Source organism: Nannobrachium achirus, assembly GCF_963921795.1.
Source record: "Nannobrachium achirus genome assembly, chromosome: 15".
NCBI classification, from domain to species: domain Eukaryota; kingdom Metazoa; phylum Chordata; class Actinopteri; order Myctophiformes; family Myctophidae; genus Nannobrachium; species Nannobrachium achirus.
In genome coordinates this window covers 23,782,935-23,927,113 of record NC_137822.1, presented here as the reverse complement: position 1 = coordinate 23,927,113, position 144,179 = coordinate 23,782,935, and the positions used below count along the sequence as shown (strand labels likewise).

Sequence of the window (144,179 nt, the reverse complement as noted above, 5' to 3'; positions counted from 1 at the left end):
TAATCGTGACATAAATTCTTCATATCGTCCCATCCCTTAGGGCCCACTCATCAGGAGAAAACTGTCACTAAAAGCCTGGTTTATGCTCTGGTATCAAAATGTCATGTGACATATTATTGTCGTTGAGCGAAACGTCACTTTCTCGCCAAAGCATGAACCAGGTTTAAAGCTAGGTAAAGCACCGCTGTAACAAATCAACACAGTGTTCTCAACTGCTCCAAAACATTAAATGATTGAAACATCATTTATAGATCCAAAACCTAGGCCCTGAACTTTCTCCTCCAAATCGGAATTATTTCAAGCCGCATGTGGGTCTTTTATCGAGGTCTGTCAGTAATCAATAGCCTCCCATTTCTCACACAACTTTCTGACCAATGGAGCAAAGTGAAAGAGATGTCTCAACATACTTGCACTGGTTAAATGGAACGCTTTAGGTACCCAGGCAAAGTCCACCGTACATGTTGCCTCATGCCACACTACAGTTCGTGTTTTGGGGTAAATTGCCCCAAAAGCTTCAAGTTGTATTTAAGCCAAACCTATAACATGGGTATTCAACTTGCCCTCCTTGAAAGAAAAAGCTAATCACCTCTTATATTCCAGTGATTTCATATACAAAAGATTAGTAATATAATGCTTTTAGGGCAGTGGTTCTCAAAGTGGGCTCCAGGCAACCCAAAGTGGTCCTTGAGAGGGGTTACAGGTCTGTAACTCTGAGTGTACAAATGGAACCAAATGGACCCGTTGCATCTGTACACCCTCAGAGTTATGGGGGTCTTTGAATATTATTAATATTATTATTATTATTTTAGTTCGTTTTTGAGAACCACTGTTTTGAGGGATTGGGTTGCATTGTAGATCCTCTCTGAAACAGACCTTCATGCATCCTGTGTCAGGACTATACTGTATGTTCAGCTGCGGCTTCAGGGTTCTTGTGGGCCCCCAAAAAGATGACATGAACAAGTGTTTCCACGAGTCAGGGGTGGACTCCAGGGTGAGATCCTGCACTGTCCTGGTCAAACGCACAGAGGACGTTAATTAGAGTGGTCCATTCAGACGCCGTGGATAACGACGTGTGGCGCCGCAACCCGACTGCAAGCGGAGGAATACAAAATACAAAATTTGAAGAGGAAAACAAAAATCTGTACATAGTACGTCTTCTCCTACTTTTAATTGACTCCCTCCGTCTTCTTCTCTTCTTTTCATCCTTCTCGCCGTAGCCATGGCAACTTGCAAGTGCATCGCAGTTGACCGCTACATGGGCGGTTAGGAGGGCTCACAGAGATGGACAACCCCCTCTGTCCAATCACCTTGCTGGAGAGGCGGCGCCAAAGTCCAGCACTTTCATTTGCTGCCCTTATCGGCCCCTTTTTTCCTTGGCTTGCTCCCTTGAGCTGAGTGAAGGTGTGTGTGTGCGTGTGTGTGTTTGTAAGAGACAGGGGCAGCAAATGAGGAGAAATTAGTTTCAGTTTGTGTCATTTGTTTTGTCCTTGGTCTGCTTCTCTTGAAGCATACTGATGAGCGACTCCCATGATGTCTGACACTGAGAGAGAGACAGAGAGAGGGAGAGGGAGAGAGAGTGAGACACACACACAAAAAAATAAATATGTCTTGCTGGGTTAAGTAGACAGGAAAACAAATACTGTGACTAAAAATAAGATTATGCACTTTTGGGTCAAGGTCAAGAAGATGGTACAGACAGTACCCTTTCATAGTAGTTGACGTTCTTGTCAGCCATGTCAGTGAGGAGCTGTTTGAAGTCTTGTCTCTTGTTACTCTGCCAGCGCTCCCAGTCTGCCTTCAAGTCAGCATTGAAACACTCCACTCGGTCCTGGCATTTCTCCACCTCCACTGGCACCTGGAGGGACAGGAAAAACTACAACTACAGGGGACTATAGGGGGCATAATACAGAACTACAAATAAAAACCCAGATAGACCCCTGTAGTGTTGATGTCAATCCAGGGTGTTCTGATTAAATCTAGAGTAGAGCTTGAGTGGTTAATCAGACTCATTGATTTAGTTGATTTATCTAAAATGTATTTATTTTCTTGTTGATTCAGATATATGTTATAAATAAAAGAAGAAAACTGCTTTTAATATTAATCAAATACATTTTCAGGAAAAGAACCAGTGTTCCAATGGATCCAATGTGGTTTAATTATTTAGTCCCCAAGCTCATTACTTTTCAATTGTTAAATATGTATAAAACCCACAGACTTAACCACTGTCTTTCAGTTTCACTAGAAATTATATATATATATATATATATATATATATATATATATCTAACATATAATTTTCGGAATGTCTGTCTGTCTGAGTGTCTGTCTGAAACCGCGTTTCTCATCAGTGGCTGGAGCAATTGATCTGAAATCGCATCACCATAAGCATATGAACACACCTGACATAACTGTGAAGCCCGTTTGTCACTTTCGCAAATCGTATGCTGTATATTTGCATTTTTATGGTGTATCTATATCTATTTAGCCTACAGTACCTTTTGTGACCACACATGTTAAGGGAGGGGCGCTGTTGTTCAGGCCATGCACAATCACACACAAACCCCCACACACACACACACACACACACACACACACACGGGGGGAGTGTGTGTGTGTGTGTGTGCAGGCAGGCGGGCGGGTGTGTGTGCAGGCGGGTGGGCGGGCGGGCTGGGGGGGGGGGGGGGGGGGACAGTATCTCTGTAGCCATTAAAGGAAACGGGTTTCTTACATTGATGCTCCTACATCATGCAAGCACCAGTTAAAGTTACTTTCCATCCCTCATATACTGTGTGCACAGTGCACATCCCATAACCCACACACTGCACATCATTTTGGAGCTCATATCTTTGAACGGGTAAGGGCTAGTATATATAAAAAAGATAAATCAGATCTACAAGCTTGTGTGCGATACTCTTGTATGAAGTAGTAGGGCATTAACTTGACTGACAGCAGTGATGTTTTTGAAGTGGGAACAAAGCAGATACATTGACACAGTGATATGAGATGCTTGAATAAGTCTTACGGGCGTATTGTCCTCCTGCTTGCGGAGCACAGCCGTCTCCAGGCGCCCCTCGTATTCCGCCTGACTTTGGTCTCGTTTCCTCAAAACGTTCTGCAGCCAAAATAAAAGCTACAATTCAATGTCACGTCAATTTAGACAAGATGTTTGTTTCGTCAGAGAAATGTTCTTTTTAAACATGTAGCGAGAGGAGAGAGAGAGACAGAGAAAGAAAAAGAGAGAGAATCAAGCTGAAGTTGTGAAACCTTAGTTTGAGGTTTGGCACTATTGTAATTGAATGCGTAAAGAATAAGGCAGACTAATATTTCATGCCCCGTACGAGTTTCTGTGTACCTAACAAACTAATTTGGGTAGCAATAACAATGATGAATCGGACTATGTTCGTGGAGACACTCGTATAAGCCAATTAGTATAAAATATGCGTCTGCGAATGCTTGTCTAATGAGGCCCATTGACTATACAGACTAGAGGACATTGATTCACCTTCATTGACTCTATGTAGAGGACATATTCTCTGAGGACAGGAATCAAGTCCTGACTCATGTTCTCGCTCAGGTCCTCCAGCCCTCCACAGCACGTGGTCACACATCCGGCCACACCCTCCAGGGGGCGCTGGAGCTCGTCCTCTGACCCGGCCCAGCTGGAGTACACCGAGCCGTACTCACGGAGTTCTGCTAGGTACTCTGAAGGCGTGAGGGCAAGGGGGGTGAGAGGGAAGAGAGACAGGGCTTATTATGACATTTTACAGTAAATGTCGGTTAATTGTCACTCAAATAATTGCAATTAACGATTTAATTGTGCTTTTGTCGTTAACAATTACATTTCTGTTTGGCTTGTATGCTTTGAAGTTGCACATGGCAGATTATGACGCATAACCTAAATATACAAATAAATTACTGACATATTTGACAACTTAACACTTGAAAAGAACATTGATAGTGGAAATAGCCGATCTACAAGCTTACAACGCCTCGCGACATGTTTAGATCTACTATTTCCACAATTTTTGAAAATGTTGAAAATATATGAAAAATTTTCAACATGGAAACGATTATGACAAAATAATTGTGATTATGTCAAATAATTGCAATTAGACGATTATGTAACAGCCTAGAGACAGATATGAAGGGACAAAGTTGAGAATACAGTTTTCAAAACAGTCAAATCCTTGACAGTCAAGTCCTTGACATGAAAAAACCCATTTAGAACGGGTACACATTATTGTGTATCATTATTTTATGCTTTAACTATTGAAAAATAGCAGATCTACAAGCTCACAGCGCGGCACCGAGTGCCGCGCTGCGAGCTTGTAGGTCTGCTATTTTTGAAATATTGTGAAAATTCGAATTTTGACCCGATTCTATAAGTGTCTTTTGAATCCTTCTAAGGTTTTTTGAAAAACCTATGTTTCTGTGTCAGCAATCTGGCTAGCGATCGTCAAAGAAAAGGTCCTTTTCACTTAACTGGAGCTCAGTTAGTCTGTTCTTGAGAGACTACTATGTCAGTGGTTCTCAAACCTTTTCATGTGAAGGACCCCCAAACTGATATTTATTTGGCCACGGACACGGACCCCCCAGAAGCAAAATTTGAGTTACAAACGTTCGCTTTAAAAATACACATATTCAAAGCTTTGCACACATTTTCACAACTTTTTCAAAAATAGCAGATCTACAAGGTCGCAGTGCGGCACTCGGTGCCGCGCTGTGAGCTTGTATATCTGCTATTTTTCAATAGTTAAAGCATTAAATAATTCTAGGCCTAAATGGGTGAACCACTGTGTCAGGTACCCGTCTGCTCTTTGACGATCCTCTGAGCGATGCGGTCGATGGTTCCCAGCTTCTGGCTGAAGGTGTCCAGGTAGTCTCCCATGGCACAGAACTCTGCCGGCCGCGCCCGCAGCTTGTACCCGCCTGCCACCTGCTTCACCGACTCGCCCACCTTGGTCAGCAGGGCCAGGCCCTGCCTCTTGTTTAGGTCCTACACACACACACACACACACACACAAACACGCAGAGTGATATTATGTTAATATATACGGCAGGGGTCTTCGACAGGGGGTCCAACACACAACACCTCACAGCTATTTTTGGCAAGAGGGAAAAAATAAGTATTTGACGGTTCGAGTGGTTAAATCAAATGTCTGAAAATGCACGTTACTCCAACATGATGACAGTGTTGTCAAACAAGTCTAAGCTGTCTAAGAAATGTATAATCTACAACACAATTTCATACAATATGTAGTGGGGGGGTCCCTGCTTCATCTCTCTCTCAGCTAAGGGGTCCTTTTGCCTGAAAACGTTGAAGATCCCTGATATACGGTATGCCATGTGATGCGAGAGTGCGGTCCAGCAAACACCAACGCGGGACTCTTGAATCGCTGCCCTCCACACAGCTAAGCTGTCATGCCACAGTGCATCTACGTAGGTGGTGTGCTTCTTGCCTTCTCTAGTCCCCCCATACAGCAGTACTGAATACACAGTAACTACAAATAACTATACGGTTATAGGGGCATACATATAAACATAATATAAGTAATTAAGTATGTACAGTATGTGTACTGTATTCTCACTAAGACTAACACACTAGCCTAGTATGACATAATGCTATTATAAATGAGTACCCAGGCATTATCAGTATGTATAGAGTGGTGCTTCATGATGTTTTGCTAGATTTAGCTGTTAAATACTGTGTGTGAGAGAAAGAGAGTGTGAGTGTGTGTGTGTGTGTGTGTGTGTGTGTGTGTGGCGTGCGCATGTGCGTGTGCCGTGTACCATGTGTAACAGAAGTGCACACAGCTTTATCTACATTATTATATAACACGGCTGGCAGGCAGAAAGACAGGTGTGAACAACACAATGGGCTGTATCTTACACCCGACGCTAGACACCAGGCACAGTTATCATTCCTCATTTACAACTGCCACCGTTGTTATTTTCACACCCAGCATCCCACGTTGTATAATAATTATCAAATGTCCTCGAGTTCATCTTGGGCCTACAGCGCAAGGTGGAATTGGCCGTGGTCTGGTGCATTGCTGTCTAACATAGGATGAGAAAAGCCAAAAAGCAACTGTGCACAATAGTGTTAACTGAATAATGAAATAACTCTAAGAGAAGTTTCAAGACTCTTCGAGTTGATTTGCGCACCACACTGAAATTGATGAAGGCTTCTTTGGAAGATAAAGAAAATCAGTAATGTACAGTAATGTATACAGCACATGCATTCTAGACAGTGAGATAAACATGCAAAGACCTTTCCCTAAACATCGGCTTGCGCATGCTGAGGCGATGGATTGAATGTTTCTTGTTGTACATGTAGCAGAATGCTAATTTAGTCAGGAACACTCACGTCAAAGTAGATGTAACCAATTATTTGCAATAAATAGTTTAACTTGGTGTTAAAGGGCTCCGTATTCGCTGAATTGTGTCCAAGCGGCTTGCTTGGACAAAATTCAATATAAGCAAAACATATAGCAGTACAATAGCAATATATTGACATATTAGCTTGAATCAGCAGACATATATCACAAGTATTTGAGCCTATGCCAGACTCTGATAAAAAAGGTGGAGGCTGGGGTGGATGAGACAGCTAAGCAGCAGCGGATCCGAGCTTTTGGATCCAAGACAAGCAGAGCTATTCATGGGTTGCATTTGTAGTCCTAAACCGGCCATATTGAGGACCAACACAGGTGTTCGATTTGTCTGATTGGCATAGAACCAATGTTCTACATCAATCAAAACACCTGTGTTGGTCCTCAAAATGGCTGGTGTAGGACTACAAATGCAACCCATGAATTGTGAATGCAAGCCGTATTTAAGTCCTGAAAAATACCTAAAAGCAAAGAAATGTACTAATCCTATGGTTTTCTGGAAAACGTATGTTTCTTTATCTGTGGTGCTCAACTTTTTTAATGTCAAGGACCCATAGCATTATATGTAGTTGACCTCGGACCCCCAATTCCCCTGGTCCGCACCAGTTCCAAGTCAGCTGCCCCGGCTGCCCCCCGAGGGAGAGTACCGTAGCTGAGGAGATCCACGAGTAGGGCCCGGCACGTAGCAGATCTATAAACTCATAGCGTGGCACTCGGTACCAAGCTATGAGCTTGCCACGCTATGAGCTTGTATATCTGCAAAACTATTGCTAAAGCTTCATTTCAAGCGAATGAGGAGCTGAAGTTTTTGAGTGGAGGTTGTACTGGACCCGCGCTGTTGTCTGCCGACCCTGGTGTAGGTGAACGCAGTGCTTTTTTAAGTGGCCAGTTACCTTGGTGTAGGTGAACGCAGTGCTCTTTTAAGTGGCCAGTTACCTTGGTGTAGGTGAACGCAGTGCTCTTTTAAGTGGCCAGTTACCTTGGTGTAGGTGAATGCAGTGCTTTCTTATGTGGCCAGTTACCTTGGTGTAGGTGAACGCAGTGCTCTTTTAAGTGGCCAGTTACCTTGGTGTAGGTGAACGCAGTGCTTTTTCATTTGGCCAGTTACCTTGGCGGAGAGGAAGGCATTGAGATGAGGGTTGAAGGACAGGACAGGGTGGTCTGCTACTCGCTTCAGGAACTTGTCCAAAGCCTTCTTCCTCGTCTCCACAAACTCCTCTGAAAAACGATCTACCACGCCCTTCATCACAAACTTCTCTGGCAGTGGCTGCGGAGATAAGGTCAGGGAGAGGAGAGGGTAAAAGAATAAAGATGGAAACAGAAAGAAATTAAAAGCAGAACAAAGCAGATGAATAGTTGCTTTTCTCCATCATTAGAAAGCATGGTTCATGGTCATGTGACCTACTGGGATGAGATGGGTTGGTTGGCTGTCCTCCAGTTTCATCCTCAGCCAATCAAAATCCTGGTATCGCCGCCTGACGCAGTATTCTGGCAGGTCAAACTCTATCCGCGTTGTCTGAAAGTCCACACACAGACACACAGACACACAGACACACACACACACACACACACACACACACACACACACACACACCCCCACACACACACACACACACACACACACACACACACACACACACACACACACACACACACACACACACACACTATATATTTACATCACTTGTGGGGACATTACATAGACTTCCATTCATTTTTATGCAAGTCCTGTGGCCTTACCCTAACCTCTATCCCTATCCCTAAACCTAACCCTAAACCTAACCCTAACTGTTGTGGGGACCTACTATTTTGTCCCCACACTGTCAGAGGTCCCCTGCAGGTGACTGTGTGAACATGCGTTTAGTCCCCATAAGTATAGCTAGACAAACTCACTATTATTTCAGCTCTGAAGCGAAAGCTATTGTGGAGGTTGTCTGTCTGTCTGTCTATCTGTGTGCATCAAGTTGCGCAAGGTAACAGTTGAAAAAGACACTTTATAAGTATTACATTTCTCATTTCATTTCCTCAATTTCTTAAAAAAAGGAAGATTGCAACAAAAAAGGAAGATATTATTAAGCAAAAAGAATTACCCAGAAATATTGACTCATCTTACAATACATAAGATAGGCACGCACACACGCACACACACGGTCATATTACTATATGTGTAATAAACATTTTAGAATGGCGATTTTATGACTGAAAATTGGCCATTTTTAACCCTAACCCAAAAGCATAAATAGCCAATCTACAAGCTCAAAACGCATCACGCTGAGCCTGCGACACAATGTTATGATCTTGTAGTCTATTTTCTGTGTGCAAGAGCGCGACATGTTGTGAGCTTGAAGATTCTTTTTATGTAGAACAGTGGTTCTCAACCTGTGGGTCAGGACCCCCAGGGGGGTCCCCAAATTATTTTGGGGGGTCCCCAGATGATTAACTCAACGTGCAACATTGTTTTCTCACTCACCAGTAAACAAACCAACATAAAGTTTAAGTGTATAGAGGGTATCTGCACATTTATAAAGTGACAATTTAAGGACTTTTTAATACCTCTATTATGACAAGTTAAACATTGGCCATTTTGTCAAATATTAGAGCTAGAAATTGTGAAAATAGCCGATCTACATGCTCACAACGACTCGCGTTGCGAGACGTTGTGAGCATGTAGATCGGCTATTTTCACAATAGAACCGTGTTATACAAAATGAAATGCCTCAACTCTTAGTGCTCGTCAGGGTAGGGGGGTCAGCAGTTAAAACATGATCATTTCGGGGGTTGCGGCCTGAAAAGGTTGAGAACCGCTGATGTAGAACACAGGCACGCAATGTCTAATCCTAAACTGAATCTTTTTCTAATTGTAAGCCTACAGTAAGTAAGCTATATATTTTTCTTCTACCATAAACCACCATTTCTCTTGTGACTGTGAGCATCAGTAAAATGGTCCATTACACTTTACTTGTGGGGACATCTGGCTCTTGCAAGTATATCAGTAAGTACACAAACACCAATCTGGCTAGCCATCGTCAAAGAAAAGGTCGGTCCTTTGCACTTCTGCAGAGCATAGAAGTCTGTCCTCGAGCACACGCACGCACGCACGCACGCACGCACGCACGCACGCACGCGCACACACACACACACACACACACCTCGATGCTAAAGACTCATTGTAATTATCACTCAGTGTTTATCAGGCCCTGTGATATTTACTTAAGCCCCTGAGCAGAGCCGCAGCATTGTGCCCCTAGCAACAGTTACCATGACACCGGCAGCTAATAGCACCTGCCTCTCTCTTTTTTTTTGCCATTCTCGCCGCAAAGGAGAGAACTCAGAATCAGCATTTAAACTATCCTACTAAACCCCTTTGCTGAAATCAATACTAATTAGTTTTTCTTTTGTGGCAGCCACAAAGTTTATCTATAGCAAGGGATCCTCAATTTCTCCTCAGAGATAAATACAGTTTTATTTAGCAGCTTTTTTATACATGGTGGATAATTTGTGGGGCCATTAAAGGGGATAGACCTTGTACAGTAGTTTTGTTGTAGGAGTTAAACAAAAACAAATGACTACACCAGGCTGAGTACCTGGTTCTAAACATTTTTGATAACTTTCAAAAATGTTCAATAGCAGATGTAGCTTGTCCTGACCTAGAGTGTCCTTATGTTACCCGTGGCGTGAAAGATTGTTGTGTTGTGACGATTTCGTTTATTTCCAATGCCTCTGCGCCTCTTTGGTAAAGTGCTCTAGAATGGATTTTTTTTCTTCTCCGCGTGCTAGAAAAGACCTTCTGCGATCATGGACAGGAACACCCATGAACACAGAAAATCACATTGTAAAGGAAAAAGCCTTGACAGTTAATCTACAATAGTTATGGCAAAACTATGGCAGCATAAGTGTTAACTAAGACCTGGAACACATCTGTGTCGCGTTAGTAAAAAAAAAAAAACTTCAATTTCTTAATAGCTAAAGCATAAAATAATGCTTAAAGTGGTTCAAGTCTAACGCGACACGGATGCGTTCCAGGTCTGACAGGATGACGCTGGCCAGTGGTAGCAGACCTTGGTGGAGACCCTGTAGGTGATGTAGGTCTCCATGGTGGACACGTGTTTCTTGGGATCGTCGACGGTGACGAAGAGGTCGCGCGTCTCCGTGGAGGCGTAGGGGTCACACGGCGCTTCCGCTTCCGGGTCGCCGTCGTCGTCCAGCTGCAGCCGGTTGAACAGCGAGGAGGCCGAGGAGGGTCTGGACGTCTCCGCTGGCGTGCCGTTGGTCAGGCCCACTTCCTGTGAGGGAGGACGCAACCAGACAACAGGGATGTCACATTTGCGTGTTTCCTAAACCTACCAGGCTTGAGTTAAGACCCGCCTCGCGGAAACGCGAGAACTTCTAGGAGTGGCAGAAATCCTTGCCGGACACATGGAGGGTGGATAAAGTCAGTAAAGGCATGAAGACAATCTTAAAACTTGTACTGAGAAAAGCCTGCATTTGCACAATGCACAGCTATTAATTTGTCACTACAGTGCTCAAAATAAACTGTACAAAAAACCTGAAACTTACTTTGTACTGTGCTTAAAAAAGGGAAACTTTGTAACTTTGCAAAAGAGAAAAACGTACTGAGAAAGCTATTAATTTGTCACTACTGTGCTCAAAATAAAATCTCTTACTGATTATGAGTTACATTGATTGTTATAGTTTGGATATGGCTTTGGGCATATTATGCTGCGTGTATTATTGTAATGGATCGGTAGGTAGTAGGTACAGTATTGCTTTGCACTAAGAGCACTAACGTTCATTTATGCACTTTCATACTTTTTTATTTATTATTATTGAGAGGGGCGTTTCCGCGAGGCAGGTCTTAACTCAAGCCTGGTGGGTTTAGGAAACACGCGTCGCATTCAGAGGTTTGTCGTGGGAATGATGGGAACAAAGGGGCAATAGAATTGTTGCTGATGATGACTGTAGTTTGTCCCTTTGTCAATTGGAGCCTTGTTGTTTTGTTTCAGCATGGCATATAAACATGCACGCACGTACACACTGGCGCATATACATGTGCACACGTGCGTGCACGCGCACACGCGCACACACACACACACACACACACACACACACACACACACACACACACACACACACACACACACACACACACACACACACACACACACACACACACACACACACACACACACACACACACACACACACACACACACACACACACACACACACACACACAGGATCATCTGACACACCTAACAAAGGGGCATCACACTGCTTCAAATCATACTTTTGTAGGGCAGAGGAGCAATTACAGATGTATTATTATGACTTCAGTCAGGATATTTGCAAGACAAGCATGCTGGCTGAAAATGTTCAAGACTATTCATCACAATTAATGTGTTCACAATATCTATAAAACAATAACGAGGCCTTTGTTGTAGCTTGACAAATTTTAAACAGAAACATTGAGGAGATTTTCAATCTCATGGCCATATAATCAATCACTAATGAGAAAATGCTTCTTCCGCCCTAAACAGTCTGTGCAACGGAAGCACTGCAAATGAGAAGGAAGTAAAGCGGAAAGCCCACCCACTTCCGTTTCATCTTTGCAGTCACTCAAATGTGTCCTGTCCTCCTAATGTAAATCATATTAGTCAATATAGTTAGTTAACTATATTGAGTTAATATAGTTTTTAACTTTAAAATTGATGATTACAGTATACAAGCGATTAGAAGTATATGATGGTTTTCAAGATATTCTAAAAAAAAATTACATGATCCCGCATATTTTCGGAAATGCCAAACATTTCACAGCGTCCGTTGGCAGCATTCAGGAGGTGTGGTTACAGATTCTATCTAGCATTCAGAGATTGTGGAATAGTTGTCTGGCGGCTGGAGAGACTAGTGTCCACATAATAACCCGGTCTAATGCTGGGTACGCACTACGCACACTGATCAATTTGCAATCTCAGAGTTACAGAACCATTAAAGGGTCCATTTGGACCCCTGGACTCAACATTGAGAAAAGGCATTTTAATTGGCTTTAACTATTAGCCCTTTACTTAGTTGACCATTATTCCCATGGACTCTATACTAGCCCCAAATGTATTTGAAAAATAGACACTTCACCCAGGAAGAAAGGGGAACTGTCACAGGCACAGCATACAACTGTGCTATTATTTTACAAACGTTTTGTTGAGCACAAAATGTTCTAGGAGGTGAATTAAACATTTGTAAATGAATCTCTGTGGTGTGGGAGATCCCCTTCTCCTGGATACTTGAATGCAATGACAGAAATAAACAGCACGAGGCAGTTTAAAACAACAATAGCACCCTGGCTGTAATGCTAGTGGATAGAATCGATGTCGCTGTTGAAGCTGTTTTGAAAAGACTAACAGGAATAATGAAGTGAAACAAATGGAAATTCAGGCTGAGTGTCCGGCTATATGAAAAACACCATCTACTGAAATACTGTAGGACATGTTATGTCAGAGTTCAGTTTTACAGCAAATTGGGTGAACTGTTGAATTCTGTGACCAGCTTGAGATTGGTTAGCGGATGAACTAGCTGTAATAGGAGCCCTTTCAAAACTGAATAATGAAGAGAAATGAAAAGGAAATTCAGGCTGAATGTCAGACTAGCCATGCACCTGGTTTAATGAACACAACTTGTAAATCAGTTGAAGCTCGACCATTTAGTGTGCTGATTTTATAACATTATAACTCAAGGCCGATGCTGCATGTCATCAATAAACCTTTGCCTTAGTTTCATCACAATGCAACAACCTGAATGTAAAAAACAACAACAATAGAGCTGCCCTAAACCCTATTTTATACATCGTTGTACAACGATGTCGTGGAGAAGAGGTGAATAGTGAAAGGATTGACTATTTCAGCTATTTTGAATCATTTCGCCTACATGCCCAAAATAGTAGGTGGAAAACTGTTGCAGCCCTATTGAATTTCACTATTTATTATTATTTAATTAATTATTCTTTGATTAAATAATTTAATTTGATTAACTGTCACACCTCAACAAAACAATATTGTCAGAATGACATCCCACAGTTGGCATTTGCATTCTCCATACCCACATCCTAGAATGGTTACAGTACATCAACTCCAAACTTACTCTCTATCTAGGGCTCCAAATAATTGCGATTAAGATTATTTTGATAAAATATGCTTAAAACTCTCAAAATGACACCTTTGTTAACAACTTGCACCCCCAGTATATGTTCTGAGGGAACATTAGCCCAAACTAGCAGATCTACAAGCTAGAAAAACAAGTTGTAGATAGGCTATTTTTGACCAAGAGACTAGCTGTTGACGAAAACAGCAGTCCAACTACAGATCCAACTTGGGTCCAATGAATGACAGACAATTTCACAATACATGACAATCTCCACAATATGATTATTGTGAGCAGTTTTTAATCATGATAAATGATAATAACGATTATTGTCTCATCCTACAGACAACTATTTCAGAATGCTACATATGGGGGGAAGCGTAAACAGCGTGAGCCAACTTTTGTCTCGAGAGACTACAGCTTCAAGTCAATCAGTGTCCAAAAGAGAAGTGCCACCTTTCTCTCTTGCACTTGGTCACTCATTCACACACACACACACACACACACACACACACACACACACACACACACACACACACACACACACACACACACACACAGCTGTGCTGACTGTGTTATCTTGACACTGTGGTGATAACCCGCAGTGCTGTGTGAATGTGATGGTCAACATTCTCAACAGACTGCATTGCATCTTTACTTCTTTAGCCTCTCTTTCACCATGAATTATGGCAGATAAATTGCCAAGATAGTTACCAAAAGGAGGGGAGGGAGAGAGTGTGTGAGAGAGAGAGAGAGAGAGAGAGAGAGAGAGAGAGAGAGAGAGAGAGAGAGAAAATGAATGGTACCCATGCAGTTTGGCTAAATAAAACCATATAATCAATGTCTGGATATTAAACAGGGAGAAGGGCAATACTCAACAAAATGACATATGCCTCCAAAATGTAGTGGAGTAGAATCATAGATTTCAAAATGGTAAGTGGTTCTTGTACAGTAGTTGAAATGTAGTTTAATCAAGCAAGCAGTACTTTATTTACCCATACAAGTCTGTAACTCTGACAGTGTACAAATGGAACTAAATGGACCCGTCAGGGTCCATTAGACTACGCCGTCAGAGTTAAGGGGAGACCTTGAGAAACACAGTGTACCTGGTCCTGGTCCTCCGCGGGGCTCCCAGTGGGGGTGATGTGGCGGCTGGCGGTGGCATCTGGCCCCGGGGAGAGGGTCTGCTCGGCGGACAGCGGGTGGACGATTTCCGTGATGGGTTTCTGCCCGGAGCTCTTCGTCTGCCCTCTCGGAGGAGCACCGACGCTCATCGTGGAAACCGTCGGAAAGGTTTGGGATGTTTGGAGAATAACAATAACTATGAATAATAATATGAATAATAATAATAATGAATGTATGTATGTGTGTGTGTGTGTGTCTCTTCTCGGCTGTTGGTTGTAACGCTGTTTAGTTTCGATGGGGTGTGATTTTAACGCTCCGCGGTACGACGGTGTCGCGAGCCACCAAGAGAACAGATGTACAAGCAATAGGAGGCACTGACGCGTCGCTATCGCGGGTCGCGGTGCGGGGCGTCGTTAGATTACAGATCTGTTGTTTTGGGGGGCGAGCGTGACTCTCGCGAGAAGGCGCTCCGCGGCCGCTGATTGGTTCTCGCCAGCTGTCAGCTGACTGAAGTGTGCGATATTTGCGCAACTCCGGAAGTGGAACAAAAACAACTGTTAAAAGTGTCACGTGACACTCCATTATTTACATTTTTTTTACAGTATATGACATTTATATATTTGCAAATACATTTCTATACAGATTATGGAAAATATTATTAGATGTATTGCTGGTGGAAGCAACATTGCAACAACAAGAACAAGAACAACAACAACAACAGCCTTATCCTCCCCTGACCCTTCTTTGTTTTTTACCTACCTTTTTTTTTGCACTGTTTTTTTTTTCTTATTTTTTTTTTTTTTCTGACTATACTGCATAGTACTGTGTTCTAACCGTCTGTCATTCAATGTTAAATATGAGATACTTCAATGGTTTCCTGTGTAAATAAGCCAAGTGCTTTTCTAGGATCTCATTTTAGTTGACCTTGTACCAGCTACCGTCATGAAACTGTACCTTTTCCTATGCAAACTTCTAATAAAGTCTTCAATCAATCAAAAACAAAATGTATTTGTTAAAGCCACACTGTAGTGTTTTACTTTGAAGTCCACAACCGGATGTTGTGATTCTGCCGGGCATGCACCACTTTACACTCGGAAGCTGGAAGAAAAAGAAAACAATGTGCTGGATATAGTTTTTTAACGAGAACAGATATGTGTGTTTGTGTTTGTTGGTTGTAAAGTTAACGTTATGGTTTTATGAATTAACAAGAGCACCCTAACGTAGTCGGGTATCTGTCTCGTCATCTGGGAAACGTCGTTTATCTAGATTCAAGAGAGAGAAACCGTATGGATAGAATCTGATTGGTTCATCATGGCTGCTAATCCTCCAGGTCAGTGTTAATAATGTGTTGGTGTAAAGCAAGGGTCTTCAACAGGGGGTCCGGGATCCCTAGGAGGCCCTCAAGCCAGGTTACTACAGGGGGTCCTCCTAATCTTTGTGTGATTGAAAGAAAAAAAGACAATCTTCTTTTTAGCCAGATTCTTAACTAGATTCTGAGAACAAAAATACTGTCAAACAATGAAACCATATGGCTATGACAAGGTTGTGGAGGTCCCTCCTTCATCTCTCTCTCAACTAAGGGGTCCTTGTCATAGGTCCTTGTCCTGAAAACGATGAAGACCCCTGGTGTAAAGTAAAGCATGTTGAATTTCCTTGTTGTCACAAAATGTACTATACAAAACAAACGTGTGACAAAAGGACAAGCACATCCAAACCAACAAGTAAACTGGCCTTGCCTTTACACTTTTTAAATTATTTTTGCAATTCTCCAGGCCAGGATGAGAATGTTCAGTCAGTCATTTGATTATCAGACCCCAAAATGCTTTTTTTATGTATTTATTTCCATTATTGTTTTCTGTCTGTCAAAATTGAATATAATAACTGTAGCTTACTGTAGCTTAATGTTGTTTGAGAGTGACAGAATGTCATCTTAGTAGTCAAACCATGATCTAATGACAGGTTAAAGTATTATTCTTAAACATGGTCCAGAGACCATAGGCCTACTACATCTTTCGGTACAAGAGATTCATGTCAGATAGTTTTTCTTGACTGCTGTTCTTTTACACAATTATTTTTTTATTTTTTACATGACATACAGGGCACAGTCTTAAAACACAAAGGATTACATTCAGCCAAGTCATATATGATCACATACTCATGGACTGTAATTACATGTTTATGTAGTGATTCCCATTGGTCACCCTATTTTCAATGTCTCCTCCTTCATTGATTTTGATTGATTGATTGAAGAATTTATTAGAAGTTTGCAATAGGAAAAGGTACAGTTTCCTGACACATTTCCTCCACAAATCACTGGTCCATTTTAAGGTCAACTAAAAGGAGATCCTAGTGAGCTTTACGGCTTATTTACACAGGAACCACACATTTCTTTCCTCACTGTAGCTTTTCAGAACAAGACCCGCGTGGCCATCCTGGCTGAACTGGACAAAGAGAAGAGACGACTGCTGCAGTCCAGTCAGTCTCTGAACAACCCTGGAGCCAGGTGGGGCTATAGGGCTGTCACCATTATCACATTTTACATGAGGATTAATTGTCACTCAAATAATTGCGATTAACGATTTAATTGTGCTTTTGTCGTTGACAATTACATTTCTGTTTGGCTTGTGGGCTTTGAAGTTGCACATGGCAGATATGGCACATAACCTAAATATACAAAGAAATGATGACTGACATAATTATTTGACAACTTTATACTTTAAAAAAAAAAGAACATTGATAGTGGAAATAGCCAATCTACAAGCTCACAATGCGTTGCATCGCGATGCGTTGTGAGCTTATAGATCTGCTATTTCCGCTATTTTTTAAAATATATGAAGATTTTTCAACATGTAAACGATTATGACAAAATAATTGCGATTATGTCAAATAATTGCGATTATGTCAAATAATTGCGATTAGACGATAATGTAATAATTGTGACAGGCCTAGGTGTAGACGGATAAAGGTGCTCCAAGTACAGGCCTGACTCAGGTCCAATGTATAGTTTGTTTAAGTGTTTGATGTGTAGAACTGCCCAGTCAGTATATTTCATATATTGACAACCTTACAGAGTAGGGTGGTTCAGTTAATAGTTCAACATGACAACATTACTGTATAGGATGGCCCAGTAATTAAAGACTGAATGCATATCAGGTTAAAAGAAATCCATAAATGCTTTGTTTGTTCTGTGATTTGATCCTTTGGTTAGAATTGTAAGAGTGCCTAAAGGCCAAACACACAGTGTTTGTTTCCTATCATATTTCAGATCAATATTTTCAACAAATGGTGATCAATCAGAATAATGTACTACTATATTATGTTTATATTGTTTATATATATATATATGTCACTGACATTATGAGAAATATGAATTAATTATTGTCCTCTTCCTGCTCGTTCTCTCTTAGTATCTCTCTCTCCAGACCTAATCTGAAAGAGTTCAGGGATAATGCAGAACAGCAGCACATTGCTGCTCAACAGAAGACTGCCTTACAGGTGAGACACACACACACACACACACACACACACACACACACACACACACACACACACACACACACTCACACTCACACTCACACTCACACACCTACAGTATATGTACAGTACATTGATATCAAAGTGGAAACATCCTTTGGGCTGTGGTTACACAGAAAGCATTTTATGAGGCGCTTTGGATATCATCCATATCGCTTGCACACATCTGCTATGCTCAAATAGCTTAGCTGAAAGAATGGTAAACATGGCCTTCTCATTGTTATGATAACGACTCAAATTGGGTCTTTAGTTACCGGGTTGTCTGACACAGCCGGGGGGATCAAAAGAGCAGCGTTCCTCCTCTATAAAAGTTATTGGAGAGCTTGAAGTGCCTAGCCCACCTTAAAGCGCTGCACCAAACGACGGTAGACGCAGAGAGTGCTGAAGCTGTGGGAAGAGGATTGGGCCTTTAGACAGGCGCTGGCAGCTAGAAAAAAAAAGAAAAAAAACTCTTACGAGGATACGGCCAAAGCTGAGAATTGATGCCTATACTCACATATTTAAGACGCACATACTGAACGTGTACATTTGTATCTGTAACTTATGATTGTGTGTTTGTGTGGTGGGGTTTTCTTGCAGCATGCACACGCTCACTCGTCAGGATTCTTCATCACACAAGACTCTTCATTCGGAAACCTCATCCTGCCTGTTCTTCCACGCCTGGAGCCTGACCCTGTGACCACCTGACACACAAACACACACAATTCTTTCCTCTTTCATAAATTAGTGTTAGTTGTGAGATGGCTGGGAGTAACATTTTATTTAATTATTTCTGTTAGTTTAAATCTGGGAAATCTTAGACGCACACCCGCACAGAAATCTACAGTCGGTAGAGTCTTGAGGGTGCGTTCAGAATATGCTCCAAGAGCGCTGGACTGCTCTCTGATATTCTGAGATCCCCCTTTCAAAGATTAAAACAGTATTCAACATGTATCTTCTACGTGTAACGAAAACCGGTAATAATTATGTTTACACATGGGATGAACTGAATACATAAAATAAGAAAAATGTCAGTTAGTTATTAAGTATCTCTGACGGTGGGTCAGAGTGTGTTTCCGAATGCACCCTCTTCTAATTGTTTGTTTAAAGAACCTTTGACAACAAACTTTTTGTTTGACAAAATCTAAGAGGAGAGATCTGCTCTTGTACAAGTCCAAGTTTTATATACATGTTTATGTTTTGGTGATTTATTTTTTCTTTCTGTATCAGCCTAGATCAAAATGATAATAAATTGATTTGTGCTGAGTTACTGTGTTTTATTTCAGTATCACTCACGGGGTGAGTTAAAAATAAACCCCATAGGACATTAGTTGGCCACGGCAACAATAAGAAATCATAACTAAACACCATAACGGCCTTAAAACAGGTTTCTGGGAGCCTCTGATCTACCCTACTACTACTGTAGTCTGATTCTACTGCCTTGTAAAATTAAGAGATGAGATCCATCCAGTCACAACTTAACAGCTTCCATCCTGTGCTACAGATGAAGGCCAGGAATGCTGAAGGGGAGGTGAGTGTTCAACATCAAACCAGTTTCATAGGGCCCCATAGGAGAGTCAAATTGTATGCCTACATTGTATGCTCTCTATTTCATCTGTACTTACTTGTTATGCTCTTAAGCTTTCATCCACTCTTTGAACTTGGTCGTGTTGGCTGTCGGTGTTTGTAAAGCAAAGCATTCATTTTACACAGACAAGGACTCAAAACATGAAGTTAATGGGGACCAAATGATGTAAGGTGTGGTATAAACAAGATCAACAATTTATTGGTTCTGCCAGACCACATGTGGAGCTGGTCTGATACGCACAGAAATCAGATTGCCACTCTGGGTTACATTTTAGGTCTAGAGTCCATGGAGAAGCGCCATCACTTCAGGTAGAAATGCAATCACCATGGGGAGAACGGAGAAGTTATGTGGTAGAGACATAATCACAGGTAGTGCCACCTCGGGTACAAACGTAATCACAGTGACCAACAATGGCTCAAAGATGGCCAACATAATATTTCTAACATTTACATTAAGGTACATTACAGTATGAGTGTATGTGATGGACCCATCACCCATGACAACACGTTGCCTCCTAATAGAGGAGATAATCTCTCATTCCACGGCAAAGGAAGTACGAGTAACAATGATAGACACAACTATTTGCATAGTGTGCACAGAAAATGTGATTCACAATTTAGACCAAATGAAGCTACAGTAAATAAGAATGCACATAAATACTGTGTTCATGGAAAGGCATAACTGAATCGCTTATTAATCTGCAAATACATCAGATTCTGATGTATTTGCATGTTAATGACCACAATATCCATCTGTTCTGTTCTCTCGAGTCAGGTTACAGAGGGTACAGAAGTACAGTTGTGTGTCTGTAAGCAAGCATGCATGACCTTTATTTGTCAAATACATGTACGGTAAATATGTTATATGTAAACAGAGTTATTGTCTCCACCAGCCGAAGGCTGAGGGAGAGTATGTTTTCCCCTCCGTCCGTGTGTCCGTCCGTGCGTCCGTCCGTGCGTCCTCGCAGTTTGTGAGCGCCAAATCTCAGTCGCCGTTGGCCCGGTCGCTGCCAAAGTGAGCACACACATTCCCTGGATGCCAATCTAGAACCTCTGCCCTAAAGTTTTCAAATGGGCCTTTTCTAGCACCAACTAGTGGCCGATGTTTGCTAAACACATTTCTGTGCACTACTCTTACAGATTTTGTCCAAAAATCCTACAAATCGGTAGGCAATATCTCGACAGTCATGTGATCGACACGGATCTGTCCGATTTTGCATATTCCATCCTGATTGGCTAAGATTGGCTTCCAAAGTTTGTGGGATTGAGCCGTTTTGAAAAAAATGCCTCAAATCACAAACGCAAAGTGCAATTATCATGAAATCGCGCACACACGTTCCCACTAGGCCGAGGAAGAAATGCCACTTAATTTTTTTTTAATCAGCCTCATGGTGGCGCTATAACAGCCCGATTTGTGGTTTTACCTATAACTCCACCGATCAGTTTCAAACTTTGTAAGCGCACTCCCTAGAGGCTAAGGATAAACCTTTGCCCTGCATTTTTCACATCAGCCTTTTATAGCGCCACCTTTGGGCCGACTTATGTAAAACACATTTTTGGATATTACTCCTTGAGATTTTATCCAAAAATCATGCAAATCGGTACACAGTATCTCTATAGTCATGTGATCAAGTCCGATCCGTCTGATATTTCACATTCCATCCTGATTGGCTAATATTAGCTTCCAAAGTTTGCAGGATTGCTCCGTTTTTGAACAAAATGCCTCAAATCATCAACGCAGCTTGCGATTACCGTGACATTTGCCACACATATTCCCACTAGGTCAAGGAACAAATGCTACCTTTTTAACATTGTCCTGTTATAGCGCCACCAGCAGGTAGACTTTAGCAAAACACATTTTTGGAACACAATGCTTGAAATCATGCATGCAGCGTCCGATTGCCATGAAAGATCTAAGGTGAAGAACATATGCCACCCTTTTTACATTGGCCTATTATACAGTAGCACCACCAGGACGCACGGCCTGGTGGAGACCTGTGCTCGGAAGAGCACTGCTTCTAGTTCTATCTATGAATTCCACAACACTGTGTGTCTGCTTGTCTGCAAATTTTGCCCAATTATGGAGCTTGACATCTTAGGCTAACCTCAAGCACTCCGACTACTGACTAGAGACTCTCTCCCTCTCTGTGTGCGTCTCTGCATGCATGAGAGAGAGATTGATGTGACAGGAGATTCCTCTGATTGGTTGTAAAAGATCATGATATATACTCAAAAATAAAGTTCACCGGGAATTCAGTCATATCATTATCATCAGGCCTACTATAGGCCTATTATATTTAGGGTCTTTAGTACTGGTCTATTTAAATCACAGTTTTGTTTTCAGTTCGGTTGTATTTTGTGCAACAGCCTCACTTATTGTATATTATTATTATTAGCCTGCTTATTACTTGTTATTGGACAACACATTTAAAAGTTTGTTTTAAGGTAAAAAATAACATGTTGATGACATAAAGCCAAGCAGTCACTTCAGTGTGAGTATGAACACAATAATCAATGGCTGCAATGTATGGGGCACCATCTAAAACCTTGCCTCCTGACATTGCACTAAGTACTCTGATAACACTAGTATAGTAGTACCCTTTATTATACACTAGTATAATAAAGGGTAGTGTATGTTATTCAATGATATACCCGAGATGTGGGGCTCGAACCCAAGTGCTATTCACACACTTACACTGACTTCACACGTCCCAATGAAGTCACATGTAACATTCTAACAATTACCTCACATGTAACGTTACAATGATGTCACATGTACGGTACAGCACACAGGGGCAGCAATGTTGAAGAGGGTTGGTTTGTTTTGTCTGATGGAGCTACCCAACTGTTAGCTCTGGGACTCTATAATACAGACCATAATACAAGATACCCATATACAGTACATGTCACAGGCTGAGATACCCATATATGGAGCAGTCTTAAATACCCATATATGGATTGGGTTGAAGAGGCTTACACTTTCCGAGCTGGCGTCATAGATGGTATACACCATACAGTATATGGACATACTGTATGTACCACATAAACTCCATATATCAAGTAAAGACGTGATGTCATCAGCTGTACCGGTATGACGTGGCATCACTCGAGGATAGGATAAGACGTTACAGGGGCATGATTGGACTCAAGTCTGCGACGGAAGCGGTGACAGCGACAGAACTTCCTCATCATTCTCAGCGATCTTCGGACCGGTTACGCTGATCACTTTGACACGATGGGAAGCAGATCCCCTTTGGCCTTCATGGTTTTGATCTTGGCTTTGATGTTGTCGTCCATCGCCTGTCGGCAGCGGTGGGCGTAGTGTGCCAGTGTCTCCTCCTTCTCGTCCCACGGCGCCAGGGCGTGGAACACTTCGGGGGCCGCCAGGCTGAGTTCGGCGATGGCCGCCGTGCGCGATATGGTGTTCCTGTCCACGCCGACGCGGTCAAAGGCCACCTTCATGGAGACGCTGCGACGAAACTCCTGCAGCGCGGCCATGTAGCGAGCGATCACACCGACCACGTTCTTCACTATGAGAGAGAGAGAGAGACAGAGAGAGAGATTGGGGCATTAAAGCATAGACAATATTATGATAAAATAAATTATAAAAGCACTTCCTACTTGGAGGTCTCAGTCAAGAGAGACGTCACTGTCATAAACATGTCTTGACAGATGTCATATCCTTGACATCACTTGTCCTGTCAGTTTGTGACAAATACAAAGTGTACAGCGGTGTGCAGTCTAGGTTTTAGCTGAGGATACACTGACTGTGATTATTCCCTCACACAATTTTTAATTCAAAGGGGGTTTATTGGCTTGAGAAAACATACGTTTGCATTGCAAAACCAACACATTAACATAAATCATGACTGTTAATCATGACATATGTACAAAAATAATTTAAATAAAAAATAATTAAGAGAGTGTAAATAGAGCTGTGTCACATACTGTAGCATAGAAAATGTAAATTTGCCTGCAAAAAACAGGATAATTGTGAAGTTATAGATCTAGTTATAGAATAACATAACTTGGTATAAAGCTTTTGAAACAAAGAGGAATATTTCAAGGTTTAGCTGTTATTGGTATAAAACCTGTGAGGCAAATAGCAAACAAGTGAATATTTAAGAATACAGAGGTAGTTTTTTTAATGTATTCAAAATGCTTTGTGCACATTTGATTAATAGACCTTAGGGGTGGTTATGTTTCAGAGGACATCCTTCTTCGGTCACAAAAGTTCACAAATCTGTCTGCTGTGTTTGCACACTGCTGTACTTCACCCAGCAGACGTGAGTTTTTTTGTCATTGGAACGCGCACGGCATGCACACATGTGCACGGTTAGCGATTGAAATAACCTCTTAAATAGGCCTATGTAGGCATATTCATTATTAACTCATAATATATGTACAATTGTATTCAGTTTACTTGCTGCAAAATGGAGATACAATACATAATAATGATCAATTTACCTCTGTGTGTGTGTGCGTGCGTGCGTGCGTGCGTGCGTGTGTGTGTCCAGGCGTATATGTGTATGCAATGAGTTCTTACTCCTGACACGTGTGTTTTCTCCCTCCCGACTCCTCTTGGTCTTCAGCGTCCTGTGGCGCTCCAGAGGGTGAAGCTCCACCTCCTCAAACGAGTCAAACAACACCGGCGAATCAAACGCTGCCGTCTCATCGGGAAACGACATGTGGGAACTTCCTGGTTCCATCTGATTGGAGGACTGAGGCCGCCTCTTTTCTGGAACGGAGTGAAGATGGATCGGAGATATTTCTTCTATACTCATAAGACAAGTGTCTGTAGTTGTCCTTAAAACTGTATTTGTGACATGGCATTGTGAGCTTAGATTTATCAGCTATTTTCAATTATACAACAGGTAGTTCCGACGAAGCAATCTGATTGGTTGAAATAGCTATCTACCCGTGGTGATATTGAGCATTATGGAACAGGTCTCATCAAACAAAGAAATCAGCTGCGCTGGTCATGAAAAAGCTGCCGACTTGCTATCAGTTTTCGTAGGCTAGCAGTTTCATGTGAAGTTCAGGGACATAGTAGCTAAATGTGGCATTAAAAATCTGAAATGTTCTATTGAATATCTTAATTACAATGAAATGAAGTTCATATTACTTAAATAGCGTGATGGTTAAACCAATTTTGATGCTATATTAACTAATGTTGCTGGTGCACCCCCTGGAACCAGCAAAGTTACCCAACTTTGAGAACCACTGCTCCACTGTGAACTACTGTACATGACAGTGAAGTGTGAGTTCTACCTGGCCGTAGTTGATCCTGTAGGAAGTCACAGATCAGCTCTGCTTTCTTGGTGAGTTCGTTCTGCAGTAACTCCTTGTCCTGTTTCAGACTGGAGATGGTTTCTATCATCTGCACATTGCGGCTTCGCTCAGTGCGCAGCAGCAGCCTCAGACGCTCCACCTCACACTGTTCTCCAGTACCTGTTTATATGAGCAAATACACAGAGCAGTGCTTTTCAACCTTTTCTTGCACAACGCACACCGATGGGCAGGTCACAATCACAAGAGAGATGGGCTATATCTAGTAGTGTGGGATTTTACAAGACGTCCATCTAAACTTGAGCTCAACATCAACAAGATGGTGTGGATGCTGTTCTCAACTTCTGCCACCTTCCCCATCTTGGAAATGGCCATGATGGAGTCATTCCCCCCAACACCAACACCTTGAAGTGGGACAAGAACATCACCTCCATCATCAGGAAAGCACAGCACTGCTCCTCCCATGAACATCTTGCAGTCCATCCTGGTGAACTTCTACCCACCACCACCTCCTCCGTCACTCACCTGCTCACTCTACAAGTCCAGGCTGAAATGTCTAGTCCGTTCAGAGAGGATCATTGGTGGTCAGGTACCAACGATAAGCGACCTGCACACCGCCTGGGCAAAGAAGAGAGCTGGAAGGATTGCAACCAACCCTACCCACCCACCCAACAACCTCTTCACTTGCCATCTCGGAGGTGGTACAGGTGCATTGCAACACATCTAGCCCCCACCCACCACACCTAGTTCTGGTCCATAGTGTTAGTGGAGTTCTCCTTAACGCTATGTTCGTCTACCTTCGCACCTTCTTGTCAAAACCGGAAAACCTGCTCGTCTGGTCCGAAAATACCAAAAACTGTTTCGCCCCTCACCAAACCAAAGGTATCAGTGGACAGTTGAAAGCTTACTCTAGTTAGTGGACGCAGTCTGGCCCCCCCACCACACGCTTAAAATACATTTATAGGGCGAAATGAAAAATATTCCACCAGATGGAGACTCCATTTCTTCTAGTTTTGTACTATTTGTCGTCGCCATCACGGCGCCAACTCACTACTGCCGAGCAGGTCAGAGGACCACATTAACAGAGCATTAGTCACATTGGGTGTTATTCATCTCTGCGACGTGGAAGCGCTGTTTCGTAAAAACAGTCTTCAACCAGAGTGTCTCCGTCAGGTATGATTGTGTTGCCAGGTGTGGCAATAATTCTATTCTCAAATTTGCAGATGACACCACGGTTATAGGACTAATATCCAACGATGATGAGAGGGCCTATAGGAGGGAAATTGAAGAGCTAACCCTATGGTGCCAGAATAACAATCTCTCTCTAAATGTTAGTAAAACAAAAGAGATCATCGTTGACTTTAGGAAGTCTAAAGTCAATCACAGTCCCTTAACCATAAATGGTTCACCTGTAGACATAGTGGACAGTTTCAAATTCCTGGGTGTTCACATAACAAACTCACTCACATTGTCTCAAAACAGCGAAGGCATCCTTAAGAAAGCGCAGCAGCGATTGTACTTTCTGAGGCGCCTCAGGAGATTTGGCCTGAGCACCAAGGCTCTTGTTAATTTCTATCGCTGTACCATAGAAAGTGTTTTGACAGGATGCATCACAGTGTGGTTTGGTAACGTGACTGTTCAAGACAGTACACAGTTACAGAGAATTGTGAAGAGAGCTGCCAAAATCATTGGCACAGAATTACCACAGCTACACACAATCTATAACACACGCTGTAAGAAAAAGACAGAGAACATCTTAAAGGACAGCTGTCATCCCGCCCATTCCCTGTTCTATCTCCTCCCATCCAAAAAACGTTACCAGAGCATCAAATCTCACACCACCCGTTTCAGTAATAGTTTTTATGCTCAAGCAATCAGGATGCTTAACGAAGAGATGGAAGCGAGACGTAGGTAGTCATGTGCAATATACACAGTTTTTAAACTGTACACTGTTACACTGTATGGTTGTTTTGTTGTTTTTGGGCTGTCCTGGGTGACCTGTTGCTGTCTTGTTTTTTGTGTGTAATAAGGCTGAGAGTGCTCCTGGCACAAGCATTTCATTGTATGTCTATACCTGTATGGATATGCATTTGACTAATAAACCTGAACCTGAACCTGAACCTGAGGTAGGCGAAACATAGCGTTTGGGAGAACTCCACTAACGCTATGGACCAGAGCTAGGCAACACCTACATTAGCATCCACCCATCACCCTGGCCCACAGGGGTGATGGGTGGAAGCCAGCAGTCCCAAACCATGTGGGCTTGATGAACTTGTATAAACGTACTGTAACTACTTACAGTATATCCCAATACAGGTACCAAGCCATACCTGCCATCTGGTCTGTGATCTCTGTGGCAGAGCTCTGCCCTGGGGCCTGCTCAGTGGGCCCTGTGCCGCAGCTGCTTCCACCCTGCAGCTCCATCTCTGGGTCCATTAATCCCTCACACCCAAGACCCTCTACCTTCTCCACGGGGCGGTCAAGTGTTTGGGTTTCGGTCTGCTGGTAGTGCATCAGGGGCTTGTGGGGCGACGGGGTGTGTGTGTGTGAGGACAGAGAGTTAGTCTGTGCACTGTGCGCAGGGATGGCAGGGTCTGGATCCGAGAGTCCACTGGTGCCCATGTTAGCGGCGGGGTAATAATCCTCCGCCGACACCATTTCCTGTTTGATCTTCTTCCCCGTTCCTCCTCCTGAGCCTGCGGGTCCCGCCACCACCCCACCTCGCTTCCTGGAAGAAGGGCGGGGCTCGTAGTCGACGTCCTCGTCCGTGGCAGACGAATCGCAGCCGCCGATGTCAAACAGTCGGTTGTTGAACTCCTCTCCTTCTGATGCTGGTTCGCTGCAGGACAGGTCACATGACCCTCTGGCTGTAGCCTGGAGAGGAGAGGAGGGGAGGGGACAAGAGAGGTTTGAACATTATTATTATTATTATTATTATTATTATTTTCTTTTTTCTGAGAGCTCCAACATCTCCCTTTGTCCAAAGTTTGTTGTACGCCCAGGTTCACAAGCTTCAGGGGGGAAGCAAAGATGGCCTACATCTGGCCTAGATCTTTGACATTAAAGAGGTGGTGCCATAGTTTTGTACTTCTTCTGTTTTGTATGTGTCTATGGAGTTGACATAACTCTAATAGACCCCCAGGTGTGGTTATAATGTGCAGATTTGTCTTCCCTGTGTATTTTTGGTTACTTCCTGAAAGCTGAAAAGGCCCAAAACACAGATTAAATGACATCATATAATCATATAATCATCCCCTCCCCTTTTACCATTCATCCAACACTGCCACCAGACAACCAGGCATACTTAATGAACTGGTGGGTGTGGCCACATAAAAACCCAATTTTAACACTTTCTGTACACTTTTTTTTTTTAGAAACTCTTCCTCCTAGTATAATCATAATACCTGATCATCATGTTTTAGGGGGTAAAGAATCATGGCACTGCATCTTTAAACACTGGTGGTGTCCCCCAGAGGTCTACTGACTCTATACTAGGTCCCTTCATTTTATCCCTCTACACACCAAACACCAAATCCCAAGAATAGCCGATCAAGAGCTCTACGCGACACGTTGAGAGTTTGTATATCTGCTAAATATAATCATAATTTTACCTTAGAGGACGAACGACCTCCCGCGAACCTCTCTTGACCTTGCCTGTTGCCGGCCGACCCTCCGGGGCCGTTGTCGTGGTAACCCAGGGGCCAGTGGTAGGCGTGGCCCGCGCCGCACGCCCACACGGCCACGGCGCCTCTGCTGCCATGGAGAGCGGACTCTGGCGTCAGGGCGTTGCCATGGTGATGCTGCTGCAGCCCAGGGATCAGGTTGCAGATGGTTCCGTGACTGTGAGCCCATCGGACCAACTTACACAGACTGTCTGAGGTCGTCTGCACCAGGTCAGACATTATCAGTTACATCAGTTCCACCTGGAGAGAGAGAGAGACACACACACACACACACACACACACACACACACACACACACACACACACACACACACACACACACACACACACACACACACACACACACACACACACACAGAATAGACCAGTGTTTCTGAAACTTTCAAATTCCATGGTCTCCCCTTAACTCTGACAAATGAACTCGATCATTTGGTTCCCTTTGTACACTGTACTGGAATGAACTCACATATGCCATTCAAGTAATATAGCATTCATAAACACCTCATAGAAAAATATGTTCATTCAGCATAATAGGACCAAATTTCATATCTCGATATTTATGCCAATTATTTCCATATGGACACAATATAATGATATATTACCGTACACATTTCATATTCAATATTTGAAGTGTTGCAACAGTGAATAAAGTGCTAATGGGTTCCTTGTTATTTGTGTAGCAAAAAGCAACGATATGGGCAACTTATTGCCGATATATCGCCCATTGTTGTCTTTTGCGATGCATATAGCCTATTGTGCAGTGCACTGGGACTGTCTGGCACAATGAACCAAACAACACCACCAGCATACAAGGCTGACAATAATATAAGCATGTCATTAATAATTTATATAGGCCCATCTCTACTATTTGCAATATAATTCATAGTTTACCTATGCGAAACCTGCTGTGTGTATTTGAGCAAATCAATTGTATTTACTGCTGCACAATAACAATAACACTCCAACCCATTCAACAACAGTAGAACTTTATTTTCCTGAATGACAAAAGGCTACACACAAACAAGGACGCACGCACGCAAGCACGCACGCAACACACGCACATGCACACACACACGCGCCACTTGACTTTCTGCACTTCATTTTTCACATGTTTTGCAACAGAAATCTGTTTGCAAAACAACACATATGTCACACGAACAGACACGCTGAGATGAATTCTACTTTCTCCGGACAGATGTCATCATCATTCTAAACAATAAGCACGCGAGGAGGGACCCCCACAACAAAGCGTTACAACAACGTTACTGTACGTTGCTGTGTATCACAGACAGTAATGTTTACCGTTGACGTTACCGGAGGGACTCCCGTGCAGTCATGGGCGGTCATGTCGCTCGCACCGATCGGTGTTTTTTAAAGTGATGATCCTATGTTTGTATTTGATTCATGGTTTTGACCCAAACATACAGATCAAGGAAGCAGTTTTATGATTATTCTTTATAGCGTGTGTTTATTGTCGTTGGGCGCACGGCGTCAGTGTTTTATTACTGCCGCCAGTTGGTCTGGAGGAGTAGGAAAAACGCTGCGGTGCGCTTGTTAATAGTGACATCTAGCGGTGCAACCGCGCTAGTACCTCCCAGAGAGCTCCTATAATAAACTTAGAATAAACTAGTTATAACTGTCTGTGACGAAAGAAAGGAGGGGGAAAGGCACGATTTAATGTTATATACTACCAAATATAAGATGTCTGGAAGTAATATTATTTGGATAAATAATCATGACACAAACAAAAAAAACGTTCCCATCATCTACTATCATGTTATGTCTATTTTATGGCCATCATTTTGTGATACGGTATTACATCACCGATAACATTATTACACAGTAAAATCCCCAGTGTTCATTTATCCACTTGTAACTCTTGATAGTGTTCCATTTCGAGTTAAATAACACTCAGGACTTTTGCCGTGTAGCCCCACCCTCCATTACTCAGTGTATTCGTGCTCCAACAAGCCCAAGCATCTGGAAAAAAAGGACTTTCTTCTCCTCCGATCAGACATTCATTCTTCTTCATTAACCAGGAGGACAAGTCAAACTGCACAGAAGAACGGCGGATGGTTGTTTTGGAGAGAAGCTCTGGAGCCCTTTGTCTTCATATAAATACGTTTTTAATGGAGTTTTTTCACCCCAACTCGGCTTAAGTTCTGCATGCAATTATAAACGTTATTTGACCCACACACAGAGAGAGGGAGGGAGGGGGAGAGAGAGCCTCACACAGAGAACGAGGTTTGGTGTCGCTTGCATAGAAAGTTACCCGATGGCTGAATAGCAGCCTGCATTTATTGTTCTTTTTACTTTAAACTTGATGCAACTCAGCAACAAAAAGTATAGCAACTTATAGCGGCTGGTTCTTTGTTTGTCGGGGTTTGTTTGTTTGTTTGGGAATTCGTGGGGAGGAGGGGGGAGAGAGATATAGGTCTACCGCAGCATGGCGTTGACGGCGAGAGTTCTGTACGACTTCAGCTCTGAGAACCCGGGAGAGATCTCCATCCAGGAGAATGAACTCGTTACTCTGTTCAGCGAGGAAGAGCTGGAGGGCTGGCTGGAGGGGGAGAACACCAGAGGGGAGACCGGCCTGTTTCCTGCCTCGTATGTGGAGATCATCAGGAACGACGTCTCCTCCAGCTCCAACAACAATAACGGATACGATCAGTCCCAAGTTCCGAGCTCCCATCACCAGGCGTACGACCCTCCTCCTCCCTCCTCCTTCAGTAATAACCCCCAGAGGACCACCGCTGTGAACATCACCAAAGTCCACCAGCAGCCGCAGACCGCCTCCTCCCCGGCGCTGCAGCAGCCCCCACAGAGGAGCAGCTACCAGACCAGCCAAGGTAGTAGACTACATGTTGCTGGACAGCAATATAGATTATCAGTGTTTCTGATTGATTGATTGATTGATTGATTGATTTATTGATTGATGGATGGATTGGTGGATTGATTGAAGACATTATTAGAAGTTTGCATAGGAAAAGGTACAGTTTCATAACAGTAGCCTACAGCAGTGGTTCTCAAACTTTTATTTTTCAAAGTCTCCCCTTAACTCTGACAGTGTACAAATGGAACCAAATGGACCTGACAGTGTACAAATGGAACCCACAGGTCCATTTGGTTCCATTTGTACACTGTCAGTATTATATGGGTCAATTTAGACCCCCCAAAAGGAACCCACAAAGTCCCTGGAATCCACATTGAGAACAACTGGCCGACAGTTCACCGGTACTGGTACAAGGTCAACTAAAACGATAAACACCTCAAAAAAGCTTTGTTTTGGGCTTGTTTCAATTGGGGTCCTTTTTAACTCGTATAACACTGAATGGCACTGCAGACAACTAACTTTTACATTTCAAGGTCTCTCCTTAACTCCATTTGTATACTGTTTGTTACAGACATCTATATGGGTCAATTTGGAGCCCTCTAAAAGGAACCCACAGAGTCCCTGGAATCCACTTTGAGAAACACTGATACCGTATATCATTATAGATTGTGATAGGACGAGACTTAGATTAGTTAGATATTGTGATATTGTGGCATAAGATGTTGTGTTGTCCTGGTTTTAGTCACTTAAAGACTCATCAGTTTAACTGAGCTATTGGGAAATAGGCCTATTGTGATTGATTGTGTTGTGTCCATATCTCCCTGGCCTACAAGGTAGTGATGAGGACTGGGATGATGACTGGGACGACAGCTGCTCCACGGTCAGCGGAGAGCCCTCTTCTGGCGTCGGAGGCGCGCTCTCCACCTACCAGGTGCTGGCCCATCACAGTTATTACAGAATGTTCATACATTTTCAAAACCTTTCATGAATGACTGTCAACCTATATGAAGATAGGTCATGCTCTCATGCTCACTAATGCTCATGATAATATCTGGTACCCAGGCAGTGGTGACATCATCAATGGGGAATACAAGCTAACAGAAACTTTCTACAGTATTCCTGGAAAGTTAGCATGCTATAATGGAAACCATTGATCTCGCGTTAATAAAAATACAATAAAATCTTTTAGAAATTGTTAAAAAAAAGGCAGGTTTATGAAGTGTGCACGGTCCTCCTATGAGACATAGACCGAGAAGAAAATGAATTTTTTTACCATTTTGTCATGAGCATTAGTGATGAAGGTTGAAAATCATATCAATAATGCATTATGGCCTAGCTGTTTCAGCCATAGTACATTGTTTATTTTGATTATTGGTACCAGTCATTGTCAGTCTATTTGTTTTTATATTCAGTTATTATCTTCCCTGTGCAATCTTAAAAAGAACAAAAATAAATCCAAAAGGCAAACCAAAAAACAACAAGCGCAACCTCAAATATGGGGTCACACTTGTCGTCACATGCCCACATACTCAGCCACATCCCAACAGACAGCTATCGTCACCCTACTTGTGCGCTCTGCTGGCGCAAGTATCATAATTAATCGCAATTATTGTCCCGACAACCCCCCGACCAGGTGACGACCTCTCTGCCCGGCCGCCGCAGCAGCAGCAGCAGCGCGCAGCAACAGCAGGCCAAGGGCTCCTCGGCCACGGTGGGCCGGAATCTCAACAGGTTCTCCACCTTCGTCAAGTCGGGCGGAGAGGCCTTCCTGCTGGGGGAGGCGTCCGCCTTCGTGAAGGACGGAGACAGGATCTGCGTGGTGATGGGGCCGCACGGACCCGAGTGGCAGGAGGACCCCTACCCCTTCACGTGCACCATCGACGACCCCACCAAGCAGACCAAGTTCAAAGGCATGAAGAGTTACATGTCCTACGGGCTGACTCCCAGTCACACCAGCACGCAAGTTAACCGCAGGTACACGCACGCGCACGCACACACATGCAAATGTGTACACACACACACACACACACACACACACACACACACACACACACACACACACACACACACACACACACACACACACACACACACACACACACACACACACACACACACTTCCCTTTGTCCACTACACAGGACCACATAAACAGTGGTTGTGTGCTAAATGTAGTTCAACAACAATCAGTTATCATCAATCTTAGCAGACATTGTCAATGTGCGGGTCCTTGACATGAACATGTTAGACTGAGAACTACTGGCCTAACCTTGTTCTCCGGAAAGGACAGGAGGAGGATACCGTTTGAATAATAGCTTCATGTCCCCTTATATGCCTATAGGATATTTCACTCTTTCCTGTTGAGTCTTTGATAATGTTGACTTGTTGCTTTGTTTATCCGGGTGGCATTTCCTCGAGTGCATCTCTCCACTCCGACATGTCTCCTTTCCGACATGTCTCCATTCCGACACTAACCCTATCTCTAACCCTAACCCTAAACCGAACCCCCATGGGAGTGTCGCCACTCCGACAATAAGAAGTCAATTTCGGAGTGGCGACATGTCGGAATGGAGAGAGCCTCCCCATTTCCTCATGATCCCACTTGACCCTGCTGTGGTAAACTGCTGACATTAATAGTGTTGAATGTTTGGCATAGTTTCAGTACACACTCTTACAGTATCAGTGATGGTGAAAGAGACACTGGGCAGATTTTTAGGATACTGTACATATTGGGGGACCATTTCCTAATCATCTCAGACAACTTTGTCTACAAACCTGTAAAAATGATCCCTAATTTTATCACTTTTTCCTCTTTGTGTTGTTGTTTGTCTCTATTACATCCACTGCCATCGCCCTCATTATCTAATTCTACTCACTTTGCTCCCCCTCACTCCCATATCTATTTCTACCCTCTGCACCTCTATCCCTCCACCCTCACCCTCTGGTTACCTCTGAATGATCTCTATCTCAACATTTCCACACCTAATCCTTCTTATTTCACTCCTCTTCCCTCCCTCCCTTTATCAGCTCTACCTCTGTGTAACCCTGCCATACCCGCATCTCCCTTGCTCCGCTCATCCAGCTATCAAACCTAACTCTCTTTCCAAATCCTGGTTATTTACCACATCCATCTACTGTATCTTCTGTCCACTATCCATTCTTCATCTTTCTGTTTCCTGTCCTCTGTCTTGCCCCCCCAACCCCTACAGATGTAAACATTTTGACTAGCTGTATTCCCCCCACCCCTACAGGTATAAACATTTTGACTGGTTGTACGCACGGCTCGTCGAGCGTTTCCCCGTCATCTCCGTGCCTCATCTCCCGGAGAAACAGGCCACGGGACGCTTCGAGGAGGACTTCATCTCCAAGCGGAGGAAAGGCCTGATCTGGTGGATGAACCACATGACCACCCATCCTGTGTTGGCCCGCTGCGATGTCTTCCAGCATTTCCTAACGTGCGGGGCGGACGAGAAGGCCTGGAAGCAAGGCAAGAGGAAGGCCGAGAGAGACGATCTGGTCGGGGCCAATTTCTTCCTCACCATCAGGTGGGTGTCTTGATTCAACCACATGAAACCACTATTCATGTGGTTGTTACTATTCTAGGGCGCGGCCATTTGGTGAAAATATATGATATAATGCAATGTGTTGTGAACTTGTAGTTGTCGTAAAAAAGGAGTGGACCTAGTATGGAGCCCTGGTGGACCCCGGTCAACTATGTACTGTATAATAGTGGGTTTTTAACTGGGAAGTTGCTGGTTGGAATCAAGTATTGAGGTGCATTATTGTGTTGACAGGTCAAGTCAAGCTTCATTCTTAATGTATTTTCTACTAGAGGGAAACCATTTTTTAAACCTAATGACAATAACAGAAATCGGTTGGGGGCCAATGAAGGGCTTTGGGTGACTAGCAATGTTCCCTTGAGGTGGTTGAGTTATTTGGGAAGTTGCTGGTTATAATCCCAAACTGGGATATGTTACTGTTGGCTGTGGTGCTAGAGAATGACGCTTGTTGGTGACTGGTGGTAATTTGCACTATTCATGTTCCAAATCAGTAGCGTGTGTTCCATAGCGTAGCTGAACCCTTGCCCTTGTTATTGGAAGTGTCTGAAGGTGTGAGACAAGGAGAGCTGCAGTAATCTGCTCTCACACGTATGCCCCGCAATAAACATGATGTAATCAGTTAATCAAATAAGACCGACTCCTGTACAGTATTTGTTAAACAAGGCCACACACAGTGTGAGGTACAGTAAGCGTTGGCGCTACATAAACGACCTGACTTCAAGTCACAGAACAACAACGCTTATTAATTAACCTTATCAAATTACCTTGTTAATGGAGGATAACACAAAAAGTCTGGTTTCCATTGTGGTCCTCTGTATTCATGACACTGACTGGAGGAAGACATACTGACTTCTTTTACTCAAGTAAAAGTTGCAATTATACCACCATATGCTGTTACAGGCAACAGGCCTGCATTTTACTTAAGTAAAATAACAAAAGTACTAAAATCTGTACAAATCTGTCAGACTAGCAGAGATATATTTGACTGATTGGCTAAAGACTTTTAGTCAATCAATCTATTGATTGAAAGGATGCAGTGATTAAAAAGTCACAAAAAAGACAGGCTTGTTGCCATAATTGCCATTGTGGTTCAGAAAGGGAAAAGAGGAGCACTCGTCAAGAGTAGTCCAATAATATACTCGTAATATACGATGAACTTAGAACAAGGACACCAGCACTTGTTGCCATCGTGGTCCATGTGGTGAGCTCATAGATCAGCTATTTTGTAATAGCCACAGTATAAAATAGGGCTTAAGTGGTTAATGTATGTATTGCAATAATAATCAAAATCTGCAAAATAGCTAGTAACTAAAGCTGTGAAATAATTGCAGCGGAGTAAAAAAAAAAGTACACATTTGAAATACTTAAGTGCAGTACTTGAGCAACCTTGCCTTTTACTTCAACCAGCCCACCTGCGGTTCCACTCGACCTCCAAGAGGTGGAGAGCAAGATCGAAGGCTTCAAGACTTTCACCAAGAGGATGGACGAGAACATTGTGGTGGTGAACACCACCATCAATGAGTTTGCTCGCAAGCAGATCACAGGCAAGTCCAAGTTCAACTGTACACTCTGCTTTGTTGGGGGCCCGTGGGAAAGGGGCGGGGGGGAGGATTTGTATTATTTGATATAATCCTACGGCCCAAGGCGTCACCTGTCAGCTGGGAGTGTTGGGCGGGAGGAGAATGACGGAGGCTCTACGCCTCATTCTCCTCCCTGACAATTATTTGTCATATCTGTTCTGCACACTTATTTTGTTTAAAAGCCTGAAAGCCAAACAGAAATGCAAATTTGTATTTATACCGGTATATCCCAATGTTCAATGCCAGAAACAAACAAACAAAAACTTTCAAATACTAAATCGCAAGGCAGTGGTGGAAGAAGTACTCAAATGTTTTACTTAAAGGGGGCGTGACACGGCCAAAACAGCTAATTATGGCTATCAAATTAGCCAATTTTTTTAATGATGTCATGTACCCCCATGTTAAATTACCCAATCAAATTAATTTATTGTAGTTACTGTACTGAAAGTAGTACTTTCTGTACAGTAACGGCAATACATTAATTTGATTGGGCTAATATGGGGGGAGGGGCAGGGACTCGCGGAGTCGAGTATCCATATCATTATCTTTTGAAACTGCCCCAAAAAAAGCTGACCGAGGTGTGTTTCCGACTTTCTAAACCAACTTTAAAACTATCAGTTCTAGGGGTAAAAATTATATAGCATTCGCTATAAAATCAATGGTTAGACCGATAAAAAAGTACATGTCTTCTTCAAAAAAGGTGTCAAAAAAGGTGTACGAGGGTCAACACGCTTCTCCCCGTCTATGAGACGGTTTTGTCGACCATACCCTGCTGTCTCTTTCCCTAACCTGACTGGAGCACCAGAGTAGACCGACCGGAGCAAGCCATGTCCTGCTGTCTCACCGGCCGGACTGAGGTCCGTGCTCCGTGGCTCATGCACTCTGTGTGTGTGTGTGTGTGTAGCCTGTGTGTGTGTGCTTTAGCGCGTGTGTGTGTGTGTGTGTGCACACAATAGCTCTCGCAAACATCTATGCTCGCAAATAGCCGTGCGGTGCAGCGTTAGCCGGCTACACGCTAACAACAAAGCCATCACGTTGTGCGCGGCACCGCACGACGGACGAAGTATACATTGCGCGGCACCGCACGACGGACGAAGTATACATTCACTACTAACTGATACGGCCCCGCCTCCTTTTCAGACTGTTTGAAGAAACACCACGTGACCTACTGTATCATAATGTTAATTTTCGGCCGGTGTCGCCACTCCTTTAAGTAAAAGTATCAATACTGCAATGTAGAATACATTACAAGTAAAAGTCCGGAATCAAGATTTACTTGAGTGAAAGTAGTATTGACGTCAAAATGTACTTAAAGTACCAAAAATAAAAGTACTCATTAGGCAAAGTGTCCTATTTCAAATTTTCAAATGTATAAAAATAATTTGAAAATAGCAGATCTATAAGCTCACAATCCATCGCATTGTGAGCTTGTAGAATGATCGACTATTTTAAAATGGCTGAAATGTATATAGGGTTTAATGTTTTCTAATAATAATCAATCTAAGTAACTAGTAACTAAAGTTTTAAAATAAATGTAATGGGGTAAAATTAAAACATTTGGATCTGAGATGTAATGGTAAATGGTAAATGGTGCATTTATATAGCGCCTTTACCCAAGGCGCTTTACATAGATTGTGCATTACGTACATTCAACCATTCACACACATTCATACATAGATGGCGGAGGAAACCATGCAAGACACCAACCTGCTCATCAGGAGCAACTAGGGGTTCAGAGTCTTGCTCAAGGACTCTTCGACACTAACTCTGGGGGAGCCCGGTATCGAACTCGGGAACCCTCTGTGTTCTAATGACGGTTTCTCTACCCCTGAGGAGTAAAAGTAAAAGTATTGGAAATTGGAAATACTCAAGCAAAGTACAAATACCTCAAAATTGTACTTGAGCGCAGTACCCTTGAGTAAATGCACTTAGTCACTTTACACCAGGGGTTTTCAAAGTGGGTGACGGGGCACCCTGGGGTGCCGTGACAGCAGTCCAGAGGTGCCGCGAGATCATTTGATGATATTTGGAATTCATTTGGACACTTGAAAAAATATTTAGTATCATTTTAAACTTGAAGTACAAAGTTATTTTCAGTCAGTTCTAACCAAAATGGCTATTATCTTAACATTTTCCTCACAACATAATCGCTAAAATATTGTCACTGTCGGGCAGAAACCTCGTATCTCCAAGTTTCAAATGTGTACGTCTTTTGGTAAAGCAAAGCCCTGCTTCATCATACAAGACTGTCGCACAAAACTACTGAAAACAGCCGATCTACAAGCACACAACGCCTCGCGATGCGAGGCGTTGTGTGCTTGTAGATCGGCTGTTTTCACTAGTTTATTACATTTTATAGATGATAAATACAGAACGAACGGTTTTGGACATACAAGGTTTCCACCCGACAACGACAATATGCTATAAATATAAGGTGCTGGGAGTGAAAATTATAATGTAGGGGTGCCTCGGATTAAAAAAAATATTTATGGGGTGCCCTGAGACTAAAAAGTTTGGGAACCCCTGCTTTACACCATAGATAGATAGATACCTTTATTGCCCTTGGGATAATAAAGGTATCTATCTATCTATCTATCTATCTACACCACTGATCACATGCAGGTTTCAAGAAGGAGTACCAGAAGGTGGGCCAGTCGTTCAGGCTGCTGGGGCAGGCCTTCGAGCTGGACCAGCAGGCCTACTCGACGGGCCTCAACCGGGCCATCGCCGGCACCGGAGAGGCCTACGAGGCCATCGGGGATTACTTTGCTGAGCAGCCCTGCCAGGACCTGGCTCCAATATCAGACCTGCTCGACATCTACCGGGGACACCTGGCCAACTATCCCGACATCATACACGTACAGAAAGGTGAGAGGAGTCATTCTCTATGCCGGCGCTTTCAAAACACATTATACAACAGGTAGTCGGGCTCTCAATGGAAAACAGGCTCTCCAACCGTGCATATAACGAGCACAGATGCACTGTCTCTAATCAAGTAAAGAAATCTGCTGCGTTGGTCACGAAAGACAGCAAACGCTCCTCTCTCCCCACACTATGCTAGGCGGTTAGGCTAGCGGTTTTCATGTGACGTTCAGGGACATAGTAGCTAAATGTGGCATTAAAAAATTACACATTCCTATCGAATATCTTAATTACAATGAAATGAAGTTGATGTGTTTTTTTTTAAGGGCAACAGTTGTATAATCGCAATATTACACTCGAGGGTCTGCATATAACACGGTTATCCTGCACGACAGCCTTGCCGCAGGAACGAGCCGACAGGCGAGTTCCGTAGGTAGGGCTGGAGTGTAATATTCGTGTAATATAGCTTAAGTGTCACAGACCCTTTTTTATGAAATTAGGGATGGGACGATAATCACTATTGTCGTTTATCTTTTTTTTTTCTTTTTTTCCCCGTCACAATAATCGTGACATGACATTTTCATATCGTCCCATCCATATATAGGATGAGTAGATTTATTTTCTTCTCCCCCCCCCCCCCCCCCCCCCCTTTTGTTGCTTTCCTTTAAAAAAATATTTTCAAAAGTGTTTTGTGAGAAAAAGAAAAAGGTTCACATTTTCAAAAACTTTAAAAAAAGGTGTCTTACAAGCACATCTACAAGCTCACACCGTGTTGCATTGTAACGCATTGTGAGCTTACATATACCTGTATGTCCGATATTCAGGAGACACCAAATTGCTCTTTTGGGCTCCCGAGCTGAAAATGTTTGGGATACCCGGCCTGCTCTTAGAGCTTTATGTTTGTAACCTCCTTTACTTTCTCATGTGAAACAATGGCAACACGTGTTTTTGATTGTCATTAATGAAATTCCCCAGAAAACTGACTACATGAATCATTCAATACAAAGGCAGTCAATAGACAGTCAGTGATGTGGATCTGCAGCGAGAAAGAAAGTACGACATCTGTTTTCATTTATTAAATCGCAACGTCAGTCTGGGGCCTAGAACTGAAACCAGGCCTGATCCATGCAAACTCTGTGCTTTGTGGAGAGAGCCTGTATCCCATTGTCCACATACATGCACGCGCACATGCACACGCGCGCGCACACACACACACACACACACACACACACACACACACACACACACACACACACACACACACACACACACACACACACACACACACACACACACACACATACGCACGCACGCACGCACACGCACACACACACACACACACTCACACTCGTACTGTTTCTATAGTCACACACAGGGGCGTCACAAGGGGTAGGAAAGTGGGACTGAGTTACTAGGGCCCAAGGTGTTGGAGGGGCCTTAATTATTTTATACTTTAGCTATTGAAAAATAGCAGATATACAAGCTCACGGCGCGGCACTGAGTGCCGCGCTGCAAGCTTGTAGATCTGCTATTTTTGAAAAGTCGTGAAAATGTGTGCAAATCTTTGAATATATGTATTTTTTAAGCGAACATTTGTAAATCAAATTTTGCTTCTGGGGGGTCCCTGGAACTAAATATTTTTAGATGGGGGTCCGTGGCCAAATACATACCATTTTGGGGGTCCTGCACATGAAAAGGTTTGAGCTCCACTGACATCGAAACATAGGTTTTTTTTTAAAAAACCTTAGAAGGATTTGAAATATTCAAAGATTGTCCTGATTTTTCAAAAATAGCAGATCTACAAGCTCGCAGCGCTGTGAGCTTGTATATCTGCTATTTTTCAATAGTTAAAGCACAGGGGCCCCACAGTGAATCCTTGTACCCACGGCCCAGAATTTGGTGCGAAACCCCTGGTCACACACACGCACAGGAGAGTGCTCCAGGCTGAACTCCCTGCAGAGTGGGAGTGGGGAGGTGCTGCCTGCTGGCAGATAAATCCCTTACGTCTGCCAAACATAGAGGCACTGTTTCACAGCCCCATCGAGCCCTGTTCTATAGCCTGCAAACACAGGCAGGAAACACAGCCTGAATCCTAATACCCTGCGACTGACAACGCTGCATTTCGTCACCGTCGGGGCGGAAAACCTTGTATCTCCAAGTTGCAAGATAAACGTCATCATACAAGAGTGTTGCACAAGAGTAGTGAAAATAGCCGATCTACAAGCACACAACTGCTTGTAGAACGGCTGTTTTCACTACTTTGACTCGTTTTCAAAATGATAATATAAAAGGGAACGGTTTTGGACATACAAGGTTTCCACCCGACAACGACGATTTACTTTGCTTTAATTCAGTGGTTATCAACCCTTTTCTGGATCAGGGCCCACTTGAAAATCTCCAAAGCGATCGTGGCCCACCCAAGGATGGGCCGTGTGCATTTTCAGAGTATGTTGTGATCATTCAACCCGTTGTGTTCCGGCTTGGATCAATGGAACTAACTTTAGAGTAACTGAAGTTCCTATTTAGCAGTACTATCACAATGACATTTCTTTTTCAAGGTTTTAAAGTAAAAATCACACCCGTGTGAAGTGGAGCTGTGTGTGTGTATGTGTGTGTGTGTGTGTGTGTGTGTGTGTGTGTGTGTGTGTGGATCATGTGTACCGATTTTTGTGACATTTGAAGAAAATATGTAGGAAAAGGAGCAAAAAGTGTGTTTTGGAGAAAATTCAAGATGGCGGAAAATCTATCATGGCGCAAATGGGCGTGGCCTATATGGGGAGATGCGTCATGACCCAAGGAATCCAGGGAAAACATATTTTTAATTTTCCGACCTACGGTTCAAGAGTTACAGGCCAAAACGTAAAGTGGGGTGTTATGGCGCCACCATGCGGCCAAATGACACAATTATTTTTTATTTAATCCTTGAAATCATTATGAACCTCCTCTCCAAGTCTTGAAACTCTAGCCCCTATGGTTTGCGAGAGACAAATAATTGAATGTGAGTTTTTGCGATTCCCATTATAAGTCAATGGGGAAAATTAATTCACTAATAAATTAATATCAATTAAACTATTGAACCTTTCTCTTAGCAAGTTACTAGCCCACGATTCCCGAGTAAGCCGGTCGATTTGACATATGGCGCGAGTGTGTGGTGGCAAAACTGTGGGACTAGTAGCGTGCCGAAGTTTAGGAAGTTCAGGCTACATACAGACACACACACAGACCCACACGGCCACGTATAGGGAGCCTGTGCTTCACACAGCTCCAAAAATCACACCCGTGTGAAGTGGAGCTGTGTGTGTGTGTGTGTGTGTGTGTGTGTGTGTGTGTGTGTGTGTGTGTGTGTGTGTGTGTGTGTGTGTGTGTGGATCATGTGTACCGATTTTTGTGACATTTGAAGAAAATATGTAGGAAAAGGAGCAAAAAGTGTGTTTTGGAGAAAATTCAAGATGGCGGAAAATCTATCATGGCGCAAATGGGCGTGGCCTATATGGGGAGATGCGTCATGACCCAAGGAATCCAGGGAAAAAATATTTTTAATTTTCCGACCTACGGTTCAAGGGTTACAGGCCAAAACGTAAAGTGGGGTGTTATGGCGCCACCATGCGGCCAAATGACACAATTATTTTTGGAGCTGTGTGAAGCACAGGCTCCCTATACGTGGCCGTGTGGGTCTGTCTGTCTGTCTGTGTGTCTGTCTGTGTGTCTGTATGTAGCCTGAACTTCGGCACGCTACTAGTCCCACAGTTTTGCCACCACACACTCGCGCCATATGTCAAATCGACCGGCTTACTCGGGAATCGTGGGCTAGTAACTTGCTAAGAGAAAGGTTCAATAGTTTAATTGATATTAATTTATTAGTGAATTAATTTTCCCCATTGACTTATAATGGGAATCGCAAAAACTCACATTCAATTATTTGTCTCTCGCAAACCATAGGGGCTAGAGTTTCAAGACTTGGAGAGGAGGTTCATAATGATTTCAAGGATTAAATAAAAAATAATTGTGTCATTTGGCCGCATGGTGGCGCCATAACACCCCACTTTACGTTTTGGCCTGTAACTCTTGAACCGTAGGTCGGAAAATTAAAAATATTTTTTCCCTGGATTCCTTGGGTCATGACGCATCTCCCCATATAGGCCACGCCCATTTGCGCCATGATAGATTTTCCGCCATCTTGAATTTTCTCCAAAACACACTTTTTGCTCCTTTTCCTACATATTTTCTTCAAATGTCACAAAAATCGGTACACATGATCCACACACACACACACACACACACACACACACACACACACACACACACACACACACACACACACACACACACACACACAGCTCCACTTCACACGGGTGTGATTTTTTTTATTTAATCCTTGAAATCATTATGAACCTCCTCTCCAAGTCTTGAAACTCTAGCCCCTATGGTTTGCGAGAGACAAATAATTGAATGTGAGTTTTTGCGATTCCCATTATAAGTCAATGGGGAAAATTAATTCACTAATAAATTAATATCAATTAAACTATTGAACCTTTCTCTTAGCAAGTTACTAGCCCACGATTCCCGAGTAAGCCGGTCGATTTGACATATGGCGCGAGTGTGTGGTGGCAAAACTGTGGGACTAGTAGCGTGCCGAAGTTTAGGAAGTTCAGGCTACATACAGACACACAGACAGACCCACAAAGCCACGTATAGGGAGCCTGTGTTTCACACAGCTCCAAAAAACAAGCCCCAAAGTCGCTTATGATAAGCAGACATGGTAACACTGCTGTGAGTTCCAGGCAGGGCTACATCCAGTGGTGGAAAAAGTACTCATATATTTTACTTAAAGGGGAACTCCACCACTTTTCAACCTATGTTCATATAATTGATCCTCACTCAAAAATAGCTTTTCTTTTTTTTTTCTTTCTTTTTTTTCAGAGGAGGGCTGTGGGCAGGTCAGAAACCCATAGTCTTGTGACATCATCGATTGCCAATCCAGCTTATAGAAACTGCAGGCTTTCTATTCCTGAAAAGTTGCAATTTTAAAGTGGAAGCCATTGTTCTCGCGATAATAAAAATCTATTTTTTTTTCTCAAAAATATTGATAAAATCTTTTTTTTGGAAAATGATGATGTCACAAGACTATGGATTCTGAACTTCCCACAGCTCTCCTAGGAGACTTGGACTAAGTAGAAAAAAATTGTGATATTTTATCATGACCATTAGTGAGGACCTATTATATGAAGACAGGTTGAAAATTGGTGAACTACTCCTTTAAGTAAAAGTATCAATACTGTATTATAGAAATACTCTGTTACAAGTAAAAGTCCAGAATTCAAAATGTACTAAAGTACGAAAAATAAAAGTACAAAATGTTTGAAAATAGCCGATCTACATGCTCACAACAACACATCGCGATGCGACACGTTGTGAGCTTGTAGATCGTCTATTTTCAAATAGCCTAAGTATAGAATAGGGCTAAAGTGGTTCATGTATGTTTTATAATATAATTATTTATGGGGACATGTCGCCACTCCGACATTGACTTCTTATTGTCGGAGTGGCAACACTTCCATAGAGGTTAGGTTTAGGGTAAGGGTTAGAGATAGGGTTAGTGTCGGAAAGGAGTCATGTCGGAAAGGAGACACGTCGGAAAGGAGACACAACGTAATAAGCAACAACATTAAAAGTACAATATTTGGATCTGAGAAGTAGTGGAGTATCTGTAAAAGTATTGGAAATTGGAAATACTCAAGTAAAGTACAAATACCTCAAAATTGTACTTAAGTACAGTACTCTGCAGTAAATGTACTTAAACGTTACTTTACTCCACTGGGGCTACATCTGATTTGAATGAGAGCTGAGATTCCGGGCGCTCTGGTCCTGTGTTGCCCTGGGACTGTTGGAATGCAAGGATTATGTTCCCCCCCTTCCTCCTCTTCCTCCTTTTCTCTCTCTCTCTCTCTTCTTCCCCCTCCCTCCCTCCCCTGCCTTCCCTTCTTCTCTCCTTAGTGATAGCAGAAGAGGGGGTGGGGTGTTGTTGGCGGAGCTTACATCTCTGTAATCTCACTGGCCTGAAGGGGCGGAAAGTCCAAGTTGAATTCAGTTCACTGTTATGGGGGTTGGACAGTGGTGTAAAGCAACTAAGTACATTTACTTAAGTACATTTGCTTAAGTACTGTAGTTAAGTACAGTTTTGAGGTATTTGTACTTTACTTGATTAGTTCCAGTTTTCAGTACTTTTACTTCTACTCCACTACACCTCGGATCCAAATACTGTACTTTTACTCCACTACAATTATTCGAAAATGTTAGTTGCTAGTTACTTTGCAGATATAAATTATAATATTATAAAACATACATAAACCACTTTAGCCCTATTTTATACCTTGGCTATTTGAAAATAGCCGATCTACAAGCTCACAACACGTCGCATCGCGACACGTTGTGAGCTTGTAGATCTGCTATTTTCAAACATTTTATACTTTTACTTTTGGTACTTTAAGAATATTTTGATCCCAATATTTTCTTACTTTTACTCAAGTACATTTTGAATTACAGACTTTTACTTGTAAGGGTGCCCACACACCAAAATACCTAGAGTGGAATCCGCCAATGCATTTCAATGAGAATGGAGCGTTTTTTTTTCAGAAATCCTCTACTGGCAAAAACGCTCCATTCTCATTGAAATGCATTGGCGGATTCCACTCTAGGTATTTTGGTGTGAGGGCACTCTAAGGGTACCCTCACACCAAAGTACCTATGAGAGTGGAATCTGCGTTCCGCCAATTCATTTCAATGAGAGTGAAGCGTTTTCATGCCAGCAGAGGATTTCTGCAAAAAACGCACTCTTCTCATTGAAATGCATTGGCGGAACGCGGATTCCACTCTCATGGGTATTTTGGTCTGAGGGCACCCTAACGGAGTAATTCTACATTGCAGTATTGATACTTTTACTTAAGTAAAACATCTGAGTACTTTTTCCACCACTGGAGTTAAAATGCCCACAGTAACATCAAATGTAAAATCAAATGGAGCGCGAACATTGACCTTCATTTTACAGAGTTACATTAAGGATTTCATTGTGCATTTATGAGTGTGTTCGGTGTGGGACCCGTGCGAGCGTGCGAGCGTGCGTGCTTGTGTCCGAGAGAGAGAGAGAGAGAGAGAGAGAGAGAGAGAGAGAGAGAGAGAGAGAGACTGCACTTCCTTTCTCTTTAAAGAGTGTGTTGGTGAGGTAAGAGACTGAGTCATTTCTTCCACTCAGCTTTGCTCAAGTTTGAACAGAAGTTGCTCCTATAGACTCACACATGAATCATTTTGCTTATGAAGCAATTGCTGTTCTTTGCACACTTGGCCCATTGATCTAGTCCAAGGGTCTTCAACATGGGGTCCGGGACCCCTAGGGGGTCCTCATAGTCACTACAGGAGGTCCTCTAAATCTTTGTGTGATATAAACTTTTTTTCTCCTTTTTCATATTAACCACTTGAACCCTAGCATGCATATTCTAAGAACCTTAGCCAAAAATAGCAGATGTACAAGCTCACAACGAGGCAAGCTTGTAGATCGTCTATTTTCGGCAAGAGGTTTGGTGTAGAGGGGAAAAAGAGCAGACCAAGTACAGAGTGAAAGGTCAACTTTATTAAGTATTGACGGCTCAAGTGGTTAAATATCTGAAAACACAAATTGACATGAATCCAAAATACACTGATGATTGTGTTGTCAAACAATGAAACTATATGGAATCTATGAAATGGTTGTGGGGGTCCCACTCCCTGCTTCATCTCTCTCAACTAAGGGGTCCTTGGCCTGAAAACGTTGAAGACCCCTGATCTAGTCTCTAACATCAGAGGAATAAAAAAGTGTCTTTAGTTATGAAATATGATGCCTGCCAGGAGAAAAAGGTTCATTTTGATGTGTGAGAAAATGATCATTACATTTCTGACCATGTTTTTATGCGTTATGCTTTATGCTTTGTAGCCGGGTAGAGAAGCTGTCTGCCAGGTAATCAGAAGGTCACCGGTTTTGGGGCAATCTCTGCTTCCTTCCCAGATGCTTTTGTTTCCTTGACCCATTTAGACCTAGGATTATTGAACGCTTTAACTATTGAAAAATAGCAGATATACAAGCGAGCTTGTAGATCTGCTATTTTTGAAAAAGTCGTGAAAATGTGTGCAAATCTTTGAATATATGTATTTTCAAAGCGAACGTTTGTAACTCAAAGTTTGCTTCTGGGTGGTCCCTGGAACTAGATATTTTGAGATGGGGGTCCGTGGCCAAATAAATATCATTTTGGGGGTCCTTCACATGAAAATGTTTGAGAACCACTGACATAATAGTCTCTCAAGAACAGACTAACTGAGCTCCAGTTAAGTGAAAAGGACCTTTTTTTGATGATGGCGAGCCAGATTGCTGACATATAGAAACAGGTTTTTCAAAAAATCTTAGAAGGATTCAAAAGACACTTATAGAATCGGGTCAAAAGTCTAATTTTCACGATTACAAGCTCGCAGCGCGGCACTCGGTGCCGCGCTGTGAGCTTGTATATCTGCTATTTTTCAATAGTTAAATCATAAAATAATGCTACACAAAATGTGTACCCGTTCTAAATGGGTTAAGTTCTGCCTGACAGAGATTCTCTAGGAGAGCGCTCTGGACCAGAGCTAGGTGTTCCTGGCTTTCTTTTTTACGGATTAAAGGTGGTTGCAATGCACACTGCTGCATTTTTTTGGAGAGAGCAAGGGACCCAGTGGTGACAGTTGCGAAAATCTGAAAAAATCTACCCTGTTCCGAAAATAAATAAATATGAAACGGGCGGCAGTGTGCAAAGTAAAAATACACTTTTTCCATCTACAAGCTCCCAACACAGCACGAAGCGACGCTTTTGAGCTTGTAGATTGGCTATTTTCACTAGTTTTGGTCTTGGGCAAACATCTAATTTGTCTTTTGGCTCATGAGCTGAACAGTTTGGGAACCACTGGAATAATAGATCAAGGACTCTGACCTCTGATGACGCTTCCTAGGGTATGGTTATTGTACTGAATGTACTACTTTTCTTTCGTATTGCACTGATTGAAATGGACACTTAATTTGTTCTTACATAACTGCAATAATGATAAACAGTATTCAGGGGTTTTATAATGTCTAATAGTTCTCCAATTCATTAATATGTCCATTATCATGGATGAGCAGGTATTCTGGAGCATCATGGGAGCAGAGATGTTTGTCGAGAATGTCCTGAGTAGGGCTGTCACGATTATGAAATTTTACATGACGATACATTTTCTCTCAAACAATTGCGATTAACGATTTAATTGTGTTTTTGTCGTTGACAATTACGTTTCTGTTTGGCTTTTAGACTTTGAAGTTACACATGGTAGATATGACACATAAGCTAAATATACAAAGAAATTACTAACATATTTGACAACTTTATACTTAACTCTTTCAGTGCCTATCCCGAACATGTTCGGGATATTTCAATCCAATATTTGCTATTTTACTTACCCCGAGCTGCTTGGAGCAACGTGGGTGGTCCCGGCTCGCCCAGCGCTCACCAACGAGAGACGCTAGATGCTCCGACGATTTATTCCATTGGAAATGGTTTAAAATAAAGTTTAGAGCCCCCCAAAAAAAACCTCGGTACCGGTACCGGTACCGGGACGTATTCCAGGGTGCCTATCCCGAACATGTCCGGGATATTTAATAAAATGAATTATTTAATCGGAGGCCTCAACGAAGCCCCGGTCTAGACGTCCATCCATGGCCGGGACTTAGACTCGGCCATCCACGGGCCGCATCGCGCCGCCCACTCCAATAATAAATCACATCTTTAGACAGGATTTTCTCCGGATTGTGTTCCCAGACCCAAAGAGAAAGTTTTTTGCGGCTGAAATAGCTTTAGATCGGGCTTCTAAATGGGTTAGCATTTTGGCTACGTGTCAGCTAGCTTCCTCCTCTCGTCACCCATAGCATTGACTGGAGTGAAAACACAAGCCAGTTGGGAGAGGGTCGACGAAAGCTATAAAGAAGGTCTATGGATACATTTCTGGCACTCTAGCGCCCCTTGTGGCCGGTGGCACTGTATGAGTTAAAAAAGAACATTGATTGTAGAAATAGCCGATCTACAAGCTCACAACGATGCGACGCGTTGTGAGCTTGTAGATCTGTTATTTCCACTATTTTTGACATGGAAACGATTATGACGATTATGAAAAATAATCACGATTATGTCAAATAATCACAATTAGACGATTATGTAATAATTGTGACAGCCCTATAGTCCTGAGTCCTGACTGAGTTATGGTTATTGATGCACTCTGATGCATTATAATACATCAATAACACTGATAACTCATAAAGTTCACTGTTAGATAATTTTGGTTGTAGTTAATATCATATTGTTTGAATTTAATAGATATAAGGTATATATTGTGCCATACTAATGCCATGTGCAGATTACAACCTTGGCTCTGTGGAATTCTGTGCAAAGCACCCACAAGGCCAGGTCGCCGTCCGGTGGAAACGAGGACTCTCTGCCTTATCAACTGTGGCCCCAAAACAACAGTCTAACTGCCTTTGTGGAAATATACTAGGACGACCCCCACATGTTTTTGATGCATGTTAGCAGGAACCTATGAACTTGTCCTACGTTTTATACTGTATTATTTTATATACGAATGTCTGACCACCATCTTGTCAGAGAGAGCTCCAAACATGAAACGGATTGGATGTGTTTTCTGTACTGTTTACCTTGTGTCTGTCTCTCTCAGAATATAGTCAATTCCAATATACGGTACACTCTGATTTCTCTCATGTCTCATTTCTTTGAATTAAGGGAATAAGAGTCTTTGAATTTTTCTATTATTCACCTCACTCTCCTCCTTCCATCCCTCTCCTCCCTCTTCTTCTCGTCCAGGCGCTCTGACAAAGGTGAAGGAGTGTCCGAAGCAGGAGGGCGAGCTCCACGACCGCTGCAACATCATCTCCTGTGCCACGCTGGCGGAGATCCAGCACTTCCACCGCACGCGCGTACGGGACTTCCGCTCTCAGATGCAGCATCACCTGCAGCAGCAGATCCTCTTCTTCCAGAAGATCACCGCCAAGCTGCAGGACACCCTGGAGAGATACGATGATGACCAATAGAGGCAGGGGGGAGGGAGGGGGTTGGTAGTCCTGAGGGTTAATTTAAACACTGAAAGGACGACTTTACACACTTTTCAACCTATCTTCATATAATTGGTCCTCACTAATGCTCATGATAAAATAGCACAATGTTTTTTTCTACTCTGTGTCTCATAGGGGGGCTGTGGGCAGTTCAGAAATCCATCTACCAGTGACATCATTGATGGGAATCCAAGCTAATAGGAATTGCAGGCTTTCTATTCCTGAAAAGTTACAATGTTAAAATGGAAGCCTTTGTTCTCGCGATAATAAAAATCGAAATATTTTTTAATGTTTTGGTTTAGAAAAAAGAAGACACAGACTGAGTAGAAAAAAATGGTGAGACCGCTATTTTATCAAGAACATCAGTGAGGACAAATTATATGAAGGTTCAAAAGTTAGGAAGTCGTCCTTTAAGTGATGGGGAAAAACATGTTTTATTAGAAGGTTATAGCTCTACAGGTATATTCCTATATTTGTTCAGTGACAAGGGTCTCTCCAGCTCTTTAACCCATTCAGGCCGGGTACACATTTTAGTGTATGGGAGGGGCTTACAGTACATGTACAGTATGTATCAACATATTTGTTTTTGTAGGCTAATTTCTGATTTGGGCCTAACTATAGGTTAGGCCTAAATTTAAATAGAAAATACAGTGTCAGGTCCAGACACCAATTTTATCCGATCCGGAAAGAGAACAACATAAAGAAAATTTTTGAGCTTCAACTCGATTTTGTTCCGCTAAATGTCTCATCACTTCTCTTTCCTGTTTTAGTAAAGAGCTTGAGAGACAGGGAGAGCCCTGTTACTGAACAAACACTTGATAACAATGATAACTATCATGTAACTAAGTATCACTTACCCCTTGGCTCTATTTTATACTTTGTCGCATTATTGGTGTGTCACGAAAATAGCACATCTACAAGCTCACAACACGGCACACTGTGACACGTGAACTTGTGTATCTGCTATGTACGCAATTTTGCAACAGTCTTTGTAACCATTTGACCATTTTTAAGAAGAATTTGAGGGGCTGTTAAGTATGACATCATTTTGTAGGCAGAGGAGAATTTCTGCCCCCAGTTTCCGTGAATCTTTTTACTATTTTTACTATTTACACATTTTTCTTCTCTTTGTTGTTGAAAGGAAAGTGTTAGAAACATACTTTAGTCGTTATTTTTGTCTCGGATCTGTTGAAAATAGCGAGGGACAGAAAATGCTCTGGGGGCAGATTCTCCTCTGCCTACAAAATTATGTCACAGCTTAAAAGCCCCTATGGGGCATCACACCAAATTCTGGGCCCTGGGTACAAGGATTCACTGCGGGCCCCCCATGAATGTTAACTATTGAAAAATAGCAGATATACAAGCTCGCAGCGTGGCACCGAGTGCCGCGCTGCGAGCTTGTAGATCTGCTATTTTTGAAAAATCGTGAAAATGTGTGCAAGAAACCTATGTCAAGGACCCCCAATATGATATGTATTTGGCCACGGACCCCGATCTCAAAATATTTAGTTCCAGGGACCCCCAGAAGCAAAATTTTAGTTAGAAATGTTCGCTCAAAAAATACATATATTCAAAGATTTTCACACATTTTCACAACTTTTCAAAAATAGCAGATCTACAAGCTCGCAGCGCGGCACTCGGTGCAGCGCTGTGAGCTTGTATATCTGCTATTTTTCAATAGATAAAGTTATTAGGGCCCCTCCACCTTGGGCCCCAGTAACTCAGTCCCACTTTCCTACCCCTTGTGACGCCCCTGATGACATACACCTGGTTGAAAGTGGTCTCAGCTCTCAGAGTTAAATTAACCCTCAGGACTTTACCACTGCTCGTTATGTACAGCACATTGTTTAGGACTGAATTCTTTTCCATGTTATCCTCCTCTGTGATTTGCTGATTCAAATTGGACCCAGAAATAGGGGGGGGGGATTTTTTAAAAGATACCATCTGATACCATCTGCCCTGTTCAGCTGGAGAGAGTTCCAGGGACCTACTGAGGGGAGGACAGAATGAACTTCGTTTGAACCATGGACACGCGCACCAGTAACATGACGTGTTTTAGACTGACAAAAGGTGCCTTTCACATCCTGGTTTGGGATCCTGTGATCTATCAGCCCCACTATGCAAAGAAGATGGATACATTGATAGTTCCCAACAGTGATCAGGACTTAATTTAAAGACTGGTTTAAATATATCGTATATATATATACACAATTATACATGTATTATTTGAACTTGAATGTTTCACCTGTTCAGTATTGTTTTCAGAGGACATTGTAGTGGTAAAACAAGATGTTTATTGCACCACTGGACGGAACGTGGACAGTGTTTCCGCCTCTGGAGCTCGATTTTCAACATACAAAAGACTGTGGTACTTCTAATAGGAAATGTTTCTTATATTATAGACTATGTGTTCTGTTGACAGAAATCAGTTTACATCATCAATACATTTCCTGTTTTATCACTGGCTCTCAGTTCAGGTGCTGTTGTCCAGACTTGTTCTACAAGGTAGTTGACTGCAGTCATTGCCGTGAATAGCAAAACAAAACAAAAAAGGTAAAAAAAAAAAAGAATTAAAAAAAAAACGATCTGCAAGCTTACAATGTGTCACATTATGAGCTTGTTGGTGGGCTATTTCCCCTGTTTCGCAAAGGATTTTGTACATTTGCACAAAATAGTTTTTTTTTATTTTGTATTATCAAACAAACATTTCACTTCAGGCTGTCTGCATTTCCCAAAGGGATTCAGTCAGACCAGCAGAAGGGATAAAACATACCCTAACCGGCCTTAAGAATTAATTACCAGAGGGAGGATATCAAACACAGAGGCATGGTTTCACCCCTCCAATCCCCTCCACAAATTCCCCTGGTAGCATTCATCAGTTACTTCTTGACTGCATTCAACAGGTACTTGACTTCATTCAACAGAGGTCCCAGTAGGAGCAAAGATGGTGCCAGTACCCTTGGCCTCCAGGACCACAGTTGTGTAACCTCTTCAGCCAACTGGCTGCGCTGCGGGACTCATTGAATATGCGAACAGACGATGATAATATGGATTTGGGAGCATAGCCTAATTACAATGCATGTCTCATTAAAAACAACATATATTTTATAGTTGAAGGGTAAATACACAGTATATGTAGGCTGGGAACATGACACATTTTGCTTGAATTCATGCGTTGTCAACGTGTCGTGTAAACACAGAAAAACGAACCAACAACGAGGTGTAAACGCGTCCTGGTATAAAAACCCTCTTAATCCATGAAAAGGGCCATTTGTTGCACAACCCTCTAAGAACTACCAGCAGACCAAAATTATGTATTTTCAACTGTTTCACTCATCAAAAAATATTGCAAGAAAGAGACACTGGTTGAAAGGATTGAGCAAGAGATAATAAATTAGCTTAAGGACTCAGCCAAGGATTCTTTCACACAGTAAAATCTGTAATGTGTTAATTTAACATTTACAGCACATTCTCTGAGTCTGAAAGATGTGTCTCTTTAAGAAAGTCTTTGCACCCAAATGAGTCATGGTCATGAGGTCATGTTATTGTATTTTTGTGGTTGTTAACTCTAGTCCTGGATTTCCAGACTACTATACTGCCCTACAAAGGCAGAGTGCAGTAACTACGTTTTGGGACACACCGACTTATTTGTGTCGCCCAGCGGTCAAATTAGCATTCATGATATTGGGGGATGAACAATTACCTCAAGAACAGATGTACAATCAGTGTAATATCACTTTTATATCTTTATCTCATTTGGCTGATCAGCTGTAACAGTTTTAAACCCATTTTTTGGTGAAATTCGAAAACGTAGTTACTGCACTCTGCCTTTGTAGGGCAGTATAGTTTTCTTAACAGAGACCCAGCCTGTGCCTTTGGTCTCAGTTATCAGTGTACTATTGTACTACTGAGTATATCCTGAAGAATGTAGGTGAGAACCACTGCTGTATAGCAAGCAACGCAACTGTGTCTGTACGTTTTCATCATTTCATAAATATGTAATAGAAGTCCCAAAAGTGGAGTCCAACGGGCTTTGGAATGTTTTGATGCCCAAGCGGACAGGATATAGGCAAGGGTATTCCTCGGAGACTGTTGTCTGATGTCAGTCAACCCCTGCAATAAACATGAGACTTTATGACTGCTCCTCTGTCTATACTACCAGTAGTCCAGGGAGGTAGAAAGCTTTGCATGAGCAATAGGAGATCACATTGTAATCAGATCAGCTAAAAAACACATACTACAAGGCTGGGGTATAAATGCAACATTCAATAAGCCAACATCCAATAATAACCCAACTCTCTTCCGGAGGCCCAGACACATACTGTACCACAATATTGCGTCTTTTCGAACCATGCTGTGCCAACCATGTAAAGCAAGGGTCTTCAACAGCCTCAGAGTTACTTCAGGGGGTCGTCCTCCAAATCTTTGTCTCCTTTTTTATATTAACCACTTGAACCCTAGTGTCCATATTCTGAGAACTTTGGCCAAAAATAGCAGATCTACATCGGCTATTTTCGGCAAAGAGGTTTGGTGTAGATGGGAGAAAGAGCAGACTAAGTACAGAGTAAAAGGTCAAGTTCATTAGGTAATGACGGCTCAAGTGGTTAAATATAATTGCGACCGAAGGTCGCAGTATACCATGAGAAATGTTGTAGCTTGTCCTTCCCTAACGGAAGTGATTTAATCAAACCCTGAATCATACTGTCACTTCCTGAATCACTTCCTGTTCCACTTGGGTATTTCCTAGAATCCCTTTTATGCCCATATATGAGTCACTCTGTGCCACATCACTGTGACTCACCATCACTGTGGAATTGTGCCACATTTTGAACAAAACACTTTGTGAAAATATCATTGTGTATAGGTTAAAATTGCAATCTTAGAATGTACTTCAATCGTATATCTTCACAAGGATGTTTGAGTACGTTGATTTTGCTCAGTTATAACCTTTCATTTCACTATTATGTTGTAATAATGGACTCATGTTCATGTGTTCTGTTCAACACACATGCTAGTCTATATACTGTACATACATTCACAGCGAGCTGCCCTGCATAGCCACAGATTCAACTCCAGCAGTGTGCTCGAGGGCACAATGTAAAAATACAATGAGGGAAAATAAACATTTTCCTCCCCACATTAAAGCTTATCACTCGCCACGCACTCAAACCAAACCAACGCCCACAAGACGCTCCATAATGTTAGGGGTATTTCCAATATCCTGTTCTTTTGGGTCTCTTTAAAATGGACAGAGAGCTTTAATCTTGGGAACATTTAGTAAACTGCCAAAACACAACCCTGAATTTCATTCGTTTGTATCATTTATGAAAGGTTTACCATTATGTTGAAAAACAACCATTTTTGTGGTGAAAAGATCACGTGGAACATTTGTTGAACATCTCACTCTCGTTTAGACCAAAAGGATATCCTAATTCACTTTTAAATTAGGATAGGAGGGCTTTTAAACAGTTAAGATGACGCAACATGTACCTGCTGTCAGTTACAGTATATAATTATGTCATATGATGAGTCATATGACATATCTACTGTAACTGACCTTAACACAATCAAATCCTGCAATGTGTCAATTACTCTTTGAGTGTAAACATACAGTAGCCTACACGTTTACACTCCTAGAGTTAATTAACATGATGGGTAGTTGGGTACATGATGTACCCATTTTCATGCTCTATAGTCTAGTGTTAGATTGCCAGGAATGTGCTGTTGTGCTGTGCAGAAGATGGGCAGCCTAGTGAGAGACAGACATTCCCTGTTATCTGACTCCAGTCTTCAGACGGCAGCTCATATTACTGTGTGTGTGTGTGTGTGTGTGTGTGTGTGTGTGTGTGTGTGTGTGTGTGTGTGTGTGTGTGTGTGTGTGTGTGTGTGTGACATTCATTATTTAAACCTGCCTCTTGTTCCTGTCTTCTCATTTTTCTCAAGTCATTATTTTCTCTTTTTTGTTTTGATAAATCAGTACAACTGGTGATATTTTATACTACAGGCTGATTGCAAGACGTTTGTGAACATTCATGATTGTAGAATACATAGATACAGAGAGGGAGAACCCTCTTTTGATCCTCTTTGGGACATCCAGGTGTTGTATACCACAGGTTCCCAAACACTGAGTCGGGACACATTCGTGGGTCGCAGACACATTTTTATTGGGTCCCTTTACTTTTTGTTTCCTACAATTTGTTTTTAATTATTATTACTAGAAGTTCGGGCGGCCCAGCGTCTAGTCGGCGACCTGGCCAACTCGGAACAATGTAAATAGGGAATGAATGCCCCGCCCTTTAATGCAAACCCCATTATACCTGTTTTCATAGGACCCGTTTTGACCATCTGTCTGCCTGTGTCCATTTATGCCCATATATGGAGATATCTGTATCTGTCTGTCTGTCTGTCGGCGTCCATTTTATGTCCATATATGGAGATCACTGCAGTTATAGTTCTGGGTCCATTTTATGCCCATATATGGAGATATCTGTCTATCTGCGTCCATTTTATGCCCATATATGGAGTATCTGTCTGTGCCTCCAACTGTGTTGCAGACACAGTGCCGGTTCCCCCTTTAATGCAAACCTCATTATACCTGTTGTCATAGGACCCGTTTTGAACATCTGTTTGCTTGTGTCCATTTATGCCCATATATGGAGATATCTGTATCTGTCTGTCTGCGTCCATTTTATGCCCATATATGGAGATCTTTGACCATCTGTTTGCCTCTGTCCATTATATGTCCATATATGGAGATATCTGTATCTGTCTGTCTGCAATCCATTTTATGCCCATATATGGGAGCATTCATTTTATGCCCATATATGGAGAACGCGCGTGCCCGTGGGACGAACGGTTCTCGAGATACGCGGATTACATACATACATACACACTCACAGAGATTTTTTGTTGACTCATGTGGCGTACGTGATGTCAGAGCCTTTTATGAAGTGATGTCACAATGAGTCAGAGCTTTCGCCGATTTCCTCCGGAACAGCCTGATGTCAACAATCAACCCTGCATAAGGAGATTCCGAACGTTTCGCGCCGGTTCGGGAAAACCGCGCGTCGGGTCGGGTCGAGACCCGGCACTGCACTCCGTGCCCGGGCGGCCCAGCGTCTAGTCGGCGACCTGGCCAACTCGGAACAATGTAAATAGGGAATGAATGCCCCGCCCTTTAATGCAAACCCCATTATACCTGTTTTCATAGGACCCGTTTTGACCATCTGTCTGCCTGTGTCCATTTATGCCCATATATGGAGATATCTGTATCTGTCTGTCTGTCTGTCGGCGTCCATTTTATGTCCATATATGGAGATCACTGCAGTTATAGTTCTGGGTCCATTTTATGCCCATATATGGAGATATCTGTCTATCTGCGTCCATTTTATGCCCATATATGGAGTATCTGTCTGTGCCTCCAACTGTGTTGCAGACACAGTGCCGGTTCCCCCTTTAATGCAAACCTCATTATACCTGTTGTCATAGGACCCGTTTTGAACATCTGTTTGCCTGTGTCCATTTATGCCCATATATGGAGATATCTGTATCTGTCTGTCTGCGTCCATTTTATGCCCATATATGGAGATCTTTGACCATCTGTTTGCCTCTGTCCATTTATGTCCATATATGGAGATATCTGTATCTGTCTGTCTGCAATCCATTTTATGCCCATATATGGGGGCATTCATTTTATGCCCATATATGGAGAACGCGCGTGCCCGTGGGACGAACGGTTCTCGAGATACGCGGATTACATACATACATACACACTCACAGAGATTTTTTGTTGACTCATGTGGCGTACGTGATGTCAGAGCCTTTTATGAAGTGATGTCACAATGAGTCAGAGCTTTCGCCGATTTCCTCCGGAACAGCCTGATGTCAACAATCAACCCCGCATAAGGAGATTCCGAACGTTTCGCGCCGGTTCGGGAAAACCGCGCGTCGGGTCGGGTCGAGACCCGGCACTGCACTCCGTGCCGCGGCGGGGAACGCGCGTGCCGAATCTGAAGCCGGTGGGACGAACGGTTCTCGAGATACGCGGATTACAGACACACAGACACACAGACAGACAGACAGACAGACAGACAGACAGAGACTTCTCGCATTTATAGATAGATTAACATTTTTCATTAATTAAAAACAAAATTCTGTGATTTTCTTCCTGTAATTTCATAAAAGATCAAAGAATAATCTAAGAAATGTCATAAATTAGAAAACAAATGTTTAGTGAGCTTGTAGATCTGCTGTTTTCACTAGTTTGGGTCCTAGGCAAACGTCTAATTTCTCTTTTGGGACACACGCTGAAAAGTTTTGGAACCACTGTAGTAGTATACAGCATTAAGCAAAAAAATAATACAAAAAAATAAAACAGGTATACAGGCAGAGTATATCTATATTCTTTAGTCAACTTTTGATAAATCCTAGGCTATATTAAAATTGGCTAATGGAAGGGCGGGCGGACCACAACCACTCTGACTCAGACACAACCATAAACAAACCCAATATGCCCATATATAGACATATATGGAGCTCCGGTTGTCCAGAGCCACAGATCTGACTGATATGCTCATACTAGCCTATAATGGTCTAGCCTCGTAAACCAGGCTCCTCCTGCCTTGTTCGAATTCAAGGAGTCAGAAGATGGGAGGAGTCACTTTACTAGGCTATATATGGTCATGTGCACAGTAGGCTATATTGTGGGACCAACCGACTTCAAACTCGGTGAGTGAATCGGTAAGGACTCTTGAAGAGAGTCCGGTGCAGTGCCCACCGTTGAGTAGAATCGCCAATCCAACAGGTATGCCCATATAGGGCATGCCTATGGGCATATAGTACTACTGATGCCATCAGGGATCTCCATGTATGGGCATTCAAGGGACACATGTAGACAGAGAGATCTATGGGCACTGGGCATAAAAGGATTGGAACACAGATAGATGGTGCGGGTACAACGGTTACTCTGACAAAGCCCCCATCAAAGTAAATTCATGTATATTTGTTTCTGACCAGGAGCAGGGATATAACCACATCCCCATTAAAATTAATGACTATGACTTCATGACAATTTCATGGCCATAATTATTATGGCACCTCTTACTATTCTCCAGCAGGGGGTGTGATTCAACTATATTTGCTTAATTAATAGCCTCTGGCTGTAGTGAAATTGCTTTAAAGAAAAAAAGAAAGTAATAAAGGGTATTGCCCTCATTATTATTAGCCTGCTGTATGGCTCTGAAAGAGGCTAGTCTGTCTAGTCTGTCCTGAGCTAATCTCACAAACTGCCAGACTGATCAGGGACAACTTTCTCTTGACTATCCAGTAGGCTAACTTAGTGCCTCCACTATAAATATAATAATTAATTCATTTCAAATAATTTAAGTCAATGGGGGTCTGATCAGGCTGAAACCATGCCCAGATGTAGATATTATTGTGACGTCATTGATACGATTACCACGTGTACCTCAAGACCCTTTCTCCCCATATCGATGCTTCTATTTAAGCGTGCTTAACTTGTATGAGAAAGGCTGTAGTTAATGTGGTTGCTATAGGCAACACACTATTGTATTTGGTCCGAGAATCTTTTGCCAGCAAAGTGAACCTGTGTTTTGTAAACTTTCTGACGGGTTGTAAGGCTGGATAATATCTGGGACAATATAATATGTCCAATCAGACACGATTGGTCATGCTTCGCTTGACATCACAATATATCATTTGTTCCTTTTTTTTATATGACCTCTGATTGGACGTTATATTATCCAAAAGATACAACCCGGAAAACATCACTCAAAAGGTTTACAGGTTTACAAGTCAGGAGTGACATCATAATACAATCTTCATAATTCAAGAAGGAAACTTTCTATTAAACCCATGGACAGGTTGGGAGCAGGGCCGGTTCCTGGCATAAGCAATATAAGCGGTCGCTTAGGGCCACAACCAGTAAGGGGGCCACATCACAGGAAGAATATTATTTTCTTTAAAACACATTATTACTGTACATTATGTCATGAAACAAAAACTAGCGTTATTGTTTTAATATGCCCTCCCCCGGCCTTCCTCCCCAACTTCACTCTAAGCCTGGCTGCCTGTACTTGATTCATGAGCAAGTCAACATGCCTCCAAAAAGAAAAATTCGATCTGGTGCTGCAGATTATTTTAGTCCTAGAACCGGCACTGGTTGGGACTCACAGCTCCACATACATAGCTCTATATATGATGATAGGCTATACCCATTGTCATTTGCACAATGGCTCGGTGTGTCAAAGTGTCCCTGAGCACTGAGCAGGACACTTCCCCCCCTAACAGATCTAAAAGCTCACAATGCATTGTGAGTTTGTGCAGATCTGTGATTTTTGAATTCTTGGTTCATTTGATAAATGGCACTTCTCCAATTGCTCCTAATGAGATGGGTTGAATGGGCAAATTAATCAAATTGTCAGTCACTTGTGACGGCACGTATCCAGTTTGCGACGCGATGACCGCTGTCCGCCCACCCACAAGGCAATTTCAATGTATTGCACTTGTCTATTCTGCACTCTTAACATAAAACAGTGAACACTTAACATTGCACTTGCTCTTATGTAAATGTATTTCACTTCCCCATCATGATTCACAAGCAAACATTTCTTTGTATTTCCATGGGCTGAATGGCCAAATCAGCTCAACAGGGAATGACAAACTAAAATGTTCAGTTGAAATGTATTCAATATAATACTTGAAATCATGACTGCATTTATTAACTGTACAAACAACTATCAAAGTCTGTTCTAAGTTACTAAAGCGCCAATATGCTATGCCAATAATCCATATAGTCCAATGAATAACTCAGGTTACAGAATAGGGATGGGAAACCATGGAATATAAGAACTAGACTGCACTTTGTCGAGGTGCCAAGTCGGTGCTGTTTCGGCGCTGTCTGTATGTATGTGGGTGCCACTGGGTGGGCAAGTTGGCACTCTGTCGAGGTGAGCTCTGCTGGCGCGAGTAATAAGGAGATCTCATTAACAATATAATGTCAGATATACATATGGTCCATATGATATGGAAGCCATGTCATTATTGGATCCTGTCTTATTATATGTACTCAAAGATGTATGTATATGTATGTGTCCTTGGCTCTTGCCTGAACATGGAGATGACTGATGTCATATTCCAGGTACTACACTAGTTTTAGAAACTAGACCAGGTCAACCTGGTTGTGCCAGACCCCCTGTCTGTCATCATCATTCAGGTGATGATGACATCATCATATATACCCTTTATATAGAAAACCCGGACAGACCGACATTTGCTTATGTAGGCCTACCCATTTCATGGGTCTGGCAATAACTATCTGGAGACGAGACAGTGTCTAATGATGACATGGATCCCGTGTGGATCTCAGACCTCCACTGTATCACTCTATGAAGTGAGTTATTTATAAAGTATTTAGTATTTTTGAGCGGTGGTAAACCGCTCCTATACGTGGCTGTGTGCGTGTCTGTAGCCTTTTTCCTCAGCGTTTTGCCATAGTAAAATGTGTGTACGTAGCATCATGTTTGTCTAGTGATGTCATATGTCGTATGTCTGTAGCCTTTTTCCTCAGCGTTTTGCCATAGCAAAACGTGTGTGTGTAGCATACCCTGTACATCCTAGACTCAAATCCTAATCTGAAGACGTTATGCAAGCACGACCACCGCTCACTTCACATTGGGTGTGATTTTTTAAGTTTGAGAGCCGAGTCATAAGGCAAAGGTCTCGCTATACCAAGCAATCTTCGTGCCTACTCTCACCTATTGGTCATTAATTGTGGGTCATGACCGTAAGTATAAGGTTGCAGATACAAGCGGCTGAAACAAGCTCTCAGACAGGTGGCTGGCATCTCCCTTAGAGATAGGGTGAGACTCGGGATAGAGACTCGGGAGCAAAGCCGTTGCTCCACTTGGAAAGGGGGCAGCTTAGGTGTTTCGGGCATCAAGTACGGATCCCTCCTGAGCGTCTCCCTGGGGAGGTCCCACTGGGAGGAGACCCCATGGCAGACCAAGGGCCAGATCCTGGGAACGCCTTGGGATCCCCCAGGAGGAAATGGGTAGAGTAGAGTTGTTTAGGAAAGTGAAGTCTGGAGCTCTCTGCTGAAACCGCTGACCCCCGGGACGCGACTCCGGATAAGCAGTTGAAGATGGATGGCTGGATGGAAAATCTGATATTTCAAGAAATATAAAACATGGGAAAAAAAGTGTAATGATACTTCCTTGGCCTACTGGCAAGTTTGCACCAGAACTTTGGTGCTAGTCGGTACAGCGGGTTCACAGATTATCCCCAGACAAACAGACAGACTTGTAGAGATCTTTCCTCTTTCAGAGCCACACAAAAAGGACTCGAAAGTCTCAAAGAAATCCTGGCCACACAAGTCTATTTGTATAGTTTTAGTTTGAGTTGTTATCTTTTCAATCTGTTTCTCAACTGTTGGTATGGGGACCACCCGGGGCCCAAATGGATCCTTATCAACGTACACTGTAAGAGAGGTTAATTTCAATGTTAAATAATGTTTTTTAAAGTGTACATTGGGGTCCCAGAGATAAAACGTGGCATCAAATGGGGGTCTTTGGCCTAATGTATATCAAACTGGGGGTCCTTGGAATTAAAAATATTTAGAACCACTGCTCTCTATGTGGTGGAGGGTGTATAATTGGAACTACCATAATCCTGTTGCTGCGGGGTTTTGTCATCACGGCGATCATTCCCACGGTGATGGCTCCTGCGGGGCTGATAGGGATGGTGGTCTCTCCGCAGGTGGTGGTGGTGCTGGGGATCGTAACGCTGGTGATCGTAACGCTGCCGGTGACCGCCGCTGTGTGAAGACCGGTAGGGCTCTTGGTGATAGTTGCTTGGGGGCGGGACATTGCTGTACTGCCCTCCTCCGTGCGGTGCAATGTCATGGCCATGACCAACAGGCCGGACACTGGATTGTTCGAGGGGACTGTGGTGATGATGATGCCTGTCGTCTCTACGCTGTTGGTGGTCGTGGCGATAGTGTTCGTGGTCGTAGCGCTGGTAGTAGTTGCCCGTCCCACCGTGTCCTCCTCGGGACATGTTCTGGTTGTAGTAGACTCCAGTCTGGGACTGCATGGCGCGGGGGTCCCAGGCCCCGTGACCTCCGTACTGCTGCCTTTGGAATGAGGGCTGGCTGTAGAGTGGAGGAGGTGCCAGCAAGCTCTGCTGCCTGCAATGTGGGACAAGTGGGCGGGGATGATGACTGTCACTGTGAGAGGGTCGGTAGCTTCCTTGGTGGTAGTTGCTGTGGCGCGGGGCATTGCCGTACTGCCCTCCTCTGTGTGGCGGTCTGTTATAAGTGTGACCCTGAGGCCTGTAGCCGGATCGGTCGAGGTGGCCATGATGATTTCTGTTGGGATTAAAGCCGAGGTGAGGCCTCCATTGGCTGTGGTTCTCTCTCTCCCAGTCGCCTGGTTTCAACACCTTATCAGGCATTGTGGTTCCAGGGAGAATGACAGCCTTGAACACATAATCGTCTACAAACTGGGGGTTACTGATCTTCACACCAATGGCACTGTTCTGTGTGATGTCACGCAGCGTGGGAATAGGAGACTGTACTGTCGTATCGGGTAGAATGGGGTCTTCATCGCGGCTTAATGTGACTTGGATTCCATGGCACAGCTTAGGCGAAATATCGATTCCCTGGAGAGATTCTGTGCGGTAGAGTTCCTGGATGATGCCACAGAGTGGGTGGGACTTCCCCACAAACAGCACATCACTGCCCAGACTGTTCCTCCTCATCTCCTCAGGGGTCAGATCTGGGTAAACGTCCGCCAAGGCTGCCCTCAGCCTGCCTTCGTCCACAAAGGGCAACAACGCCACGCCCTGCCAAGCATATTTCTTGCCATTCAGATCGATGGCAAAGTCCTCGGGGTAGAAGTCAATGATGGAGGAGTCTGGGCTGGTCATGAGCTTCCTCCACGTTGGAGGCAGAAAGTTACCGCTGTCTGCGGGAAACACTCCCATCAACTGCTCCAGGGGTTTGAATGGCTTAGTTTCTTCCGCAAACTTGGGGAACAATCCTTTAATGTCATTGAAGTCTGAGGCGAATGGAGCATAGTGGAAAGGGAAATACCATGTCCAGGAGGGACACCCCTGGTAGTAGTACTGCAGCACCCAGCAGAGTCCCTCCACGTACGACTGAACCACCTTACGCTTGAAGTCATAGTCAGCCGCGTCCACACCAAACTTGGTCTTATAATACCTCTGCTTCCAGCCTTCCTCCCATAACCTGACGTTGTCTTCGGGTTCAGGATCACTGTCAGCTGTATCCCTGTTGTGCTGCTCGGCTATCTGCATGCTTGTGCCATAGGCCTGATGTCCATCGTTCTGCATGACCTGATGTCTGTCCCTTCCTCCGAGGGTCTCAAGAGCCCCCTGCTGTTCCTGCATTCTCTTCTTCTCTTTCATCCTTCTCTCATCCTGTTTGCGTTTCCTGAAGATGTTGTCTTCAGCTACACCGACTGCCTGCATGATGAGTTCAACTCTCTCCAAGTTGACAAAGCCATTGTGCGTTAGGTAGCCTCCAGTTCTGTGTACGACATCTTTATAAATGTGCACCAGCCTGTCTATTGCACCCTCCCTGATCTCTAAGGATGGTAAATGAGGCAGGAAGTCATTTCCAACGAAGAAGCACAGGAACACCCAGTCATCAACACCTCTCTCAAAGTCAAAGATGAATGGCAAACTGTCCATGGTCAGTTCCTTCTCCAGATACTCACGCAAAACACTGAGCTTGATGAAGATAAACTCCTGTTCAGATGCTCCCATGGTGTCTGGAAACATGTCATGCAATCCCTGGTTCTCCATGGCCATACCCTGGCAGTCTTTGATCTCATGTCCCGTCTGAGCGCACAGTGCACAGCGCTGAGGTTTGTTGGGCTTAAACTCCTCTCTGATTATGGTGAAGTTTGGCTCATGAGTAGCCAGGCCCAGCATGATCAAATCAGCATCAGCTCCACACAGGCAGTGATGTGTGTTGGGGTCGTGGTTGGGCTGAGCTCTCTGTCTCCTGATGTAGTCCATAATCTTGTGTTCTCCCTCTCCAGGGACACTGGCATCAGACAAGACCACTGTGATGTTCTGCCACCCTGGGTCATTGCTCAGTCTGTCTGCGATGTAGTAACGAAGACAGCGAGCAAGGTTATCCATAAACTCTGTTCCTGGAGTGATACAATTGCTGTCAAAACTCTCCTTTATCTCCTCTGGTGGGAGGTATCCTCCTCTCTGCATGATCTCCTCTCGCACACGTCGTTTCTCCTCCACTAGCCCTGTCCCTTCTTTAGAAGCACGGAATCTTCTGGAGCGTTGTTGGTTCATCTTGGCACGGGGAGCCACTCCATCAATGGCCATGTAGAGGAGCCTCCTAGGTCGGACAATATTGAACAGGCGATCAATGTGCTCAAAGATGGCAACCATCATCTCGTCTTGATTTTTAGGTGCAGGTTGGTCTTCAGGATGTGTGCATGGGTGGATGATTCCATTCATGTCCAAGTACAAGTTGTCAAACTCCACTTCGTTGGGATTCATCCTGCTAGTGTCAATGGGAATACTCACTCCATTGTACTCCTTGGACCTTTCCTCGACACATTTAACAATGATGGATGCATGTTTTTTACTCAGCCAACGGAAAAATGCTGGAACTCCCATCTTCAACAAATGACCAGCTAAAAACTGTAAGACCCCAAAAATTCGGAATGTTTAAAATGCATACATTGAGTCATCTTCACACCTTATATAGGCTGACCAGAGCTCTGGTCTGACATCACTCACAACACAAACCATTCCTATACGCACATTATCTATCTATCTATCTATCTATCTATCTATCTATAAATTAGCCAAATCTATGTCTGTGTGTCTGTGTTTGTGGTGTCTGTGTTCATGCACATAGCCAATCACGGGCCAATCAGGGAGGAGCAAAGGGTGACGTCATAATATCGAGGCCTATATAAGGGCCACGAGAGGGGGAGTCTATGCCCATAGCCAATCTGATTGGCTACTGATTGGGAATAAACGGGCATACGTCCGATTAAGCTTGAGGATTGGTAAGCTTCACCTGACATTTTGGCCAACCAGACAAGAAGGGTCTCACTCTAAATGCCCCCTCATTGCAGGAATGTCAGTGCCGACCTGTAGGATGTCTCTGCCTCCACTGAGTACAAATTACCCCAAATCTATAATAAACAAGCCATAGAGGTTTTTCTGTTTAATTAGTAGACATTGTATCTGAACTGTACTGTCATGTGCTTTTCCTTTGTGAACTGCTAATAAAGTATTCAATCAATCAATTAAAATCAAACGATTGCAATAAAGGTTTCAATTCAGTAACCACCTAAACCTTAATATACCTCTATACTTCCACACACTTATACATTATTCAATTCACCTTTACATTCCAATTCCATTTTTGGAAGTCCTAACTCCTCAGGTTCTTAGAGGAAGTTTACCATGGCCCTGCATCCATGGTTCTCTGAGAAAGACAAGAGTGTAATGTTGTACTTACTGGTAAATAACATTTTGAGGTACATTCACTTGAGTTTTCAATGTCATTCCAGAGATAAATATTGTAGTTATTACGCAACAATTACTTTAAAAATACTTTAGTTATAAGTCAATTTGTAGATATTCAATTCTTATTAATAACTTTGAGCGCTTTGTTCCAAGATGTAGGCCACACTTCTGAGCCCGGACAACAACCTTTGAGCGTTTTGTGCCAGGAACATCGCTCAAAGATGTCTGCTCTGCATTGTAGCCATATCTTGGTCTATCAGTAGCATCAATCGAAAGAAAAAGGTGTCAAGAGGTACAGCCTACAGGGAGAGTGAAGTGGCTGATTTAAGTTAGCGGGAGGGGTTGTAGGGTTGCATCAGGCATTGAAGCTACTTTGGTTGCCATGTAGGCCAACATCAGTGCTTTGTACTTGTGTGGGCAGCAACCGGGAGCCAAAGAAGGGGGTGGAAAATGTTGTCTGGTTTAAGACCAGGTACTTTACCCATGCACCACCAAGCGCCCTTGAATACTTTCTCCCCCTGAATTCTTCATCACCTGGGAGAGGACAGGATACTGCTTATTGTAGGCATCCAGGAAGCGCTCAATGGTGGGCTTAGCTTCCGGCGACAGTATCTTCTCAAATGCCAATCTCTGAGTGTGTCTCATCCTGCGCAGCAAGGGTGCAGCCTGGTTCAAGAACATGGCCTTCATGATGACTGGACGGTTCTGTTTGTGGTTACAGTCCATCATGTGAGGACAGTTGTCTTTGCCCTGGAGTTTCTTTATACCCTGGAGTTTCTTTAGTACAGCTACCTCTGTCTTTAGGACTTGTTTGGGCTGCTGGACAGACAACTCTGTTTGCATAGACGTTTGGTCAAGCCGGATGCACCACGGTGGAGTCAAACCCCTAGCCTCCGCAGGGTTGGGTGGGTACTTTACCCCTGCGCCTCCCGAGCACTCTTCTTGTGGGACTGGACAGTTCTGTTCGCGGTTGCAGTCCGCCTCCTCCCGTACATTAGCCTCCAGCGTCGTTGGTGTGGAAATCGGTGGACAGTTGTCAGTGTCACTAAGGGGCTCTTCTTGCAGGATGTCCTCTGTGTTCTGCTGTAGCTTGTCTGGCAGTACCAAGGCATTGTCCATGCCTATGTGAGCTGGAGTGACCTGCTCAGAAATGGTCACTGAGGTAGTCAAAGTGAGCAGATCCTCTGTGCCACATTTATCCCAGTCATTTGGGTCATTCTCCAACATGATGGCATCACAGAGCCGCTCTTCTTGCAAGAAGACCTCTACGTTTTCCTGCTGTTGCTCATCTGGCAGCACCAAGGCATTGGCCATGCCTATGTCGGCTGGCATGAGATTCTGAGAAGTGGTTGCTGAAGCAGTCATAGTCAGCAGATCTTCTGTGCCACAATTCTTCCGGTCGCACGGGTCATTCTCCAACACGTTACGGTTGCAGAGGTGGTCTTCCAGCAAATTTACCTCTGTGTTTTCCTTCTGTAGCTCATTCGACAGCACAGAGGCATTGTCGGCTGGCTTGAGCTGTTGCGAAGTGGTCGCCGAAGCAGTCATAGTCAGCAGATCTTCTGTGCCACATTTCTCCCAGTCGTACAGGTCATTCTCCAACACGTTGGCGTTGCAGAGGCGGTCTTCCTGCAAGATGACCTCTGTATTTTCCTGCTTTAGCTCATTTGGCAACGCAGAGGCATTGTCAGCTGGCGTGAGGTGGGTGAGCTGCTGAGTAATGGTCTCTGAAGCAGTCATAGTCATAAGATCTTCTGTGCCACATTTTCCGATGTCGTACAATTGATTCTCCAGCATGTTGGCGTCGCTGAGGTGCTCTCCTTGCAGGAAGACATCTGTGCTTTCCTGCTGTAGCTCATCCGGCAGTGCCGAGGCATCGGCCATGTAGGCTTGCATGGGGTGGGTGAGCTGCTGAGCCGTGGTCACTATGGCAGACATGGTATGCAGATCTCCTATGCTACACATCTGTGACACAGGTGTGGGGATGAGAGGATGATTGTCGGCTCCACCGAGACACTCTTCTTGCAGGACGTCCTCTGTGTTCTCCTGCTGTAGCTTGTATGCTGGGCTTAGGTGGGTTTGCTGCTGAGCAGTGGTCGCCAAGTCAGTCGTAGTCAGAACTTCTGTGCCACATTTCTCCTCCCAGTCATACAGGTCATTCTCCAACACGTTGTGGCTCTTCATAGCGTTCTCAAACACTGCTGTCAGGAGTTGATAGTTAGGTTTAGTGAAGTAGTCCAAAGTTAAGATGTGTTCCAAGAAGATGCTGAACTCGGAAGGAAGGTGTTTAAGCATAAGTTGATTGTTATTTGTCTCTTTGAGGTTTCCTACCTCTTCTTTGTCTTTAACCTGTGTCCAGGGCAGCTTTCCAACCATGAACTCAACCAGCATGTAGAAGAGAGACCAAAGGTCATCATGGCGACCCATTTCTTTATTCTTATGTGCGTTGACAGAAGCATACCTCACGGTGCCACTGAATCCAGGCGCAGTACGTGGTGGGCGGACATCCTGGCAGGAGTTGGTGAACTGACGGGCCAGGCCAAAATCAAGCATATAGCAGCATCTGCATGTGCTGGCTAGTCGCCCCATGGCAAAGTTCGAGGGTTTGATGTCACGATGCAGAAAGCCCACAGAATGGATGATTTCAATGGCCGCTAGAATCTGTCTACCAAGTCTCAGTGTGGTGGAGACGGAAAAGGTGCCATGACTTGTGGTTTTTCGTAAATCTGCTAGATTCCTCCCCTGCAGTTCCATGATAACGTAGTTGAAGCGTTCATTTTGTCCACAGTGCACAAAACTGCACACATGGTCTCTACCCTGGAGTTTCTTTAAAACAGCTACCTCCGTCTTCAGGACCTGTATCTTTTGTTGCTGGGCAGACTCTACCTTTAAGGCTACACGGGCTTGGCTCAGCTGGTCTAAAACCTCGTATATCTCTCCAAACCCACCTCCACCTATCTTCTTCACCACTTCCCATCTCTCCACCACATCTCCCACGGACAGCATGTCGGTCTGCTCTCCAGCTCCACTCATCCTGTGTGCCCTAAGTGCTTACAATGACTAACATTAAGCTAGTTTACTAGAGGCCTCTTTCCCCTTTCCCTCTCTCTCTGTCTCTATGGTTTTTCTTGGACAAAGTCAACACCTTAAGGCATCTTCACCACCTTATATAACATAGAAGATTGCCCTATCGATGCCAAAATGTTGGAGAATGACCCTTACAATTTCACACACAACACCCTTACAACATCACAGACAAAATACACTATTGCTATATATACTAACAATGCCGATTCATTCAGCAATTGGAAGCTCCTGCCACAATTTGTTATTACAGTGCAGTACTAAAGAGGTCAGTCATTTGAACAGTGTTTGTTTGTATTTAAAGACAGACTCCACACATCCAAAGTGTGGTTTAATTCTCAGGAAAACAAATCTCTGATCAATAAAATTACATGCTAACAATTTTCCCCTACCCCAAAATGTTCCTAAATGGGATCTCAAACTTGCCAAATCTCTACCCTCATTTAAGAATGCTAGGATTCTAATATACCACATCCTTGATATCAACATACCGACCCCCCCACCAATAAATAAACCCATTACTATTAAAAATAAAAAATTATAAAAAATATTATTATTATAACCACTCGTCACACATGTATCACTGGCTAAATGCAACATTAGACTACCTGTAATTAGCCTACTTTTTTGTGGGCTATGTTGTCATTAGAATGTCTAAGTAAGTTATGAATGAATTGCAATGTAAATATTGTAACCTAGTTTTGATATCATTTTACGATGTAGGTGTAAGGGGGTGAAAGGAAGCGGTATTCTTATTTTTTAGTTTTTCTTTATTACTAACTATTTCCATGTATTCTTTCTGTCTTTCTACTTTTGAATACATTGTTGGACTGTTGTGATATGTTGTTAATGCTGTTTCCCCCCTGAACCAACTCCTCCTCCTGTGCATGTGTGTCCTGAACTGAGAGCGGATAGGGTAACTAGGCCCAGTAGCTCAGCCAATGTGGGCGGCTGGCAGAGTGAGAGGCGGCCTTTAAAATGAGAGCCAGAGTCATTCTGTCTCTGAACGAGGAAGGAGACGGACGTGTGTGTGAAGGCAGAGGCAGGTGAACGGGAGGAGGAACCGGCGATATGAGAGACTGATGACTGACTGTTACCAGGGAAGCATGAGCAGTAAACCTTAACTAAGAAACCTTGATGACGGCAATGAGTGAGCTCCACAGTGCGACGCAGTGATCCAGCAACACGGTGGCCCAGCAGAACCAGCAGTGTTCCCGCGGACCATCTACCCGGATCCAGACGAGCCGAGACGAGCCGCTCTATCTGAGCTGACGAGAGGGGTCGGAGTGGTGACAGTGGTGTCGTGCGTATTACCCGCACTGGCAGCCACTTGGCTGCCTGGTTGTGAGTATCCCATCTGAGCACCATTGTCTATTCGAGCCACTGACCTGAAGTTGTGCCAATGAATTGAAGTATACGAGGATACTGGCCTATTTTCCTTGTTCGCAGATGCGTGGGCCTATGAAGTAGACGTTACCGAAGAGTTGCTGTGTCCCTCCACACCTTGCACTCACTTTGATTTCTATTATCATTGTTATTACTATTATTATTATACCTGCCTTCACCTATTCCTGTGTATAACGTAGATATCTACCACACGTCCCTACTGAATCGCATTAAGTGCAATATTATTATTATTATATAACCAGCCTTAACTGCTAAACGGCAAATATTGCACCCGCACTTGAATTGTGCGGTGGATCTGATAAGGGGGGAAGTTTACCCGGGTTTGTTTGGTTTTATTGTTGGTAGTGTCTTTTTTTTTAGGTTTTAGTGTAGTGGCGCCGTAGGAGCATAGGGTTCTTTTATTTTATCTTGCATTGTATTTTATGGCGTGATAGAAGCCCCTGTAATTTAGAAATAAAGCTTTGTTATACTTTTCTAAATTGGTGTCCTGGTCACTCTCTCCTGAAATATTATATTGCTCTGGTATCCCGTATGACGAACCTGTGTGTCCTTAAAGGTTACGTATTTAACGAACCTTCTTTCCTCTTTAATAGAGGTGGCGTTGTCGGAAGTCTTATATATTATATGGGTACGCTAATGGTAATACTTAAACAATACACTTCAACCAAGGGGTGTAATCATAATTATTTATTAGCAAATCTCAGTAATAAGGTGTTGACAAAGGTACCAGTTTTAACACTGGCTGTTAATGTGAGTCGGGCCACTATTACATTTGACGTGGGTCGGCAGGGTCGGGTACAGAGCAATATAAAGGAGAGACTGAACAATTGTGTGACCTGAACTTGTGATTTATAATGATGATGATGCCGGTATATCCAGGCGCCCCATGGCTGCCAACGTTTAGAGGTACAGAAGGCGAAACTAAATACAGAGAGTGGAAAGAACAGATTAAGGGGCTATTGAGCACACAAAATGTTAACGAGGCTAAGAAAGTAGCTATTTTGCGACAAACTCTAACGGACGAGGCTAGGCGACAGGTTAATGTGTTGGATGAGGGGGATCGAGACACAGTAGTACAAATCTTTACATATCTAGACGGCGTGTATAAAGAAAAAATTCCTGTCTCAAAGGTACGCTCACAGTTTTATAGTTGTACACAGCGCCCTGGGGAGAGCGTTAATGCATTTATTTTAAGGCTTAGAGAACTGTTTTGTGGGTTACGACGATACGATGCCACTACAGCCCCCACCGAGGCCATGTTACGAGACCAGTTTCTTATAGGGTTAGCTGAGGGCCCACTTGGCCAGGCCCTGCGAATATATGCTCGACGCCATCCAGACGAAGATTTCGCTGCACTACGAGAAGAGGCTTTGCTTTTGGACACGGAACATGGAGGTAGACCAGCTGCTGAAATTGCCTGTCATAATGTTAACCCTGTAACTGTCCCTGTGCCACCACAGACCTCTGCTTGGAGAGACGAACTGAAGCGAGAAATAATGGAGGCTCTTAAGATGCAGATGCACCAGTTCACGAAGGAGTTCATGAATGAGATCCGACCACTCCTACAACCCGCCACTCCTGCTGTGCGCCCTCAACCGCCGCCTAGACGCCGGTATGAGCCGTCCCAGAGAAATGAGTGGGATGAGAGAGGTAGGCCGATATGTCGACAATGTAAGCAGCCAGGCCATTTAGCGAGGTTATGTGGAAACAACCAGCAGTTCCTCAAGATGGTGACGGAGCAGAGCACGGAGATGGAGGAGCTACGTGGCCAGCTCAGGCAGGCCAAGAAGGAGCTGAAGACCGCCACAGCTAAAGTGGAGGAGATGACCGAGCGGCTACAGACCGTACAGGATCAGATGCAGGGATGGGAGGAAGACGCAGCGGAGGCTCAGGATCTGAAGGAGGCCTCGGACTGGAGACTACAACAGTTTCAGTCAGCCTTGAGTCAGTTAGAAGCTAGGTTAAAAGCAGCGTCTCAGGAGACAGAGGCAGTGCACAGAGAGCAGGCAGTGTGGGTGGGAAATGTGTGTGAGCTCCAGGGGAGGTGCGCCGCCCTTGAGGAGGAGCGCTACGAGGCCCTGGCTAAAGTCTGTGACGGTGCTCAGCTCACCGAAGAGGCTACGTTACAGAAGGAGCAGGCCCTTCTGAGGGAGAAGCAGAGGTGTGATGAGTTGGAGAAGGCCAAGGAGACCATTAAGCAGCTGATCCAGGATGCTGCTGTACACACCAGGAAAGAGGTGGAGAGTGTGCGTGAGCAGTGTAATGCCCAAATCCGCCACATGTCTGAGGAGTTGTCTGCCCTGCAGCGGGAGGGTGCCGACAAGGAGTCTCAGATTGAGAGGTCCGGGCGAGAGAGGAGAGCCAAAGTGGAGGAGCCCCAGCGGGCTCTGCAGGAGCCGGGCCGCCAGACGGAGGATTCATCCCTATTGAAGAGGAGGCCAGAGGAGGGTTTGGAGAAGCTCCATGAGGCCCACTTCGACATGCAGAAGAAGAGGGAGGTAATTGACGACCTGGAACCCAAAGTGGACGGCGATATGGCAAAGAAGATTGATGCGCTCCAGGAGATCTTGAGGAAGGAAGACGAGGACTTGAAGCACATGGTGGAGTGTTGCATGCGCTATATGGAGAAGGCCAAGGTGATCAAGACTTTAGACCCCAGACAGCGCAAGCGTATGTACGAGCGGAGAGCAGGTAGGAAGTTGACTTCTTGGCGGGATCGAATAGTGCACAGTAATGTTTAAAGGTATGTGTAGCTCCCAGCGACCAGCAGTGCGCACTGAGTTAATGCATGAGCCGTGTTGGTTTTTTCTCTTTCCTGTAGGATAGTTGCAGGGACTGGCAACGATTAAGAGGGGGAGAGTGTAAGGGGGTGAAAGGAAGCGGTATTCTTATTTTTTAGTTTTTCTTTATTACTAACTATTTCCATGTATTCTTTCTGTCTTTCTACTTTTGAATACATTGTTGGACTGTTGTGATATGTTGTTAATGCTGTTTCCCCCCTGAACCAACTCCTCCTCCTGTGCATGTGTGTCCTGAACTGAGAGCGGATAGGGTAACTAGGCCCAGTAGCTCAGCCAATGTGGGCGGCTGGCAGAGTGAGAGGCGGCCTTTAAAATGAGAGCCAGAGTCATTCTGTCTCTGAACGAGGAAGGAGACGGACGTGTGTGTGAAGGCAGAGGCAGGTGAACGGGAGGAGGAACCGGCGATATGAGAGACTGATGACTGACTGTTACCAGGGAAGCATGAGCAGTAAACCTTAACTAAGAAACCTTGATGACGGCAATGAGTGAGCTCCACAGTGCGACGCAGTGATCCAGCAACACGGTGGCCCAGCAGAACCAGCAGTGTTCCCGCGGACCATCTACCCGGATCCAGACGAGCCGAGACGAGCCGCTCTATCTGAGCTGACGAGAGGGGTCGGAGTGGTGACAGTGGTGTCGTGCGTATTACCCGCACTGGCAGCCACTTGGCTGCCTGGTTGTGAGTATCCCATCTGAGCACCATTGTCTATTCGAGCCACTGACCTGAAGTTGTGCCAATGAATTGAAGTATACGAGGATACTGGCCTATTTTCCTTGTTCGCAGATGCGTGGGCCTATGAAGTAGACGTTACCGAAGAGTTGCTGTGTCCCTCCACACCTTGCACTCACTTTGATTTCTATTATCATTGTTATTACTATTATTATTATACCTGCCTTCACCTATTCCTGTGTATAACGTAGATATCTACCACACGTCCCTACTGAATCGCATTAAGTGCAATATTATTATTATTATATAACCAGCCTTAACTGCTAAACGGCAAATATTGCACCCGCACTTGAATTGTGCGGTGGATCTGATAAGGGGGGAAGTTTACCCGGGTTTGTTTGGTTTTATTGTTGGTAGTGTCTTTTTTTTTAGGTTTTAGTGTAGTGGCGCCGTAGGAGCATAGGGTTCTTTTATTTTATCTTGCATTGTATTTTATGGCGTGATAGAAGCCCCTGTAATTTAGAAATAAAGCTTTGTTATACTTTTCTAAATTGGTGTCCTGGTCACTCTCTCCTGAAATATTATATTGCTCTGGTATCCCGTATGACGAACCTGTGTGTCCTTAAAGGTTACGTATTTAACGAACCTTCTTTCCTCTTTAATAGAGGTGGCGTTGTCGGAAGTCTTATATATTATATGGGTACGCTAATGGTAATACTTAAACAATACACTTCAACCAAGGGGTGTAATCATAATTATTTATTAGCAAATCTCAGTAATAAGGTGTTGACAAAGGTACCAGTTTTAACACTGGCTGTTAATGTGAGTCGGGCCACTATTACATAGGCAGTGGTAGAATAAAGATAATTGTGTTAAGATAAACTTAATTAATAAAAAATAACAACAGCGTGTGTTGAAAATCTGCCATATAATGTTTTTACATGGGCTTATAGAAGGAAAACTCTGTGCGGTTCATTGAGATGATATTCTACAAGTTCAGAATCAGAGTGTAGGTCTGTGTGGTGTTCTGCTTACGTCCTGTACCTGATGACAAAACACAGCGTGTCACTCTCACACCGGCTTTCACAGAGAGGGGGCAATGAAGGCCACTTTTGGGGATACATTTCCATTAGATGCTTTTAGAGAACTGCTGAGTGACAAAAAACACCAGGATTTTCATAGATAAGTCTGACTTTAAAGTATGCATATCCCCTGGGCCGGTTCTAGCTTGTCTGAATCACAATGTAAAGTAGGTTGGTATCAGCCGGTAAAACGCAGGAGTCTGTCCCCGTTACAATGCGCTAGACCCCTGGGAGATGGATTACTGAGGTGGAGCGCCAGACCTACCATCAGCTCCCAGTACTTTCCTGACTTGCTGCACCCAAGCCTGGTACTCATACCTTCTGGTCCAAGGCGAGAGCTCTACCGACTGAGCAACCGGACACCATGATCCCCCTTTTGTGTGATATGCCAACACAAATTGAGCATAATCACACAAAACAGAGGAAAAGACTACAGACTATAAGGTGGCTGCATGGTGGTACATCTTCTCAGCCTCTTCTAAGTTCAGCAACAGAAGAATCTAACTATATAGCACACATGCTCTCAAAGTACCACACACATCTGATCAAATGCCCAGCCTAACTGCTTTTGAACTTGCCTGAACATTTGGCGCCACCACAGCAATGTCTGAGAAAGCCCCATTTGGCGACACCATCAAGCCGATTTTTACATTGCTTATCTCCCGATTAGGGAGCCTTACTGGTAATGTTGTGGGGCATAATAGTTAAAAATACATAGGGCTACTTTAATGTACACCTGTCAATTCTTTGTCAGATAAGTCTTGCAGTGAGCTTTCACGTCACCTATTTTCAACTGTCTTTCTGTACATATTTGTCAGCTAGTATAACAAAGCCATGAAAGGACTGACCAGCTTCTTGTGTGACACTGAGGGGTCATAACATAGTAAAATACTGTGTAAAACCTGTTATGGGTCTTTTGGCTGACGCCAAAGGTCTCTCCATGTGTGATGAATTTCCTAAATAAAAGATAAAGATTGATTCCTGACATGCAGTGGTCTCTGAACAACTTCTTGGTAACATTTAAGACTTCCAAGTTGATTCACAGTTTGTATTGCAAGATCCTGATTTGAGAGGTGATCCAATGTGTGCAGGCTATAATTAATTACCCCCTTAGGGCTTCCCTGCACCACAGAAAAGGGAAAGCAGATGTGCGTGTTGTTTTCAGCTTACTTTGGAGCTGTCCATAGAAGACCATATTCACACCGCGGCCATCTTGGATCACATGACTTCCTGGGATGGCAGCCTGCATTACAAACCATTGTGAACAATGGAGCGATGGTCCCAACAGTTCTATTCAACCCATTTCTTTTGACCAAATCTACAAATGGGCAAATGTCAACATCAATATCCCCAAAATGATTAAATAGAATTGTACATCCACAATATTTATGGTAGTTATGTTGCAGTGTTACTCTGTACAGACGTGAATATAGTGCCACCATTAGGCTGATTTAAAAAATGTACGGTGGCATTCCTTCCTTGGCCTAGTGTCAATGTGCATGCAAAGTGTCACGGCAATCGGACGCTGTATTCATGATTTGATGCATTTTGTTCAATATCGACCACAACTTTGGAAGCCAACTAAAGGCTGATGCATACTTTGGTTCGGTTCGGGGAGTCGCAAAATCTCAGCAGCACCAAACAGCCGAATTAATGATGGTACCCACCCCCCCGAATCTCTGAATGGCATCATATTGTACTTTGGACAGAGCCAAACCGAAATAAATTCGTCTCTAAAAGTGTAGTCCTTAGCCAATGAGGATGGAAAAGGCCTATTAAAAACTCTGTCCATCTTGGTCACATGACATTAGAGATAACGTGTACCGTGATGTTTGGACAAAATCTGTAACTTTCAACTCAACTCAACTTTATTGTCACATATCACAAGTTTACAGGTGTAAAAGAGTAGGTAGAACATTTCTTTTGTACAAGCTCCATGTTTTGCAGTTTTAAGAAAAGAATCATAACGTTATATAAAAGAGAAAGAAGCAAGGTTAAAGCCATATGAGACAACACAGTGTGTAATATACATCAAATATAATTAAATAGACACCATCAAAAGGTGCAACATTGTGTATAGGGTTTTCTGGGTGCTGTTGTGTATCCGTTTTGGACAAAAAGGTACAGTAGATGTTGGAACCATATTTGTGAGAAAAGGGTAGACAAGAACATATTTGTTTTAAAGTACATGTGAGGTGTGACTTAAGATGACCATTATAGACTGTACATTCAACAACTATCTTTATGCCAGCCCATTTACAACCTTTTCACAACCAAGACAAACCTGACAGGTTCTTTGCAGTTCTTCAAACCCAGTACTGGTTGTCACTAAGAGTTGGTGTAGTAGGCCGCTGACAACCTTTGGATCCTGGACTAACTGTTGTACAAGCGTTACCATCGCCTGCAATAGATCTATCATCATCATTACAACCGGTTCCAACAGTACCACATAATATACCGGCGACGCCATCAGCCTCCACAGGTCTCCACACGGACATGGGCATGGCAGGAGACACATTCCCCCTGTGCCCCAGGGGAACCATGGGCGAGCTCGGGCAGCTGCCGGGGCCAAGAGGGGTGACGACCACGGAGGGCATAGCCACGCTGCGCTCAGGCCTGCCCAGGTAAGGGCTGCCCTCAGGTCTGCTCAGGTAAGGGCTGCCCTCAGGCCTGCCCAGGTAAGGGCTGCCCTCAGGTCTGCTCAGGTAAGGGCTGCCCTCGTAGGGCAAAGGCGCCGCTGCGAGCTCCCGGATCAGACGCAGCCGGGCCCGTTTCTCCCTGCGATGGCGGAACACCAGGATCAGAACCACGAGGATGACGATGAGAAGCAGGCAGGCCAGGAAGGGCAGGATGATGAGGAGAGGGTCCGAGGCGGGACGGGGGACCTCGAGGTAAACGGGTGGCTCCTCTGGAGGGTCCTCCGACAGGACGGGAGGAGCGCGGGGAAGCGGGTCCATCTTCTGTCCTGCTTTGTTTCCACCTCCTCCACCCCTCGCTCTTCCTCCTCCTAGGGCTGTTTTAGTCGGCGATTAATACAAATACAAATAATTGTGATTAATTTATGTTATGCTCTCTTTTAGGCTTTGTAAACATAAGTTATACATGGAACAGGGCACATATCACAAATATCTTAACTGACAGAAATGACAGACAATGACCAGTGCCAAATCAAAATAAATACTGTACTATGGCCAAAAGAGGCCATACTTAATACAATGTGGACTTTCAAAGCTTTTCAAAAATCAGCTATAATGTTTCTTTAAATGTTCAACCTTATAAAAGCAAAAGTTTGCCATAACCCAATAAAACTGAGAAAGCGTAAGATTCTCAAGGAGTCTCCATCGCAGCTCCTATTGCCCGATGACCCGAAGTATTGGCTTTTTTATGTGGAAAAAAGAAATATCTCCATGAATTCAAGACTTCATGGGGTGTGTAATTGAAAATAAGCGATTGTGTATTCCAGGGGTTCCCAAACCTTTTTGTCTCAAGGCACCCATAAATATCTTTTTAATCCGAGGCACCCCTACACTAAAATTTTCACTCCCAACACCTTATATTTATAGCTTATCGTCGATGTCGGCGGAAACCTTGTATGTCCAAAACCTTTCGTTTTGTATTTATCATCTATAAAATGTACAAAACTAGTGAAAACAGCCGATACGCGAGGCGTTGTGTGCTTGTAGATCGGCTGTTTTCACTAGTTTTGTGCGACGGTCTTGTATGATGATGCAGGGCTTTGCTTTACAAAAAGACGTACACATTTGAAACTTGGAGATATGAGGTTTCTGCCCGTCAGTGACGATATTTTAGTGATTATGTTGCGAGGAAAACGTTGAGATAATAGCCATTTTGGTTAGAACTGACTGAAAATAACTTTGTACTTCAAGTTTAAAATGATACTAAATATTTTTTCTAGTGTCCAAATACATTCCAAATTTTATCAAATGATCTCGCGGCACCCCTGGACTGATGTCACGGCACCCCAGGGTGCCCCGTCACCCACTTTTAAAACCCCTGGTGTATTCATTGTGCCAGGAGCCTACCTCCTCCACTGCTGCTGTTCGCCCAGCGGTTGTTAGACTTCAACTTGCTCAGCGTTCTGTTGTGGGCCTTCTGTGAGCCCATCGTCGTGGAGCCTCCTCGTCCTCGCTGGGGATGGGACCATATGAACATTTCACATCACGATTATTGTGACAAAAGAAATCGTGATTTACGATATTACTGCGATAATCAAAATCCATTATCCTGGGGCGGAACATATTGTGCCAAAAAATAGCAGATCTACAAGCTCACAACGGGTCGCAACGCGACGCGTTGTGAGCTTGCAGATCGCCTATTTTTGGGCAAAGACATTTGATAGAGAGTGAAAAAAGTCTGTATATTAAAAGTACCATTTAACAATTATAGAGGGTTTAAGTGGTACCGGATATGCAGCTCGGCAAATAAAAGGTGAATTGATCCCAGTGCATGGCGGAGTAGGACGATATCACAACAAATAATTATTAAATAATTAAATCTCCACGATACGATTATCGTGAGTGTTTTTTTTTATCATGATAAATAATATAGTTTATCGTACCATCCCTAGCCCTCCTCGCCCTCCTCCTCCCCCCGTCCTGTTCTGCATCTGGTGGTGGGGCAGGATGGTGAAGTGGAGCTCCCCCTTGGCCGGCTGGACGTGTCCCGCCTTAGATGGATTGGTTGATTGAATATTTTATTAGACAAAAATGAAGAACAGTACAAGTATAGTCAGTACACAAGAAGTTCAGAACAAGTACAGATAAACACCCTGCCTAAAAGGAACCAGGGACGTGCTGGCCATTGGGAAAAGCGGGACAAATCCCGCACGGGCGGTTCATTCTCGGCCGGTCCAGGCCGGGCCATTACGAAAAAAATTAAACTGTTTGCACAAAAGTAAAAATTAAACTGTTTGCACAAAAGTAGTGAAAACAGCAGATCTACAAGCACTTGTGCTTGTAGATCGGCTGTTTTCAGTAGTTTAAATCATTTTTTAAATGATAAATACAAAACAAACGGTTTTGGACATACAAGGTTTCCACCCAACAGCAACGAAATATAGGCCTAATTCATGTAATTGGCCCACTGGCTTGTCACTTGTCATGATCTGAAATGGCAAATCTTTGAGTAACAGCAGCGCTATAGAGAGATCTCTCTATAGCTAGCAGTCACAGAAGCACTCCTTGCTGCCCAGGCTGCCTCCCACTCTGCAGTCCTGATTCTTCTGGATCTATCAGCGGCATTCGACACAGTGAATCACCAGCTGCTCCTGGACACCCTTGCTGACCTAGGCATCACAGGGACGGCACTAAAGTGGTTCTCCTCCTACCTGTCGGACCGGACCTACCAGGTCTCATGGAAAGGTTTGCTTTCATCCCCCCGGACCCTCCAAACGGGAGTCCCCCAGGGATCCGTACTTGGCCCTCTGCTTTTCTCCCTGTACACCAAATCCCTTGGTGCTGTAATCTCTGCTCACAATCTATCCTATCACTGCTATGCTGATGACACTCAACTGTTTTTGTCCTTCCCCCCTTCTGCCACCCAGGTGGAAGAGCACATTGCGGCATGTCTGGCCGACATCTCACAGTGGATGTCAGCCCACCACCTCAAGCTGAACCCGGACAGGACGGAGCTACTCTTCTTCCCAGCTAAGTCTTGCCCTAAGCAAGATCTCACTATTTCCATAGATAATGCATTGGTGACTTCAGTTCCTACTGCTAGAAACCTTGGTGTGGTCCTGGACAGCCAGCTATCATTCAAGGAACACATTGCATCAGTCACCCGGTCCTGTAGGTTCACACTCTATAACATCCGCAAAATCAGACCCTTCCTCACCCAGGAGGCAGCCCAGCTCCTCATTCAGACATCTGTCACATCAAAACTTGACTATTGTAACTCTCTCCTCACTGGTCTCCCGGCATGTGCACTTAAACCTCTCCAACTGATCCAAAATGCCGCGGCACGACTGGTCTTCAACCAGCCTAAGTTCTCACATGTCTCTCCCCTTCTCCGCAGCCTCCACTGGCTCCCGGTTGCAGCCCGCACTGAATACAAAACACTGATGCTGACCTTCAAAGCAGCCAAAGGTATGGCTCCCCCATACCTCCAAAACCTGATCAACCCCTACACTCCCACCCGTTCACTTAGATCAGCCAACACAGGGATGCTGACAGAACCCTCGCTAAAAACTCCAGGGCAAAAATCCACTCGTCCGAGACAGTTTGCCCTCCTGGCTCCCAAGTTGTGGAATAAACTCCCTGTCGCACTTAGAACAACGGACTCACTCGCTAGCTTTCGCCGTGGACTGAAGACTCACCTTTTCAGACTCCACCTAAACCCTTAGCACTACAGAAAATCAATGACCATATTGAAGCTAGTTAGCAGTCGTTTTTTAGGTTTTTAGAACTTTGATTATATTGTGTTTTTTTTTCTAGATAGATATCCATTTGCATTTGTTATATTGCTGTTGATGTACTGACATATTATCTTGTTTATTATTGTGATGTTTTATCTGCTTATTGTAAGTCGCTTTTGATTAAAAGCGTCTGCTAAATGCCTAAACTGTAAACTGTAAACTGTATAGCGCGCAATGAGGGCCTCTCCAACTCTTTCTCCCGGGCTGAATCAGGGGCCCAGCACGTCACTGAAAGGAACACCCCAAATAAGTCCTTTACGGTCTTGTTTACGTTGGAGGTCCTTGGTATTCAATTCATGGACATAAAAGATAACAACAAAAAAACATTCAAATATCATTGTAATTATAAAACACTATATTATGTACAGAGTAGGGGAAAAAAGGGGGTGGGGGTAAGCTCACTTCTCGCCTGTCTATGGAAGAAGTGATGACTACCTCCGCCTCTGGCCTCCTGAAAGGTGAGTTTTCAGGGCAGTTTTGAAGGAGGCCAGCGAGCTACATGTTTTAAGGGAAGTAGTCAAGGAATTCCACACTTTCCACACCTTCACCAGGAAGACGAAGGAGTCGTTGCACGGCGTGGCGGGGGCGCGGCCCTGCGCCGTGGTGAGGTTGGCGTCGCCGGCGGTGTCGTCGCTGAGGGTCTCCTCGATGGCGACCCGGCCCTGCACCACGTCCCGGAACGTGAACGTCCTCAAGACCTCCGACGCCTGGTTGAGGTCATAGGTCACCTGTGTGCACATTCGGGGCATAATATGCAGTAAAACGCATATACCAGTGGTGGAAAAAAGTACAGATACTGCAATGTCGAAATACTCTGTTACAAGTAAAAGTCTGGAATTAAACATTTACTTGAGTAAAAGAATAAAATGTATAAAGATCTTTTGAAAATAGCAGATCTACAAGCTCACAATGCGTTGCATCGTGTATGGCACACCATACCATAGGTTTGTTAATGCCGTTGATTAGCTGTTTTTTTAAACGTCTGTATAGAGACTGTCTGACTTCAATAGACAGTCTAAGCCTTGCCATCTAAAAAACGTTCACATTTAGACCAGTTATAACCCAGTTTTAGACGAACATCTAATAACCGACTATAGCTCGCTGGGGACATCAGGGCACCTCGATGTGAAATTGTCTCAAGCCCCCTTTGATGTCTATGTGTGCACGTGCCTGCTGCTGTCTCACCTTGACCAGTTTCCCATGTCTGGGAGGAGAGAGGACTTCAAACACGGGGTCGGCCCTGCTGAGTCTGGCCAGCTCGGAGGCATCTATCATGGCCTTGCCCAGCTTCACAGCCACCCCGCTGGGCACGCGCACCGGCTCCCGCAGGTAGATCAGTGGCTGCACCGTCACATTCACCACCTGCTCCATGCACCGTTGGAGGTAAAAAAGAAAAGAAACGTTACACGTGCAAACCTGTAACTTGACTTTCTGTAATAGAACAGTGAAGACCATTTAACTCTGATTCCTTTTTTTTTTTAAATATGATGTTCGGCAGCATTATATGTTGTTTAGTTTAGTTTTTTGTTTGTCTAATGTTTTATGTTTGTCTGATGTCCTTTATGTTAGAGTTCTCAAATTCTGCCCGAACCTGACCATACCCGAACCCGACCCGACATTTAGGGTAATGTAGGGCCTAAAATGTAGGCTAATTAGTCGGGCAGGGTAGGGCCTCGGGCTCAATGAAAAAAGAAAATATATTTTTTATTATTTTATTACTAAATTCTTTCCAAACCTGACCATACCCGACCCGACTGACGTTTTCGGGCCGGGTAGGGCCTAAAATGTGTGCTAACTAGTAGGGCCGGGTAGACCCTCGGCCCGACTAGTTAGGGCCCAGTTAGGGCCGGGCCTTAATTTCCAGGCCTGTTGAGAACTCTACTTTGTTACTATATTTGGAAAATAATAAAACCTAAGTGAAAAAAATGAAAAAAAGTCGACAATGTAGGGCTGTGAGCTTGTAGGCGTGCTGTCTAAGATATTTTAGAAATTATTTGACCTTGTTTTGAAAGTTTGAACCAAATAGGGATGCCAGGGTTAATGTGGTTAAAGGGGAAAACCACCTATTTTCAATATTGAACTATGTCATTAATGTACCTCAAAGGAGTTGTGTGGAAATAAGGAAAAGGTTCCCCCCTTCTGTGTTGCCTAGAACAGGAGGACTGATTTTGGGGTTTGTATTGCAAATTACACCGTGATGACATCACACCAGTGTACTTTGCAATACAAACCCCCAAATCAAGCCTCCTTTTTTTGTTATTATTTAAAAAACAATTTAAAATTGTGAAAATAGCTGATCTACAAGCACACAATGCCTTGTGATGCTAGTTTTGTGCAACAGTCTTGTATGACGAAGCAGAGCTTTACTTTACTAAAGAAATCAAACCTCGGTTCGAAGTGAAGCAGTGAATTCTATGTGTTATTCTATGTGTTCTAGAGCTATGAAATCTGTGTTCTAGATCTATACATTCTGTGTTCTAGATATATACTTTCTATGTGGTTTAGTTCTATATTTTTATGAATTCTGAATGAATGAATGATTTTGTCTGGAGGGCCAAATTGTCATGTGAAGCTTGACCAATCCTCAATTCTGCATGCACGGGACATGTACGGGACAGACAAAATTGACCAATCCTATGCACGGGACATGTACGGGACAGACAAAGCCACACCTCGGAAGCGGCTTTCACCGCTTCAAAAACGTACACAAATTGAAACTTGGAGATACGAGGTTTGTGCCCGACAACAACGTAAATGTTAAGCCTGACCTGGTCCATCAGGTTGTTGTACACCACGCCAGGGGAGGTGGCAGACACCGAGACGTTGAAGCTGTCCTCTGACGCGCCGCGGTCCGTCATGTGGTAGACGACGCGGCCAAACTGCACGTCCTCGTGCCGGAAGGCGGTGACCTCGCGGTCGTCGATGGCGACGCGTCCGTGGCGGGGGCCCGCGGTGACGGCGTAGATGATGTCGGCGGGCTGCTGACCTAAGGGGTGGGCGATATGGTGATAAATATCGTTGAGACGATATGCCTTTTCAGAGATATCATATATATCGTAATACAATGAGGGAGCCTTATAAAAGATCGTGTTGAATTGTTAATACGGAGATTCATTGCAGAATTCATTTAAACCTGCATTTTTGTCTGAATCAGTTTTTTCACAAACTTTAAAATGTCAAGGTCTCCCCTTAACTAATACAAATGAAACTATACTGTATACTGTCAGAGTTACATATACTTGTAAGGATCAATTTAGACCTCCCAAAAGGAACCCAGCGAGTCCCTGGACCCCACATTGAGGACCACTGGTCTAAATGGTCCGTTACTCCTTTTTCTTTTAGTTTTTCTTACCGTGTACTGTAGGTGGTTGTACTGTTAAGTAACTTGAAAAATAACCATAAAAAAACAACATGAATAAGATTGTGTATTGTGATACAGCTTGGGAAAATACGGCGATGTTGTATTTTCCCATATCGCCCAGCCCTGCCCTATGCTGACCGTTGGTGTGGGCCGCCAGGTGACTGGGAGTCAGGACCACGGCCACGGTCCGGCCCTGGACCAGCGACAGGCCGGTATTGTTGACCATGGACACCACCGCCTGGGTGACCATGAGGGTAAAGAGCTTATAGAGTGGGCCGTGGTAGCCGTCGGTTACGTTGAAGTAGAATACTCCGGTGGAGGGCTCACCCTGGTTGTTGGGGGGAGGGAAAGCACAAAGAAAACATATAAGAATATATAGATACTGTAGATCAGGGGTCTTCAACAGGGGGTCCCGGACCCCTAGGGGGTCCTCAGAGTTACTACAGGGGGTCCTCCAAATCTTTGTGCGATAGAAACTTTTTTTTCTCCTTTTTTTACATTAACCACTTGAAACCTAGCGTTCATATTCAGAGAACTTTAGCCAAAAATAGTAGATCTACAAGCTCACAACGCTGGTCGGCTATTTTCGGCAAAGAGCTTTGGTGTAGAGGGGAAAAAGAGCAGACTACAGTTAAGTACAAAGTGAAAGGTCAAGTTTATTAAGTATTGCAGTTCAAGAATCCAAAACACACAGATGATTGTGCTGTCATTGTGCTGTCAAAAGATGAAATATGGAATCTATTAACAGGTTGTGGGGGTCCTTGCTTCATCTCTCTCTTAACTAAGGGGTCCTTGGACTGAAAACGTTGAAGAGCCCTGCTGTAGATACTGTATATTAATCAATTAATGCTATTACCCCCACAATCTGTAACATCAACAGTCACACAAAGACAGAAACGATATAAGACGGTGGTTCTCGACCTTTTATGGATCAAGGCCCTCTTGACAACAACCTACAGTATCTGGTCGCGTTAAGTGGTCAGACGGGTGGGCCGCGTGCATTTTCAGAGCATGTTTATTTTAATGATCAATCTGTTGATTGTTTGGTATACTGTAAGTTTTATTTTTTGTAGGGCTGGGATGCGATTAAAATTTTTAATGTAATTAATTACAGGCTCTGTGATTAATTAATCGCAATTAATCGCATTTTAATCGCACATTGATATTTGACCTGAGAAGCATTTTTTTCAAGTAAAACACATTTTGTTGTACGAGGGAATCAACAAGTGAGTTTTTTAAATCTATATTTCGCATTCACTGGGCCAAGCAAAGTGCTCTGATCGGCTACTTCTCCCTTTGCGTTTGTTGTCTCTTCTTGGTTGGTGCATCGCTATGATCGGTATGCCCAAAACTGAAGGTTCTGTGGTGCAAAAACTAAGTGCGATTAAAATGTGTTAATTTTTTTAATCGCGTTAATTTTCTGTAATTAATTAATCGCAATTAATCAGTTAAAGTCCCAGCCCTAATTTTTTGGTATGGTGCTACTGTGGCGGAGAGAGTCGCAGCCCCAGCCTGAAGCCTCAAAAGTCTAGTATCTGCCCTCGTTCCATAGGGATATCCCTTTGGATTGATGGTTACGATATTGGACTTCCACGCGGGAGACTCGAGTTCGAAGCCTGGTGGGGAGGTTTCAGGCTGGGGCTGCGACTCTCTCCTTTATAGTATTGATGTTAAATATCATCATTAAAATCATAGTCTTTTGCCAATCATTTGGGGGGCCCCCATTTGGGGGCACCACGCAATATCCTCACGGCACACCAGTGGTCCCCGGGCCCAAAGGTTGAGAACCAGTGATCTAAGATGTGCTCAGACATGAAAGCGTGAGGGTCACCTTTTGTATAAAGTGCAGCCTGCCGTGGTTGACGTCATACTGGGTGAAGGAGGTGACAGGCTCTGGTCTCTCTCCCAGAGTCAGGTATCCATTGTTGGGCTTGCTGATGACGCTATAATGCAGCTCCTCCGGAGGGGTATCATGGTCGTCAACCTGCAGTTGTAGGAGAAGTTATTGGCCATTAACCACTTCAACCCATTAAGACCTGAGGCCGTTTCTACAAAATAATGTCCTGTAAATCCTTACAGTTTTCTGAAATATCAGATCTGCTATATCAGTCTTGCTCAATTTTCATGTCAGCGAATGCCGAAATTGTATTTTTGGCCGCCGACCCCCCCATCTCAAAAATATTTTGTTCCACATTTTGAGAACTAATGTGCTACGTATATAGCTAAATTCTAAAATGACACAGATGCTTTCCAGGTTTGAATGGGCACCCATTGACCAAAGTTCACCAGGGGTCCATCCTTTTCACCCTCCTCCCATCTCTTTGCTGGAAAAACACGTTGTGAGCTTGTAGATCAAATGTTTACCTATTTTTGCCCAGCTATCTCACTACCTAATCAGAATGCGTACCACAGCAAGTGTGTGTCTGTCCATCTGTAACTCCACGTTCAGCAGTTGTTCAATTGTCTAAAAAACACAATACAAAAATCAATAACACATCTGCCTTGCTGACCATCTACTTTTCCAACTTCAGATGTGTCTCTACTCTCTACTTCTCATAATCACAAAATGTTTACACATTTTCCCAAATACACCACACAGTAGGCAGTGCAGGGCTGGACTGGCGCACCACACAGTAGGCCGTACAGGGCCCCCACACAGTAGGCGGTGCAGGGCCGGGCCTAGGTGGCTGCCTGGGGCCCCACACTGTAAGGGCCTATTTGGCCTGTAGGCGGTGCCACTAGGGACATGTGGGCACTTGGAGAGGTGGCCACCTGGACAACACAGCACTAGGGAGGGACATGTGGGAACTTGGAGAGGTGGGCACCTGAACAACTGGCAAACAAAACCATATACCCGTAATTGCCGGACTAATAAGCCGCGGCTTTTTCCCCATGTTTTGAACCCTGCGGCTTATACAAAGGTGCGGCTTATATAGAGATTTTTTCAGCTAACGGCCAGTAGTTAGTTTTACAATGGTCTTTAACAAGGATTTATATATAGACTTTTACAGCTAACGGCCACCAGGGGCACTCTAGCAGGAAGCAGGAAGGACACCTGCGGCTTATAGTCGGGTGCGGCTTATATGTGGGTCAGTGACGTGACGCCCCAAAAAATGTGTTTTTAAAAAAACTTTAAAATGCAGGCATAAAAGTGATTTACTTTTGTTCTACTCACTCTCAACCTTATGGAAATACATTTTGTTTTTAGATATTTTATTGGAATCAGACTTTATTCAGCAGTTTGTTGTACTTGTGCCTAAAATCGTCATATGGTGTGACATGAAAATAATTGTTTATAAAATGAAAATGGAGTACATCTTTCTTAAGTTACTCACTTTATCAAAGTCCTTTATCATAACTAACCAGTGATCCACTATAGTTTTTTGAAAATTAATTATATCTGTATATTTTTTTCATAATCGACACTCTGTGTGAGGCCCATGTTCATGATCTTACAACATATTTTAAATGTATTCTGTCAAAACTTTCTCTAAAATTACACAAATATTTGTGACTCTTCCTGATAATATTCTCTATGTAATCCATAAACATTTTTTTGGTTTAATCATTAATAAAGGTATGATTTTTCACTATTTGGAATGTCACACCAAATTATTTAGTGTCACACCGTATGATCATATCTTCATGTGTCAAAGCAAACTGTGTTTTAACCTACCTATTAGTGAGTACTGAACTTTACTGATTGATTAAACAATTACCCAGGATAACATGGCCTTAATATTTCCGAACAGAATATTATTGTAGGGCTTTAACATGGGATAAGAAAGAATTGTAGTAGTAGATGGATGATGAGGATGTGCACAGGAATGCTACGCACATAGTCTTCTGCCGGCCCACGGCAGAAGGATCCTAAAGAGACAATAAGGCGCATAGCCACACTTGGAGCCAAGGCAACATTTTATTAACACCAATTAGTGGAAACAGAACTCAGCATTCAGGTAAATTGCTTTTTTCCGAAGTCTCCTGAACTTGAACACAGCATTTTGTGTTGAACAAATGTAATTAGGAATCATGACATTACACCACATCTCCACTAGCTAAAGAGTGCTGGGTTGCGCAACTCCAAAAATAGCTGATCTACAAGCTCTCGCAGCACAACGTGTTGAGAGCTTGTAGATCAGCTATTTTCGCTAGTTTTGTCTCGGGTCCTACCTTAACACTGTCCACTGTCCAGTCCAGTGAGTGAAAGTACAAAAGTATTAGATCAGATTAGATTATACAGTTAGACTGTATTGTACATCAGCCAGTCGTATTTGGTGAGGGTAGCAAACCGGCTGCCTTGTTGCGGTTCTGCTATGCCACAGACAACCTCCTGCTCTTCGTAGAAAATGCAGTCTCGCCCCTTTGGCTCCTCTCTCCTTGCTGGGTCATTGTTTAGTTTCTCCCTGTACTTTCTCGTTCTCTCAGCACTTGTCATTTTCCAGCTGACAAAAGAAAATGGAATGTATAGTTTAAGACAAAGAGAAAATATTGTTTAGATTGAAACAATATGTTAAGGTTTCTGTGAAGGGGTTTCTGCTCTGTCTGATGAATTTGAAGTATCACTGAATGAAGCTAAATTACATTTTATGTAGAAATGTTTAAAACAAATGTTTAAATGTACAAAAGAAACATGGAACTTTGTTATTTATTGTTATATCTGTAGTTAAATACAGTATAAATCATATGGTGTGACAATCAAGTCATATGGCGTGACAAGCAGATGTCACACCATTATGATTAAGTGTCACACCATATTACGTTTTTCTGCATTTAGGTTTACCTTGAGGCTACTATGTACACATTAGCATGCTAACAGCATGCTAGCTATAACAAAGCAACCTAGATCTACATGGAAATATGACCAAAACTTCAAATAACTTAAGCTTTTTTTAATGAAAAGGTGTCACACCAACAGACATCCAAAGTGGTGAGTTTGTCAAAGTTTCAACAAGATGGCATTTCATGAAAATGTTAAAATCATAACTCACCTCAGACACCTGTCTTGCAGTTGTGCTGGGAGTGCTGAATAGCCTTACAGAAGAAGGACCTCTCTAGCCAATAGGTGTCCAAATAATTGCCTGTTTAATTTGTCCAAACTAGTGTCACACCAAATGATTTTGGTTTGGGGGACAAAATGTTTTTGATCAGAAATGACTGAAAACATTATGCTTTGACTTTGAAAAGATATAGGCTCACAAATAGACATTTTTTTAGCCTAAATTCATTTTCAAATGATTTTTAGCAATTCTTTTTCTTAGTTTTATTCAAGTTCCCACTTTGAGAAACAAGGTCAGGACAGTCACACCATATGAGTTTTGCCATGTTTGGTTGAACATTCTGAAGAAATGAGGAATGAAATGCTTTAATCTTGAGTAAGTTCACATAAAGCTTAATGTCCTGCACAATATTCAGAAGGTTTTTGACAAATATATTGTTTATTTATACATGTTTGACACCGAGGACAGCGAAAACGTTACGTCACGTCACCCACCCATATGTAAACATTCGTTTTTTGTTCTAAATTTAGCTGGTGCGGCTTATATTCAGGTGCGGCTTATAGTCCAGCAATTACGGTAGGCATTAGGGACATGTGGATACTTGGGAGAGGTGGGCACCTGAACAACTGGGCACTAGGCACATGTGGGCACCTAGACAACTGGGCAATAGGGGCATGTGGACACTTGGAGAGGTGGGAACCTGGACAACTGGGCACTAGGGAGGACATGTGGGCACATAAACAACTGGGCAAAAGGGGCATGTGGGCACTTGGAGAGGTGGGCACCTGGACAACTGGGCACTAGGGACATGTGGCCACTTGGAGAGGTGGCCACCTGGACAACCAGGCACTTGGGACGTGGACACTTGGAGAGGTGCGCACCTGGACAACTGGGTACTAGGGGCATGTGTGCAAGGACTGACAGATACAGATCTCCATATATGGCCATATCAGTTGTATCACTGCTGCAACGTAGCTGTGAGCGCCTGCAAACTGACAAAGTATGTCCATATATAGACCACATGAGATGACACAGTATATGTCCATATTTGGGCATTCCAAGATATGAGCTTAATATTGATGACATCAGGGATCTCCATATATGGGCATGAAAGGGACATGGACTGACATAGAGATCACCATATATGGCGATTAAAATATTAGTGAATTCATTTTAATTAATTAATGTATTGATTTGAAAGGGGACCAAGGCAACCACACTTGCAATTTCCAATTGCATCTTTCTAGTTCATGTTGCACCCATGCATTATGGAAGCCCAATGAATTGGCCTTACTTTTTTTTGCAATGCATTTAATATAAGATTTAGTTATTTGAATATGAAATAAACCTTTCAAATGACTTATATACGCTCAATCTTTTATTACGATTACGTTTGGCCTTATACTGTAGATCGAAATGTATTTTTTCCTTATTTTAGTAATTTATAAGCAGAATTTTCAATTCAGTCATTGCAGCTAACATGTAGTTTGAGGGTCATAATGCCTAATATCATAATCGCTCATTATTTTATTACAATTATATTGGTATGTAGGCCTTAATCATCTTGAGTTGGGTCTTGAGTTACAAAAGGTTTTGTTTTGACTCTCCCAACCAAGTCTGACACTATTCTGTTCTGTTATTTTGGAATAACTAGGCCGGCGATGCCCAGTGTGAAGTCAGTCGTATAAGCGGCTCTGCAACAGTAAAACGAACGTAGAGATCCCTGATGTCATCAATATGACATCATAGACAGGCCGCCAAGCATATAGTTAACATAGGCCAGCTCTGTCAACAGAAGCAGGAACAATTAAAGCTTGTAATGTCTGTTGAGTTTGGTTTCCCAGAGGAGATGAAGAAGAGGCTGGTGATCGACGTGGACACTGGCGTGGACGACGCCCAGGCCCTCATGATGGCCATGGCCGCCCCCAACGTGGAGGTCCTGGGGATCACGTGTACCCACGGCAACACGGACGTGGAGAACGTCTGCAAGAACACGCTGCGTGTGCTCAAGGTCTGCAAGAGGATGGACGTGCCGGTCTACCGCGGGAGCGCAGAGCCCCTGCTGGGCCGGGTCCTCCGCGCCGGCGACTTCCACGGGAAGGACGGGCTCGGAGACGCCCCCGATCCGGAGGCGCCGGGCCTGGAGCTACTGCAGAGCGAAGGAGCCGTGGCGGCCATGATCAGGATGGTCAATGACAACCCCGGAGAGGTGACTCTGGTAGCCACGGGACCTCTCACTAACCTGGCCCTGGCAGTAAAGCTGGACCCGTCCTTCCCAGAGAAACTTAAGGGACTCTATTTGATGGGAGGCAACACTGATTCCAGGGGTAACACTACGGTGTGTGGGGAGTTTAACTTTGCAGCGGACCCTGAGGCTGCTTACATTGTGTTAAAGCAGTTCTGCTGTCCGACCTACATTGCCAGCTGGGAGTTTGCCTGCCATAACAATCTGTCGTGGTCCTTCTGTGACACCTGGTTGGCTCAAGACACCGAGAAGGCTCATTTCATGAAGAGGATTTTCAAACACACTATGAAGGTGTGTTTGGAGTTGGAGCGCTTCCAGAAGGAAATGTGTGCAGGGGTGGGTTTCACCCCCTGTGACTGCTATGCCATGGCCGCAGCTATAGACGACACGTTTGTGACAGCAAGCGAACAGGTCGCTGTAACAGTGGAACTGGATGGGACCAACACCCGAGGTATGATGGTGCTGGACTATCTTGACATGCTTAAGAAGAAACACAAGGTCTCCATCATGAAGAAGGTGGATCTGGACAAGTTCAAAACCATGCTGACGGCTGCACTGAAGTAGGATGTAACATAAAGTCATGTTAGACAGGGCTCCCTTCGGCCCTGTCTGAAATGACAGATTTGTACTTGTACTAGAGGTTCGCGGCCCTTCGGGCCGCTCACATCTAGAGTCCACGCCCGCTTCTTTACTAAAAAACTTTTTTTTTCAAAAAAAAAAAGTTTTTGGAAAAAAAAAATATATTGTGGCGGAACTATTGTGCCGCAGCGCACGTTTACGGTCGGACATATTTGACCGCCGGACGCACTTGCGGTTACTGAGATTCAGTGGGCTGGCCGTGGGCTGTGGGCTGTGGGCTGGGTGGAGCGTAACCGTGACAACAGCTGCTTGCCTGCTTGCAGGGCGGTGTAGGGTTACAGATCCATGGGCTGGGAGGACGTTATAGCCAATTGGAGTGCTGCATTTGGTCCTGTCTACCTGTCTACCAAATACTGCTGGCTGCAGTTCTAAAATGTATATGTTAGGATGAAAGAAGGTAAAATAAAGTATTTCATTGAAAACGGGTACAATGTGTAAAGAACAACCCGAAGGGGCATGCGACCCCTTCGGGTTGTTTTTGAGCGGTGCTAACGGCCCCTACATCTGGCTTTGTGTGCATGTCTGTATGTCCGTCCCACAGATCTTGACATTGGAAAGAGAGGGATTTTCTTCCCACTTTAGTTTATATAAGATTTGTGTGCCAGGTTAACCACTCAGAATGGTCCCAGATTTGGAGTATGAGCTTCAGATGACCCCTTGATGGAACGTACTAAACGGCAATTGGGAGGGGCTTACGCATCCCGAAAAAAACTAAACAAAAACAAAAAAAAAAACACTTGACAATCGTGCCGGGCTTCATGTGACGTTAATCAACAAGGTAATAACAGCCAGTGCAAAAGGGACAAAGGAGGGAAGAGGTTTCATTTCAAGAGGGAACGGGCCGGCCCCCGAGGGCATGATATTTGTTCGGATATGCGGTTGTCCAGATCCACCAATATGACCATAAATAGGCATATATAGATATCCAGTTGTCCAGGACTGCCGATCCAACTGATATACACATATATGGGCATGCCAATATATGGACATATAGTGATGGCATCAGGGATCTCCATATATGGGCATAAAAGGGACAAGGACTGACATACAGAGATCTCTTTATCCACGAGTTTCCTACGCCCCATAGTGCATTGCGCAAACGTCTGCACCGAGGTTCCGCCGCCGATTTACAAGCTCACAACGGGTTGCATCTGCGACGCGACGTGAGCTTGTATGTCTGCTGTTAAACCCGGAAGTTTGGTCCTGATAGTCTCCAGTAAACTCCCGCGGAAACTTGTGGATAGGTGCATAAATGGGACGCAGGTAGACAGACAGATACAGAGATCTCCATATACGGGTAGGTGCAAAACGGACAATGGCTACTCTTACCAAGCATTCGACACTATGATTCAGACATATTTGTCGGATCGGAAAGGTAGGTGTGAGGACTGCATAGCAGCCTTAACGCTAGATGTAACCTCTAGTTAAAATAAATAATAAAAATAAAAAAATAAAAATGTTCCACAATATAATAACAATGAATAACTAAAAAGATGCAATTGGAAATGCAAGTGCAAATTAATTTCCTCTTACTATTTGATTTAATTCACTAATACATTAATGGCCATACCGGTATATGGAGAGTATTAAGCCCATATCTTGGAAAGCCCATACTGCATATGGACATACTGTGTCAGTCTCATGTGGTCTATAATATCAAACATGATGATGTCAGCCATCTCCATATTTGGGAAAAGTTAATTTTTTAATTAAAGTCAAAGGAGAAAATGAATTCGCAAATACATTTATATAAATTAAACTATAAACATATATCTCTTAGCAAAATGCGCGCATGCGTGACGTGTCCCGATGAAGCCGATTTGACATATGGCCCAAGTGCGTGCCACCAAAATTGTAGGAGGAGTAGCGCAGCAAAAAAATGTTTACTTGGAGACAATGGAAGATAGAACAAGAACTGCACTCTATCGAGGTGCCAACTTGCATCTTGTGCACAAGTAGGCCATGTATGGCCTACTTGTGCGCCAGCTGAGGTGCGCTCATCACTGGCATCATCACTGGCATCACCAGTAATGCTGGTCCCTTATTGGCTATTAATGATGATGTCGCCAGAGATGCTCCCAGCCAGCACGCCCACATGGGTCCCGCATGGGTACGAGTTGGGCTACTTGGGTACCACGTGGGCATGGGCTTGATGTGGGCAAATTACATGGGTCCCACGTGGGATACATGTGGGATACCTGGGCATGGGTTGGAAGTGGGCTTTCCCACATGGTTCCCACATGGGCTACACGTGGGCTAACTGGGCATGGGATTGAAGTGGGCTGGCCCAAGTGGTTCCCACGTGGGCTACATGTGGGATAACTGGGCATGGGATGGAGGTGGGCTGGCCCAAGTGGTTCCCACATGGGCTACATGTGGGCTAACTGGGCATGGGATGGAAGTGGGCTGGCCCACGTGGTTCCCCCATGGGCTACATGTGGGCTAAGTGGGCATGGGATGGAAGTGGGCTGGCCCAGGTGGTTCCCGCGTGGGCTACATGTGGGCTAACTGGGCATGGGATGGAAGTGGGCTGGCCCACGTGGTTCCCGCATGGGCTACATGTGGGCTAAGTGGGCATGGGATGGACGTGGGCTGGCCCACGTGGTTCCCGCATGGGTTACATGTGGGCTAACTGGGCATGGGATGGAAGTGGGCTGGCCCACGTGGTTCCCGCATGGGCTACATGTGGGCTAACTGGGCATGGGATGGAAGTGGGCAAGCCGACATGGTTCCCGCATGGGCTGCATGTGGGCTAACTGGGCATGGGATGGAAGTGGGCAAGCCCATGTGGTTCCCGCATGGGCTACATGTGGGCTAACTGGGCATGGGATGGAAGTGGGCAAGCCCATGTGGTTCCCGCATGGGCTACATGTGGGCTAACTGGGCATGGGATGGAAGTGGGCTTGCCCACGTGGTTCACGCATGGGCTACATGTGGGATAACTGGGCATGGGATGGAAGTGAGAGTATGTTTTAGCCCCTGTCCGTCCGTCCGTCCGTCCGTCCGTCCGTGCGTGTGTGCGTCCGTCCGCCCGTCCGTCCGTCTTCTAGCTAATCTCCGGTGCCGTTGGCTTTTTCTCTGCCAAACTTTGCACACACACACTCCCTGGATCCCAATTCAGAACCTTTGCCCCACAATTTTTCACTTGGCCCTGTTCTAGCGCCACCATGAGGTAGATGTTTGCAAAATCCATTTATGTAAACTACCCATAGAGATGTTGCCCACAAATCATGCACATCGGTAGACAGTATGAGTAAGAGTCTTTCATTTTCTTTGTTGTCAACTAAATCTCAAGAGAATATGAACTTTATCAAATGACACAATGCATTCCACTATCATGGTCTTGTATGTGTGAGCCAATTTGTGTGTGTGTGTGTGTGTGTGTGTGTGTGTGTGTGTGTGTGTGTGTGTGTGTGTGTGTGTGTGTGTGTTGTCTAAACTTGAATGCAAATATATGGCATTTAAATATAAATACGACTTGACGATGCTCACTTCCTAACTGTGAAGTGGCAAACCGGTTTTGGGGGTACAATAGCCGTCTAACCTCTCCCATTTGAAAAGATATGCTAAGGACCCCAGTAAATGAAGACTGCACTGATTCTCAACCATTTTAATTCAAGTTTGACACGTTTGATATGTCTGAGTCTGAGACCCCGTCAGACTCAACTCAAACTTCAACACGTTTTGAGCTGGTAGATCTGCCATTTTCGCTATAACCTTTTGAGGCACAGTGTCCTCTGGACTAGTACATTTACATTCACTTGTCCAGTCCAGCCACAAAAAGTCACTTGTTCATTTGCCATTTCACAGTCTTTTTTTATTTTATTACCTTTTTTCACTAAAAAAAACTAAGCCCTGATTACTAAAACTATGACTAAGTCTACTGACAACTAAAACTTGACTAAATAAAGACAGGATTACTCCAACAATGTGTTGTGTGTGTGTACGCAAAGTGAGGCGTTGTGAGCTTGTAGATAATCTATTTTCAGTGTCCAATTTTCAATATCCTACTTTGACTTTTACTCCACTACAACTATTTGAAAACTTTAATTACTAGTTACTTTGCAGATATAAGTGATTATATTATAAAACATAGGCTACATTAATCCACTTTAGCCCTTTAGCCCTATTTTATACCGAAGATGCGGCACGTTGTGAGCTTGTAGATGTGCTATTTTTTTAATAATTGTTTAGTGAGGTTCTGTTACAGTAGCTTATACATAGTAGCCTACAATGTATATCAAACCCCCACATTTTTGGCAGCAGATGTGCTATTTTCAAACATTTTCAAACAGTTTGATGATAATACTTTCGTACTTTTAAGTACATCTTGTATTCCAGACTTTTACTTGTAACAGAGTATTTCTGTACTGCCATATTGATACTTTTAATTGAGTAAAATATTTGACTACTTTTTTCCACCATTGTCCATAGGACATAAGGAGAGATAAGAGGAAAAAAAGATAACTGAGTCTTTAGTTTTCTTTTTTGTCTACTAAATCTCAAGAGAATATGAACTTTATCAAAATGCAGTTGTACTGTTTTAACTCTGACTTTGTATTTTAACCGTTATGTTTTTTCTCTAGGACATATGGAAACAATGCATTCCACTATCATGGATTTAATTTCATTTTGCACAGTTTAAAAGTAGCTTAAATTATAAAACACCTCTAAAAGTGGATTACACACAAAAATACATTAAATTATAAAACTACAGATTAGGCCAATATAATTAGGCCTATACTGCTCCATAAACTCCCTGCAGTCAATAGACTTCAACAGAATCAGAACCGCCCCTTTCACAGTGGAGAGAGAGAGAGAGAGGGAGAGAGAGAGAGAGAGAGAGAGAGAGAGAGAGGGGGGGGGGGCAGGGAGAACTGGCCAATCAGATGCAGCCCTTTGTTATTTGAATTCCCAGAGCGGTTAGTCCACACACAAAGACATACAGACAGAATTTCACAGGTACTGCAGAGCTGCTGCTAGTGTGTGCTATCTTACAACGAAACATGAACTGCATACTGCGTGTCATCATTTTTGCTGCTTTTTTCATTTCTTCAATTATTCAATCTTCATTCTTCGATTGGAAAACTAATTTAAGGTAAGAAACTAGTCTTATTGTGTGTGTGTGTGTGTGTGTGTGTGTGTGTGTGTGTGTGTGTGTGTGTGTGTGTGTGTGTGTGTGTGTGTGTGTGTGTGTGTGTGTGTGTGTGTAAAGTGGTGTAAAGTAACTAAGTACATTTACTTAAATACAATTTTGAGGTAATTGTACTTTACTTGAGTATTTCCAATACTTTTACTTCTACTCCACTACAACTCGGATCCAAATATTGTAGCCTACTTTTACTCCACTACATTTATTTGAAAACTTTAGTTACTAGTCACTTTGCAGATATAATTATAATATAAAACATACATACTTTAGCCTACTTTATTTTATACCATGGCTATTTGAAAATAGCCTATCTACAAGCTCACAACGCATAGGCTTATATACCTGCTATTTTCAAACAGTTTATACTTTTACTTTTGGTACTTTTAGTACATTTTGATGCAAATGCTTTCATACTTTTTTAATTCTGGACTTTACTTGAGTACATTTACATTGCAGTATTGATACTTCTACTCAAGTAAAAAATGTCAGTACATTATCCACCACTGTGTGTGTGTGTGTGTGTGTGTGTGTGTGTGTGTGTGTGTGTGTGTGTGTGTGTGTGTGTGTGTGAGAGAGAGAGAGGGGGGAGGGGTCAAATTCTTTTAAAGGGATTAAAGTATCTTTATGTGAGACATTTAGAGTGAAAGTCTTTAACTCAAATCTTTGCTTGTGGGGGTCCCTGGAACAAAATAATTTGCGCTGGGGGTCCATCCTTGGAACAAACTATTTTGAGATGGGGGTCCGTGGCCAAATACATATTTTGGGGGTCCTCAATTAACCACTGATATAGGCAGATTCTACACATGTCTTAAATCCTTTTTTTAAACAAAAAACATATGTTGCTAGCAGTGGTTCCCATTCTTTGTCATGTAGAGTACCACCAAAATGACATGTATTTGGTCACAGACCCCCAACGCAAAATATTTTGTTCCAGGGACCCCCAGAAGCAAATATTTGAGTTAAAGATTGTCACTCTAATTTTGGTGTATTCTGCATCTAGCTTAATGGCATAGTCACATCATGCGAGCTACTAGTTGGTAAGCCCTTTTGGGACCACTGTCTGGTCACAAGTTTTGCTGAGATTCTTCACTGTGAGAGTGTGAATCAGTGCTGTCTGGTTTCATCATTTGGTTCAGAAGAATGCATAGCATATTTGAAGTGGTAAAACCAGCAATTTAATGCATAATGGATCACTCTACGCTTGTTGATAGATTGAACAGTTATCAGATTCTTACAGGGATATTTCACTAGAAAGGCTAGACTAATTTCAAACGTATTTAGTTTCTGACCAATGTTTTTTTATAAAGGGGTTGCCAATCTACAACCTCACAGCATATTGCATAGCGGTGTATCATTTTTATTGTTATTTTCAAATAGCTGATTCATCATGTATATATAATTGGTTAAATTTAGATACATTTTGATCCTTATATGAACTTTTTGCTGGGGACCCCATTGGACCCCTAATTTTGAAGCACTGCACCAGTGGTTCAAAATTACATATTCTGAATAGGATCACATCCTAAAAAGTTCATACTTGCATCAAAATCATTTAACCAGTATTTACATCAGCTATTTAACAATAGCCGATCAACAAGGTCAAATCGCACCGCTATGCAATGTGTTGTGAGTTTGCAGATCGGCAATCACATTAGTTGGCTTCAAAATTATTCAAGCGTTTCTAGTGATCCCTGTTTGATCCCTATTTCTAGTGAACCCGTTTCCTGATCCCTGAAAATCGTTCAATGAATTAATCTGTCAGCAAGTTGAGACTACTAAAATAAGAATGCTATGTATTCTATTGCGAGTTGATCACTTCAAGTATTCCTTCACCATGATTCACCAGGAGCTAGGTGGCTATACAATATTCAAATCAATATACATTATTTTAAGCATTATTATGTTTGTGTTACAGATTTTGTGGCATCATGGAATCACTTGGTTGTGCTCGGACCAAACGACGGCGAATCAAAGCCAGAGTTGCAGTGTACGTGAGTCCCCGAGAGTGAGCCGCTCGAGTGACGACCAGAGTCCAAGCAGTGCACGTGGGTCCCCGAGAGTGAGGAGCTCCACTTGAAAGGCAGAGTGGGAGCACTCCCAATTCCAGTGTAGTGGAGTTGTATGAAAAACTCCTGATCCAGTATGAGAAGACGCAGGAGGATCTCAAAAGGCTGACGGCGTTAGTGAACCAGGTGCTCAGGAACCAGGCTCCTCCTCTGGCTGTGTCGTTGTTGGAACCACCTGCAGGAGCAGACTTCCCACTGAAAACCGTTGCGGATGTCGATTCCATGAACGAGAAGCTGAGCGACTCTGCGTTCTTGTCTGGAGTTGTAAGTTTGAATCTTATTCACTTGAAAATGTGCTAGTATTGTATTGGTACATGTCAGTGAGGGGAAATGGAGCAAGCAGTGAAAGTGTGATAAGATAGATTGACTGCTTGTTGCTGTTCACTTACAGCTTTTCCTTCCTGTGACTTTTTCCATACACTCAGGTTGCCATGGTGGGTGATATCGGAGGTGTTTCGCTGGATGATGCTACCAGACGAATGATGTCGTACCTCCTGTCACATGATCTGGCAAAACAGTTCAACCTTTTTGGACGTAACGACAAGAGGAAGTTCAGAGACCTGCGCCTTTATGATGTCATATATGGTATGTTTGAGTATTGAATTGCTTTGTGTAACTTTACTTTATATGTCACTTTAATTAAATGTTTTAATTTTAAGGCATGCCACAGTATGAATAATGGTGTTAGTTTATGCTTCACACGTGAGTCTCGCCCGCCTCAACTGTAACCAGCTGTCAGTTAGATCCTTTTCCTTTTCCTCATTCACAGATCTGCTGATCATTGCAATCCAATTACAATCCATTACAATCCAATCTGAGCTCTCGCTCTGTACGGGAGGCTCCTTTAAATACGACTTGCATTCACTATAGCTCTCCTTGGTTTTGATCTTGGATATGCTGCCTCCTCCACCCCAGCATCCACCCAAGCTAACATGTCAAAATATTGCTATTGTACTACTATTGTAACCCTATGGGGGTTTTTGCTTAAAGTTCCCTGGTTTTGCATAGCAAGCAAGCATGAACAAAATTCAGGGAACATCCTTAATGCCAAGTTTAACTGTATTACAATTGTTGCAATAAATGAGTGTTCCTGATTAAAATATACAGCAGAGGAAACGGGGTGAAAAAAAATTGGAACTGATGTCACTCAAAAAGGTTTCATATTCCATCATTCTAACAGTTGTCTTCTTGTCATTTCTTTTAGGGGGACTTAAGAAAAACCCTATCACACAAGAGACCAACCACCAGGCTGCAGAAAAGGCCATCTCCAAGTGGTTCATTGGTGCTCGCGATAGAGGTGGGAACAGAGTCAGAGGTCAGACTGTACAGCGTCCTCAGCTGGATGATGCACCTCCCCAGTAGACCAAGTCTCTGTCTCTCTTTCTCTCCCCTCAGCAGCACAATGCTGCCCTGTGGTTGGCTCAAAGAAACACCCACACGCACAGTGTTTGTTTTTGGACAATTTTTATCCATCATTTTGTTCTGTTTGCAGTCTGTGGAGCAGCTTTTTCCATTTTAAGTGTGTTTTTTTATATACCACATGTACATATACAGTATGTATATTTGCTGTGACACTGCTTCTCTTTATGTACATTTGATGTGTGTTCTCTGGCTCTTGGCTCATGCAACACCCACACACACAGTGTTTGTCTGTGGAGCTGTTTTTTCCCCTCCTTTTTACATTTTTTTAAGTGATTTTAAGTGTTTTTTTTGTATATACCATATGTGTCCCAGCACCCCCAGCAGCTAGTCATCTCGGGGACTGTCATTATTCCCTGTAGCCAAAATGATTTTTTTTTTTTTTTTTGCTCTTTTTTTTTTTATGCCACAACAGCATCTCATAATATCTAGGCTACATTTCACTTAAACGCCAGAGCTTAACTCTGCATGTAAATAAGACTTTTTTTAATTAATGTGAGAGATCGGTACATAATTCTGTTAGTCCTCCCAGTTTATATTAGCTAAAATGCTAACTAGCCAGCCTTTGTTAGCCGTTTGTAGCCAAATGCGGTAATATCGGGACTCCATTACTTAGCGAAGCAACCCACAGTATTTATCCCATTAATTTAATGCCACGTGTGTTCCAAATGAACAATTATTAACCACGTAATGTATGATTTTGTGTATTATTATTTATTATTCTTCCGCCGTTCTTGACTTCCGCTGTTTCTTCTTCTACGCTGGTGAAATGATCCTGGAGCGGCCTGGAGCCGTCTGTGACGTATGCTCCGGTGCGGAAGCTTCCTTTGTCACTGAGTTAGCTTCAAGCCCCCAGAACCCAGGGCTAGATTTGAAGCAGCCCCGATGGTGGCCAAAGTTGGAACTGCAGCCTAAACGCGCATTTTGGTCCCGCCCCCTCCACTCCTTCCTGTGAGCGGAGAGCAGCGTGACGTCATTTGTGGTCTCGAATAGTGGCCAATTTCCCCCAGAATGCACCTGGATTAGCTACATGCTAGCACGTAGCCGTTGCTTCAAAACGCCACTGAGCACTTGCATTGAAATGATAGTGGGGGCGGGGCTCGTCCGCTCTCTATTTTATATATACTCTATGGTTAGCTTAGCATTGAATAGATCAGTGTCGTCCTAAACTATCTAATTCTAACGTTCAGGGTGTTTGTTTTTTTGGACAATAAATTGACAGCCAAGAAAACATGGATGGAATGCAATCGTTCACTCGCCGTCGGAAAGTTGACTTTAGAGTAGACTATTCTGGTTGACTGGCTATGAGTGGCTAACGGCTAACGCTAGCTAGCGTTAGCTAGCGCTAGCTGCAGCGCTAGCTGCAGGCTATAAACAAATAAAACGTGACCCAACTCTATTGTTGCTCTCTTCTACAAGCTCACAACGCGAGGCGGTTAAGCCTGTAGATTGTGTTTTATTATCAGGTCAAATAATCCTTCTGGCTGAAGTTACACAAACACTGATTATGCTACATTTAGCACAGTTAGCCCTGTTGCACACGTAATAGGTTCACTTCAACCTCGTGTTGAGCAGTTAATCCTATTTGCTACGTACGTCTACAAAAACCTTCATATTTCAAAGATAACGTGCTTACTGAAGTCTCACAGATGTCACAGTATGGTACGCTCAAGCAGAATTACCCGTATCTTTCGTATTGTTTAATAAACTGCATTTTAATCCGATCAGATGCCATTTTCTGTTGTTTTTCAGCCATGCGACCCCATCGGTTGCGAGGTGTACTGCACTTAGATACATTAATACCTTTTTAAGGAAACGACGACCGATCGGATTAAAATGCTCCTCATTAAATAATACGATCATTACGGGACATTCTGCTGGAGCGTACCCTATGGTGACATCTGTGAGCCTTCACTAAGCAATTTATCTTTGTAATCTGACCGTTTGTGTAGACGTATGTAGCAAATTGGTTAAACTGCTTCACGGTTGGCGCACTGTAGCGTCTTTACATTTAGCCCAATAATGCTTGAGATGCTGTTGTGGCATTATCTTTTTAGAGAGCAATAACTAAAGTTTAAAACATACATAAACCACTTTAGCCCTATGTTATACCAAGGCTATTTGAAAATAGACGATCTACAAGCTCACAACGCATTGCGGTGCGACGCGTTGTGAGCTTGTAGATCTGCTATTTTCAAACATTTTGTACTTTTACTTTTGGTACTTTAAGTACATTTGGATACCAATACTTTTGTACTTTTACTCAAGTACATTTTTTATTCTGGACTTTTACTTGTAACAGAGTGATTCTACATTGCAGAATTGATACTTTACTTTATTATAAAATGTTGGTACTTTTTCCACCACTGTGTAAACGTTTGTGTTCTCATGCCAATAAAGCTTCTTTGAATTGAAGATTGAATTGAAGATTGCTCCCCATGTGGCGGAGTCAGGTCATTGCAGGTTAGAAATTTATTTAAAACTTGAATATCTCAAAAGTACTATTTCAGCATGGCATCATTCTATAAGCCATATCTTCAAAACTGTTGGGTCAATCTCCACAACCAATATATCATTTTGTAGCTATGATCCCCAGCTTTCAAATGAAATGAAAAAATGAAAATGAAAAAAATTGCAATGACTGGCTCCTGGGGAGATTGGGACACATATGTACATATACCGTATGTATATTTACTCTGACACTGCTGCTCTTTATGTACATTTGCTATTTGTGCCTTTTGACACTGCATGCTCTTGACACTGCTGCTCTTTATTTACATTGTGTTTGTATTAACAAAGTTTTTGTTTAATAAACTTTGTCAAAATATATTGTCTACTTTCATCCTTGCAAAAATATTTCATGTGTTTACTGTTTACAATTATTAATATGGTTGATGTCTAGGACCAAAAGGAACCATCGCACATCGAAGGCCCAGTCAGAAACTACTTACATTTGCCTAGGAGCAAGGTTGAGCCCACTTGGATCCCACATTTATCCCCTATGGTTCCGACATAGAATTGCCTCCTAAATAAATTTGCCAAGGTGGGGCCCACCCAGGGCCCATGTATAACCCATGTAGAGCACATGCGGGCTAGCCCAAGCGGCTCCCACCTGGGTCCCATATAAATTTGCCAAGGTGGGGCCCACCCAGGACCCATGCAGAACCCACCCAGAGCCTACGTGGGCTAGCCCAAGCGGCTCCCACCTGGGTCCCATATAAATTTGCCGAGGTGGGGCCCACCCAGGACCCATGCAGAACCCACCCAGAGCCTATGTGGGCTAGCCCAAGCGGCTCCCACCTGGGTCCCATATAAATTTACCAAGGTGGGGCCCACCCAGGACCCATGCAGAACCCACCCAGAGCCTACGTGGGCTAGCCCAAGCGGCTCCCACCTGGGTCCCATATAAATTTACCAAGGTGGGGCCCACCCAGGACCCATGCAGAACCCACCCAGAGCCTACGTGGGCTAGCCCAAGTGGGTCCCACCTGGGTCCCATATAAATTTACCAAGGTGGGGCCCACCCAGGACCCATGCAGAACCCACTCAGAGCCCACGTGGGCTAACCCACGAGGGACCCTTGTGGAAACCGCGGACATTCCCACATAGAACCCACGTGGGCTAGCCCAAGTGGTTCCCACCTGGGTCCCATATAAATTTGCCGAGGTGGGGCCCACCCAGAGCCCATGTAGAACCCACGTTGAGCACACGTGGGCTAGCCCAAGTGGTTCCCACCTGGGTCCCATATAAATTTGCCGAGGTGGGGCCAACCCAGGGCCCATGTAGAACCCACGTTGAGCCCACGTGGGCTAACCCACGAGGGACCCTTGTGGAAACCGCGGACATTCCCAGGTGGGGCCCATGTAGGGAAGCCCAACTCATACCCATGCGGGACCCATGTGGGCGTGCTGGCTGGGCTGGTACCTAATTGGGCTACGGGCTTAAACAAAGAAGGACACCGACATACACACCCAGCTGATCGCAGTACTTGCGTGCTCTGCTGGCAAGTACTGTAGTCTGGTTGCCCCTGTAGGGCAACCAGACTAATAATGAGAAGCCCACCACCGTAATGTATGTATGTATGTGTGCTTCATGGGACTCTGGTGCACCTGCAGGTTCTCTGGGCCCAGTGTGACCGTCTCCCCCACCACCACTTTCATCGGGGGGGATCTGGTCCTGCTGAGCGGCGGCTGGTCATTGACGGGGGTCACCGTGATGTTGAAGGTGTCCGTCAACGCCAGGAGGTCGTCGAGGTCTCCCGAGTCCGAAGACGAGGTGGAGGAAAGTGTGGAATATATGGGAAATGAAGAGGTGGAGGAGGGGTCCAAAGGAGCCACCCACGCCCTGAATGTGAAGCTGTCGCTCCTGGTCTCTGTGTCGTCGTGGGTGTATGTGATGCCAAACTTCTCCAGGGTGTGCTGGGAGAACTGGAGCTGGTCCCTGCATGGCAGAATAAGTGATGAGAAGGATAGACAGCAAAGGTGAGATTTGGTTTTTCCTTCATATTTTCATATTTACAATACATCTTTGAGCAACACATTACATCTCAAATATTTGTTATAATGGGGAGGCAAAAAAAGTTGCCAAATGTGTATTCTTATAACAAAGGTCCCCAAAACTCCATCCTTACTTCTTGTCAAACAAAAGCGTAACGCGAGATTACATTGGCCAGTACTAACAGATCTCAACCAATAATATGATTGGTTGAGATCCAGTTCCAGTTCCAGTTTCAGTTCAAATATGATTATTTTGGGTGGGTGTGTGGGGGGTCACAGACTGAAAAGGTTGAGGACCACCGCAGCAGGCACATGCACACATACGGTATACATCAAAGGGGGCTTGAGCCCCTGCCCTTTTACCCGTCTGTAAAAAGTGCCCTCTCCAGACCATGAATGCAGTTTTCATTATAGTGAAAGAAATGGAAAAATGCCCTCTTTCCATGCTGCTGTATACCAGCATTCAAGAGAATTGCCTGGTCCAAACTCTCCTGAACTTGAATGCAGCATCTTATGTGGAAATAATTGCCCTTTCTGTATAGAAATCCATGCCGTACTCCACATCTCCAGTATTGACTTGATAATGCTTAGTTCAGTGTGGTATCAAGCACCAAAAATAGCCGACCTCTAAGCTCACAACGCGTCGCAGAACGACTATACTATACTGTACCTGGTGAGGTTGTACGCCCCTGCCGCCAGAACCCCGTGGCGCGGCAGGGACGTCACATAGTACAGGACCTGGTGTCTCTGTCGCTGAGGTAACGGAACCTTTCCCAGGAGGTTGGAGGCGTCCAGCTTTGAGCTGTCGATCACAACTCTGCCTCCCTCTGGCACCACGGCACCTGAGATCAAGAGAGTTTGTCACTGACGTTCAAGAATACACAATGCAGCGCCTCGGCTGCTTAGTCCTGTGCTCGGTGGCAAACATGGAGATTTGGATCAGAGTAACCTCGGTAACGACGTGGCGAAACACTAGCCTAGTAAGCGAAACGCACCCATCCAACTCCAAGTCTTTTTTATATTCTGACAATTTGATAAATTACCCACCCGGTCCGCCCTCCCCTGTAACTAAAGGGACTCGCAGCAGGCATCGGGTAGCAAAAAAATAAATACAAAAAAATCATAACATGGGTCCAGATATAAAACAGTTTCAGAATCAGGACCCCTGTACTAAACGGTAGGTTCCTTTTACTGACAATAGTGGCTTTAGGCTACATGTGTATTACAGTACATCAATATTTATGATTTTTGAAGCCCACGTTTGTATGTCAAACTAGAACAAATAAAAATCACATTTAATTCTATGTAATATAGCATTCTTTGTTATGCTAAAGAAAACGTGTGACCTGAATGATAATGACTGTTGTTATTTCTTCTGGAAGAAGGTCTTACCGGTGTTGGCCTGCAGCCTGGTCCTGTGTCTCTGCTGCTGCTGTTGGTCCTGGTTGTTGTGGGGGTGTGAGCTGGCCTGGTAGGAGATGAGGATGGTGAAGGCATGTGGAGGAAGAACAGCAGGCGGACAGGACACGCTGAAGGAGAAGGAGTCTTTAGCTGACCAGCCCACCGACTCCAGCTGGTTCTGTTCATACCAGAGAGCTCCCTCATTCACCTGAAAGAGAGATAGATCCAAAGACAAGAGACAGAGATGATGGTTGCAATTTGTTTTCGTATGTGTCGCTGGGCATCCTATACTTTGTTCTTTCTTTCTTTTCTCTTTTTTCCCCTATTCTCTTTTTTTTTTTTGATTAGTTTTTTGGGCTTTTATGCCTTTATTGATAGGACAGTAGACTGACAGGAAATGGGGGGAGAGACGGGGAGCGACATGCGGCAAAGGTCTTCCGGATCGGGAATCGAACCGGCGACACTGCCAGGCATCCGTGTCTATGTGGCAGTGCCTAAGTGGTATGCGCCCGGACCAGTAAGCCCCCCCTCACAGTGCTATATGACTGTTTTTACACTTGATGTAAATGTCAACGACAAAAACACAATTAAATCGTTAATCGCAATTATTTGAGTGACAATTAATCGTCATGTAAAATGTCATAATCGTGACAACCCTATATATTTATTATTTGCACAGGCTTACCATGTCCTGTGTGAACGTGGCCACGGAGCGGGTGGAGTTGTCTGGTAGTTTGGTGATCAGGCGGCCCAGTTTAGGAGGAGCGGTCACCACAAACACCACAGAGTAGTTTCCTCTGGAGTCGGTGTCGTCGTTGGTCACCACCTGAAGCTCTCTGTGAGTGACGGGTGTCACAGAGCCTGGTGGGGGAAAGCCGACCATTTAATCAGATAAAAATGTTTCAATATTTATAAATATAATGGCCAGAAATATACTTGAAAACACATAAAAAAAAAGTTACATTAGAAAAACTTTATTTAAATTTAAATGTTTTAATTTTGTGTTGTATAGCTTGACAGCGCACTTGAATGTGAATTGTGAACTGTGAATTTGAACTAACCTCCTTCTGGTCTCAACGGTGCCATCTAGTGATTGATTCAGTGTATGTTTATGTGCCATGCCCATGTGTGTCTGTGCATCCATGCCCGTGCGCGCGTGCTTGTGGTTGTGCGTGCGTGCGTGTGGTACTGTACCTGGGTAGACTTCTAATGGCTTGTTTCTCTGCAGGGTGAGCAGCAGAGAGCGGGCGACTGTGCTGAAGATCTGACGAGGTGCAAAGTTCACCCCGTCATTGACCTGGAAGTGAAATCCACCTGACAGTGCACCTGCACGCAAACACATCAATCACACAACAGCTGCTAATTAATTATATTGCATTCGACTTTAATACTTTAGTGCAGGGGTCTTCAACAGGGGGTCCGGACCCCAGAGTTACTACAGGGGAGGGGGTCCTCCAAATCTTTGAGTCATAGAAACCTTTTTTTCTCCTTTTTTATATTAACCATATTCTGAGAACTTTAGCCAAAAAATCTCGGAAAAGAGCTTTGGTGTAGAGGGGGAAAAGAACAGACTAAGTACAGTGTGAAAGGTCAAGTATATTAAAGCTGTACTGTGGAAGCTGCTCAACTAGTGGTCAGTAGCGGTATTGCTTTTTTCGGCCGGAGTCGCCGCGGACCACCGGAACGGGGGTCCGCGGACCCCCGCGGCCGTCGCGAGCATCTCCGCCTCGCCGATACGATTCCGTAGAGCCGTCTCCCATCATTTTTAGACCAGGATTGAGGGAGTAGCAAGCAAGATTCCTTCACCAATGTAAACACAGTTGCTGAGGGAAGCTACTTCCTTTAGAGACAGCAAGACTCGCTGTGATTGGCCGGTGGTGTATGATCGGCGCTGTGATTGGCCGGTAGTGTATCATGTGGGAGATGACATCATTTTGCCGGGAAATTCTCCCCCCCTCACAACTCATAGAAAACATATAAAGAGAAGGCTTCAGAAGCTGAAAATAACAGAGTGGGGGTTCTAAAACTTTAGCGATTTAACAGTTAGGACAATTTTAAGATTTGTTTTATAAAAAAAGTTACATGGTATAACTTTAAGTAATGACGGTTCAAGTGGTTAAATATTTGAAAACACAAATTGACGTGAATCCAAAATAGACGATGATGATTGTGCTGTCAAACAATTAAACTATATGGAATCTCTGAAAAGGTTGTGGTGGTCCCTGCTTCATCTCTCTCTCAACTAAGGGATCCTTGACCTGAAAACGTTGAAGACCAATGCTTTAATGTTTTAGTGTGCGGTCTCTGCCTCTGTGACATTAAGGCCATGGCTACACAGAGCTGGATATTTCTGAAGCTAGAAATTGTTTTGTGCTGTTGGGGCTGGATATTTCGGCCGCGAAGCTGGATATTTTTTAAACCAGATAAATAAGTGCAGACATTGAAAAATATCCGATTCACAGGATCCGTGTAGACACGGTACCCGGATATCTCTTAAGACTTTACTGTGTGTGTGCTTGTCCCCCAGTGGAGGTCTGGGGACTCAGATTATTTTAGACCTAGATATCTTTCTCATGTGGACCTAGATATTTTTCTATGTGGATATCTGAAAAACCGGGATATATGAAAAATCCAGCTCTGTATAGTCATGGCCTAAGCCTCTTTAGTCCAGCAGCCAGCACCCACAATCAATGCATTTATAGTCAGGTTTCCTTCTCAATTGTAGTTCTCTCACCACTGTGCTTGAACACCAGTTGTCTGCTCATTATGTGCATCTGGGTGAAGTTGAGGATGTGCCTGGAAGGGGCGCTCTTCAAGGCCAGGTGACCGTTGCTGGGTGGGGTGACGATGAACTCCAGATCCTCTGGCCCAGTGTCCAGATCATCCGCACTCAGGTCATCCACTGTTATCTCTGTCACAGAGCCAACCCACACCTGAGGAGAGGAGAGGAGAGGAGAGGAGAGCAGAGCAGAGCAGAGCAGAGCAGAGGAGAGGAGAGGAGAGGAGAGGAGAGGAGAGGAGAGGAGAGGAGAGGAGAGGAGAGGAAAATACTTGTGTAGAGGTGCAACAGTTAATTGAACTAATCAATTGAATTGATTATAAATGTAATTGATTATAGCATTACAAAGGACCTTTTATATGAAGAATGGTCAATGAGTGAAATCGTTCTTTAAGTGAAATGATTAACTGATTCTGCATTATTACGCATTATTACTTTAACCATTATTGTATGCTTTAACTATTAAAAATAGTAGATATACAAGCTTGTAGATCTGCTCTTATTGAAAAATCTTGAAATTTTCGGGTCAAACATATTCAAGTCTTTGAATATGTTTGACCGATTCTATAATGTCTTCTAAATCCTTCAAGGTTTTTTGAAAAACGCATGTTTCTATGTCAGTGGTTCTCAAACTTAAAATTACATGTATTTGGCCACGGACCCCCATCTCAAAATATGTTGTTCCACGGTCCCCCAGAAGCAAATATTTGAGTTACAAATGTTCGCTTTAAAAAAAGATATATTCAACATTTGCAAAAAGATGTCAGCAGATCTACGAGTGCTGTGCTGTGACCTTGTATATCTGCTATTTTTCAATAGTTAAAGCATAAAATAATTCCAGGGCTCGATTATTCGATTAATCTCGTTTCTGTAATCTGTCTCTTTATTGCGGTGCTCACCTTCAGCGGCCTGTTAGCTGTGACGACAGGAGTCTCGTCATTGACAGGTATGATGTTGATCTGAGCCGTGAAAGGGAGACTGTGCTTCATGATCTCCGTCTGGTTCGCCACCACGGTGAAGTTGTCGCTCACCGTGTCACTGCCGTCATGGACGTAGGAGATGTACTCACGTTCCACCTTCGACGTAGACAAGAGGAGAACAGAGACGGGTATTTTTCCCTCTACACCAAATCTCTTTGGCGAAAATAGCCGATCTACAAGCTCTCAACGTGATGCATTGTGAGCTTGTGCTGTAGATACATTGTGTAGATTCATGTACATGCTGTTGGTCTTATGACTTATGCTATGCCTATGTACATATCAATCTAAAAAGAAAATAGAATATTGTGTAAAAAGCATTGCAGATGCCCTAGCACCCCAAATCATAACTGACTGCATAAACTTCCCACTGGACTTCAAGCAACTCTGGGTTCAAAAGGTTGACATTTCTCCATTATAAATCCTTATTTTGAGTGGTCTCGTGTAATATTGTAATATTTTGAAACATGGACTTTTGATATTCATGAGCTAGTATGCCATAAATATTCAAAAGCTTAACAAAAAAGGTTTGGAATAATTCACTGCATGTGCAATCTATCTAGACTAGAACATATGAAAGTTTCAAGACGATTTACTTTTACACAATATTCTTTTTAGATTGATCTGTATATTGTGACAGCCCTGCCCCATCTGCCTCCACTGTAGGCTCTAAATTGAAACAAGCCATAGGCTTTTTTAGGTGTATCCTTTTACAATTCTGTACATTGTAAACTACACAATACCAGTGAATGCATGCGTGTGTCTAACCCAGGGGTGGGCAACTTTGATGATGGAGAGGGCCACTATATTTTCACACTCTCTCCAGCATATACATAGCAAAAATAGCTGATCTACTGCGACACGTTTTGAGCTTGGAGATCTGCTATTTTTGCTATTTTTGAATTGGAATCCGGAAAATTAACTTTTTTTTTAAATGTCAAATGCATTTATATGTTCTTATGTTAACTTTATGAACTTAAATACAAGTACATTAAGTGAAGGTGAGGGCCGCATGTGGCCCCCGGGCCGCCAGTTGCCCATCATGTATGGTCTAACCTCTGCATGAGTGAAGGCAGTGATGGCCATGCCAGGTATCCTGCTGTGCTCTAACTGTCCGTGTCTCGGAGCCGTCACCACCTGGTACACAAAGTTCATCCCGGAGAAGTGATGACTGGTGACCTTGACTGTGTCCGAGGTCAGCGGCAGGGATGACCCCTCGTCAACGGTCAAGTCAGCCACCTGTCAATATAAGGGATCATCAACCAATGACGGGACTGATTCATTGACAAACTTGCAAAATCACTGTTAGCCAGTAACGTGGTCTTGACTTCCATAATTAATCATTCTCCAGTCAACATAATGATACACTGTTAAATTGTGCAATATGAGGATGTTTACAGTTCACAAGAAAATACAGAAACGTCAAATATGGATGTATGGTGTATATTATAATTTATTTTATTTATGTTTTACAATTTGAATTCATATCACCCAGCTATAATTGTAAACCTATGCTCAGGTGTAATGGTTTTTTATGTAGTTCAGATTTTGTAAACATTTGAACAACAAACATAGTGTACCTGTAAGGGGAGGAGCAGGGGAATCACGTCGATCTGCAACCTGATTGGCCCAACATGTGTCACTCCGTTGCTGGCATCCAATAGGACAGAGTCATTGGCGCCCCCTGGGTCCCGGTTCTGGTAGAGCACCGTGCCCAGGTTCACGTCCTCCTGGGTGAAGGAGGTGATGGGCTGTGCTCTGGTGTCCTGGAGGGATTGATTGACTGACTGATTGATTGATTGATTGATTGATTGACTGATTGATTGATTGATTGATTGATTGATTGATTGATTGATTGAATACTTCATTAGACAGTGATGCAAACAGCACGGGGTACAGTCATACATTGGGGCTAAAAGAATAACACAAAAAGGTTCTGAGGACTTGTTTCCATTGTGGTTCTATGTATTCAATTCGTTAATGTAGCATACAAAAATCACACCCAATGTGAAATGAGCGGTGGCCGTGCTTGCATAACGTCTTCAGACTATGATATAGGTCTAGGATGTAATTGGTGATGTAATACAGGCTACACACACACACATTGCTATGGCAAAACGCTGAGGAAAAAGTGGCTACAGACTAGGATGTAATTGGTGATGTAATACAGGCTACACACACACACACACACACACACACACACACACACACACACACACACACACACACACACACACACATTGCTATGGCAAAACGCTGAGGAGACACACACACACACACACACACACACACACACACACACACACACACACACACACACACACACATTGCTATGGCAAAACGCTGAGGAGAAACACATTGCTATGGCAAAACGCTGAGGAAAAAGTGGCTACAGACACACGCACAGCCACTCTATGGAGCGGTTTACCACCGCTCAAAAATAACACAAAAATACAATATCATCAACAGATATTATGAAAACTGGTCGCTTTTTTGGGGCTTGTTTTCATAGACCTGGTCGCTTGTTTCACTCACAGAATCCGGCAAATCTGGCAACACTCTCAGCTTGTACAAAAACAAAGACAGGCATTTTATTCATAGATATAAAAAGCTAGATGACTCATCCGCCGATGCAGTTAATTGGAGCGACCTGTAATAACTGGGGGCCGGACGTTCGCAAAAGCGCAGGGCACGCTGCCAGTCAAACTGACTACTGGCCAATCACAGCGCGTCTTTTACGGGACTTGTCATGAATCTAGGGCAGGGGACAGGGGTTTTCAAACCTTTTTGACTCAGGTCACCCCTGTAAATAACCTTTTCCTCCACGGCACCCCTGAATTATACTGTTAATTTTTAGATACATTATATTATGCGACATAAATATGCACATCTTTCCACCCAAGATACAGTAGGCTATGTCACAGAGAAATATCAGAAAATATGTGTGTTATTGCGACCGTAGGTTGCATTTACTACCAAAACCTCCACAGGCTGTCCGTGGGTGAGTCAGTCAGTCCGTCCGTCCGTCACACTTTTGCCTTGCTCATATCTCCACAACCGTTGCCCCCATCCATGCCAAATTTTGCACACACACTCCTTGACTGCCAAACTACAACCTCCAAGGACCCCCGGAGCCCCAGGGACCCCCAGGTCCCTGGGGGACCCCCAGATGTAAAAAATGACCAAATGTGGTCACATGTCACACTTTTTCCCTGCTCATATCTCCGCAACCGTTGACCCGATCCATGCCACATTTATTATGCGACATAAATATGCACATCTTTCCACCCAAGATACAGTAGGCTATGTCACAGAGAAATATCAGAAAATATGTGTGTTATTGCGACCGTAGGTTGCATTTACTACCAAAACCTCCACAGGCTGTCCGTGGGTGAGTCAGTCAGTCCGTCCGTCCGTCACACTTTTGCCTTGCTCATATCTCCACAACCGTTGCCCCCATCCATGCCAGATTTTGCACACACACTCCTTGACTGCCAAACTACAACCTCCAAGGACCCCCGGAGCCCCAGGGACCCCCAGGTCCCTGGGGGACCCCCAGATGTAAAAAATGACCAAATGTGGTCACATGTCACACTTTTTCCCTGCTCATATCTCCGCAACCGTTGACCCGATCCATGCCACATTTTGCACACACACTCCTTGCCTGCCAAACTACAACCTCCAAGGACCCCCCGAGCCCCAGGGACCCCCAGCTCCCTGGGGGACCCCCAAGTGTAAAAAATGACCAAATGTGCAAAAATGACCAAATGACCACCCCAACGGGGCTGCTCACGGGGAATTCCCGGGGACCACCCACTCCTCGTGCTCCAGAACGGATGCAAAAGTGGTGACGCCCCTAGTGGAGGACCCCCTCCACTGCAGCTCACATAAAATGCCGATAAGCGACCTATGGTCGCTTATCTCCCGATTAGGGAGTCTTACTGGTACTTTTTATACTTTACGTTTTTTTTACTTTTTATAGCATCGCTATATTCTGGGGGGAAGGTTCACCAAAAATAGACGATCTGCTGTTTTTGGTGAAGAGAGTTGGCTGTAGATGGAAGAACTCATCAAGTACAGTGCAAATGTCTGTTTTACTAAGCATAGTGAAGTGATATTGATGTAGTGATATTGATGAATTCCAAATATTATCAGATTATCCTGAGGCACCCCTGGACTGGCACCCACTTTGGGAAACCCTGATCTAGTGTGCATTTGAATAGTATTTATCCCCCTCATCACTACAGACGGCTAGCGAGGACGGCAAATGACTGAACATGCCCAGTTCTTCATCAACGTCACCGTCTTTACATATTAATGTCTTCAATTAGTCTAAGACTTACCTTATAGTTCTGTCCAACTCCAGGGTAAGCCTTCAAGATGAAACCCAGAGAAGGAGAGGTTTTGACAGAAAAAACTATCTCTGTGGGTTGGCTGTCCTCGTGAACCACCTGGAGGAAAAGAATAAATAAAAAGAAAAATGATATACAAATATGATATGATATGTTTTTAATTATGGAAACAATTAATAAAGACCAAATTCCCACAAATGGCACTTGTTACACAATGTGTCCGCGACCCACAAATGGGGCCACAAATGGGACCCAGAGTTTGGGAACCAGTAGTGTGTAGTGTACCTCTAAGTGTTGTCTGGTGACAGTGACACTCTGCCTCCCCTCCACCACCACAGGAGTGTTGCTGAGCACCGTTGGCGCCCTCTGGTGGCTTTCTAGGTAGATCTTCACAGACACTCCCATGTCCAACTGCACCTCTCTGCTCGCCCTGGGGCTGATGGGACCATATCAAAATGTCATGTCATGATTATTGTGACCGAAGAACATCCATTATCCTGGGGCGGAACATTTGCCCAAAACATTGCAGATCTACAAGCTCACAACGCATCGCATTGCTATTATTACTATTAATTACTATTATAAGTATCTTTTACCAATTATAGAGGGTTTAAGAAGTGGTACCGGATATGCAGCTCAGAAAATAAAAGGTAAATTACATGATTCCAGTGCATGACGGAGGACGATATCACGATTATCGTGTGTGTTTTTTATCACGATAAACGATAACATCGCTTATCGTCCCACTCCCATCCCTAAATGACATGTAATAATTATGACAGGCAGGCCAACCTCCCTCTCTCTGTCGGCATGTCAGCGACCCTCTCCCTCTCCTTTGCCCTCGCCGACACGTTGAACACGTCTGAGAGCTGGCGGCTGTCGTCGTGGCGATAGGCCACACGTCCCGCCAACAGGTCTCGCTGGGTGAACACCAAAGCGGCGTCGGGCGCCACGCCGACGCCACCGCCGCTGTCCCGCCCGCTGTCGTCCAGGAAGAAGAGGGCGCCGTATTTGGGTGGCAGGAAGACCTCGTAGGTCACCTCCCGTGGGTCTCGGATGTCGAGGTTGGTGGCGACGCCGAGGTTGTCCGAGGTCAGGGCCGCGACCCCGCCTCGCTGCACCAGGAGGCCAGTGTTGTTCTTCACCTGGAGGTATGGGTCCTGAGCCTTCACCTGGGATACACATTAAGGCATTTAGGGTCAATTTAGATTTTAACCACTTTAAGCATTATTTTATGCTTTAACTATTAAAAAATAGCAGGTCTACAAGCTCACAGCGAGCTTGTAGACCTGCTATTTTTTAAAAGTCTTGAACATTTTGTGCAAGTCTTTGCATATTTTTGACCAGATACATTTTGTTCTCACCTCTAGAAGTGCTGAAACGTAATGTTTCCCATCGGTCACAAACAGCACGAAACGACCAAAACTGACTCCTCTGTGGATGAACAGGACCTTTTTCTGAGAGGAGAGGAGGCAGTATGAAGGCAAGGAAAGAAATGACAGTCAAGGAAGGCGAGGAACATAATGTATTATGAGTGAGGGATGAGTGTGTTTTTATTGTTTTCCCGTCCAAATGCCACAACTAATTCACAGCAGGACGATACAGGACCTTTTGGGCTCTACTCTCCACCACCCACATCTATTAGGGTATTAAATGTTTTATCTTGTATACCAAATTATCTGACGTAGCCCTATAGGCAGAGGAGAACTCTGCCCCCAGAGCATTTTCTGTCCCTCGCTATTTCAACAGATCCGAGACAAAAATAACGACTAAAGTATAATTCTAACACTTTTCTTTCAACAACAAAGAGAAGAAAAATGTGTAAATAGTAAAAATAGTAAAAAGAATCACGTAAACTGGGGGCAGAAATTCTCCTCTGCCTACAAAATGATGTCATACTTAACAGCCCCTATGAAAATAGCCGATCTACAAGCTCACACAACATGATGCGAAGTGACGTGTTGTGTGAGCTTGCAGATCTGCTGTAATCTCTAGTTTGGGTCCCGGGCGAATATCCAATTTCTGTTTTGGGTCACAGGCTAAAAAGTTTGGGAACCACTGCTCAACACTCTCCTCACTAAAATCTGTCCTCGAAAGCAGTGATTCTCAAAGTGGGACCGGAAACCCCCCAAACAAATAATTATTAAAAAAGATATATATTTTGAAATACATACATATATATCTATTTTTTTAAATGTGGGAAAAGAAAAAGGGATTTTTTACTTGAGTCGTGACCCATAAAAATGTATCCGCGACCCACAAATGTGTCTTTCCCGTTTGGGAAAGAGCGGGTTAACCAACCTCCTCCAGGTCCTGCTGAGTGAACTCGTACAGCTTCTGAGTGGTATCGCTGGCGAGCACCAGCTCTCCCATGGGAATGCCCCTCCGCGTGTACACCAGCCAGCCGTCCTCAAAGTCAGAGTCCTCGTCATGGTAGCGAAGGTCCTCCAGCGTCAGCAGCCGCTGGCCCTCGCGGGCCACGTGGAAAACCTCATCGACGACCCGGGCGGGTCTCTGGTCGTTGACGAGCTGGGCGGAGATATTGAAGGTGTACTCCGCGGCGTTCTTGTCCTCCTTCCTCCCGGCGTGTTTGTGCGGCTTGTAGACGGAGGCGCGAAATGTGAAGGAGTCGTGTTGGGTCTCGCTGTCGTCGTGAACGTACATGAGCCTCTCCTCTGCGATGTCCTGGTTGCTGAATGTCGTTAGGTTGTCGTTGAGCGACATGGAGTTCGAGAGATTTATCCTCTTCAGCCGCCCGTGGCGAGGACTCGCCGTGACGGCGTAGTGGACTGCCTTGTTTTGTGCCGTGTGGACGAAGAGCACGTCCTTGGTGATGACTTTGCTCTCTCCCTCCAGGACCGACAGCCCCTTGTTCACCAAGGTGACGGCGGCCGATTCCGCCATGATGATGACCCTGAAGTCGTACTTTGCCGAGCTGGCGTGTTTGGAGAACACTTTGAAGACGAACGAGTCCCTGGCGTCTTCTTGCGGCCTGTCCTCCAGTTCGTATTTCACCAGGCCATCTGTGACGTCCTTCTGACAAAAGGTCATGTTTCTCTTGAGAGCTTTGTGGTCGAGCATTAGCTGGCCTTTCTTTGGCACCGTAAGGAGCCTGAAGCAGAGGTCGCTCTCCAGGAGTTTCACTCCCTTGGAGATGGCACAAAGGTCCTCCGAAGTCAGAAGCTTCGTTCGTACACCGTTGACCTCCATCTTGTTGTGTGTGACCTTGAAGTGGATCCACCGCACCGTGATGGGGAATACAACTTCCTCCGAGGCCTGGGATCCGATTTGGATTCTGCATTTGAAGTAATCGGTGATGTTCTGAGTTTGGAGGCCATAGAAGGTGCTGAGGTATCTGATCCGTTCTTTCACTAGAAGTTTCTGAGAAAAGGAAGCGGTGGGTTTCCACTCTCCGCTTGAATGTAACCTCTGGAGCTCACCATACTGAGGTGCCTGTGTGACATCATAGCGGATTTCCACTAACTGATCGGCAACGTTGACCTGTACCGCAAGGTGATTGGTTGTGATGACTGAGGCCCCGCCCTGGTCCACCTCCAGTCCCGTGTTATTGGCCAGTTTGTGCCGTAGTTCCTCAGCCATGACCCTCAGAACTACAGTGTTGCTCACCTGAGGAGAGGAGTGTTTAATCATAATATTAAAATAACCATCAATACACTTGAGTTGAATCGTTATATTAACGAATGAAGAAGAACACCAGTAGATAAATGTACTAATAACGTACTTCAATACCTTCTGAAAGACAACATGCACCAAATCTCTGAATCAATGGAGGCAAAAGTACTCACATTTCCACTTTTTTATTCGCACACCAATAACCCCAACACGTTTCAGCCAGGGGCCTTCAACAGAGCTTTTACACCACATAGACCCAAATCCATTCACACAATTTATACACTAAGACAACATGACCTGTCCACAGACCACCTTTACTTTGACCAGGTTGAACTCACGGTTTGTCCATCGCTGACTCTGAGAGCTAGCCTGGATGTAAGAACTCCATTGTGGATGAAAGCGATCTTTCCCTCCTCCAGGGCAGACAAAGAGAACACGTTGATGGGTCTGGAAAACAGAAGACAGGGGAGGGATTATTTCAAGTACATTTTCACTTTGGTCTATTTGACTGATTTGTTCTTTTTATGGCTGCTATTATGAACAACAATTGTTCATAATGGATTCATCTGTTGATATTCATTGATATTATTTGTATCACAATTGTACACAATTAATTTAAATAATATAAATATTACATTCAATTAAATTTAAATATTTATTAGATACTGTATATATTATACCAACCTGTTATAGTAACAACCTGCCAGCCTACCAGGGTATTAGCCTGTCAGGGTACAAACCTCTCAGGGTATCCTGTCAGGGTACCAGCCTACCAGGGTACTATCCTGTCAAGGTACCAGGGTACTAACCTCTCAGGGTACAAGCCTACCAGGGTACCCTATTAGGGTACCAGCCTACCAGGGTACTATTCTGTCAGGGTACCAGCCTACCAGGGTACTATCCTGTCAGGGTATCAGCCTACCAGGGTACCAGCCTACCAGGGTACTAACCTCATAAAGGCACCAACCTGCCAGTGTACCAACCTACATGGGCACCAGGATACCAACCTGCCTGGGCGGTCCTCGTGCTCCAGATACCCAGCATCAGTGCTGATGTTTCCCAGAGAGCTGAACATCAAGTCTTCAGCCTTACTGTCTGGATCTGATACTCTCACTGTGTTGGTGGTCAGCTGTTTGAACGCACGCACGCAAGGCCACACATAAGCACACGCACACACACAAAAGAAATGTTAGTTGCTAGACATGCTGGTAAGTGACAAAGAATGAAAGGTGATCTGCTTGTATGTGTGCGCAGTCTGCACTCACGCAAATACACCCACCCACCCACCCGCCCACACTGACAGAGCAGTGTCTGTGTACCTGGCGTTTGGAGTTTTTCAGCAGAGTGAAGAGGTTCCCCTCTGGCAGACTGAGCTCGGGCGGGTCGTTCACAGGACTGACGCCGATGTCAAAGCGGACGGGAACGCTTCTGTTCTTCACGTCGTCAGGAAGCTCCTTACCGCTGGAGCGCACTGAGAACATGAAGGAGTCCCGCGGGTCCTCGGAGCCTCCGTGAGCGTACGTGACCCTGCCCTGCCACAGGTCCAGCATGCTGAAAGAACCCTTCTCCTCTATTGTAACATTCCCAGTTCCCTCCACGGTGTCCTTCTTCTGCTCTTCGTCGACACCCCCCTCTCCATCGGACCTCGGCCCGCCGCGTCTGGGGGCCGGGTCGAGTGTCAGGCGGCCGCCGACCGGCGGTTCCTCAACGGTGAACAGCAGCTGGGACGGGTGAAGACCTAGCTGCCGTAGGTCCAGGTTCACCTGGGTATTTAGACATGTAGGCCAAGGCATTTCAGTTGTATTCATTTCTACTCAATTGTTACTATTATTGTTATTGTTGTTGCAGTGTTTCCTAGCCAGCATTCATTTTACCCAGACAGAATTTGTCCCGTTAGTTCGGAGGTACAAAAAGGACATTTTCAGCCACAAGCGAGCTCCTCTAATCTTTAGGGAACTATATAATCAATTGTAGGTTTGAAATATCAATGAATAAAAATATCAGGCAACAATGTAAAATACAACACAACAATAATACAGGGAGATACCGTAACACGCAAACATGCTGTACCTTAATGTGCTTGGGTTCAAGTAGTGCACTGCCTCCCTCCACCACCTCCAGTTCCTTTAACAAGAGGAAGCCGGAGTTCTTCTTCCTGTCTGCACTGTTCTGACCATTGCTGGCCGGCTGCTGCTCAGTGGTGACGTCAGCCTGGGGTTGCTCCGTCGGTCCGGTGGAGGCCAGTGCTTCTGGAACGTTTGCAGGCTTACAACCCACAGACACGTCCCTGGTAACGACGGCGTGCGGGAGGCCTGTTCTTAGGCCGCTCACTCTGATTTCTCTCAGGCATCCTCTGAAGGATCCCCCGCCTCCCGCTAACAGAGCTCTGGTTCCTGTCAGCAGCAGCCCAGATTGCCTGGCTTCTCCCCGGGCTCTTTCATCCAGGCCTCCCAGATAGAGAGGCCCTCTGAGCCGGAGGCCCTGGAGGTTCGTACCTAGGCTGGCGTTGGCCAGCTCCTGTCCTACCCTGAGCTGGATGCTGTCGGGTAGCAGGCGCAGTCGGATCGGGTACCAGGTGTTGATTCTAAGAGGGAGTGAGCGAGAGCGCAGGTGCTTTTTACTGCCCTTTTCACTGCCCACTGTTGCCACCAGCTGGCCATATTTGATCTCTATGGCAACAAACCCTCCACGAAGGGCAGAGCTGTACAGAACCACGCCATTGTCTGCTTTGGCTGAGGGGCGCAGCTCACATTCGAAGACCCCTTCCAGTGGTGCGTCCCAGGGCGCGAGCGACATGAAGGCTCCGGTGCTGCGAAAACTAACAGCGTCTTCTTCTGTTGCTGAAAACTGAGGGCTGCAGCCGGGAGAAACCTCATGGACACTTTTGGACCCAGAGTCCGGTTTCAGGCTCGACAGCAGGCTGAGCTCGTTGAAGACGACTTCACCTATGCAGCCTCGGAACCCAGTGGAGTTGTGTCCTGTGGTGTTGGGGAGGTAAGGGCGAATCAGACCGGCCGACCCACCGACGAAGAGCCCGTCCTGGGTTCTGAGCTCCAGGTCGGGCCCTGGCATATGGATGCTGGTGCTGGGAGTGTGATCAACAGTCATGGAGATCTTATAGTTGTCGTGGGTCAGTTCAATAGTGTGCCAGGCCATGTCACTGTGATGAAGGCCAGTCTCTGAGCGCAGCAAGCGCTCGCCTGATCCCAAGTCCAAACGCACCTAAGGAGGGAGAAGAGGAACAGAATCGGAAGATAAATGAAGGGATTGAATTATTTTTCCTTCCAAAGTTATCTTTTATCTTGACAAGAAAATAGTAAAGAGACTGGGAACTGAGGTCAGAGCAAGAGGTAAGGACATGCAACACAGACAGAAATTAAACCAGTGTTGCTGCAATTGTGGTTGAATCATTCGTCAGTCAACTTCCGGTGTGGCCCAGGATGCCAGGAATGTGCATTTTGAATTGAATCCCACTGATGCCCTAATTTCCACCTTACTGTAAGTGTCTATCTAATAAAGAAGCATAATTATAATAAGTATAACGCATGAGGGCATACTGCTAGTCAACTATTTATGTTGACAAGAAGATTATAGATGTGCCAATTAGCCAGTAGCTCTGCCCCTCCCCTAAAAGCTTTTGTCCAATGCTAGCTTAGCAACCGGCAGCTTGCCAAGGCTGTTGCCAAGGCAAACCTTGGCAAGCAGGAAGTTATTCTAAGCTAGCATTGGACAAAAGCTTTTTGGGAGGGGCATAGCTACTGGCTAATTAAGACAGGTTTTAATGACAATTTCATGATCAGAATAATTTCTAAAGTAGCTTCAGTACCCATGACCTTCCCCGGATCATAACACACCACCATAGAAAGTTTCAGTCCAATTGGACCTGGGGTGTGGCGTGATTAAAAGACTTTAACTTTGTTACAAAAAGATAACAATGAAGTGTCTTAGTAATGAGATAATGGCTGCATCGGAGCAGTGTTGCACCTCTATGACACCTGTGATATTGTCAGACAAAATGGCACTGCCTTCACGTATTCAAAAGAAAATACCTACATTCAGTATATTGCATGCATATCTCAGCACTGAAATGAGACTGTCAGAAAGATATTTCTAATAGGGGCCTTTTGGTGAAAATATAAAAAATAGCAGACCTCCAAGCTCACGTTGAGGCTTTGTGAGCTTGGAGGTCAGCTATTTTCGATGCTTGATACCACACTGAACTAAGCATAATCAAGTGAATACTGGAGATGCGGCGTACGGGCGGCATGGATTTCTACACATGAAGGGCAATTCTTTCAACATAAGATGCTGATAGTTTGGACAAGGCAATTCTCTTGAATGCTGCCTTCAGGTATGCCATGGAAAGAGAGCATTTTAATTTCTTTCACCATGGTAGAAACTGGAGAGGGCACTTTTTTACAGAAGGATAAAGGGCAGGGGCTCAAGCCCCCTTTGATGTCTATGTGTGCACGTGCCTGGTACGAAACACAAAACACAAATCCTTATAAACCAAGAAACACCCGGCCTTGTAGTTGAAGCTAACATTAAACTATTGTGGTCTTCTCTGTTTCTTTGGTCATGAAAGAACTTGTTCTGTAATGAAGTCATTGCCACAGGGCTTATGGTGTATGGTTTTTTTGTGTGTCTGTGAGCAATCTGACACCAAGCCATGTGAGTTTGATCTTGCCTCTGGCTCTGCACAGGATAGTAAATTCCTATAGGAGCTACAACCACACACCACGCTATGCCAAGGGGATCTCAGAGCCATGTTATTGCACAATAACAGACACAGAAAAGAATAAGAGCCTGGCAAAAGAGTCCATGAGCATGTAGATCGGCTATTTTCACAATTTCTGCCTCTAATATTTGACAATTTGGTCAATGTTTAATTTGTCATTTTAGAGGTATTAACTAGTTCACAGCCAAATCGCCTTCCATCGCCATTTTGAGGAGGGTGAGGCAGCCAGATCGCCAAACGTCGCCTTGGGGATCATTTTCTGATCATTTTGGTATTTTTTTGACATTTTTTGAGCTATAAATGACCTTTCTAGCTTAATTTTAGTCTAAAGTTACATATTCGAAGGAAGTGACATCATCGATGACGTAACCCGGAAGTCGTTCGGCCATAATAACATAGAATGGGCCTTTTTACAGCATTGAATGTTGACGTTTTTCTTATCAAACTTTACCATATTTAGACCGATTTTCATTCGGAAAAAAATGGCTGGACTGACAGATTGGTCACTCAAGAGCAAAAACGAGTGTAAATGGCGTGCGCACGACGTTCGGATCGTGTTTTATAGCTCCCGTTCGGCGGACCGGGAGACATAATGGCCGCCAATGGGCGCCGCCATTATGGGTCTACTGCTGTCCACTCGCTAGTCCAGACTCTAGGAGATTATCGTTGGGCACACTCTAGTGGATAGTACTAGTACTACATTCTACAACAATATGATCCCTGTTGGGTTAGATTAAAGCTAACTTGGAAATTAATAAAATTCCTGGCAGTATAGGCGCACAAGCCTATTGTAAATGGCTGGGAGAGAGATTTTATTAAAAAGTCCTTAAATTGTCACTTTAGAAATGTGCAGATACCCTGTATACACTTAAACTTTATGTTGGTTTGTTTACTGAGAGAGAAAACAATGTTGCACATTGAGTTAATCATCTGGGGACCCCCCAAAATAATTTGGGGACCCCTCTGGGGGTCCCGACCCACAGGTTGAGAACCACTGATCTAAGTAAGTGATGCTCTTGCATGTGTTCTGTTCAGACCTGCAGGCGTCCAGAAGCCAACTCAAGAAGCAAGAAGTCCTTTTCTCCTGCAGCCAAGAACAGCAGCCCCGATGGCCTGGAGGTTCGAAACCGTACGTGGAGAGACATCTGACTGGACGCCTCCGCCGTCCGCAGATGGACAAAACTGTCACCGTAGAACGAGGCTGGAAATGCGAAAGATTCAAAGAGATTTGTGTTACATGCTCCACAGACTGCTAACAATACAACAAACAAGATGATAACAAGGTAAGTAAAAAAAAGAAAAGGAAACAGACTGTCAGCAGCAAATTTGGGATGTAAATATACAGGGGATATTGAGAGAGAGGAGAGAGAGAGACAATATATACAGCATATGAATAAATCAGTGATCTGATCTGTTCATTTCGGGAGGATACCATTGTGTGATGGCGTGTAAGTAAATTGAGCTTAAATTGGAAGAAACAACACACTTAGGTGGACAACCAGATCAGGTCAGATGCATTTAATAACATTATACTCTTATATTGAAGTCCCATAAAACTTTTAAACAATTACAACAAAAGTAAGCATTTTACGAACTCAGCTAATTCAAGGTTTCAGCCAGCACTTTAGACGCATTCCATTCAACTATATCGATTGTCTGGGTGTTTTAAGTGCTTGTCAATACAAAGTGTGCCTCTGCCCTTTTTAAACCATCTCTCTGAATTCAATTAATGGAAGCCAATGCACATTAGGCCAGCGTTGTGCACCTACTGCACCAAGTTGGTGCCAATCTGACAACCCTGTTGCCCCAAATTTCAATGTCTGTGGTTTGATTAAATGGAGCAGTGGGTCATTTAAGTCAACAGGAAACAAAGTGACATTGAATGAATCACTTTAAAGCCAAAACAGTGTTGACCGCCAGGATTATATCCTTGGTAGTACAGTACTTAAGTAAATAATATACTTACATAGTTACTTTACACCAGTGGGTTCATGTGATTACCGTATATGAATGAAAAGTACCAGAAAGACTTGGGAGTGCAGGTTATTTCTTTCTTGGTAGCTGAGCTGTGCACCCGGTAAACTATACAGACTGAGAGTGCTCCTTTTTGTTTTCTTCCTCATGTGATTAAACAAGGCTAGATGTTGTTGTTGTTGTTGTTGTTGTTGTTGTCGGGTGCCCTGCCTTAGTGGAGTAACTTCTTTCTTAATGCATTTCTCTGCATAATAACAATGTCCTGGGTATGGATCTGGGCTTACTGGCTTCAAGCTTTTTGTAATCTCTCTCTCTCTCTCTCTCTCTCTCTCTCTCTCTCTCTCTCTCTCTCTCTCTCTCTCTCTCTCTCGATCGAAAACAGCCAACAAGTTGAGGGCAGATAAAGTCAAAGACAATACACGTCTCCAGCTGGAAGTAAAAGCAGTTACTGTAATAGAGTTTGCCCTACAACGTAATGTTGAAATTGAACCTTGATCCTTTAAGAACAAAGTTCAAGATTTGAATTATTACAAGTTACATTTAAGAATAGCAGCAATAGTAAATAGAAGGTCAATTATTATGTACATTCTGTGTATGTTTTGTCTTCTGCATCATTCATCACCTACTGACAGTACACGATTCAGCACCACAGAGGTGTGGAGAGCAGCAGAGAGAGAGAGAGAGTGAGAGAGAGAGAGAGAGAGAGAGAGAGAGAGAGAGAGAGAGAGAGAGAGAGAGAGACAGAGACAGAGACAGAGACAGAGAATGTGTTCAATACATTTTTTTAGAGGTTTTGCATGTATACAGGCAATTTATTATGTAAATAATTATATTTCCATAATGATTTTCCATGACGTGTTGCTTTGGGAACTGAGTTATGACTTGCATTCAGATTTGAGCATCAGTGTAAGGGCCTGCATGAAATTTGTGGTCCCAAGACTAAATGGTGCCATATGTGTGGTGAGCCTGGACTTTAGCTATACAGTAGCTATATTCAGCTATACGTATATTATAATATAATAATATTGTAACAAATGTACGGTGTTTATAACCATACTGTAGTCACTTTTTCCACATGTAAAGTGGGACAAGTGTGGTCACTGTCCCTCACACTGTGTTAATCTGGGCCTGTCGGGAAGTGACGCCCAGGGCACCGGTCATATTTGACCGGTTGGGATGAGAACGTGTTGGTTTTCCCAACAGAGGTAGACCAATCACAGTGAACTACACAGCTCAGCTGACACTATCCACAGTACTAGACCATCCATTACACTCAGTGTTCATTTATCCAATTAACCAGTTAACAAATTGGTTAACCTATTACCTGTGCATTAATTAGTACACTCGCAGAGTTAAATTCATAGGCCTACTTTGGATTGTACTGTGTTCATAATCTCAGCCTCCCTGGTTTTATGCCAGTTACATGTGAGTGTACATTTTCTACTTAATTTGGTTTCCTTATACTTTCCCATTTAAAAAAGAAATGTCCCCCATAGTGCCATCTTTTAAAACATAACAGGCTTTTGTATACTTGTTTTCCATATATTTTATTCCTGTAGATTTTGAGTGCTCTCCTCCACGTCAGCTTATCTTACTGGCTTTGTTTTTACTTGATTGTCTACAGTGCACTGCAACTCTGTTTAGAAAAGTGCTACAGGTTACAACAACAAAAACACTACTGCTAACAGTATTTGTAGTTAACATTCAAGTCTGTCTTCTGTTTGTTCTCCTTGTTCTTTTCTCTCTCTCTTTCTTGCCCTCCATGCTCTAGTTTAATAATTAGACTATTAAACTATCTCTGTACTTTTGATCAGAGTCATGTGTACAGTATGTGGTAGGCTATTTATTTAGTTTATTATTTTGGTGTCAGTATGTTGGCACTGTAAATACTGTGTTCTTTCAAATGTGTCTCGATAATCCCGTGAGGGATGGGCTGTGATAGGTATTTTGTTATGGTTCATATCATCTTTTTATCAATACATATTGAGGACCACCGGACCCTAAGGCACAGCCCGTGACTGTGCCATGTCATGTACAGTACCCACAAGGTCTCTGTCTGATAGAACTGAGGCCTTATCAACTGCCTGGAGCCTGTACCTAAACAATGAGAATTGTTTTGGTTTATAAGGCTCAGCTTGGGACATCTGGTGTCATCCAGACACCAGCAAGGACATCTCTTCCCCCCAGTAACCTACCTGTATATGGACTCTTTGTCTTGTCATTCGTGGACAAGAAACATATCCTATGAACTGTTGAAACGTCATCTACTGACTGACCAAATGACCATACATAAACTCATGTCAAAACATAATTTGTCAGAGAGAGCACGAACCATTGATTATTCTGTTGTACCTTTGTCTTGAATACTCTCTCTCCATAGTAAAACATTCCATTCTCACTCTGATCACTCTCCTGTCTTATTTCTGTGTGATGGATTATTGTATCTCATACAGGCATCGACACTAAGGCTTGCCCACCTGCCCCCGGCAGGTAAATAATACTTTGGGGCAGGTGGAGTTTGCTTTCAGGTTGCCCGACCGGGCAAGTGCTCATTTGAGAGGGGACACAACCGTCTATAAACACAACACAAGATATCTGTCTAAACACCCGAACGTGGCTAGAGCGCTATGTCTTCTGGTCTGTGTAATGTAATAAGTGTGAAACCATAGACATATTCAATCATAGCTATGTAGTTATTTGAATTTGGATGTATTGAGGTATGATTTTTTTTTATCGCACATCCCCAGAAGTAAACACATAAGTGTTAAATTGAGCGGTGATTAAAATCTTACCTATCATTTTATAATGGACGATTTACTTTTCAGGCAAGTGGGCATGACCTTTGGGCAAGTAGAACATGACCTGTACTTGCCCGACGGGCAAGTGCCTCTGAGACCTTAGTGTCAACCCCTGTCATAGGGGAATAAGAAGGTGTTGTTGTTTACAAATAATATATTAGGCTGTGTTGAGGCAGCCAGGCATGGAAATACAATTATTCATTCATTCATGCATTCATTCATGTATTGTCATTAGACATAAGCTACATATTACCAAACCTGTTGACTATCAGCAGAGCACAATAGTGCAGCTTAATTCATACCAGGGCTCTCTACACAATGCTAACAAGTCCTTGTCATTAAGCTCCATGTCACCGTTTCATTATAGCTGTCCCACTGATGTCTGTCTCTCTGCATCTTGTCTAATCTCTAATCTGTCTCTTATCACATTATTGGTAATCTGCCTATACCGTCACAGACGTGCCTCCATATGCAAAGACATAAGTCTTACTGGCTACATACTCGGTCACATGAAGAGTGCCAGACAATTTGATAGCCTGACTTTCTTGCCTTTTGGAAAGAAATTGCATTGTTTTTTTGGAAGATTATTATTATTATTTTGTTCCCAATACATTCAAAGCATCATTGGTGTGAGTGTTGGTGTACTACATCTGACCACTAGAATCCAACCAAACATGTAATCCAGAGCAATACTGTATCTCCATATGTCTGCAGACAACATTACGCTGGATTACACATTAAGCTGCCAACGATCACTGACACAATGAAATAGAAAGATAGTTTTCATTCATTGTTAGTCCATCCACCCTCAATTTATATTTCCTGTGACAAACTGACAAAATTACTATTCAAAAATGTGCCAGACCTTTCCTATTACTTTACTGTTGCTATAATATTCACCATGACACACAACATGTGTGCAATTCATTTTATGAAAATAGTGTATGCATTGTACTTTTGTAGTAGGCTACAGCAGTTGTTCTCAAAGTGGGGTCTGGGGACCCTCAGGGGTCCTTGAAGGGGTTGCAGGGGGTCCCCACTCCCCAGCAAAAGTAGTTAATATCCAATACAAATCAGTTTGACCACTTTTGACCCTACTTATACTTGGAACATTTTAACAACACAAATCCTGCCGAATACATATAGGCTATTGGGGGACAAGGTTTGAGAGCCACGTAGGCCTGCTGTTCTGACAGGAATGACGGAGTGTCTCCATTCTTACCTGCATATACTTGTCCTGTGCAGAGTAGACAGACCAGCAGCAATTTGGTCACAGAATGTCTCTTTCTGTGAAGAAGCAGAGAACTCCCCATCTGTAAGAGCTAATGATGTCCAAGTCACTCCACTGCAGAGCAACATGTCAATGTTTTTGAATGCTCCATTGTTGTCTTCAATGTGCAGCATTCGCTCTAATAATCATTTCACAACCACTCACACACCACTCTACACACATACACACACAGGCAGTCTACTCTGCTCCTCTGCATTGGTGCTCCTGACTACAGCCTTTACCTGTGTGTGTGTGTGTGTGTGTGTGTGTGTGTGTGTGTGTGTGCATGGGTGCGTGCGTGCCAGCGTGCGTGCGCGTGTGAAAGAGCGGCTCCACCCCTTGGCTGCAGCGCGCAGAACGGGGCGGGGTCAGATGTAGGCGGGGCTGGAGGGCTGGAGCCTGGACAAACTGCAACTGCACCATCTGCTGGATGACTGCAAGAAGTACAACAAATAGGTAAGGATTTTCAAACAAATTTACCGGACGGACCCCAGATTACATTAAACAAATTGTTTAATGTGACTGAAGCAAAGTAAGACATCTTTAATAATGACTTCTCATCTTTAAGTCATTAGGCTACTTAAGTGAATATCTGTTGCATTGCCCCCACCCCTAAAGCGGACTCTGGGGATCCTCCCCCAGAAACTTTTAACATAGTAGATAGTTTCCTGTGTTCTGGTGAATTTTGGGAGTTTGATACCAAATCCAGGAGAAATCCAGGAGATTTGCCAATCCAGGAGATTCCCAGGAGATGGGGACAAAGTCTCCTGGGAAATCCAGGAGCATTGACAGGCCTGAGCAATGGATACCAATTTCAAATGGTTGGAAGTTTTAATAATAGACCTATATTCACATTACCGCCATCTTGGATCATATGACCACATGGGGTGGCAGCGCCATGAGTGATGGTCCCAAAATATGAGTTGATTGGATTGAAGACTTTATTAGAAGTTTGCATAGGAAAAGGTACAGTTTCATGACGGTACAGTTCACTGGTACAAGCCAAGGTCTACTAAAAGGCGATCGTAGAAAAGACTAAACTTATTTCCACAGAAGTATCTCATATAACATTGAATGACAGACGAATAGAACACAGTACTATGCAGTAGATACAGAACAAAAATAAATAAATAAGAAAGAGCAAGGACAGTAGTAAGGCAAACAGAAAGTATATACAAAGAAGGGGCACTGGAGGGTAGGGCTGGGCTGGGCTAGGTTTGTATTTATTCCCAGTTGAGGACGACTGCTGCCTGTAAGTGGTTTTTCAGGGCGAGTAAAAAAACCTAGGAGTGCTATTTGATCAGCAATTGAACTTTGAACCTATAGGCCTATAGGAATATTTTTCATAGCCTCATTATTGCTATTTAAAGTACCAAAAGAAAAACATCTACGTGATATTAATAAAAAGGGAACACAAAAGTACAATAGTTACATTGCAAAACAGGGGTTTTCCCCTGAAAATACATGTTTTAATTAGTTTAATCCCAGTGGGACAGAAAAACCAGGGCAGATTGTTTTTATATTGAAAATGAATGGGGATTTTTTTTTCATAGCCTCATTATTGCTATTTAAAGTACCAAAAGAAAAACATCTACGTGATATAAATAAAGAGGGAACAAAAAAGTACAGTAGTTACATTGCAAAACAGGGATTTTCCCCCGAAAATGTATGTTTTAATTAGTTTAATCCTCTGAAACAGGCAGACGACAGAGAGAAAGCGCAGTGTATCTTGGGTAGGAAGTTGTGGAATTATAGTCTGGCTGTCAACATAACATGTATTTTAATTGTAATTCTGCCCATTTAAAATATATTACCCAATCGAATCTCTTAGTTACATCAGTCTGGTTCATGTGAACCAGTCTGTTGAAGCTTATTCATTATAATGATCGGAATCGATATGACCGCGCAGCGCCGTACTGCGCCCCGGCCGTGCTCCGCATCACCGCACCAAAGGACTTCGTCCCACTGCATAACTCCACCCCCGGTAGCAAAAGTGAATGATTTTTTCTGGTTGGCCAGTCAGGGATTCTCAGGGACCAATCAGAAGGCTGACAAACGGTGAATTTCTTTTGACCAAATCGACAAATGGGCAGATCATGACAACATTGACATCCCCAAAAGGATTAAAGGGATATTCCACTTTCAAAAAAACCTTTGGTCATTTTATCGTCTAATCCGGCTTTTATGAACACCCCGAACAGTTTTTAATTTGCTTGATTCAATATTTAGATATTTGATGTAAATGTTATCAGGCCCTCAGGCCCAGGGCCAGGGCCTCTCCCCATACACACCAGTGAGCAGGCAGTGTTTTTTCGATAACCTTTTTTCATTTATTTTTAATAATTAATTTTTTAATTTAGTTTTTTCCATTTTCCCAAAGAATTATTAAAAATAAATTAAAAAGGTTATCAAAGAAACACAGGCTGCTCACGTATTAGGAGGGTATTATGAGTCACCAGAAAAAAATAATGGGTATTTTTAACGAATTTATCATAGTTAAAATGGAGTTTGAAGTTACAATGTGTGTGTGTGGGGAGCAGCCCTGGAGGAGGAAGGCCTGATAACATTTACATCAAATATCTAAATACTGAATCAAGCAAATTAAAAACTGTCCAGGGTGTTCATAAAAGCCAGATTAGGCGATACAATGACCAAAAGTTTTTTTGAAAGTGAAATACCCCTTTAAATAGAAGGGTACATCCACAATATTCATGCAGTTATAGGTTGCAATGTTAGCCTACTCTGTACAAATACTTGCTACAGTATCTGTGCAGACTAGAGCTTGCTCTGCCATCATATTAACTTACTGTATCGTGATTTTTGCATATTAATCAGGAACAATCTAACAACAAATAGTTAATATGATGGCGGAGCAAGCACTGCACAGATAGCAAGTCTTTGTACACATTAAGGTTGCAACCTAACTTGAATATTGTTACCGTGGATGTAATCAATCCAGTTACTGTAGCCCTTCTATTTAATCCTTTTGGGGATGTTGAAGTTATCGTCTTCCCATTTGTCAATTTGGTCAAATGAAATTGGTTGAACAGAATTTATTTTGGGACCATCGCTCCATTGTTTACAATGGTTTGTAATGCTGGCTGCCAGCCACCCCATGCGGTCATGTGATCCAAGATGGCTGCGGTGTGAATAAGGCCAATAAGCACTTAAGTGTATATTTCAGTATGATTGCATGCACTGTCCACACTCATTCTACTAGGGTTGTGGCGACATCCTGGTCTCTTTGCCAGACCCAGGGGGTCGGCCTACAAAAGGCTTTGTCGGTCTGTCGGTCTGTCGGTCGGTCGGTCGGTCCCTCTTTTCCTCAGTGTGCCTGTGTTTGCCTCTGACTGCTCATCTGCCCCTCCCTTCCCTTGCTCGGCTGATTGCCTTGAGTGCCGTCACCTGTACAGGACCAGCTGAGTTGAGTTGGCTGACGAGCTGCTGACACTATAAATTCCTCAGCCCATCTACAAGCTCAGAAACATTTCCAGCTGCTCAGCCTATACAATCCTGTGTGTTCATGTGTTAGTTCAGTGCCATACTAGTGAAAACAGCCGATCTACAAGCTCTTGCTATTAAGTGTCAAAGGAGAGAGGCCAGACTAAGATTGATCCACCCCCCCCCCCCCCCCCCCCCCTTCCTTGCATTCTGATTTTCATTGCGGGTCTGGCAGAACCAGGTGACCTGGTCTAGTTTTAAGGGAGTCTCCATTCAGGATTTGTGTGCTGCAGCAAATTGGTCATCGCCCCTGCACATTTTTTCCAGGTTCTATAGTGTCGAAGTGACTGCGCACGCGCAGCCAGTGGCACAGGCAGTCCTCAGTGTGGCTATAAGGAGTTAGGTCCCTTGGTAGGGCCTTTTCAAATAAATGTAGTGGAGTAGAAGTCAACGTAATGGAAATTGGAAATACTAGGGTAAAGTAAAGTACAAATACCTAAAAAAAGAAATTAAGTACAGTACTTAAGTAAATGTACTTTACACCACTGAGTGAGTGATGGAAATAGAAATCATATTCCATATGGATAAACAGTTTTCCCCAACCATAATAAAGTACTCCACACAAGAAATGAGTCCACACAGTGGTATTTCCGTTTTTCTATATAGTTGTATTGAAAATATAGCCAGAGTTTAAATTGTACTGTACAAGTACAGTAGAGCATTTTCACCCATAGCTTCTCTCAGCACAAAGCATAATGATTTCACAGATATATGGAGTTACAGAATACATTAGTCACATTCTGATTGGACAATTAAGCATAACAAGGTATCAGGAGATGGTGTTGTGACTGAGTATCGCGGACTCAGAAGCAAGGACGTAGAATGTTTTCTTTTGCTTTATCAAAGTGTCCTGGGCATTGTGACCTGCAGCGGACAGATCTCCTTGCGAGGATTACTGTAGCTATTTGTCCCTGGTACAGTATGGCATTGACGTTTAACACTGAAAATGATATCCGTGTTAAACATTTTAATCTTAACAATCCCCCCTGAGATAGCATTTGAAGTGTTAAAGGGTCAAAGGAACATAAACAAGGGAAGAAGACATGGGTTAAACTTTTTAAAAGTATTTGAAACAGAACATAATAATTGAACAATTTAAGTCAAAAACATTTCGATAGCTTTAAGTTTTAAAGAGGAGAGTCAAAAGAACTGTATATTTCCAAAGGTATTTAAATCAGAATATCATAATTGAACAACAATAAGTAAAACTGTATAATTTGGAATCAGTATTCCTGAGATTAAACCAAGGATATTTTCTCAAATAGGCCTGTTTAATTTGGGGCCTGTTTAAGTTTAGTTAACATGAGTTAGAATATTTTTATGAGAGTGAGGAGAAAATCACACGTTCCTTAAAATATATTGATAGAAAAAGGAAACCTTTGATCCATCAATAACAAACATTGTCCTGTCGCACCATAACAAACTTTATCACTAAATTTAGAATCTTTCCAAAGTTTCTTCACAGCCTCACCTGGGTTGATGGTGGGGTGCACTACAAAGAGTGCCTTTAATGAAAGAGAAGGAAGGATATATATATATATTTTTTTTTAAAGTTTTGATTTGTTTGGTGAAGTCATCACCTGAGGACACGATTTGTGTCTAATTGTAATAAGTTTGTTCTGTTAGGGGGAAACAGATTAAACATGGTTAAGCAAAATGAAATATATATATTCTGAAATAAAATGAGATGAAAATTTAGTGGAATATGTAAATATGAAATCAGAAAATTAAATATGAATTCAGAAAATGAAAATATGAAAGAAGTTAAAATGGAAAGATATTAAAATAAATTAAAAATGAAAAAATATTAAATTCTCCAAACACATTAATACAAACACCTTCATTCTCCAAACACATTCCCTCCCGTTTGGCACAGACAAAAATTGGGTGTAACAAAAATTGTTTTGTTGATGTTTGGAGGCAAATGGGAAACAGATGGTCAAGTGTACAGACGTACAGTAGACCCTGTGGATAGGACAGTGATTCTGCTCACTGTCAGAGTTAGAGTGAGCTTCCAGGCCTGTGAGTGGGGAAGTGTACCATAACAAGATAAGCATTTCCCAAACAATAATTGGCCTACCGAAGGCCTCTCTATTAAAATGGTTAGAAAACCAGAAAATGAATGAAACTTAAAGAAATAAAATAAGAAAAATGAAATAGAAACACATAACATAATCATAATGTCATTCTTTTTTTTTGTTCATATGTGTAATACCGTATAAGCCCAGTAGGGTTGTAATAATTGTGGAATTTGACTGAAAAGGTTTGAATGGAGCCCAGCTATTTAAATTGTTTTTGGAACTGTCTCAGCCTGCTGGGGGAGTAATCAAAGTACTTTTACTCAAGTAAAGAGGATAAAGGATTACCCAAAATAAACCAAGAAAGATAAATTACAGGTCGAGTAAAACAGGGCAAGGTTGGAAATAGAAATAATAATAATATTGATAATACTGATTATGGACAAGATTACTGATAAGCCTTTCCTTTTTTTTTACGCATAACTGCAGTTTATGTGTTAAAGATGGATTTTGGCATATATTGGTGAAAGTAAACGTTTTTGGTACAAGTCCCTAAGATGTGGTTTGAAAGAACAATTAAACATATTAAATTAATTTAGGCATCCCACCTGCATTGACTACAGCAAGGGAGCGAGGGACAGATGAGAATAGAGACTATCAGTTTTTTTTTTTGTTATGTTCTGAAAGGAATGAAAAACAATTCCCAACAGAGTCAGTCAGGGCAGTTGTTTACTCGTTCTCTGTAAGAGGAACGGTTTTCACAGGATATGGTGTTTTTGACAGGAGGACAGGAGAAAACTGGTTAAAATGAAATAAACAGTCATGAAATTAAACTGGTTAAAATAAAATTGAAATAAAACAGTCAGTCAGTCAGTCACGTGATCTGCCAGAAGTGGTAGCGAGTGTCTGATAATCAGTCAGTTAGTCAAGTTGGTAGCGAGTTTAGTGAGGTTTTCACCTATACCTGTTCTGCCATGTCAAGTCCGTCCTGTCCCCAAAATAAAATAAAGCCCACCTGTCATTGATGGGGGAAAAAAATTATTAAGACGTTAGGGGCATCACATAGAAACATTCAAATAAACCCAAGCGTTGGTTGTTATCAGTACGAGTGTAGTCATAACAAGAGCGAATGAGATCCCTTTTGAGAGAGAGAGAGAGACACCAAGACCAAAGGTCATATGTGTAAATAATTCCTAGTTTTGCAAACCAGGCAAGTGGGTTAGAACAAAAACAAAAAGAAAGTGAGACCCTTTTCGAGAGAGAGAGCAAGGTCAAACACAGAGTCAAAATGCTGAGAAGCAACTTGTGGCTTCTCAAAATAAGATCCCCTCATAGTTTTTTCAAAATAAAACAATAATAAACCATAAACCAAAATGTAAGCATCGGTCAAGCGAGCGCGGGCAAGCGTATGCGCAAGCAAGCAAGCAGCATAAGCGAGATAAGCACACACTGTACAGTACTGCACAGAACACATGAATCATGTCGCTCCGCTCACTTCACCTTGGTCTGTTTTTTTTTTTTCCTTCTTTCATAATAGACAGACCAAAATGTAACCAGGGGAGGAAAATGGGATTAGAGAGGATTAGACAGACAATATATATCATACATTTAACACATGGGTTCGTCAGTCAGAAATTGATTATTATTATTATTATTATTATTTTTTTTTTAGAAGTCGTACTTAGTCAAAGGTAAACAAAATATATAGTACCATTATCTGGGCGTCCCCAAGGTCAAAAGAGTGTTTGTTCTTTTCGGGACATTGTAATCCAGAAAGCCACATGATCTTGAAAGGCAGTGCCAGCCAGGTTCGGCTGGAGGGGCATTGTCAAGCCCTTCAGCCTCTGAAAACATTGTTTGCGTTGTCTGTTCCTTCCCAATGAGGTCTAAATGGTATCCAGTGGCAATAATGTCCGATTTCTCTGCAGCTCCGCACATATCCATCGAAATGTTCCAGGAAAGGCCCTAGGTATTGCTGGTAAATGGAAGTCCCCGGTGATCTTCCATAGTGACTTGAGGTCCGGTTAAAAGGAGGTTCTGGGTTTAGATTGTAACCTCTCATCCGTGTGGGTCCAAGTTTTTGAGTGGTAGGCCTTGACCTGCCCGATGGTAGTGCATTGATACCCCCCTGACGTGGAGGCCCGTGAGTCACAGCCACAGGTGGGGGAGGTCGTGGTGCTGGTGGTCGTCCTCAGTTGTGAGGGAGTCATCGTATCCGAATTCCTTTCTCCATATGGGCAAAAATGGTGCAATTGTTGGGTAACTCGAAACAATCTGTTTCATGTCCTCATCGTCTATCTTAGCCGTTAAAGCTGTTATCAGTTCATTCTCCAAGCTTTGGAGAGAGGCTTCAAACTCAAAGGTGTTGTTCAGTTTGTAAAAAGGTTGTTTAGATTTCGGCAGGTGTTTTCTGCCTCCCTGTGCATTTCCCATTTTCCAGCTGGACGGGTAGGAGGAGGATGAAATCAAAGCTTTGCTTGCCACCTCAGCTGGCGGAATAGACGGAATAAAATAAAAAAATAAGACTAAAAAAACGAAACACACCAGATAAGACAAGACATGTAAGCGTAAAGCATGAAGATTTCCGTCAGAACGTCTGTTCTGGAGCATAAATGAAATCTAACAATTATTGATAAAATAACCACGCGATTTGTTATGTGATTAAGTGGCTGGGTTACCGCACTGGCCAACGAGATCTCCCTTCAGAACAATTGCTTTTGTCCTGGCTAAACGAAATCTTGTAAAGATTTCCTTCAGGACAGAAATAACTTCTGTCCTGGCTAAACTTAACGAAATCTTGTAAAGATTTCCTTCAGGACAGAAATAACTTCTGTCCTGGCTAAACTGAAGTCTCGTGCTTAATAACACCAACTAATATGGACAAGCAATATCTGTGACCAACAGTCTGCTATGTCCTCAAAACAGGAAACCTCAGTTTCTATTCTGTTACCCAAACGTGCAACAAAAAGCGACAAAACAATAGACTAAAAAAAACATGAAACAATAAAAACGCAGCTGTGTTAAGAGCTAGCTAGACTCTAAGACAGCAGGTATAAACGTATGACCTGGGTTCTGTTGAATTAGGACTTAGTGTGTGAGAATGGAGCCCGCCTCTCAAGTCTCTGTGCGGAGAGATGAGGGGAGAGAGACTGTCTGTGAAAGGCCCCTGGTGTGGAACGGTGTGCGGTGTGGCCACCTCCATTTCGGCTTTCTTCAGACGTGTGGGAGAGAGTCATTTCAGTGATAATCCGTGGGAGTCAAGGGAAACATCTGATAATATCCTCGGCTGGTTGTTAACTGGTTCTAGCAGTGGAGGAGACAAAATGAGTCCAACAAAGTTGAGTCCCCAATATCTCCTCGGAGCTAATCCGGCATCGAGTAGGGCCATTTGATGGAAATAGAAATCATATTCCATATGGATAAACAGTTTTCCCCAACCATAATAAAGTACTCCACACAAGAAATGAGTCCACACCAGTGGTATTTCCGTTTTTCTATATAGTTGTATTGAAAATATAGTCAGAGTTTAAATTGTACTGTACAAGTACAGTAGAGCATTTTCACCCATAGCTTCTCTCAGCACAAAGCATAATGATTTCACAGATATATGGAGTTACAGAATACATTAGTCACATTAGGTGGTATTGCGTTATAAGGAAAAGTGCTTAGAAAATGAATTTCGTTCCCATGTCTGGGCACTACTCATTCAATGCATTTTTGCATAGACAATACCCCTTTGGACTTTGGGTTAAAAGTTCTCTGCACGAAACCTGCACGACTTTTGTCACCAGCCAGAATTGTATATAAAAGTGAATAACAAAAAAACGAAAATCTTGTGCTGCTGTTTTTGCTTGTAAAATGTACTATATTGATTTAGGCAACACAAAATCTTTCTCAAATGTCATAAATACATCTACTTAACATCTGAAACAAGTATTGGTGCCTTAGTATTCTCATATGTGAATTTAGATTGTGAAATATAGCAAATTTGTTGAAGAAAACGCCTCAATGTATGTGATTGGCACCCAGCAAAATGAAACATACACATGGTAAATTTAGCTAAAAGCTTATGTCTCATACATAACACATCTCACAGCCAACTGTGTAATGAAAGGTACCTTGGCCAGAAATGGATGAAAATCAATCAAACTGCTATCACACCCCCCTAAATGAGAAAAAAATCCCAAAATGGACAAGACTATAATAAATGCACAAAAGGTCATGTCAGGTATAAAATATGTATTTAAGTACCACAGAGTGTCCCAACCTCTGTCATTTGTAGGCTACATCAAGACACCCCCCAACCAAAACAAAAACGCATACAAATGTTGGCAGCATAAGTAAACGTAAGGCTGTGCTGTGACAAAATACAGCAAATGTTAAGCTTTTTCCTCCCACATGGATGTATTGCATTACAGTTTACAGTTACAGTTTAGACTTTTAATCCAAAGTGACTTACAAAAGCAGATAATACATCACTATAATAAACAAGATTACATGTCAGAATATCAACAACAATATAGCAAATGCATATGAATATCAATCTAAAAAACTATATAATCTGAAATAAATCAGTACAAGACAGTCTTGCAGACATACTGTACAGGTTTGCTTGCCTTCAACATGCAAAACACTTGACTGTGGAATCAGCACATTGTCCTGTAGATATGTTGAGCAAGGATGATGTGGTCACTGTAGATGGGTTAGTGTCCACTGCTGACATGGTGTGGGTTGGAGGGGTGGAGGTGGAGCATAGACTTGAGCTCTGCAGAGACAGGGCTGAGTGTAATGCCATCCAGACCACTTGCTTCCTTGGCATCAGCATTATATGTCTGTTCCAGTAGCATGTCAAAAGAAACACTACTGTTGTCGCTGCCATCTGCTCGTCAGCCAACAAATACACCTGCCATCAGTGCTTCATGTATACCTCTGAAGCTGTTTCCAGTAATTTCTTCATCTAAGGCAAATACAAAGGTAAAGATTGCTGCCCGTACTTACAAAAGTGAGGTAGGGTAGCATTCTTGCTGATTCACAGAGATGTCCTCCTGTCCAGTCACCTTCCGGCTCGTAGTAGATAAACCTTTGGAGAATATCTGACATCTCCAGGAAGGTTGCCCAGAGGACTGCAGTTGATTGCCCATTGAATGATTCCTGAAAAGCAGCAGCTGATCTCCTAGGACTGCCATCTCTGGATGCCTCGTCATTTCCAACTTCTGCCAGTTATCTCTTTTTCAAACAGGACATCTTCTTAACAGTTCCTTCTCGACAAAGACTTGCTGCAACAAGCAGATCATCTGCCCCTGCATCCCTGATAATCTTGCAAATAGCCTTCATGTTCAGTAGTTGTGAGCTTGGTGGAAGCCTCCCAGCAACAGGACTACATTGCCAAACTCATCCTGATCTCCAGTGATAATGGTGTACTTATGTAGTGAAGAGTCGTTTCATCTCTTTTCTGAGGACAGAAGGATCAGTTGGCGATGCTGGGATGAGTGGAAGGTAGCCAATAATGCTAGCCTGTGGGTGAAAGTTTACACAAAATGCTGAAAAGCCAGGTAAACCAGCTTCTGCATCTGAGAATTTAGCAACTGTGATGTTGGAAGCTATTCTACCTACAGTAGGTGCCTCACAAGTAAAAGGTCTTCAGCCAGGCCATCTGATGAAGTCTGTATAGAATCTCCAACTTCCCAATGTGCTCAGGAGACCTGGACTTCTGTCTGTCTTTGCTTCCTGACAAGAAACACTTGGGAGTAGGTGGTTCAGCAATGTGATGAATTAAAAATGTCATCTTTAAGATACATTTAGCTGTATGTACGTTTTCTCAGATTTTTCTCTGCAATCATCCCCACAACTCTTGATAGAATCTGAGGTATAACTGACCAAAATGTGTTCATATTGCTTTTGTCATGACAGCCAGCTGTCACTGTAAAAGTCATAGTAAAGCTCATTTTTGGGTGATGTCCATCTTGGAAATATGTAAATTAAAGATCCAGACACACCCAATCATGAAGATAAGTATTCCATTGAGCTTCTCTTGATGTGAAACCATGAAATAGACACCAAGTTTACTTGTCATTATAACAAGATTGCAGTCACTGAGAATCACTTACATTGAAGCGTTTCTTTCAACAAATGTGCTACATTACATGATCTAAATTTGCATATGAGTATACTAAGGCACCAATACTTGTTTCAGATGTTAGGTAGATGTATTTATGACATTTGAGAAAGATTTTGTGTTGCCAAAATCAATATAGCTAATTTTACAAGCAAAAACAGCAGCACAAGATTTTCGTTTTTTTGTTATTCCCATTAAATACATTTCTGGCTGGTGACAAAGATTGTGCAAGTGACACGCGGAGAACTTTTTGTTTCTTACTTACTATCAATAGATCTTTCTAATGAAGCAAAGTTTATGTAGTGCCCATGGGGCGGGAACGAAACCGAACGATACCAGCCATGCAATACAGCCTACATTCTGATTGGACAATTAAGCATAACAAGGTATCAGGAGATGGTGTTGTGACTGAGTATCGCGGACTCAGAAGCAAGGACGTAGAATGTTTTCTTTTGCTTTATCAAAGTGTCCTGGGCATTGTGACCTGCAGCGGACAGATCTCCTTGCGAGGATTACTGTAGCTATTTGTCCCTGGTACAGTATGGCATTGACGTTTAACACTGAAAATGATATCTATACCGTGTTAAACATTTTAATCTTAACAGTGAGACATCTACAGCTTGGAGATGATGGCACTGATGAAAACACTTGAGGCAGAGCTGGAGGTTCGAGAGGCAGTAGTCTTGTGAAGCCAGACAACTATTCCACAATCTCTGAATGTTATAGAGTCTGGAACTACAACTCCTGAACGGCGAGTATAATGGAAGCTGGCATTTCCATTTATGAAAATATATTTTAAAATGTAATTTCTGATAAGTTCAAGCAAAATATGCTTAGATGATTTTTATTTATATTAGGATAAATGATAATGAATTTATTTATATAGCACATTTTCCAGACATAGTCACAAAGTGCTTTACAGAGCAGGGTAAAAGAACAACACAATATGTATTTAAGAACAATCTACACAAACAATCAGTGAATAAAAATAACACAAAATTTAAAATAGACATGCAAGTATAGAAAAAACTAAAAATGGTAGGAAGAATTTAAGAAAACGTTTGAACATAAAGGTGGGTTTTTAAAAGGGATTTAAAAGTGCTCAATGTTAAAAATGAAACGTAAGTAGGGAGGAGGCTTCACTTCTGCTTTAACCGGGCACTCGTCATAAGAACTTCCGTCCCCCAGACTGTATGACGGGAGCATTTGCAAATCGCGGAGTCAACAGTCTGGCCACGCGAGACTAGAGAGGCAGGGGTTGAAATTTATAAAAGGGCCTTTTGGTGAAAATATCGAAAATAGCAGCTCACAATGTGTCGCGCTGTCACACGTGAGCTTGGAGGTCGGCTATTTTCGGTGCTTGATACCACACTGAACTAATCAATCAAACTAAGCACAATCAAGTGAATACTGGATTTGTGTTTCATGGATTTCTACACAGAGAGGGCAATTCTTTCAACATAAATGCTGCATTCAAGTTCAGGACGAGGAAATTCTCTTGAATGCTGCCTTCAGGTATGG

General features: G+C 43.4%; 8 protein-coding genes across 8 annotated transcripts in view; 3 read left to right on the top strand and 5 right to left on the bottom strand.

Moving 5' to 3' along the window:
- snx30 (sorting nexin family member 30) overlaps positions 1-14,969 on the bottom strand; it is a 15,043-nt gene extending 74 nt beyond the window's left edge. The window contains exons 1-9 of the mRNA XM_080742982.1: positions 14,627-14,969; positions 10,448-10,672; positions 7,795-7,905; positions 7,498-7,656; positions 4,807-4,996; positions 3,503-3,702; positions 3,023-3,112; positions 1,703-1,855; positions 1-1,540 (exon numbers count right to left, since the gene is read on the bottom strand). The exon at positions 1-1,540 is cut by the window's left edge and continues 74 nt beyond it. Coding sequence (XP_080599108.1) covers positions 1,463-1,540; positions 1,703-1,855; positions 3,023-3,112; positions 3,503-3,702; positions 4,807-4,996; positions 7,498-7,656; positions 7,795-7,905; positions 10,448-10,672; positions 14,627-14,794 — 1,374 coding nt within the window. The 5' untranslated portion in view covers positions 14,795-14,969 and the 3' untranslated portion in view covers positions 1-1,462. The remainder of the gene's footprint in view (positions 1,541-1,702; positions 1,856-3,022; positions 3,113-3,502; positions 3,703-4,806; positions 4,997-7,497; positions 7,657-7,794; positions 7,906-10,447; positions 10,673-14,626) is intronic.
- Positions 14,970-15,744: 775 nt separating this feature from the next.
- Positions 15,745-19,377, top strand: inip (ints3 and nabp interacting protein). Its single transcript, XM_080742983.1, has 4 exons — positions 15,745-15,975; positions 17,049-17,148; positions 18,053-18,140; positions 18,759-19,377. The coding sequence occupies exons 1-4, from the start codon at positions 15,957-15,959 to the stop codon at positions 18,864-18,866; spliced, it is 315 nt and encodes a 104-aa protein (XP_080599109.1). The 5' UTR covers positions 15,745-15,956; the 3' UTR covers positions 18,867-19,377.
- A 578-nt stretch (positions 19,378-19,955) lies between these two features.
- Positions 19,956-30,147, bottom strand: kiaa1958 (KIAA1958 ortholog). The gene is made up of 6 exons (XM_080742752.1): positions 30,020-30,147; positions 28,646-28,957; positions 27,365-27,908; positions 25,017-25,196; positions 24,292-24,483; positions 19,956-23,275 (listed from the first exon to the last, which is right to left on the bottom strand). The coding sequence occupies exons 2-6, from the start codon at positions 28,934-28,936 to the stop codon at positions 22,968-22,970; spliced, it is 1,515 nt and encodes a 504-aa protein (XP_080598878.1). The 5' UTR covers positions 28,937-28,957; positions 30,020-30,147; the 3' UTR covers positions 19,956-22,967.
- A 1,016-nt stretch (positions 30,148-31,163) lies between these two features.
- Positions 31,164-50,678, top strand: LOC308299709 (sorting nexin-18-like; the record flags this gene model as incomplete). The annotated part of the gene is made up of 7 exons (XM_080743499.1): positions 31,164-31,566; positions 32,384-32,481; positions 33,184-33,524; positions 34,800-35,093; positions 36,516-36,652; positions 39,311-39,556; positions 50,452-50,678. 7 exons carry the CDS (start codon positions 31,164-31,166, stop codon positions 50,676-50,678), a joined length of 1,746 nt encoding a protein of 581 aa, XP_080599625.1.
- Positions 50,679-63,347: 12,669 nt separating this feature from the next.
- On the bottom strand, positions 63,348-66,383 carry LOC308299708 (5'-3' exoribonuclease 2-like; the record flags this gene model as incomplete). The annotated part of the gene is made up of 1 exon (XM_080743498.1): positions 63,348-66,383. The coding sequence occupies one exon, from the start codon at positions 66,381-66,383 to the stop codon at positions 63,348-63,350; it is 3,036 nt and encodes a 1,011-aa protein (XP_080599624.1).
- A 1,341-nt stretch (positions 66,384-67,724) lies between these two features.
- LOC308299707 (uncharacterized protein) lies at positions 67,725-70,280 on the bottom strand (the record flags this gene model as incomplete). Its single annotated transcript, XM_080743497.1, has 1 exon — positions 67,725-70,280. One exon carries the CDS (start codon positions 70,278-70,280, stop codon positions 67,725-67,727), a length of 2,556 nt encoding a protein of 851 aa, XP_080599623.1.
- A 5,917-nt stretch (positions 70,281-76,197) lies between these two features.
- Positions 76,198-138,753, bottom strand: LOC308299706 (chondroitin sulfate proteoglycan 4-like; the record flags this gene model as incomplete). Its single annotated transcript, XM_080743496.1, has 30 exons — positions 76,198-76,253; positions 76,557-76,664; positions 78,750-79,304; positions 80,335-80,390; positions 80,890-80,978; positions 83,267-83,452; positions 83,910-84,086; positions 85,493-85,710; positions 86,224-86,413; positions 87,917-88,069; positions 106,716-107,046; positions 107,773-107,944; positions 108,495-108,711; positions 109,189-109,364; positions 109,698-109,829; positions 111,238-111,436; positions 112,182-112,358; positions 113,316-113,498; positions 113,840-113,989; positions 116,603-116,710; positions 116,897-117,047; positions 117,404-117,783; positions 117,976-118,068; positions 118,913-120,238; positions 120,583-120,691; positions 121,252-121,373; positions 121,564-122,007; positions 122,315-123,466; positions 126,020-126,183; positions 138,696-138,753. The coding sequence occupies 30 exons, from the start codon at positions 138,751-138,753 to the stop codon at positions 76,198-76,200; spliced, it is 7,632 nt and encodes a 2,543-aa protein (XP_080599622.1).
- LOC308299383 (inosine-uridine preferring nucleoside hydrolase-like) lies at positions 92,935-93,894 on the top strand (the record flags this gene model as incomplete). Its single annotated transcript, XM_080743155.1, has 1 exon — positions 92,935-93,894. The coding sequence occupies one exon, from the start codon at positions 92,935-92,937 to the stop codon at positions 93,892-93,894; it is 960 nt and encodes a 319-aa protein (XP_080599281.1).
- Positions 138,754-144,179: the final 5,426 nt, after the last annotated feature.

Excerpts from the sequence above, each read along its gene's own strand:
- inip (XM_080742983.1), top strand. Across the intron at positions 17,149-18,052 it reads CTGAACAACCCTGGAGCCAG|TATCTCTCTCTCCAGACCTA; the intron begins GTGGGGCTATAG and ends GTTCTCTCTTAG. Across the intron at positions 18,141-18,758 it reads AACAGAAGACTGCCTTACAG|CATGCACACGCTCACTCGTC; the intron begins GTGAGACACACA and ends GTTTTCTTGCAG.
- kiaa1958 (XM_080742752.1), bottom strand. The coding sequence starts at position 28,936 with ATGTCTGACCTGGTGCAGACGACCTCAGACAGTCTGTGTAAGTTGGTC. Across the intron at positions 25,197-27,364 it reads GATCACAGACCAGATGGCAG|GTACTGGAGAACAGTGTGAG; the intron begins GTATGGCTTGGT and ends TCATATAAACAG. Across the intron at positions 23,276-24,291 it reads AGAAAACACACGTGTCAGGA|TGAAGAACGTGGTCGGTGTG; the intron begins GTAAGAACTCAT and ends TCTCTCTCATAG.